The sequence below is a fragment of the Natrix helvetica genome (assembly GCF_964273705.1).
Source record: "Natrix helvetica genome assembly, chromosome: 4".
Lineage (NCBI taxonomy): Eukaryota > Metazoa > Chordata > Lepidosauria > Squamata > Natricidae > Natrix > Natrix helvetica.
In genome coordinates this window covers 99,241,490-99,358,868 of record NC_138550.1, presented here as the reverse complement: position 1 = coordinate 99,358,868, position 117,379 = coordinate 99,241,490, and the positions used below count along the sequence as shown (strand labels likewise).

The 117,379-nt window shown below is 38.0% G+C and overlaps 4 protein-coding genes across 9 annotated transcripts; 2 read left to right on the top strand and 2 right to left on the bottom strand.

Moving 5' to 3' along the window:
* Window positions 1-1,753: 1,753 nt before the first annotated feature.
* Window positions 1,754-46,988, bottom strand: SYCP2L (synaptonemal complex protein 2 like). The gene is made up of 37 exons (XM_081953405.1): window positions 46,669-46,988; window positions 46,056-46,106; window positions 43,550-43,687; window positions 43,348-43,467; window positions 42,580-42,684; window positions 41,576-41,600; window positions 40,880-40,965; window positions 40,429-40,517; window positions 39,842-39,876; window positions 39,030-39,172; window positions 38,150-38,202; window positions 36,139-36,184; window positions 35,069-35,161; window positions 34,918-34,978; window positions 32,849-32,994; window positions 31,283-31,331; window positions 30,035-30,070; window positions 28,044-28,147; window positions 26,996-27,077; window positions 26,207-26,318; window positions 23,580-23,637; window positions 20,212-20,273; window positions 18,519-18,567; window positions 17,779-17,828; window positions 17,006-17,054; window positions 14,020-14,179; window positions 13,621-13,670; window positions 11,736-11,862; window positions 9,266-9,345; window positions 8,990-9,059; window positions 8,163-8,291; window positions 6,683-6,807; window positions 5,335-5,429; window positions 3,236-3,335; window positions 3,081-3,151; window positions 2,199-2,265; window positions 1,754-1,895 (listed from the first exon to the last, which is right to left on the bottom strand). The coding sequence occupies exons 1-37, from the start codon at window positions 46,675-46,677 to the stop codon at window positions 1,833-1,835; spliced, it is 2,988 nt and encodes a 995-aa protein (XP_081809531.1). The 5' UTR covers window positions 46,678-46,988; the 3' UTR covers window positions 1,754-1,832.
* On the top strand, window positions 46,727-59,988 carry GCM2 (glial cells missing transcription factor 2). 3 transcript variants are annotated; one of them, XM_081953411.1, is made up of 8 exons: window positions 46,775-46,828; window positions 50,480-50,729; window positions 51,562-51,608; window positions 52,447-52,559; window positions 53,962-54,214; window positions 54,799-54,911; window positions 57,684-57,806; window positions 59,021-59,988. In XM_081953411.1, the coding sequence occupies exons 4-8, from the start codon at window positions 52,461-52,463 to the stop codon at window positions 59,888-59,890; spliced, it is 1,458 nt and encodes a 485-aa protein (XP_081809537.1). In that variant the 5' UTR covers window positions 46,775-46,828; window positions 50,480-50,729; window positions 51,562-51,608; window positions 52,447-52,460; the 3' UTR covers window positions 59,891-59,988. The 3 variants fall into 3 exon arrangements, with proteins under 3 accessions (XP_081809538.1, XP_081809537.1, XP_081809536.1); XM_081953412.1 differs by lacking the exon at window positions 50,480-50,729 and having other exon boundaries at window positions 46,727-46,828; XM_081953410.1 differs by lacking the exons at window positions 46,775-46,828; window positions 50,480-50,729 and adding an exon at window positions 47,124-47,175.
* Window positions 59,989-66,618: 6,630 nt separating this feature from the next.
* Window positions 66,619-101,698, top strand: MAK (male germ cell associated kinase). Of its 4 annotated transcripts, XM_081953397.1 has the most exons (16): window positions 66,619-66,886; window positions 73,453-73,744; window positions 74,535-74,589; window positions 75,384-75,505; window positions 76,834-76,913; window positions 78,328-78,460; window positions 78,537-78,708; window positions 80,121-80,288; window positions 81,671-81,991; window positions 82,716-82,906; window positions 86,920-87,047; window positions 88,913-89,041; window positions 91,319-91,393; window positions 97,439-97,564; window positions 98,689-98,781; window positions 99,610-99,743. In XM_081953397.1, exons 2-15 carry the CDS (start codon window positions 73,644-73,646, stop codon window positions 98,763-98,765), a joined length of 1,878 nt encoding a protein of 625 aa, XP_081809523.1. In that variant the 5' UTR covers window positions 66,619-66,886; window positions 73,453-73,643; the 3' UTR covers window positions 98,766-98,781; window positions 99,610-99,743. The 4 variants fall into 4 exon arrangements, with proteins under 4 accessions (XP_081809523.1, XP_081809521.1, XP_081809520.1 ...); XM_081953395.1 differs by lacking the exon at window positions 98,689-98,781 and having other exon boundaries at window positions 91,322-91,393; window positions 99,610-101,698; XM_081953394.1 differs by lacking the exon at window positions 98,689-98,781 and having other exon boundaries at window positions 99,610-101,698.
* A 2,750-nt stretch (window positions 101,699-104,448) lies between these two features.
* LOC309392311 (transmembrane protein 14C-like) lies at window positions 104,449-108,315 on the bottom strand. Its single transcript, XM_081953403.1, has 5 exons — window positions 108,204-108,315; window positions 107,196-107,272; window positions 106,270-106,371; window positions 105,133-105,220; window positions 104,449-104,924 (listed from the first exon to the last, which is right to left on the bottom strand). The coding sequence occupies exons 2-5, from the start codon at window positions 107,269-107,271 to the stop codon at window positions 104,873-104,875; spliced, it is 318 nt and encodes a 105-aa protein (XP_081809529.1). The 5' UTR covers window position 107,272; window positions 108,204-108,315; the 3' UTR covers window positions 104,449-104,872.
* Window positions 108,316-117,379: the final 9,064 nt, after the last annotated feature.

Below are 117,379 nucleotides of genomic sequence, written 5' to 3'. Positions count from 1 at the left end.
TTCTAACAGGATACCAAAGCAAGATAGATAAAGTTGTCATTTGTCTAGTAGCAGTCTAGTACAGTGGCTCCCAACCTTTGGGACACCAGGAACTGGTTCCGTGAAGAGGTTTTTCTGCAGACTAGAGGGGGCGTGGTTTCGTGTGCTGCCTAAGTCCCGAGGATTGGGCTTCGCTTATGTGGCCTGGTTTCTAGCATGCCATGGCTCAGTGCTGGTCCACGGACCCCTGGGGAACCAGGATTGGGGACCCCTGGTCTAGTAGTCATCCAGACTGTTTTATCCCAGACTAGCTGATAACCCAGCGTTGCCCAGGTATTTATTTATAGGGGAAAATGTCCGGACCAAACATAATTTCTAATGTTGGATTTTTCCCCTTACCGTAGGGAGCCCCCTTGTGGAGTACTGTGAAGCTGTTACCATGGCAACTCCACTGTGCTGTACAGTAGAAGCCATTTTAAGGCAGTATGGTAGAAGCCACTTTAAGGCACAGCAAGCTCTTAACAAAACACACACCCTGAGGGGTGTTAGGGGTGTCTTACCACCACATTATTTGTTTCCAGAGGGTAAGTAATCTCTGTACCAAGTTTGGTTGAAATTGCTCAAAGTGTTCTAGAGCAGTGGATCTCAACCTTCCTAATGCCGCGACCCTTTAAATACAGTTCCTCATGTTGTGGTCACCCCCAACCAAAATTTATTTTATGTTTTCCGTATTTTTTCAAAAATATGTGTTTTCCGATTATTTTAGGCAACTCCTGTGAAAGGGTCGTTCGTCCCCCAAAGGGGTCCCGACCCACAGGTTGAGAACCACTGTTCTAGAGTTATGCTGGAACATACACACAAACACCCAGAGCAATAGCTAGATAGATAGCTAGATAGCTAGATATAGATAGATTCAATTAGATAGATTTGATTACATTAGATAGATGATAGATAGATAGATAGATAGATAGATAGATAGATAGATAGATAGATGATAGATAGATAGATAGATTAGGATAGGTAGATTAGATAGATTAGATAGATTAGATTGATAGATTAGATTGATTGATAGATTAGATTGATAGATTAGATAGATAGATAGATAGGTAGGTAGGTAGGTAGGTAGGTAGGTAGGTAGGTAGGTAGGTAGGTAGGTAGGTAGGTAGATAGATATTGTATATAGATAGTCCTTAACTTGATTGAACTTAATAATTATGATAAGACATGACAGTTAAAACAGGTCATCAAGTGACTGACCCAGTTTAACCTTCTTTTGCAGCCATCATTAAGCGAATGCTACAGTTGTAAAGCAAACACCGCATTAGTTAAGCAAGTCTATTATTTGCGAAGGGGACTTTTTTTTTTTTTTTTTTTGCTGGAAACTGGAAACAAACACTGGTTTCTGGCAAAAAACATTGTAAAAGACATCACTTGACCTGTGGTGCTGGAAATAGCCATAAATGTGATCCAGTTGCTGAGCGCACAGAATGTGGCCATCAGAACTTAAGAAGTGCATTGTAAGCAGCTTGGGGGGGGGGGGGGGAACTGTCATAACTTTGAACAGTTGCTAAGCGACCAATTGTAAGTTGAGGATTACAGTACCTAATTTTTCATTTGTGGAAGCTGGTGACAATCTCTACCATAAAAACGGAGGGAGGGAGGGAGACTGTAATGTAGCTGAAACTAGCCAGTATTAACCCCTTCTGGTAAAAAAAAAAAACCTGGAAATTTATGAATGCGTTGAATAATGAGACAATGACTACTACATGCTGGATACATTCACCCAGTGTATTTTCAAATGACTCGTATATTTGATGACTGTTGCTTAAGCTTACATTTAAGATAAATGTAAGTTAATTAGCAGAACCAGTGGACGTTTTGCTCCGCGCTCCCATGTGGTCAGTGGCGTTTCTATCCTGTGGGGAAAGAAGGAAAACTGTTTCATAATTTATGTTGACATTTTGCAACAGAAACAAACTAACCACGAGTTAAAATAGAATTTGTTTTTATAGCGACCCATCATATAGAAAAAGCCACAATGTGTCTATTGGGTGAGTGTCAAACTGAAAAGAGTTACTCATGTGGGGAACTGGAGACCAGATACTTAATCTCTGTGTGAAATGTTTAGTAAAAATGTATCTTCATACTTGGTTGAAATCGGTTAATCCTTAAATTTCCCAAGTTTTATGTTGAAATATATACTGAATTATAACACATACATTTTCATTGTGAATGGTTCCATCAAGACCCCTTGTGTCTTCCTGCAGTATATCCATGGACTCTATCCTGAAATACAAAGCAAAGGAGAAGCAATTGAGATGTGCAAAGTGGAAACAAGAACTGATTAGAAGTGAAAGTTTATCTATCTAGTTCTCACTTCACTCATACAACAGACCCGGACTGTGGCTGTCCCCCCCCAACCCCCCCCAAAAAGACAGCAATCTAAATTTCATTGTTATTTGTGCAATATAGGATAGAGTCTTTCACCTCTAGTACAAAAAGCAAGAAAGGAATGTGTCAGGTAAAATATCAGGGGTAATAGAATTGGAGGTCTCTGCCCAATCTAGGATTTGCAAGTCAGGGTACAACATGATAGATTGTGCATAACTGGGAAATTATACCGTATTTGTGAATGAGTCACGGTGGCGCAATGGTTAGAATGCAGTATTGCAGACTAACTCTGCCCACCGCCAGGAGTTCGATCCTGACCGGCTCAAGATTGACACAGACTTCCATCCTTCTGAGGTCAGTAAAATGAGGATCCAGATTGTTGAGAGCAATATGCTGGCATTGTAAACCATCCAGAGAGGGCTGTAAAGCACTATGGAGTGATATATAAGTCTATTGCTAAGGGATATTGCTACCTGCTTTATACCTAAAAGAAAAAAAAGCATTGCCCTACTCAAACTGCTAGAGAAAACTGCAAATAGGACAGGAGAAGAAAGTACCATCCATTTCCTGATGTTTGTTACTTTCAATTTATAGTGCAGAAAAAAGTCTAGCAATGGTGAGAGAAATGTTTGAGCCCACATACCAGATAAAAGTTGTGCAAAGGAAGTCTTTAATGGTGCTTTTTGGACAGACAGGAGAAAATTAAATACCTCTGAATCTGATGAATGCAAAATGCATTCAGTTTACTGTTCAGTTTATTGGATTGCTTTGCCCAAAATTCCTGCAACAAATTTTCTTAATGTGAGTCAGATGACAAAACATTACATCAAGTAACCAACAATGGAGAAAGAATAATCACACATACCACGGTATCCTTTTCAAGGCTTGCGAGAAACTCTGTTCTCTTCTCAAGATTGGCAAGTTCTTTAACGACACTCTGGTGAAAGAGTTCCAATTCATGCAGTCTGCAGCGGATATATCAAAGATACTTGTTTCATTAGCAAAAAAGAATCTTGATATTGCTATATACTAGTGTAACATATAAATGTCTTTATCCATTGTATCAGTTTCTGTCAAGTATCTTAATAGGTTTGCATGCTTGATTTGGAAATCAACTGTTGAGTAAACCAATCTAGCTTGAATACAGATAGTCCTCAACTTACAACAGTTCATTTAGTAGCCATTTACAATGGCACTGAAAACACTTGAGTTGTGCCCGTTTTTCACACTTATGACCTTTGCAGCAGCCCCACGGTAATGTGATCAAAATTCAGAACCTAGGCAATTGTCTCAGATTTATAACGGAATTGCAGTGTCACGGGGTCAACGAAATCACCTTTTGCGAACGTCTGACAAGGAAAGTCAATGAGAAAACCAGATTCACTTAACAACCATGTCACTAATTGAACAACTGCAGTGCTTCACTTAACCAGGAAAGGTCGTACAATGGAGCAAAATTCACTGAACAAACGTCTCACTTAGCAGCAAAAATTTTGGGCTCAATTATGGTCCTAATTCAAGGACTGCCTATAAATTGTTTGCGAATCGTATTGTTGGGACATTTGGTTTCCTCCAAAACTTTTTATTGTGGAAGTCTTGTTAAAACTAACCACTGTGCAGAGATTTCCCTCAACTATTTCTTGTATTATTATTATTATTGTGTTTCTTTATGACATACAATCTAAGACTATCGTTGTACACATTCTACCGTGATGCTCAGTTCAGACAAAGCAATAGCAAGCACAAATAAGCCTAACCAATGTCTAACTTGCCACCCTAATTTGTTTAATTAATTGTTTATGGAAGCGATTCCAATGCAAGGCACATAGAGCAAGCAGAGTCGTGGGCTGAAATACGAAAATCATTATGCTGTTTTTGCCCATTACTTTAACTAAATATTCCTTAGCTGAAAAAATGAGCATGTTTTTCCTAGGTCAGCGATGGCAAAGCAAGTGCCGAAAAAGGAGTGTGTGCCCACTCGTCAGGAATGGAACCCAGAAGAGAAGCTGGCATAGGACCTAGTTATTTGCGGGATCGCATCCTGCCCCATACATCCCTACGACCAATCCGCTCACACAGAGAGGGACTTCTCCGGGTGCCGTCCGCTAAACAGTGTCGGGGGGCGGCACCCAGGAGCAGGGCCTTCTCTGTGATGGGCCCAGCCCTGTGGAATGACCTCCCCCTTGACATCAGGATTACTTCCGATCTCCGCTCCTTCCGTGTAAAGCTCAAGACCCACCTCTTTCAATTATCTGGCCTGGCTCAACCGTAGTTTATCCTCCTCCTGACAGTCCTTTTTAAATTGTATTTTATCATGGGATATTTTAATGGCTAATTTTAATTTTCTATTATTATTATTAATGTGATATATGTTTGATTACTACCTCCTCCATGTATGTATATGTATGTATATGTGTGTACCTGTATGTCTACATGTATGTATGTATATTTTTATTATACGCCGCCCCGAGTCCCTTGCGGAGAGGGAGCGGCTAACAAATAAAAAATTTGAATTTGAATTTGAAGTGAGCATGCGCACGCTGGGAAATGAACTTTCGGTTTCCGGCGCATGCATGCCCACCGGCCAGCTTGACTTCTGGTTACTGGTACGCATGTGCATGTGACAATCAGCTGGTCTGCACGCATGTACATATGGGAAACCGAAAGACCAGCTCTTCCAGTTTCCAGCACTGCCGCATGTGTAAAAAACAGCTGATTATCGCATGCGCACCAGAAATCTGGAAGAGGCACGGGCGTGTGCCAGCCGACATGGATCTGCATGCCACTTTGGACACAGGTGCCATAGGTTCGCCATCATGGTCCTAGGTGAACAGAGCAACATCAAAGCTTCATCTTATGAACCATGAGCTACCTTGCCAAATGCATAAGCCATCCCATCTCCTTGAACTTCTACTAGGAAAAGAGGTTACTGTGCTTATACCACAGAAGATGGGTACCACTTACCGCCTCTTCTGGATCTGATGCAACAAGGCTGATATATTCTGTTCAGGTGCCTTCATGACTGTGTGTGTATAAATCTCCATCCGTTTGTATCTAAACTAAGTCACAGTACTGGGAGATTAGAATCACAAATTATATGTAGAAAGAAGTATAACCCCAATCTAAATGGTCTGTAAGGACCACACATTATAAAAAAAAATATGGAAGGGAAGTGTCATACCCCCATTGGAGACTGAATCCGAGGTGGAGGATGAGCAGGAGCTGTGGCCAATGGAGACTGAGGGGATGGTTTTGTTGGCTTCGGAGGAATGTGGGGAGGAGCAGGACAAGGCAGCCCAAGGCCCCTCAGGATTGGGAACGGCTTGTTAGCAGGGAGGAACAGGGGCAGGATGACCAAGAAAGAGCAGACAGTGGAAATGAAGAGCGACGGAGCTCAGGCAATGAACAAGGACTAGCCCCTCCTGATCCCCGAGTATGGAGAGGTGGAAATAGCACAGGTCGACCCTACGAGTAGGGAGGAGAGCCCCCCCCGTCTCTCTTCACAAGTCACACCTGGGGACTTAAGGAGACACTGAGGGGAGGGGCGTTTGTCGGGAATTCATGGAGTTTTGTGTGCCATTGCCAATGTTTGCATTTCCTGGACTTGATTTATTTCTTGCTTCCTGGACTAACTGCTTTGTTCATTTGCTTCTTGGACTCACTTATTCCCTTGCCTCGTTGGATTTTTTGCTGTGCAGCCATTGTGCTCACATTTTATTGGACTACTTGTGGCCAGAGGTTGCTGAAGGTGTGTGTGTGTGTGTGTGTGTGAGAGAGAGAGAGAGAGAGGGAGGGAGGGAGGGAGGGAGGGAGAGAGAGAGGGAGGGAGGGAGGGAGGGAGAGAGAGAGAGAGAGCGCACTTTGCTCTGGGACTTGCCATAAACATGGGAGCGTTTGGGGGAAAGTTGGAACAATAAAGGGGTGGTTTGAACTATCAGCTGACTGTGTTGCCTCTATGCCTTGCCCCGGATCATCACAGGAAGACAAGAAAAGATAAGGAGAGACAACTGGTTGCACATAAGGGAATTTGAAAAAGGAAAAGAAAGAGTTTACATCAGAGGTGGTATTATGCTGGTTCGCCTCGGTTCGGGAGAACCAGTAGTGGTCATGGCAGGAGGCCCCACCCACCCACCCAGATGATCTGCACATGTGCAGAAGATGTGCAGAAGCGCCACAGGCGCGCATGCTCCCGGTTCCAAATGAAGCGAAGATGATAGCATTTCATGCTTGGTTTACATACACGCGAGCCTATCTAGAAATTATTCGCAAGTATAAAAATGACTGTTGGCCAATTGTAGGGAAAAAGAATTACCCAAAAAATTTTCTTCAACTCGCTTGTAAAATTCTCAAAAGCTTCAATAACCTCCGAGTCACCAAGTTTTTCTTCAAGGATTTTAGAGGCAAATACTTCATTCTCAAATTCATTTAAAGGTTGGCCTGCACAAAAAGAAGCACAGCTCTACTAGCAAGGCATATATAACAATAACCAGCCAAAGGATAATCAGGAAAATGCAAAGCTGTGTTTAACTGAACAAATAGGAAACCTCTTAACTTTGTACACCTAGTTGGAAACCTCTACAAATAATACTGCCAATTATCTGAAACACAATTCCTCTCAGCCGCACTTACCAAAAGTTTAATTTTTTGTTATAAAACTTGCTGCGAAGAGCCCTCCCTCCTCCCCTTATTTACAGGTGGTGTACAGTAATTCATCTTTTATGCCTATTTTAGCATTTTGGAGATCTTATTCATAAAGGCCTTTTACATAAAGTTTTCTTTAAATCATCATCATTTGGGAATTTCAGTTTATAATCTGTTCATTCATGGTATTTTAATTTGTTTGAATGTTTTTGATTATATTGTAACAGCTTAGAAACTGTGCAGAGAAATGAAATGGATATATAAATGTTAACAGAAGGAAATTAATAGGATGCAGTCTTACCTCCTAAAATGCTTTGATTATGGGGTGGTGTAACAGGTTAATAAGACTGGAGATGTTTATGAAGATAGGAACACATAGGGAAAAAGTTGAACACTCCCATGGTTTTAACTCTTAAAATCATACATAGGCTTTAAAAAAACCAGTTAGTGAGGTGGCGCAGTGGTTAGAAGGCAGTACTGCAGGCTACTTCTGCTGACTGCCGGCACTTCGAGTTTCACCTGCTCAAGGTTGACTCAGCCTTCCATCCTTCTGAGTTCAGTAAAATGAGGATCCAGATTGTTGGGAGGCAATAGGCTGACTCTGTAAACTGCTTAGGGATAGCTATAAAGCACCGTGAAGTGGTATGTAAGTTTAAGTGCTATTGCTATCAATTATTAAAAAAATATGAACCAAGTGTTTTGTCTCTTAAGCTACCTTTTCAGGGAATGCTCAAGGAGATCAACAATGACAGGACAGATGAAATCCAAATTCAGACTATATTAAAGAGAGTGTTAGCAAAAATTAGAGCTGCTAAAAATGAAACGAAAAATTATCTTCAGAATGCCCTCAAAACAGGCCTTTGCTTTTGAAAAGACACGAGTGAAAAGGGAATGTACTACCCATTATTACATCCATTCTGAAAGCAGACCATTAAAGCCGACACCAGCCAGAGCATAGCAAAACTCAAAAGTAGTAGTAAAAGATTGGAAGGTATGGAGAGACCTGGCCCACAGAATCGCCAAGAGTCGGTCACAACTGAATGGATAACCTCATCATCATCTTCATTATCTAAAGGCAATTCGATTCAGATCACACATTTTTGCTCCAATTTTTTATGGAACGTTCTTACTAGAGTTCTAGTGTTGATTACCTTTTGGTGTTTCATCTGCCTTTTCTATGGAGGAAAAGAGTTTCCTTGGTTCAAAGGTTAAGCTGAATTCATTACTAGGCAGACTTTCAGTGTGTTTTGAGCGCTTTCTATTGAAATCAGCTGACCATTCTAGGAAAAGAAATTATATTCAGTAGTTAGTGGGAAGTTTCACCAGTTTAGACTTTTACCGTTTTAAGTGTCACTGAAATTTTGATGGGACTTGCAATTCAAACCAAGCTTTGTTCACATCATTTGGACCAGTGGTGGGATTCAAAATTTTTTACCACTGGTTTTGTGGGCAGGGCGGGGCTTGGTGGGTGTGACTGGGTGGGCATGACAGGGGAAGGATACTGCAAAATCCCCATTCCCTCCTCATTCCAGGGCAAGGATACTTTAAAATCCACATTCCCTCCCCACCCCACTAACCTCCTTTCCAGTTCCATTCTCCTTTGCAGGACAACAGAAGATCCAGCTGATCAGCTGGGACGCTGATCAGCTGGGACTCGGGAGGCAGCAAATAGATGGGGACAAAGCCAACCAAAGGTGATATTTGTCAGTTCTCTGAACTACTGAAAATTTACGCTACCGGTTCACCAGAACCAGTCAGAACTGGCTGAATACCACCTCTGATTTGGACCCATACAGCTTGCCTTTTCAATTTTTGATAATTAAACTGTCCAGGCCACAAAAGTATAGCGGGAGAGAAAGCAGAGAGGACTGATACTATCCTTCTCCTTAAAAACTAAAAAAAAAAAAAAAAACCGATGTCAAGATTGCTATTTTTCTTTCAGCTTTATCCAATTTTCCTTTGCTAGCACTTATTTTACCTGAAAATTTCCTCTTAGGGTTGGAGATTTTATCTTCCAGGAGTAGAGTACTAGCTGCAGCTTCATATTTCTAGAAAGCATTAAAAAACAGAAGAAAAGAAGAAAAATATCCAAATTGCAATACTTGTCAAATAGATTCTAGTATTATAATGGAACAATGCAACGAGAGTAATCTGATGTCTTATTGTTACATAAATACAAATAAACAGAATGTAGTCTATATTTCATGCATTCCATCTGTGTATATATGTATGCATGGGTTTCCAAAACCTATACCTTGCTGGTTTCAGCATCTGATGGATAGAATGAAGAACTGCTGTTTAACGGGAAAGTGGCATCTATCATTTCTAAGCCATCTATAAAAAAAAAGATAGTAATAATACTTTAAAATGGAGTTTATGGAGATTCTCAGTCATCCAGGCCATGGTTGTCCCAAAGGTGCTTTTTCAAGAGGCAACTGGACTTTCTTGTTTTTCTTTGAAGATGTTTCGCTTCTTGTTCAAGAAGCTTCTTCAGCTCTGAGCAAAAAACAAGAAAATCCTTTTGCCTTTGGGATACTTTAAAATATTTATTTATTTGTATCCTGCCTTTATCCTTTTACATCTTACTTTTCTGCAATGAAAGATTAAAATATGCGTGTAAAAGCAATGCTAACAATCATAATACATACACCTGAAACAATCATACTGAAGACCTCAAGGAAAATTCAACTTCATCTTATACGTATCCCCATTTTATTTTTTGTCTGTCAAAAGATATTTTCCTAATGACCAGAAAAAAATATCTATTCCTAGATGAAAAGCATGACACAAATAAAGGATTAGACGACGTTCTGAATGGCTTGGAACCGGCTTACAATGCATGTGATGGTGGTCTCCAAATATGCATTTCTTACCAAATGTAATCTAAATTTAGCTTTTAATGTTCTACATTTATCCTTTAAATATTAGTCCTTAATCTAAATTCAACTTTGAGGAAGACGATGAAAACAACTATTTTCCACGTTATGGGTTGGGGTGGGTGGGTGCTGGATTCAGTGTCATTATTTGGAGTGTGGCATTAGCAGCCTTGTGGGAAATTGAACTGCTCTACAAAGTCAGATTTTCTTGTAGATTTAGCACCTGGTAGTGCAACGCTGCTGGTGCCAAACTCCATAGATGGATAACAGCAAACCTCCCATTTTTCACTGTAGCTAGGTACTACTATACAGACTTTGTCTAATTAATTTGCTAATGCAAATTTTCCCCCAACATCCCATCCCGAAATGCAGTATTTCATGATCCTGCATTTTAATCTTTTGGAGAAATAATTCAGACCTTTTTATTATATAGAGAACTGAAGGTCCAAGCAATCAAGTCCCTCCTATTGGCTAGGACAGGGGACCAGCATCTGGACACACACGAGATCCAGGCAGTGTACAAAACCACGCCCAAAACCACACAACCAGTCCCTGGCGCCCAAAAGCTTGGGGGCCCACTGAGCTAGGGAATCAAGAACAACCAGGCAGCTACTCAATCTATCTCCCAAAAAAGAGCATCATGCTGAGAAGACAGCCCTAGCTGCATCCTCAACCAGAGATATAGTTACATATGGGAAACTGTACAGGTAGTCCTTGTTTTATGACCATAATTGACCCCAAAATTTATGTTGTTAAGTGAGACATTTGTTAAGGGAGTTTTGTTCCATTTTACAACCTTTCTTGACCCAGTTGTTAAGTGAATCACTGCAGCTGTTGTTAAGTTAGTAATACAATTGTTAAGTGAATTGGGTTTTCCCATTGACTTTGCTTGCCAGAAGTTTACACAAGAGTCCCGGGACACTGCAACTGTCATAAATATGAGTCAGTTGCCAAGCATCTGAATTTTGATCACACGACTATGAGGATGCTGCAATGGTCGTAAGTGTGAAAAAAGGTTGTAAGTGTGAAAACATCATTTGTTTCAGTGCTGTTGTAACTTTAAATGGTCACTAAATGAATTGTTGTAAGTCAAGGACTAGCTGTACTGAATGCCTGAGTCCATAAGGTAGAAATCTAGAGTTCTCATACTTCTTCTTCCAGAAGTCTTCTACATCTTCATACCTTGTCTCTCCCTCAAATTTTGGGGTAGTGGCTTGGTCATTCCTGTTACCACCTATCATTCAAGGGTCACCTCATTTCTTTAATGTGTAAAAAATATATCCTCACAACCTATGCTATAGTTTTGATGATTAAAGGGTTAATATATATAATGGTTTAAATAATTTCTATAATGTCAACCGTGGGCCACAGAGTATGTAGGATTATGACACTAGACGATGAAGATTTCCTTTAGCGACATATCATTCTCATAAGTGACAAACAAAATCAAGCTTTGTTTGTTTAAAAAGGTAAACATTCCTTTCAATTTTAAACGTTACAATACAGACATTCAAAATTGAATAGGTTTCAAACAGCTTGGATGGTGGGACAATTTAAAACTTTAAAAGAACACGACACACTCCTGGAGGACCACAAGATGTCAATGGTCTGCTACAAAAGTTGCTCCATCTCTTCACAAAGAGATAATGGAGAGCATTCCAAATCCTATTACGTAACACAGGTTTTTAAAACAATAAAATGACAAGTTCACACACAGTCTGAGACAATAGTGAAAGGAGCAGAATTCTGAATTGCCAGTTGCAATCTGATTAAGCCCACACCACTAGTATATGATATAAAGTTTTAGATTCAAACAGAGTTCAAATGACACTGGATGGAGGCACATACTTTGCCGAATATGTGAATTAGGAGTTGAACAAGCGTAAACTGGACAATGGGTGGTATAGTGATGCATCTCTGATACTGGATTTGTTCTTCTCTGTATCTTGTTCCTAGGCACTGTTGAATTTTCCACCTAGAGAAGAAACTGAAAGCATCAAATCAAACACCTAGCAACAGACCTAACATACAAGTTGTATTACTTACTGCAGCCATATACAGGTAGTCCTTGGGTTACAACCATTCATTCAAAGTTATAATGGTGCTAATGGGAACTTACAATGGTCCTCAGCGTTCCAGCCATTGGAACATTCCCTGCAGTCACTTAATCATAATTTGGGCATGTGACATTCAATTTATGATTATGACACTGCAGCAAGTAACCAGGATTTCCTATATTCCCTGCCAACTTCCCACAAGCAAAATCAACAGCTGGACAGCTGGAACTCATAACTGAGTGAGGTCCTTGATTAAATGATGGAAATTAGGACTCTGCCGGAATTGCCATCATCAAGTGATGTGGTCACAAGACATCGTGCTTCACAATTATGTTGTTTAGGAACAGTTCCCGATCCCATTTGTTGTCCTAATCTGAAGACTACCTGCACTGATCAAAAAGTTCAACAACCTAAAAAAAGTTATAGTTAATTTATTCTGCAGTAGAATTTTAATAATTTTTTGTTTATAACTCTTAATATCATATGTGGATGATACTACTACTCAGATGAAAGTACATGTTATCTAAATTTGTTGTTGCTAGGAGTTCTGAGGGACAGGAAATCTAACCCCCTTTGTTTATAACAAAGCATGGTAAAAACCACACAGTTAAAGTTCAAAGTCTTGGTTTTGCCAGAATAATACAATTGAAATGAAGATGAATGAATTACCACGTTTGTTTGTTTTTAATACTGTTTGGAATGAAGATTGGAGGTTAAGAGCATCAAATAAACCAAATTAAATGTAGAAACACTACAAAGTTCTACAATCATGAGATACTGACAATGTAAAATATACCAAAATAAAACAATATTGACATAAAGGATCTTTAGAAAAGCTAGGTGGGGGGGAGGGAAGCATGGCAAATTTTCAATCCAATCCTGCTATAAAAGAACTTGTAGAATTGAATAAAGTTGCCTCTTGAAAAGATCTACTAGAATGACTGTATCTCATTCATAGCTTGTTTGATTCCAGGTGTATCCAAAAGCGCAAGGATCCGAAGACAGAACAGGGACTTTCCCTTAACAGACAATTTTGCCTCTGGCTTCACAAATCAAGGTAGGAGGTTAGGATTGGTATAAATGATTACAAATCTAAAGGACTATTATATCAGAAATTATGTATTGCATTTCCTGGTCTATATCCAACCTTTGTTACAGGCCAAGATTGCCAAAAAGATAAAGTATCTTTACTTTATAAAGAGGGTGCAGAGGGTGTGGGAGACCTGTAGAGTGCTCCCAGGGGATGGGGAGAGAGAAAAACGGCCCGCTTTTCGTGAAAATGGTGCGTGTTGGCAACACAGCTACATTCTTGAAGCAAATGACAACCTACTGGAATGTTAATTCAATAGAAGAAATAAGGTACACAGAGCACCAAAATAGTTTCCTTATACTTGCCGCTTCTTACTTAACCAAAGCATCATGCGAATCTTAAAGTAGTTTGATTTAAAAATTTTTTTTGAAGATATCCACAATAATACAGTTGTCGATCCTTTCTTTACATTCCTAAGAAATTCTAACATCATACAAGGAGAGTGTAAGACAGGGCAATGTAAAAAAAAAAGAACAGAGCAAAGATATTAGGCCAAATAGAATTCTACATAGTCTATACAACTGGCAGCCATATCCATCAAAAGAAGAAAAGAAAAGAAAAAGATCACAATTCCAGTTTTCCTTACTTTCTTTGCACCATAATCAGTTCCACTGCTTGGGGAAGACAAGGGCAATACTGTGAGAGGAAAGATAAATGAAAGTTTGCAATTATGGGCAGAGATCATAGATATACCACCTACTACTTCCAACAAGTTGAAAGTAATATGCAATATGCAAAGTTAGAAATCATTAATATATGATACTGAACACTGTCAAATCTATAAACTGGCACACCTGCGCACGCGCACGCACAAACAAACGATGCTGCAAGCCTAAGTCTGTGCTAAAAAGAATTATGATCCTTAATGTTTGCTTTAGAAGTTCTGGTTTAATTTTATCTACAGTTACTTGGAAACAAGTTGCACTGAACTAATTACTCCTAGCAACATTTTAAACAACAACTACTTTACAACCATTGTTTTTACCTTTTAGCTTGCTTTTGACTTTTATTTTTTTCCGAGTGTAGTCTGCCACTTTGGGTAATGAGTTGGTCTGAGAGTTACGAATCCAGCTTTTTTCACTCCCACCACTGCTCAGAGAATCTGAGTTGCTTTCAGAAAAGAGATGAGTCTTGTAGTTAGAAGGCTGGGAAAACATACAAGCAACAGTCAGTGCCACCCGAAAGGTAACTGCCATTACAAAGTTTCATTCCAGAAGCATTTAAATGGGTCCTCCCTTTAAAATCAACATTACTGAGCTAACCCTTAAAGGTCAAGTGTACCTATTTTGTTTTGGAATCACATTTCTGCATTGGGGGGAAACTATTTAAAATATTTAGGAAACCCTTTTTCAATATTGTGCAGAATGTTCAAGGCATCAAAACATATAGAATACACACAGTGCTAAGGCAGGTAGCCTGCACCTTTGGGACAACCATAACTGGATGACTGAGAATCTTCATAGACATATCTGCTCTGCAATCAGCAGATATGTCTAAGGAGATTCTCAGTCATCCGGGTCATGGTTGTCCCAAAGGTGCTTTTTCAAGAGACAACTGAACTTTTTGTTTTTTCTTTGAAGACGTTTCGCTTCTCATCCAAGAAGCTTCTTCAGCTCTGACTGGATGGTGAGGAATGAGGTTGGAAGGAGGTGCTTTGACTTCCCCACCATCCAGTCAGAGCGAAAGAAGCTTCTTGGATGAGAAGCGAATCGTCTTCAAAGAAAAGCCAGAAAGTCCAGTTGCCTCTTGAAAAAAAAGCACCTTTGGAACTATCAGTAGATATCATTGGGCAAAGCAAGGATGTCAAGGACGTCCTTGAAACAGGGCCTTCAATCGGATCACAGTTTCAGATGAAAAGCCTGTCAGGATAATAATGACTTAAAGCTGACCAGCCAATCTAAAGCTGACGCAACTGTAAAGCTGATGAAATGTAAGGTTGATACAATGAAGATGAATCAGCATTGGTATAGCCAATTGAAGACTGTGAAGGAGTCCACACAAGTCTTTACCACTTTAAGAGGTGTCTATATAAAGGAGGCCATGAGAGGGAGTGTCTCTCTCTCTTCGTGTATCTCTCTCGTGTCCGGTATCCGCTAAGTCTTCTGTGTAGCGTTAAAAGGAAAATTGATTGCTTGTCAGGTATTTGCTACAATATATATTTCTGTATATGTTGTAGATAAACCACTGTTAAATGTCTAAGTCTCTGTATGCTGTTTTGTTCCTGGGTTGTCCCCTAATAGTAGTCAAGCTGCAAACACTCTGATAAAGCCCTTGCCTGAATCCCAAATGACACTGAGAGAGGCAAGACTTTAATGAACTAAAGGGTCTTTGCATTCCTTGTTTCGTCCCTTGAATTCCTTACACCTGACTTACACCAGCCTTCTTGGGCACAGGACCCAGACTCCCAGGTATTATCCTGGTCATAATCCTCAGAATTTGGAATCTACTGAGATATCACAACTCGTAGATTTTTGGGGACATGGAGACTGACTTAAAAAAATTACAAAAAAATATTAAGAGTAAGAAAAAAATACTTGACTAGTAACAATAGTGTTTTGATATATGTTGTTTTGCTGGGGTTTTTTTTCCCCCCCAAAAAGAAGAAATGGAAAAATCTTTCAAGCAACATGTTCCACATTTTTAGAATTGTTCTGGAAATAAGTAACAGTTTCCCTTCTTTTCATAGCTACACTTATCAATCCTGAGCTTGTGTTGATTCTTTTAATGTGTTGAATGCACCTGTATTTTTCTTCTATTAATTAGTTCATCATAATAAAACAGAAGTACGTTACATTCTAACTCTGTGGATCTTGGGATAATGGGTGTTGCAACATGATTTATCTGGCAGGTACAAGGTTGATCTGATCTGATCAAGGCAGCTAAGTACAAAACACAGGCAGAGAACAAAGGAGGCTACACACTGAAGCTTTTTATCTCTTGGTGAAAAAAGTGTTCTTTATGTTCTTTATGGTAGAATGTAATGTCCACAAGCCTTAATTTGATCAGATAACAGGTCTGGAAGTTCCTTTGTGATTTCAGAAATCTTCAGACTTGAATGTTATTTCAGAGAAGGGAAGGAGAAGCTGAATGACTAGACATGAAAACCATGTCTATTCTCAAATCTATTCTAGAGTAATTCTATGTGCTAGCACAGATATCGTAGGTAATATAGAACAATAAAGGAACAGTAGAATCTTCCCCATTCTGGCATCCTCTAGATCTGTTTGGACTGATTACCAAAGTTGCTATATTGGAATTCTGAAAGCTGTAGAGCCATTCCTTTTTAGTGCCTGCCTTGTTTAGTGATTGCAAATACAACAGAATTTTTTTTTTAATTTTTTTTTTTTACCAATGCGTTCACTTAAATTAAATTTCATGTGCTTGGCAACAATGCAAGCCAGGGTGAAAGTACCATTGGCATAGTTTTGCACAAGATAACTTTATCTGAATGCGTTGGCAACAGAGATCTTTGCGCTCTCTCTTTCTCTCTTACACACATGCACTCACACACAAACATGGTTTGTTTAGCAACCATTTTCACTTCTGATTTAAGGAGCAGTTAATGGTCACTAAATGAGAAGGTACACTTCCAATTCTTCAGGAGGACTAGACTGGGGGAGATTGGAACATTCCTTCCCAAGTGCATCCCTGGCATCTCTCCTTCAAAAGGATTAGTTTCATTCCAGTCTCAGTTAAGTAGTGGCCATTCTTTAAAAACAAAACAAAGCACTTAAACTGACCCAGACATATGAAAGACAGAGTATTAGAAGAAGTTCATAGATGGTGAGAGATGACCAATCTCTCATTTCATGCACTGCTCAAGTAGCAGGGTGGCAGAATTAATCAAATGTCTTAAAAATTCAGAAAGAAGACATTTAGCAGTTATAGCCCTGAAATCACAAACATTTGGGTGTCTGAAGGGCCTATAAACTGTAATACAGGCCATAATAAATATGAAAATTGGACATTACCAGACTTCTTTCAAACTTGTTCAGCTTCATATTTCCCTTTTCCAGACTCCTGCATGCAATATCAGACTATGAATGAAGGATGCCGTGTCCGCAGAAAAAAACCATTTAGCATTATTCTACAAAATCCTGTAAGTCAGTGCCCCCGGTAAATACAGACTGTATTTCCTAAATTCCGCTGGTTATATTTTCCATCTGCACCTTTCTGCTAAATGTGGTTTATGTTGGAATTAATATGTCCTACTTGAACATAATCCAGCCAAGTAGGACTTAAAAGCTGAAAAAATGAGAGTCTTAATTCTCTCAGAACACTTTTCAATGTATTAAGAAAGATCTCCACAGATATTCTAACACAGTAACTCTTAAGAGGCCTCTGAAATTCTAATAAGGTGGGAGCCATATGAATCTCCAGGAGGGAGAATTATCTAAATGTATTAAAAGAATGCCTAATGTTTTCATAACAGATATCCTATCCTTTCCTTTCCTTCCTTCATTTCCTTGACCATTCAGAGTTATAACACTCAAGAAAAAGTAACGCTATGGCCAATCCTCTTATTTATGTGTTTTGCAGGTCTGTAAAGCAAAGGAAAGCTGGATTAAGTTCATAAACTTAATTGCAGTTTCACTTAGCAATTGCTTCACTGAAGAACTGAGTTGCAATCTCAATTGTGGTCCCTAAACAATGACTGTATTACACTTTTTCTTTGACTTTTCACATTGGCTACCTAATGCATGTTATAATTCTATACCAATACCAAGATAAAAAGTTCTCGTACTTGTGCAAAGTGTTCTTGTGGACAAATATTTTTTGCTTCATTTTAGAGACCTGAAAACAAATCAAAATGAAAATTGTTTTAGAAAAAGGAAATAGAAAAATGGGGCAATGATTTTAAGGGAAAACTGGAATAATATTGTTCCTTAAATACTAAGCCTTTCATCTTTGCAAATAACTAGCCAGACCTGATTTTAATCCAGACAAATTAAATAAATCATGCCTGCTTCTGATATAGTTCATGTCTTGTCACAAATAAATTAATAATAAATAAATTAATATTTTCCAAAGGTGTGGGAATAATGCTGGTGAATCACAACATTTCGAACCTAAGTACTGTATATGGTTAAATAGATAAGAAATTAGGTATTTATTAGATTCTTGATACAGTCTCAGGCGAACCATGATCCTGCAAAGAATGAGATATTTACTAAGCTATGATAGAACTTGATTATAAACTCTTCTCTAATTTACTACTGGTAATGAATTATTTATGCCACCCTGGGAAAATAAATAAAAAGGAACTGAATTTAAGATGACTGAAACCATTAACAATTAGTAGAAATATGGGGATAGAGGAGATGAACAACGCAACTAAGAATGCTTAGATATTCTTCTGAAGAAATTTTATCTGGGATTGTTGAAGAGTCCACAGCAACCTGACAAAATGTAAACAATCAATCCCTCCCATCAATTTGCCTGTAAACATTCCCCACTGAAATAATTGTTTAATTACATTTTTACCATATCATGTGTGTTTGGATCAGAAAAGCAAAAATCATATTCATCCATCCTAAAAAATAAATATCTTGTATAAGTCACTGATTATTTTCAAATGCAATTTCAATTCAAATAAAATGAATAGAGTATGTATGTATGTATGTATGTATGTATATAAAAACTGATAACCTAGCAATGCCTGGGTATTTATTTATCCCAACCCTCCTTCCATGAACGTTGCTGCAATTTCTAATGTTGGATTTTCCCCCTAGTGGAATACTGAGAAGCCATTACCATGGCAACTCCACAACGCTGTACGGTAGAAGCCGTTTTAAGGCAGTATGGTAGAAGCCATTTTAAGGCACAACAGGCTCTTAATAGAACACACAGTATTTGTTTCCAGAGGGTAAGTAATCTGTGTATCAAGTTTGGTTGAAATTACTCGAGGCATTCCAGAGTTATGCTGGAACATACAGCCATATATACAGCCATATTTGTGTGTGTGTGTCTGTGTTTTCGTAGATATGCTGGTCTTGTTGTATTCGGGTCTTTTCCCATGTAAGATTAAGATTGTCTTGGCAACGTTTCGGCGAGGTCTCACTCGCCATCTTCAGGCTAGTCTTTTCGGCTTAAAGTGGGTTGGAGCTGCTGTCTTTCTATAATTCTTGGGGGGTGGGGGTGGGGTGGAGTGCTGGCTTTGTTTCAGTAAGTGGATTGATTGGCTGTGTGGTTGTATCATGATTGGTAGATTGGTGCTGGCTGTATGTCCGTTGTTGTTTTGTGTTGTAACGGCCTGGGTGGTGGGTGGGGCTCGTTTGTTGACTAGGGCTGGTTTCCAGATGTCTGGTAGGCGGGAGGTATCATCACGTTTATTCATGCTGTGGGGGTGTTTCTCTATTTCAATAGCTTCCATAATTATTCTCTTGTTGAAGTGTTCAGTTTTGGAGATTAATTTGGTTCCATCAAAATTAATTTCATATCCTGTAGCTTTAAGGTGCTGGAAAAGGGAGGAAGTTTTTTCTTTTTTGCTTACTGCGTTCTTGTGTTCTGCGATGCGTGCATTTATTCTCCTGTTCGTTTGTCCTATGTATGTTTCAGGGCAGATTTTGCATGGTATTTCATAGACTCCTTGGTTTTCTAGCTGGATTTTATCTTTGGGGTTTCTTAAGATGTTGGCTCTTCTTGGGTCAGTGTTGAAGGCTGTCTTGATATTGTTTTGTGGAAAATTTTGCAGCAAACTGTGGGCGGGGCTTGGTGGGCATGGCAGGGGAAGGATACTGCAAAATCTCCATTCCCACCCCACTTCTGGGGCCAGCCAGAGGTGGCATTTGCTGGTTCTCCGAACTACTCAAAATTTTCGCTACCAGTTCTCCAGAACCTGTCAGAACCTGCTGGATTTCATTCCTGGTTTGGAGGTTGTAAAATGCGTGCTGCTGTTTTAAGACAGGATTTCTAGTAGCTTTCCATCTGACCATTCAAGATCTACATTATGATACTGACTCAAGTAAAGTGTTCTTGTAACACTAATGACAATAAAAAGTCTCTTGTGTTATCAGTTCTGTGTATTTTTAACAGGAGTGAAAGTTCACCCTCGCTAAACTATAAATACATTATTTCCTCTAATACTGTGGTGAAAATCTCAGGCTTAATGTAAGCTACTGTGACTTCATTTGTCTCTGTGTGTCCATTTAAAAGAATTTTAAAAACAGTTCCTTACTTTGCTTTCACCATTTGCTTACTTGAACGTCTTGCTTGTTTTTTCTCCTCTAGGATATCACCCTGGGACAGAAAGAAAAGCCATGTGTTAACAATTTCCAAAATATTTATTTTGCTTCAAAAAGTTTTGGACAAAAATAGTCCATGCATTTGATGGAAAATGCTAGGAAGAAGGGAATGAAACAAAATAAAAAAATAGGCCTTGGAGATACCATTAAGTTGTCTGCACCTCTATAACTGTCTGGTTCGGTTCTGCAACCCAACAAGACAGAAACAGACTTCAGAGGATCATTAGAACTGCAGAAAAAACAACTACTATCAACTCCTTCCATTGAGGACCTGTACACTACACAAGTCAAAAAGAGGCTGTGAAAATATTTAGACCCCTCACATCCTGGACATAAATTGTTTCAACTCCTAACCTCAAAGCGACACTATAGAAAAATGTATACCAGAACAAGACACAGGAACAGTTTTTTTCCTGAACGCCACTACCGTGTTTCCCCGAAAATACGACCTGTCCTGAAACTAATGCCTTGCCACATTTTTCGCGTGGGCAAAAATATAAGCCCACCCCCAAAAATAAGCCCCCTGGACAACCCCTCCTCCGGTCAGGCAGAGCACTGCTCACCGACCTAGCGGTATCCCGAAGGCACCAAGCCACGGTAGCCGGTGGGGGAAGGCACTCACGTTGCTTGCCACCTTCAGGATACAGCTAGGTTGGAGAGTGGCGTTCTGCCTGGCCAGAGTGGGGAGTTGCCGGGCGGCTGCTCCCTTGCGAGCGGGCTCCCGAAGAGCCAGGCAGAGCCTCAGGGGCAAAGCAGCCCTGAGGTGACCATGCTCACGAGCAGCCGCCCGGCAAACCCCCTCTCCAGCCGGGCAGAGCGCCATTCACTGACCTAGGGGGTATCCCTAAGGTGCCAAGCCACGTGGCGCTCTGCCCGCCCCCCAGCTCCCACGGCTTGGCACATTAGGGATACCCCTTAGGTCAGTGCATGGAGCCCCCAGCAAGCATGCCTCCCAGCCTCACCATGTCGTGGCCAAGCTCTCCCTGCAGGACCAGGGCACCGGCGCCGCGCTCTGAGCATAACTTCCTCTCCGGCCTCCAAACTCCAAAACTTGGCTGCTGAGTCTTCCAGCAGTGGCCGCTCTAGGAGTGTGCTCTATGGTTGTGGGCTGGCTGCTGGAAGACTTTCTGTCTGGAAGACTCTCTGTCCGGCAGCCGACCCACAACCATAGAGGGCACTCCGAGAGAGGCTGCTGCTGGAAGACTTGGCAGCCGAGTTTTGGAGTTTGGAAGCCAGAGAAAAAGTTATGCTTGAAGAGCGGTGCCGGCACCCTGGCGCTGAAGGGAAAGCGCAATCCCCTTCTCCATGCACTGACCTAGGGGGTATCCCCAATGTGCCAAGCCACAGGAGCTGGGGAGCGGGCAGAACGCCACGTGCCTTGGCGCCCTAGGGATACCTCCTAGGTCAGTGAATGGCGCTCTGCCCGGCTGGAGAGGGGGTTTGCTGGGAGATTGCTCGTGAGCGTGGTCACCTCATGGCTGCTTCTCCCCTGAAGCTGTGCCCGGCTCTTCGGGAGCCAGTTTGCAAGGGAGCAGCTGCCTGGCAACCCCAAAACGATAAGCCCTCCCCCTATAATAAGCCCAAGGCCATATTTCATGGGGCAAAAGAAAATAAGATCCTGTCTTATTTTCGGAGAAACACGGTACTATTAATCTTTCATCGTTCCTATCACCCATCTCCTCCCACTTATGGCTGTAACTTTGTTGCTTGTATCCTTACAATTTATATTATTTCCTAATTATATTTGATTGCTTATTTGTACCCTAGTATGACTATCATTAAGTGTTGTAGCTTGATTCTTAATGAATGGATCTTTTCTTTTATGTACACTAAGCGCATATATACCAAGATAACTTGGCCAATAAAGAATTCTATTCTATTCTATTCTATTCTATTCTATTATCTTAGCAGCAAAAGCAGTTTCTTGCAGAATCAGTTCAACTGATTGAAAAGGGGGAAAAAAATAACGACGAATTGCCAGGATCTCACCCTGTGGCTTCTTTTTATTGGCACTATCATGTCCTCCTTATTTTATTATCTAATCTGTGGACTCCTTGGTGTGTCTGAGCTTATTTGCTTTCAGGCATTTAATTACCCAATTAGGTAACATCATTGGTGCAAGTAAGTGTTGGGCTTATATCCCATAGCTTGCCCTACCAATTTTGGTTTTTCACCTTGGTAGTTTCTTGTTTAGGGTATTGTTTTCTGCTTGATTGTTTGCCTTGTCACTAATCCCTGCTTATTTGGGTGTTGACTGCTGGGGAGGATATTTTTATTGGTGGCAAATCTGACATTCACTCACACTGATGTCACCTAGTTGGGTAACAAAACATCTGCAAGCAAACAACAAATCTCAGAGAATAACAAAGATTCCACAATTCATATATTGTGTTGCTACAATATATTTCTCTTCTACTGGAACTACCTAATCCTGTGATGGCGAACCTATGGCATGCGTGCCACAGGTGGCACAAGTAGCCATTTGCCAGGGCACGCAAGGCGTTGCCCTGTCACCTGACCAGTGCGCATGTGCGTGCTGGCCAGCTGATTTCAGCCTTCTTTTGAAGCCGTTTTTCACCCTCTGGAGGCTTCCCTGATTCTGGTTTGCTTGTAGGACCGTTTTTTGCCCTTCGAACCTTCAGGAGGCTTCCCTGAAGGCTCCGGAGGGCGAAAAACAGGCCTATTGACAAACTGGAAGTTACTTGGGGAGTAGCCTGGGAAAGGTGAAAAAATCATGACCAAAGTGGGGGGGGGGGGTGTCGCTGATTGTGTGCATGCACGCACACTGGGGAGTGCGCGCATAGCATTATATGTGTAACACACCGATGCACCTGTGTTCCTCCCGCTTTTGGCATGGCAGCCAAAAACGGTTTGCCATCACTGACCTAATCTATCATCCAGTTCGTCAGCGATCCTTCTTTGTTGCCAATTTCCACCTCCACTTTTGCCACCTCAAGCCTGGTAGTAATAGGGTTCAGATATCTATAAATGTTGTTGATTTACAAGACAAGCATTTCTATTAACCAGCCACTTATGAAACCCAAACCCTCATTGTTTTTATCAGCCTTATATTTCCATTAAATAATTATCACATAAAATCAGTAATAAAAACAAAAAGCAAAGAAAGCAAATTACTTTCCTCAAAGCAACCATGCTGAATTCACCCTCACTCAACTCTGTGACCTCTTCATGTGCCGGGCATGAATTCCTACAATGGTTAATTGAAAATTATAGGAGTTGACTTCCAACACATTGGGAAAACACCAGGATGACAAGGGTTTTGTTGCTAGATACAACATACCTTTAAAGGGTGGGTTTCCCTAAGGGGGATATCAGCTTCTCCTTCTGCATTCAGTTCACTACATGCCATAGAAAGGAACAGAAGAAAAGAAATTATTTAGCCTCAAGACTCTACAACAGCTACATCAGTTTATACTTAAAGTGTTAAAACTGTTTATAAAGGTAATGGTAAAGGTTCCCCCGCACATATGTGCTAGCCATTCCTGACTCTAGGGTGGCGGTGCTCATCTCCGTTACAAAGCTAAAGAGCCAGCGCTGTCCAAAGACATCCGTGGTCATGTGGCCAGCAAAGGCGCACAGAACGCTGTTATCTTCCCACCAAAAGTGGTTCCTATTTTTCTATTTGCATTTTTACGAATCCAAATCGTAAAAATGCTTTCGAACTGCTAGGCTGGCAGAAGCTGGGACAAGTAACGGAAGCTCACTCCATTCCGCGGTGCTAGGGATGTGAACCGCCGAAATGCCGACCTTTCTGATCAACAAGCTCAGCGTCTTAGCCACTGAGCCACTGCGTCTAAAATTGTTTATATTATCAATTTAAAAATGCATCCACTAAAAAAAAAAAATCTACAGTTTCCAGCTGCATTTTCTAGAAAAGTAAAAATGCAGTGAATATTTGACACTATTTCAAATAATGACAAATAATTTCAGTCTGATTGAGACATTTTAGCAGTACAAAAAGGGCACCATTATACATATTGGCAGATCTCACTAAAATATGCCTAACCCTCCAGTTTAAACCTTAATAGAGCATGCCTATCATTGTTTTAATTGAGTACGGTTTTTGCCAAAAAACAAGAATAAATGCTGATTTATGACAAAATTGTCATAAAACATGTTCACGTGACTGCAGGAAGGGGCACTGACCATCAGAACTTCAAATTTGGGTCATATACTGTATATCCTGCCGATAGGTCCATCAGAACTTTGAACACTTGCTAAATGACTGGTGTGATAAGTTGAAGATTACCATATTTTTCAGAGTATAAGACGCACCTTTTTTTCCCTCAAAAAAGAGGCTGAAAATCTGGGTACATCTTATATACTGAATACAGCAATTTTTGCCTCCCGACCCCCCCCCCCCCTTCACCAAAATGGCTGTGCATACCCTTTTTTCCCTTTTGGAAATCTCTTTAACTGATTGATGAGAATTACATTAATCAAGTGCTGTACCAGCAGAAACTCCTACCTATCTACTGCATTTCTCTCTATCTCTATTTCTCTCTCTCTATCCCTCTCCCTACCTGCCTACCTACCTACACACACTCTCTCTCCCTACCTACCTACTGTATTTCTCTCTCTCTCTATTTCTCTCTATATATACCTTTATCTACCTACTTAACTACTTTCTCTCTCCCTCCCTACCTACTGTATTTCTCTCTCTCTCTTTTTCCCTCTCTCTCTATCCCTTTATCTACCTACCTACCATCTTTCTCTCCCTACCTATCTACTGTATTTCTCTCTCCCTCTTTCTATTTCTCTCTATCCCTCTACCTACCTACCTACACTTTCTATCTCTCTCTTTTTCTCTCTCTCTCTCTATCCCTTTATCAACCTATCTACCTACCTACTCTCTCTCTCCCTACATACCTACTGTATTTCTCTCTCTTTCTATCCCTCTATCTACCTGCCTACTTTTTTAAAAAAATGCCTCTTCAAAACCTTGGTGCATCTTATACTCCGAAAAATACGGTAACTGTAATAATTTCAAGTGTGTCCAAAAACATCTTTCCATTTTCGATTTGCCTGACCTAGAAAAACGTTCTTGTAATTAATACATTATTAGCTACATCTTGTACTATTTTTTATTGTAGGTCAGCATTTAATTAGCAGATACTAAGAAATTAATTTAGTGGGGATGTAAATTGCTTTGGACTCTGTGGAAATGCAAACAGCACCGATGAGCAACACCATAAAGCCACTGGTCTAAGGAGCAACAGAAAGGTGTCGTATTTATAGTCCTCTGCACTTGGAACATTTTAATGTCTTCAAATCCAAAGCAGTGTATATAGCTTTGAGATGGAATGACTGATTGATAGACAGAGGATTTATATACTGTATATTTGAGTAGGAATTCAAGTTAGGTCTCAACTAACATGTATAACTGTTACAGCAATTCCATTAACAAATGATCATAAAAGGGAAGGAGAGGAACTGTAGGAAAAAAACATTCCTTGCTCTAAAGACTTCTGGAGCACTGGTCAATCTACTCTAGGATATCAGGGCACACACAATGGACATGCCTAAGCATTTCTTCTTGAGTGCACCATTCCAGTCACGGGCAGTGAAAACTTTAGGGATATCCTCCACTGTTCACAGTGTCTACCTATTGAGAAATATGTTCAGGTGTAAAGATCAATCTGTAAAGCAGTTAACATGTGGCTCTCCTAAGTATGCTGGAGTATAACTTTCCTAATCATTGTTATGCATGGGAAATGTAGTCCCTTAAACCCACAAATTGCCCAGTCTTAATTTAAGATGCGATTACATCTACTAAATTTGGAAAACTTCCAAAAAGAGAGATGGTCTCAAATAAACACAATATTATGCTAAAATTATGTTATTTACAAATGTTACATTTCTCCGTAAATCTCTTTCCAGAGAAGTTTGTGAATCTAGAATACTTACCCAGCCTTAGCCTTTGATTGTAGCCAAAAAGGTTTCAACTTCTGTGCGGACAGAGGACCAGCCAATGTACTTGCCGAACATGATGGAGAAACCGAAGTCCTACCGCTGGAGGCTTTTAAGTAATAAAAAAAAGACACAGTTGCATCTTTCCGGGTAAAAATAACCAGAGATTTTACAAGCATTTATTTTTATGTCTAACTAGCCGATAACCAGGTGTTGCCCGGAAATTTATTTATAGGGGGGAAATGTTCGGACCAAACATAATTTCTAATATTAGATTTTCTCCCTTACCAGAGGGAGACCCCTTGTGGGGTATTATGAAGCCGTTACCATGGCAATTCCACTGCGCTGTACAGTAGAAGCCATTTTAAGGCACAACTGGCTTTATCTTAACAGAACACCCCCCGCCAAAGGGTTTTAGGGGTGTCTTACTCCCCACATTATTTGTTTCCAGAGAGTAAGCCATCTGTGTACCAAGTTTGGTTGAAATTGCTTGAGGCGTTCCAGAGTTACGCTGGAATATACACACACCACCGTTTTTATAGATAGATAGGTAGGTAAGTAGGTAGATAGGTAGGTAGATATATAGAAGAAGTAAGGTAAGGTAAGGTAAGGTAAGGTAAGGTAGATAGATAGATAGATAGATAGATAGACAGACAGACAGATAGATAGATAGTCAACAGGCTTCCTGCCATTATTTTAAAACAAATCTCTTTAGCTTTAATGTGATTAAGAATGTAAGTCTTGTGACATAAGAATCACATCAAAGAACAGGAAAGCTGCTCTGACCTTGAAATCCATCGTTGTTTTCCAGCTGTTGGCTCTCTTTCTCTCCATCGACCACAGTTTCTTCAGGAATAATTATTTTCTTCTATATAAGGGGATAATAGCATTCATATTATTAATGCCATTAACCCAGAGTTTTTTTAAATAAACCTTGTAAAAGGTTTAGTTCTTAAAAACCAAAAGTGCAGGTGTTCTTTTCCAGTTCTATAGACGAAAACAGAATAACCAACCCATTGTTTTCCTGATCAGTGGGAAATAAATAATTGTCCAATCAATAATTGCCCAATAAGCAACTCATCAAGTGCTATATACCTTGGTCTTTTTCTCCATTTGGGCCATCCCTGAAAGGTATTTGTAAGTTGACCATTCACTAAACACATGGTGGGGCCAATATTCATTCTGAATTTCTTGAACAAATCCATCCAAGACCAATGAAACTGATTGGATAAATTTTATGTTTGTTAGTCTGTCCCTAGGTGTATGATTTAATGGGAAATTTTAGAATGCATTATCAATATTAGAGGACCTCAAGATTTATGTCTATATCTATTGCTGTGCAATATTTCTATTACAGTTCTTCTTGTTTCCTCTTATTTTATTCCTAAATCATTAAACTTGACTGGAGTGGAGCAGTGGCCTAGAAGTGGAGCTCTTGCCTCAGGAAGCAGGAAGCTGTGAGTTCGATCCTATTAGAGGCAGATATTTCTCTCTCTGGGCACTGAGACTATATCTGCTGAACAAAACTCCGCATTAGCAACAGGAAGAGCATCTGGCCACTAAAGCACTCTGCTAGTTCCATTCAATTGCCCAGACTCCACCCTGCAAGGGATTATGGGGTCGTTAAACGAAGATGATAATCATTAAACTTGACTGCCAATTTAGCAGCCTTATAGTGATGGTTGTTCTTCTCTCAATAGCAGGCTGATGAGGCAGGATTTTGGGGGACTGCTTTTCTTTTTTTCATTCGTCGTTTGCAACTAAGCAAAGGACAGACCTTGGCAACCATAATTCATCCATGTTTTCCTAATGCTATTCCTAAAATAATACTTACTATTATTGCAGGAGTAACCGGTTCATTGCTTTGGGGTGATGTCAGAATATCTGATAGGGAATCTATTTCTGTACAATCTTCTTTCCTCTCCAGCTGAATGCTTACTGTGATAAAACAATATTATTTACTATTGTCGTATCATTAAAATATTCAAGGGCAAGAAACAGTGTCAAATGGTCAACAGGAAAGCTTATCCAAATCAATTACTACAGACCAGCCTTCTCCAATCTGCTGCTGTCTAGATTTTTGGAACCGCAACTCACTGACTTCACAGCCCACATGTCTTCCAGGGCAGTACAGGTAGTCCTCAACTTACAACAGTTCATTTAGTGACCGCTCATAGTTACAACGGCACTGAAAAAAGAAACTTATGACCGTTTTTCACAGTTGCAACCTTTGCAGCATCCCCATGATCATGTGATCAAAATTCAGAGGCTTGGCAACTGGTTCATATTTATGATGGTTGCAGCATTCCATGCGATCTCCTTTTGTGGGTAATGCGATCCCCTTTTGTGACCTTCTGACAAGCAAAGTCAATGGGGAAGCCCAATTCCCGTAACAACCACGTAACTAATTAATCAACTGCAGTAATTCACTTAACAACTGGGGCAAGAAATGTGGTAAAATGGGACAAAAACAAATTCTCACTTAACAACATAAATGTTGGGCTTGATTGTGGTCATAAGTCGAGGACTACTTATAGTTTCTAATGGAACCTTTGATATTTATCAGAGGTTCCCTAATTTTCTCAAAAAGGTAGGCCTGACCACTAATAAGATATTTCGTAATGATGCAGATACAGAGAAGTGATACACCCTTCAACATTTTCATCACACTCCACAAGGTTGTATTGCAGATAGGTATCTCCTCTATTTATGGAGACTTTCTAAACATCTGTCATATTGGACACGGAGCAGAATTGTTCTTCGCAGGCCCGACACCAGGAATTGAACCAGCACATTAAAATCACAAGGAGGATATTTTCAGTTAAACCTCAGAACTAAGTTTCTAATGACAAGAGTTTTTCAAACAGTAGAAATTGTGGCCTCAAGTTTGCCTATGTTTTGTATTATGCTCAAGAGTAATCTTCTAGCAAGCGCTCTTTGCATTTCTTTACACTCTCTCTCTCCTTCTCTCTTCTCATCCCCTTTGAGACCATTTTGCCATGACACATTTTCACTTGTAAGCTGCACATCTACTGAGAAAACTGATTCAGTGGGGCATGGGCTGCTGGCTATTTCACATTATCCCGGTTTTAAGCACAAACAAGGTTATTTCTATCATCAAATACATTAGTGCAGCCAACACCTTAAACAGGCTACTGACTCAAGGCATATGAAAGAGAGATGGATCTCAGGAGAACTGAAGCGTGGCCGCAAACACTGACCAAATTTCATTTTAACTTTTCATTCCTTCTATTAAGGCAGAGTAGCAAGAAGGCAAAGGAATGCAAACTACTTCTAACCAGAACATGAAGTGACTATTATACTGTGTCCCTTCCTTGATCTTCGTAAATACTGCTTATGAAAGTAAGGATTGAAAAGTGGAGCCTTCTACTCTTTGAAACTCATGTCTAAAAAGTTAGATGTTGAAAGAAGTTCAATATAACTGCAAAGTCAAATAGGCCCACACTGTCTGACTGGAACTGATGGGAATTCACATATATGGAATGTCAGTAGGATATGTCAGAAGGATGACAACAATGATTGTTGAAATCAATTTATGGCTTTCAATAGGTTTGTCTAATTTATATTTTCTACCGATGACAGCATCTGACTGAATGTTCTCTGGCCACGGAAGTCAGGCTTTTTTAGTAGTTGGATGGGCAACCACAAAGAATAAGGCAGTAGGCTAGGCAAGGAGGTCAGAAAAATATTCCACAACTTGACAGTAGAAAACCATGTCCATAGTGTTGTCCATAAAGATAAATGGATGTGCCCTATAGTAATCATGAGGCTGCTACTTGATTTGAGAATAACTTTACCACCTACCCGGAGTGTTCGACAAGCTGAAATTCGTTGAGGCAGCTATTTATAAAAAGAGTGAAAAAGCATTCAGAGTACAAAAGTATTATCACCAAAAAAAACCAATAATCTTATGAGAGATACGTTTACTTTAGGAAAATACATCAGCATCACTATCACCAGTGCTCCTGATGCCACTACTGCTACTACTATTAGTACACTACTACTACTACATATCTTTCAATCTCTTTTTAGTTCTTTCAAATCCTTACTATGTTATATAAACTTCTCTTTTGTGGGCAACCTGGAAGTATGTAGGGGAAGCAAATAACATAATGTTAAGACTCAGGATTCAGATTGAAAATTTGAGAAATGCATTCTCTCTCTAAGCAGCCAAGATCCAAGAAAATTAGAAAAACATAGGAGATTCTATCCATCCACCCACCCAACGTCCGTCCATCAGTCAGTCAATCAATCAGCCAGCCAGCCAGCCAGCCTGCCTGCCTGCCTGCCTGTCTACCTACCTGTTGTGGCCCAGCAGGATCTGGTTGAGCTGCTGATGGACTCGGATAGCGAGGAACTATATGAGTCTGCCCTGGACGATGTGAAGGACCCTGTGCAGGGTTCAGACTCAGAGCAGGGACCAGAGAGGCTGGTTGGCCACCAGGAGGCGCCTGAGGCATGGAGCAGTGGGGAGGATCAAAGGCAGTTTGTCCCTGATGCTAGATTGAGAAGGGCTGAGAAAGGGAAGCAGCAACTCCGTAGGCAGACTCACAGAAGATGATTAAGCACAGGTGGTTGTGGATTGGCCCCTCCCAAGAGAGATTATAGGTGAGGCGTTGGGGGGGGATGACATTTGCAGGAAACAACTGTTTGAATTAGTAGTTAAGAAAATCTATCTGTGTATTCTAGCCGTGTCTGTTCATTTGGACTATCTGCGTTGCTTCATTTGAATTATCTAGGTTGCTGCAGAGCTACTCTATTGAACGTGAGTTGTCTGGGCCCTCAGCCAAAGGATTCGTTATCTCAGTAATTAAACAGTGGCAAACAGCCAAGCCTGTGTTCTGGTTTATTCACAGGCGGGGGGTGGGTGGGTGTCAGAACACCTACCTATCTCCATCCATATGGAACCATCAAAGGTAACAGGTATTTCTGCCCAGGAAAATCCCTGTAAGGTGCCACTGTCAAAAATGCTCACACTTCACCTCTTTTTGCTTATCATCAGGCAAGAACACAACCTGAAAGAGGATTTTATTGGCATTAATTCCCACTCACCTGTTGCAGTTTGTCTTTGGTTGGCATTCTCCTCTTCATCCAATATTATCTGTCCAATTAAGTTATTGGGGGGGGGGGAGTTTAATTCAGAGAAAGAAATCTCTCAGAAAAAAATCCAGATGCAATCAATGCTATAAAATCTGTAGTAATCATATTCTTGAGTGTTAGTGAATGCTTTCTAAATTTAAACAGAGGAATATCCGTTAGCTGATTATCTAGTAAGCATTTTTTACTGAACCTGGTTGTCAAATTAGGCTCCCTAAAATAAAAATATTTTTTTCAATTAGTAGGCATAATTTCTCCTGGTTCAATCCAGAGGGCAATTGATTCATTACATGATGACTGAGTGGAATTTTATACTACTTCCTAGTACTAGAATGCAACAGGTTTGATAAGCAACCTAAGAAATCAACCAAAGATTTGGAAAACTTTGGTGCTGTTCCTTCTCAAAAGTTTTGGTTGGCCAACTCCATCAGTAAAAAGACGCTTCATCAGGCTTCCACATGCACATATTCTTCATTGGAAGAGAAGATTTCAGCCTTGTCTATCTCATATGTGCCCAAACATAGAGGTTCTGTTGTCTTCCATCTACAGAGGTGTCATCCATTTAAGAATTTTTAAGACATTTCTCAACTAAGCAAAACTACCAAGGTTATATGGCTATTGCAAATATATTTCCTTTACTACTTACTGTTTCTAAATCCTGCCTCAAAATTAGGGTTTTGATCAGCTTAGATCAGTTTTTGGAAGCATTCTCAGAAATAGACCCTTTTGCCATTCATGGACTCTGTAGATGGACGAATAATTTCTTTTAAAGTAAGGTGTGTGTATGTATATATATATGGGGGGGAAGGGAAGCAGTATGCTCCCTCCCATATTTGTGTAGACCAGGTGCTTTGACAGAAGAAGAAAACATTTAATCTCTCCCCTGGCTCAGCTGCTAAATGGAGGAGAACTTGTGGCTTGGAGGTTAATACAACTGCCTAATATATAAGCAGCCCAAGTTTGAATCCCAGCAAGGGTATGGCTAGCTGATGAGAGCTAAATAGCTTGAAATATATCTATACTAGTCTCTCTTCATTTCTTTATAAGCAAAAATGTAACACAAAATGTATCTATGTATATACATGCACAACTTTATATATGTACCACTTAAAAAAAAAAAGTCTATATATCCCTTCGGATCAAGCTTGTCCCTTCAGATCAAGCACGCCTTGCTCTCTAGAGAAAGTCAGCATTAGAGAAGATTACAATTAAAAAACAAGGTAAATACTGACTGTAACTTTTAAAAATACTTGTGAAGATTATAACATTACAATCAACTCCATTTAAGAAAATTTGTATGAATACTTTGAGAGAAATTTCTAACAATATTCAAACCAAAAATAACAGCTTAGTTTGATACAAAATTGTAAAAACCTATGGAGTTTTTACTAGACAAAAGTTGATGGGCAGTTCTCTCTCTCTCTCTCTCTCTCTCTCTCTCTCTCTCTCACTCACTCTCACTCACTCACTCACTCACACACACACACACACACACACACACACACACCACGAACCCCTTACCATTTTATCTTTTCCAATAGCTTTAAGGAGTGGTGCTAAAACATCAAACCCGCTATCAAAGTGAATTCTGATCTTGGTGATTTCTGCTTTGTTGATCACAACAGACCTTCTCATGGTGATTATAAGAATCTTTTCTCCTTCTTGATCTTTATGCAAAAGAAAAAGAACACATGCATTTGCTAGTCATTCCCACAATCAGCAACTTTCTCGAAATAGTTTCAATGAAGCATCCTATAATACTTATTAGGCACTAGGATCAGTGTGACATATTCTGCTGTTTGAAACAAAAGACGAAATAATGATCTCCACACCCCGGAATATCCAAACAGCAGCTTTAATTATTTTGGCATAAAAATCCACATCTGTCCTTTGAAATAAAATCATCATCGCCATCAACCAACAACCACAACCACAACAAGGAAGAAGAAAATCTCTCTTTTAGACACTTCACTGTCTAACAATTAAGCCAGTCTACTAAGCAAGCATCATCTTTCATTCAGTGTATAATACTAACGTATTATATTTGACCTTGGGGATAGACACAACTTGGAGCATGATGCAATATTGTTCATTATACCATCAAATAGAATTCATCTTCAATCCATGCCAAAATGAGCTGTCATAGATCAAGAAACTTTCTCAGAAATCAAAATATTCTTCCATCTCTCAGATATTCTTCTGTCAATTAACTCAAAGAATTCTGTGACACTTTAGAACCAACCAATCAATCCATATAGCACATATGCAAAAGAAACATCACCTTGCATGTGATATGTTTAAAAAGATGAAAGGAGCAAGGAACTTATCTGGCTTTATTTTTATTTTTTGTTTCAGAAAATTTATATTGCCACCTATTCACACATGGAGACTCAAGGTGGCTTTTCTTGTCTCTGTTAGTTTGCAGCCTACATAAGACTAGCTCCAGATGGATTGAAATCAGACAGTACTTGTGCCATTCAGGAAGAAGCCCTGCTAGTCATTTGCTGAGAACATATCCCCATGATGGAGCCACTGTTAAAGAAACCCCAGGTTGACTTTAGGTGTTCTGGCATACAAGTATACAACCTCTAGTCACGAACGCTTCTGACCACAACCAAATCAGGTTCCAACCAAAAAATTCACAATTTTTTCCACTTCTGCACCATATTTTTTGTAAGCGCCAAATTTCCAAAATTAGGTTTGGGTCATGACCAAATCGGTTTGGGACCAAAGTTATGGAACGAATTATTGTTGTGACCAGAGGTTCTACTCTATTATGCCTCCACTTACTGCAATATAAATCTTCTAAGGCCGTGATGGCGAACCTAGAGCATGCATGGCACACGGAGCCATATTTGCCAGCATGCGCGCCATCAGCTCCAGTGCGCATGTGCACGCTGGTCACATTTTCAGCCTTCCAGAGGGCCAGGGAAGGCCGTTTTCACCCTTCCCAGGCTCCAGGAAAGCCTCCGGAGCCTGGGGAGGGCGAACACTCCCCCCCCCAAGGGGGTGGAGGCCATGCATGTATGTGCGGGATTGCACACGCATGCGCAGGTGGGTGGGGCACATTGAATTGTGGTTGTGGGTACACGCACGCACACAATTTTGGAACGCCTTTACAAAAAGGTTTGCCATCACTGTTCTAAGGCATATGGAGAAGGCTTCAGAGATCAACAATCTTCTGGTTGACTACAGACCTCTCCAATCACTCTGCCCTGCCCTTTACTTTTATGGTAATTTCTGTTAGAACTGTGAGAGAAATTACATTTCTTGATTCTGGGGGAAGGGAAGCAGTTTTTTAGCCAACGTGCAGCTTTATTCCCAGGTGGCTCTGCATATGGCATCTTCACAGCTCCTTAACATGGAGGTGGGGGAGGTTATACACAAATTCAACAGCGTTCCAGATAACCCCGGAGAAGAGTGGAAATAACCTCCTGCTCAAAGCCTCAGCACCACAGCAGAGAAGCAGTAGAGATATGTAGTTCCGCCATGGAGTTTTCATTATGTTTAATAAATGCAACCAAAAATGACACACATTTTAAAAAACTCAACTTAATATTTCTATTGAGAGTAATCTCCCATGGACTTACGCCGTAAGTAACAATTGCTGATGTCTTCCTTTGGCAATCTTACTGGCTCCCAAAGTATGTCCTTAAAAACAATATGACGTAAAAGTCAAGTTAATGGCAGCTACATAAGTAAATAAATAAAGGCCCGTTTTTAAAAATACTACAATTTTACCTCTAGGCAGTGTGAATAGAATGTAATGCTCTCACTTCCATAATTGAAGTCAATCCAAAACTCTTCTAGTTTGTCCTCAGCAGGTTTCTTTAGCTTGGATATAAAAGGAAACAGTCTCAATTTGATTTGATTTTTTAAAAAATTACACTTTCATCTATTGGGACCTTATCATTTTTCTGTTGTTGTGCAAACACTACTCCTGTTACCGTTACTACATGCAAAATTAAATATGTATTCCCTTTATCATACTGTTCTGGTAATATTCCCAGCAGAGATATTTCTGGTTTCAAATCTATGTGTTGTTTTATCATTTTTTCTAACCAAGTATGCATTTTAGTCCAGTATTTTTTTGCCTTTGGGCATGTCCACCACATATGATAATATGAACCTGCCGTCTGATTAAACTTCCAACATTTAGCTGATAAGTTTTCAAACATCTTTACTAACCTCGCTGGTGGTAAATGCTATCTATAAAACATTTTGTATAGGTTTTCCTTATAGGCTGTTGACATCATTAATTTACAATTTCTGAAGCTGTGGCACTTCAGACCTGAATAAAACATAATTCTAAAAAGTATTATAAAATAACATCTTGGAAACAATGACATGTCCCACAAAATCCCAAGTACTTTTTCTTCAGTAGCTATAGAATAAGAAATTGCAAAATACCAATTTTAAGTTATTTGCAAGTTTTATTTTGCTAGTATTCAAGAATGGGTGGAATTATATGCATCAAGTGTTCCAGAGAACTGTTTTCAACACTTTTATTTGACAGCTGAATAGATCGTACACTCAAGAAACCAAGAACAGCAACAAAAAGAATCACAACTATGGGATGGGGATAGAAGAACGTTTATTTCTCAAAGTTACATAAAAATATGTTCACATCTTGTTTGACCTTCAGCAGCTCTCTTCTGTAGTAACAGAAATAATTAATTTCCCCCAAGTAACACTTTTGCTATCCCATTATTAAACTAGAAAGAATAGCTTATTATAAACACTGTAACCCTAGAAATTAAAATCTCTATACTTCCAATATTTCATCACAATGTAATTGCTATCTTAATTACCTCGGTCAGTTCAGCATAAGCAGCTTTACATGGAATTGAATAGATCCTGAAAAATAAGACAAATGTTCATTGATCCTGAAACACAATTTCTATTCCAATCTGGTTCTAGAATAGATATAGCAGGCATGGCTTGGAACTCAGGCGGAATTCATCTAGAGGTTTTCTAGTTGTTAAAAGCCGGAATGATAAGCAAAGATTAAACCAGAGAAGATCAAGCTTATTTCAACTATTAATTGAAGTCAATCTGGATCTATACAGCAATGTACTGTCCAGCGGTGGGATTCACTTACCTTCCCTACCAGTTCGCAAATGTGAACATGCGTGCTTTGCTCGCATGCACCATGTTTGCGCGTGCACAGTGCTCACACATTACATCGGGGTGGGTGGGCAGAGCCTCCTGCAGAGGCCGCTACCTGTTTCCCCGAACCAGAGAGAACCGGCTGAATACAACCTCTGCCCCCCAGTTAAGACATACTTCATTTTTAACCTTCAAAAATGCAACAAATCTATACTCATCACAAAGTAACGCTGGATCTAGAGTTTTTGAAATTATATTAATCACAGTATTTACTAGGACAATAAGGTGCTTCAAAGCAGCCTGCAAGTAGGTGGTTTTACAAGTGAACTTGAGAACATTTATGTATTTTGCCCTATTGCACTGAATATGGCCTAAATACATAAAGAAATTCCTAAACAATTCATAGGAACAGTGCTGGCAGGTATGATTCAAGCATACAAATGAAGAAAGGCATTACTAACAAACATAACACCATATTATCCATGAAGTTTTCTCATGGCCTAAGAAGCAAATCTATGTGAAGTGTTGCTTAACAAAATATTTAACTTAGCAAGATACAACATGAGAAAGTGATTTATCCTGGGCTAGCAAACCTGTTTGGAGATTTTTTGGGGAAGGTCAGCATTATCTTATGTCAACATGTCGTGGAAAATAAAGCAAGCCCACATCTAATTCCATGCTTCATCAGCAATTCACACTTCATTAAGACAGGTACTTCCCTTTCCGCACTGCTTAAGGTAATATCAGAACTCCAAATTAAGTAAGATAGCTTGCCAGTAGGGTTGTTTTCTACACTGGTGTGGCAGGGGAGCAATGAAACTGGCATGGAAAATGGACAAATCTACCTGACAATCAACTTCTGACATTACTGCATCTCATACCACCTGATAACATCAGCATAAATATGAATATCAAAATTCGATATCCACACATTTTTTAAAGGAACATATATCCTGATCCTGCATAAATAAGCCAGCCCTCACCTTTTCAAAAATTTGTGTTTTCAAGATTTTTTTAAAAAAGTTCAAGGGGTATTAATGGCATTAAAGCATAATTCGTATTGTATCTATGGCCTTAAATATTATAGAACTACAGAAATCATTTGTTTCAAGAACATCAATTACACTATTCTATATAAAAATACAGGCTATATTTCATATCTTGCATTACTTAACTTTACTATCTCAAATAGTCAATGCTAAAATAAAAATTCTTTCCAATTATAATCATCATCATCATCATCATCTATATAAAAATGGCTGTGCCTGTGTATGTTTCTGCATAACTCTGGAACGCGAGCAATTTCAACCAAACTTGGTACACAGATGACTTACTTTATGGAAACAAATACTATGGGGGTAAAACACCGCCAAAACCCCTCGGGGTGCATGTTCTGTTAAGCTACAGCCTGTTGTGCCTTAAAATGGCTTCTACTGTACAGCACAGTAGAGTTGCCATGGTAACGGCTTCACAGTATCCGCAAGGAGGCTCCCTCTGGTAAGGAGGAAAATCCAACATTAGAAGTTATGTTTGGTCCGGACATTTTCTCCCTATAAATAAATACCTGGGCAACACCGGGTTATCAATTAGTTTGAAATAATAGTTAACACCAAATTGTTAGCTAGCATGCCTCTGTCTTTAATACATTCCTATTGGCAGACTAAGCTGTGTGCCATTGTACACATCTGGAGAAGGTTCATAGCAAATACTTACCTTCTTTTATCACCAAGTCTTTCATTTAGGTCATTAAGAAACTTTCTGCTATCCTTGAAGTGAAGACGGAAAACAGAATATTACATTTATTTATTTTTAAGTGCTCTCCTGCTAAGTTGAGAAGGGAATACCATAGCAATAACAATAGCGCTTAGACTTATATACTGCTTTAAAGTGCTTTACAGCCCTCTCTAAATGGTTTACAGCATCAGCCTATTGCCCCCAACAATTTCGGTCCTCATTTTACCCACCTTGGAAGGATGGAAGACTGAGTCAACCTTGTACAGAAAAGTACATGTTTTTTCCAGTGGTATTCAACAAAACATGCAAAATATTTGTGTCATAATTATAATGGACTATTAGTTGTCTTAGGCTCACTAGCACAAATTATCCCAAAAGTGAATTATGAATAGCCTTTTGCAAGGATGTGAAACTCTGCTGAACCATTATTCCCCCAGTTTAAAAGTCAGGAATACCCAAAGCTGAAATTCAAATCTGGATTGTTATACAGAGGTACCTTGGTACTCAACTGCTTTGAAACACATCAAATTTGGTACTGAACGCATTTTGCCAATGAAAGTTTGTCCCAGTACTCAGTGTTTGTTTTGGTACTCAACACACAAGCTAAAACTTGTCATTGTTGGCTGCCTTGTAATTCACTACATTATTTCTTACGGGGGAAAAAAATGTTTGGAATTCATTGTTTTTGGTACTCATTGTGCCTCCTGGAAACCAACTAACGATCAGTAGCGATGTACCATTACTGAGCTATAAATTTAAAAACCACCACTGCTGTCTGATTCCTTTCTCCCCTTCCCCATTATTTTATTTCCTTTCTCCCCTTCCCCATATTTCTGATATGAATCACAAAAACCCTTACGGTCTCAAAGTCTTCATCCTTGATTTCTCTAAAAATCTTACTGACATATTGATCTTCAAACCAACTGTGCACCATTTCATCTCGGCACTTTTTCAACATCATCCTAAACAGGGCTTCAACAAAAGCAACCTGAATATCATAATCTGCAGGAAAAAATAGGAATATTTTTTTTTTCCAAAATAGCAAGCTTAGCTACCCCCACCCCAGCCCGCAAATCATCTTTTCAAAGCAGGAGGAAACTCATTTCTATTCATAGCATCACAAGTTTGAATTGAAAACTTTTTTGCCTACATTATTATTTTTTTATTCCACCCAGTCAAATCCAATTCTCAGAAATTGCCTGGACAAGTCCCTGCCGGTTTTTTGGCCAGTTTTTTCTAGGATTTGTCTCTTCCTAGGACTGAGAGAAAATGATTAGCCCAAGGTCACATATCTGGTTTTGTGTCCAAGATGAAACTAGAACTCACAATCTCCCAGTTTTTATCTTGGTGCTTTCTCAGCCCAGCTCAAGGTAGTGAGCATAAGCCTCTTGGTTTCTAGCTCAGCACCTTCACCATTGCTCCATACCAACTCCCATTGCTGTCTTCATTACCTTTTGGGCCAATGTCAATCTACTAAATGTACTAAGCTAGTGCACCAAGGAGAATAAAGTTAAAATTAAAGGTAAAAATTTTATTTCCAATTCTTAGGCAAGGCATGGTGAAGGACTCTCATGCAATTCTCTCCTTTTCTGTTCACAAACTTAAATTCCAGCTCTTTATTTTCAATTCAGAATTTCCCCAGCTCTGATCAAGATATCAAACATTTCTTACCACCAATATCCGGAATAGTTTTCACAAATTCCTTCCTGAAACAACATAGCCCATTAGTAACATTGATGTCTTGGAAGAGTAGAGCAGTAATTTGAGATAAAAAGTTTTAGGACTAAAATGCAAACCTGTCAAAATTTAAAACAAACTAATGTAACCCAATGGACTGCAAAGGATCTATTGCTAAATTGCTCATATTGGGGGGGAGGGAGGAACCCCAACATCAATTGAGTCTGTATTAAATATTCAACTGCTTATCTAATAATATAAGCAGAAAAGCAAGACAAATTAGCCAGTTCCAGACTTAATCATAACTAAAGACCCTGATTTGCATCCTTCTTTTTCAGTTCAGAAAAAAACTCGGGAAACTGGTAAATACAACCAAGACAGAAAATAAGATTTCTATTTGTATCCCCTGCTGTTATTAATTTTACAAATAGCTCATGGCAGCGGTTAAGAAATACTGTCTCTTGAACACTATTGCAGGAAAGGAAGTCAAAGATCCTTCAAATATCTTTGAGGGAGATAGGCGCTAAAGGAATGTGAAAAATAAATAAAAAATATAATCCTGACATGAAAAGTTGACTTACATAAGCAAGCACATCTCTTCAGAGTCAGCAAAGACCTTCTTCTCCTCACGGGTGACATTAGCCAAAAGTGTATTTAACGTTCTCAGAGCCTTGGTTAAAGAAAAAAGACAGGAAATAAAGCTCAGCTATCCCAATCTGATCAAAAGTGCTCTCCTATGTAATACTGTTTCCCCAAAAATAAGACCCAACTGGAAAATAAACCCTAGTATGATTTTTCAGGATGCTTGTAAGGGCTATCCCAAAAATAAGCCTGAGTTTAGATTGTCAGCCATATGTTAGATTTCCTCCAATTTAAGCCTAACCAGAAAATAAGCCCCGATGCATCTTTTGGAGCAAAAAATAATATAAGACCCGGTCTTATTTTTGTGAAAACACGGTAGAAGTTTGCAAGCTGATAAAAATTGATAATGATTTCATACCTTAATCTTTGCGACATGGATTTTAAACTAACCTCCTGTCGAAGGGCACATTTCACATTAGATTCCGTGGCTAAATATCCCAGGTATTGTATGAACGAGTCAAGCAACTGCTTTCTTCCTATATAGGTTGAGGAAGAAAAGGTGACAGGATTGACAGGATTAACAATCACACACTATCTCTCTAATTGATTTTTAATATTTCTAACAGTTTTATGAAGTTTACTTTTTAGTCCCTTATTTTAAATAGCATTTCCATCATAAGCTATGATGAAATGTCAAATTCGAGCCAATTGTCTCCTTTTAGCTCATAGCTGCGTATCGCAGTTTAATTCAGAAGTATAGCTTTTGAGATATTGAAACAAGTCAAGCTATAAGAATAAAAATCCGTGGTTGCATTTTTGAAGATACTTTTTGTCTAATGTAATATAATATGGAACAACAAATTGCCCCCATAATTCCTTATAAACTAACTGATTGGCTGCACCAGTGCCACTGGAATCAATTAGTTTCAGCATTTTAATGATTAAGCTAAATAAAGTTTGCAGCCTTATTTATGGTTTCCCACCCCTCAAAATGACTCATAATACCTTTTTACGCAGACTCAACAATAAAATCAACAAAAACTCATCCCACATTTACTCAAATGTAGATTCTACTCAACTCAATATGCATAGACTACAGTCACATAGACTATGTCATTTTGACTATAACACTATTTAGTAACTGACCTTCAGGGCTGCTTTTGCTAATAATCTAAAAGCAAGATGTTGAGGAGAAAGGAAGAAACAGGAGATAGAATGGAGATATTAAAAGTCAGTATATGATATTTAGCAAGAATACAGAAGTTTCAAACATTTGTGTTACTTTATGCAATCTATATACTAATACTATCAGTATATAATCATGTAAATAATTCAATTTGTGTTGCTACAGTAATGAACTCTTCAATACAATAGTTTGGGGCAACAACTGATACTCCTTTCTCTCATTAGTCTGTGAAAATGTGGCTTCATTGCATAATTGAAGAGTCAGTTCCTACCTCATTACAACAATATATTTATCATTGACAACTGCTCCCAATGTTCTCGTGCAGGGGTGTCAAACTTGATTTCATTAGGGCCATATCAGGGGTTGTGTTTGATCTTGGGGGGCTGGGGTGGGTGTGGCCAGGGTGAGCATGGTCAGTTTGACGTCACTTGTGTCAGGGGCACCTGTGGTGGCCCAAATGCTCTGCTAGCGAAAACAGGCTCCCGAGCTCCATTTTCAGCTGGGTTAGGATTGCAGGAGGCCATCCCAGTCGAAAACAGAGATTGGGAGCCAGTTTTCTCTTGCAGAGGCACCATGGGCCGATCCTTCACTCTTTCCAGGGCAGCCCCACAAGTCAGATCTAAGCACCCCAGGGGCCTGATCTGGCCCCCGGGCTTTGAGTTTGACACCCCTGTTCTAGTGAGTACTCCCAGAGTACTTGCCATAATAGAAAGATGGGATATATATTATATATAGCAGGTAATGAATGCAGCGCATGCTAGGTCTGATGACACTGGAAGATGAATTTGTGCCAAACTCCCTAAATGAACCACATAAGAAATCAATGGACCCCAAAAGTCTTTTCAACCCCACTTATTGGCTGTCAGAAAAAAAGGGATCTGTAAGTCAAGTCACTTCATAATGATAAGTATTAATAGGGAAAGACAACCAGATAATCGCTTTGTTGTTCTTTCTATGTGCTTACCAAGGTTGTATTAAAGAAGTCCTCAACAAGATTTACCAAGTCTTTTTTGTCTTTGGGTTCTATCAGGCTCAGAAATTCTCTTGTCCTTTCAAACCAAGTAACCATGTAAAAAAGAAGACACAGGCAAGCAAAAATCAAATGAGCATCTAAAGCCAAGTTCACATCACATTTTAATATACAAGTACAGAGGAATTATATTTACTGGAACCAGTGAACATTACTATGTGCTTGCTCAACAATAAGTAAAATGACAGGGATTTAGTTTACGGAGAGAGATTTGGGTTTGGTAATATTCTTCTTAAGCACATGAAGAAGTAAATATCTTGTAGGAGATGAGCCTGTTTTTTATTCTTTCAAATATCAGATCCCAGAAGTTATAAAAAGTCAGATTTTGGCTGAATGTTAGGGGAAACGGCATACTAGGAGGAAGGAAATTATATAAGAAAGGAAAGCCTCCCCCTTTTGCTCAATGCCTTCAAGGACAAATTGAATTTGTAGGATGTACTTAATTTGGATTTTCGCATCGAACAACAGTTGGACTCAGCCCCTAACATATACAGTATATAGGAAGTTTGCAATTCTTGCTCACAATCAGCATGGTGTGGTAAAGTGAAATTTTAAAACAATAAAAAAGTAATTGAGAATAATGTTTTAGCTGCAACAAGAAATATTGAAAAATATGTTTACCTTTCAGATAGGCAAGTATGTTTTAGAATATAATAATATTACTGATTAGTAACAAAGATATTAATGTATTAGATTACTTATCTTTGGTATCAATCCTTGCTGAAGAAGCAGATTTATACTTTCCGGAGAATCACTTCTACAGTACAGCTGAATGCATTTCAGCAGTAGGGAAACATTCAAAAATTCATTTTTGTCCAATTCCTAAAGCAGATAATTTCACATGAGCGACTACCTAAACAGTTGAATAGATTTAGTGTTCAGCAATTAAGAATTTCCTACATACCTTTTTTAGAGCTTTGTCAAGTGGATTTAACAATTGTTTCTTACACTTCTGAGGGACATATTTGTCTTTTTCTTGTATCATTAAATTTATTTTCTGAAATCCTTTCCCTTTGAAGGCACCACTTAACAATGATTCTAGCTGGAACAAAACAAGACAAAAGCAAAGCTTCAATATGGGCCTTTAATTATTGACAAATAATCTTTACTCTAGGATATGTATCTATCACAAATTTGCTTTTAATTTTCCCACTATACCTGAAAGAATAATCTAAAGACCCTTAGCCTCTAGGCGAACCAATGGCACGTGTGCCAGAGGTGGCAGGCAGAGCCCTCTCTGGGGATATGCGTGCATCACCAGCTGCTCTTCTGGTTTCCGGCCAGCTGGTCTTCGCGGGCACAGGAGCGCTGCAAAAACGGCCTGAAAATGGCCCCCAAACGCCCAAAAAACAGGCTGTTTTCTGGGCTGTTTTCAGGCTATTCTTCTGGCCATTTTGCAGGCCATTTTCAGGCCCGAAAATAGCCAGAAAACCGGCCAAAAAATGGCCAAAGAAAAGGCATGTGTGCGTCGGCCAGCTGCTCTTCGCGTTTCTGGTGCTCCAGTGCATGAAGACCAGCTGGCCAGCGTGCATATGCGTGCTGAAACCCGAAGACCAGCTGGCTGGTGTGCGCATGTGTCTTCGGGTTTGCAGCGCTCCAGCACATACGCACAGGCACATGCATTCTAGTTTGGACACTCTAATCATCATCACTGCTCTAGGCCTTGAACCTGCCTGGATCAAAGCATGCAAGTTTTACATTGTATTGACTTTTATTCCGAAACGTCTCTTACCAATTCAGTGCATCAAACTTCTCTAAACTAACTAATCCCTTCTAATTGGGTTGTACTATAAGTCTGGTAATATTGAGGCTAATGAGAATGGTTGTTTCACACATCTGGAAAAAGCCTTAGACATGGTTAGGCTAGGCCAGTGTTTCTCAGTCTTATAAACTTTCAACTTCCAGAATTCCCCAGCCAGCATGATGGAATTGGTCCACACAACTTAAAATTGCCAAGGTTGAGAAATATTGGGTTAGGCCCACAAGACTCCGTTTTAATTATTTAATTTGCACGTATCTGATTCTACTTCAATACCCCCTTGGAATTAAACCTCATTTATCTCGTAAAAAACAAAAATTGTAGGAATGTATTCCTATGTAACCTTTAAAAATAGTTACTGTAGGTTTTATTTTAAAAAAGTTGTTTCTGCTGTACACATCCACTACACATACCAATATCACTTTTATTTTATTTATCAAATTTTATGCTAGCCATCTCAATACACAGTAGAACCTCTGGTCATGAATGCTTCTGACCACTTTTTCACGGTTGATTTTCCCTTCCACACCATTTTTTTTTAAACCACCAAATTTCCAAAATTAGTTTTGGGTCACAACCAAATTGGCTTACGACCAAAGTTATGGAATGAATTATGGTCGTTGACCAGAGGTTCTACTGTAGAGTGATTCTGAGCAGTTATAATGTTACTTAGAAAATCTATGAAAAGTATGTGACTGTTTTGGAAACTCTGTTCATTTTATCACTACAGCAAATCTGTACCGTAGGATGGGCTGAAAAGGGACGATTGACCACAAGTCAACCAGTGACTTTCCATGGCTAATGGTGGATTAGAACTGGGATTTCCCCAAGATTGGCCCAACAACTTAATCACAAGACTAGCATAATATACATAAATAGATAGGAGAAACTCATGCACAAAGTATCTTAATTCAAAGCTGGAAACCAACATTAAAAACAAGTGGTGGAAATCCCACAGCCTTAAAGCCTCATTTTGCCAGTCCCCAGATCATCTCAAGATCATTCTGCCAGAACAGAATACAGAGGACATATGACTTAATGAGAGGAATGCCTCACTTTCATAGAAGTTTATCAATTCAGACTAGGTGATCATATTTCTAGGATAAAGTAACTGACTCAAGAGGTAGGATTAAATTAATTTGGAGAACTCTTTCAAGTATAAGATTCTAGAATCAAAACAAGAAAGCCAAGAGAAAAATGTACATAGACAATCCTGATAACATGTAAAAATATTAGCAAAATCTTCTGCTAAGATTCAAGAATTAAAGTGGTCTATTCAGAGTAATATGAACACAAATATAAAATTACAGAAAAACTCAGAATTCTTTGAAACTTTTAAGATGGAATTTTAGAAAGTGATTGGAGGATGAGATTATTATTAATATTATTTTGCAACCCTTGTGTTTTTCCCATCATATTGTTATCATCCTTTTCCCAGAAAAAGAAATGTGTAAAACTTTTTCACTGAACAGCAGAGAGATTCTGTCTTGTGATAGATATGTTAGCTCAATGGAATCAAATTGTTTTTGAATTATTAAATCTGTGTCAATATAAGTCTGACCATATTAAAATAATTATCATATATATATTGAATTTATACTTTTATCTTTCAAATGATTTAACAATGTCATGAAAATCAAATTATATTTACATAATATTCAGGTTTGTCTGGCATTTCTTCTTCCTCTCCGATATCTTCTTCCTTTAGATTAAAAAAGTAGGGGGGAAAATTTTACTTCCAGGCATATAAAAATTAGCAATACCAGCCAATGCTTAAATTAATTTAGGAATAGATGGGAGGAGAGTCCTTCCTGAGTTTACCAACCTCAGTCCAACTTGATTGCAGAAAATACGACTTAAGTAACAGAGTTGACAATGCTTGGAATGCACTACCTGACACTGTGGTTTCTTCCCCAAACCCCCAAAACTTTAACCTTAGACTGTTTACTGTCGTCCTCACCCCATTCCTAAGAGGTCTTTAAGGGGCGTGCATAAGCGCACCAGCGTGCCTACTCTCCCTAATATTCCCTTGTATTCGTATTCATTTCATGTATTCATAATAATGTCTATACTTGTATCTGTTAAAAAAAATCATACTTGCCGAAAATAAATAAAATAAAATAAATACATAGATTCAAACTGGTTGCATTAAGCTACTTATCCATGCTTAATCATGGCTTACCCCAGCCAGTTTTGTGTGTTATATAAATATAAGCGCTGTGAACGTAAGAACTGGTCTGTTTCCCGTAATGGGAAAAACTGACCTGCAACATTGGTTACTCTCCCCAAAAGGCGGAAAGCGATTCGCCCTCTACTGCAGCTGCCACGTGCGCTTTCGTCTCACCAAGGGCAGCCTCCGCGACCGGCTACCTTCATTCGCGGGGCCCAAATTTCTTAGCCTGGAAGTCAACTAGGGCCGGATGGGTACGCATGCTCAGTGTCTCGGCATCCTAAGCAAGGCCCCTTTGCGAGGAACGCTCGCGTAGTTTTAAGATTACTCTGCTTTGCGCGCTTCCTCCTTGCTCGCGCTTCAGTGAAGTTTTAAAGTCCAAGGATCGACCTTTTAAATGCCCAGGTTTAGGATGGCAGTACTTTACGTTAGGGGAGGGGTGGGCATGCCGGTTTAGGACCCGAGCCGTTGGAAGGAATTCCAACTTGTTTTGCATCCATCTGCTGACTTGAATGGGCTTTTTGTTTATCCGTTTCCGGGGGATGGAATAAATAATGCCGCGTCTTAAATCACCACCACAAAAGTTTCAACAACAATCCTGGTATGGCGGCTGTATCGGTAGAAAATGTTTAGACAAATGGCTTTGCAGCGAGGGACTTCGCATCTGTACAACTACTTCAGGATTATTTAAGTGCCATCTGTAGAAATGCACCCATAAAAAATTAAATTGCATGCAGTCACACAACATATTTTATTTTTTGACACAGTATTGGTCCCTGGTTATTATTTACCACATAATAAAAGTTAGGTTGGATTAGTACATTGTGTTAGAGCAAAATGGTTAGTTTATGGTTCATTGGAAAGGTTAATAGATTCTGTGAAATGCAAAGTAACCAATATTTTAACGTATATTTTGTGAACTTGATGTCAGGAACCTAAAAAAATTGCTTAGAACTCCCAGGTAATAACCACAGATCATCAGAACTTACTTTTAAAAAACAAATCCAGGCTTCAAGCTATGTGGCTACAGCTGATGTTCATTTTTTCCAGTTTATTGTACTAAGCAATAATAACCGCTTAACTTTTTACAGCACAATGTAGGCATAGCTATAATAAAGCAATTCAATAAATTCAGTAAAGGTACCCTCAGTTAAAATGCAATTGCATGTACAGAATAATTCATTGCAGAGTTAAAGGAGTTTTTATTTTATTGCAAATTAAATGAACAATAATATTGCCACACTTCCATTTTTGGGACAACTTTTGCACATAAGAATGGTATGCATTGTCTCCCAGTCTAATCTACGGAATGGTACAGTATAATAATTGAATACAATTATCATAATTTTAAATAATAAATAAGAATGCCAGGAGATTAATACCTTCTGCTGTCTTTCAAAGAAGCTGTGCATGTGCCTACTTTGTCATGGCTGTTTTGCCATAGTTTAGGAGAAGGGGCCAGATGGAACCCCTCACTCATTAAGCCTTACTACGGAGTGATAATTTGAATCAGGACCTCTGCAGTTTTCATCAGAAGCACTAATGGCTTTATTGCTCATTGGCTGGCTATTATGAAGTTATACTCACATTGTGTGGCCTTCTCTCAGTAGCAGTTACATATGCCACCCAACACCCACACTAGCAGTGAATTTTGTTTTGTTTTGTGTGCCTTTATCTTCATTCACGATGACTTTTTCAGAAAATGTTTGCCATTGCCTCTTTCCTAAGGTTGAGAGAAAGTGACTGGCCCAAGGTCACCCAGCTGCCTTTGTGCCTAAGGCAGGACTAGAACTCACAGTCTCCTGGTTTCTAGCCTGATGCCTTTAACCACCATATCAAACTGGCTCTAAGTAAAAGAATAAGTGCCATCAGTTGGATTGTACAGTATGGCTTGTGGCCTGTATTAATGCTACTTTGGAAGCAAACACCTTGTCCTCATAGGATGGAGTCTAATATTTTTAGATCAATAATCGATCATTGTTTGGCAAGTGCTATGACTGGTATTCCCCCCTCCTCTGCCTGTGACTGTCACAGGTCAAATTATGCCTCTTCAACAGATTGTCTGATCTCATCTGCCTAGAAGAACATAATGGTTTCTGGTTGCAGTGAGATCCTTTGGGTCATTCTTTTTGGGAACTGAAAGAGGGAAAACATCTGAAATAAGGCCAGCATTGTGTGATCAAAGGAGAACAATGAAGTTGCCAAGATGGTTTGGTCTGATGTAAACTGCCAGTGAGGAAGCAGCTGCGTTCAATTCATTAAGAGTACCTTGGTGTTTAGTATTGCATTGTGTGATTGCTCCCTCCTCTTATCTTTGTAGGAATTCTGACCAATTTTACAGGATTATGATTGTCTAAAGCTATTTGATCATGGCCAAACTTTTCAGTTGAACTGGATTTTGAATATTGGACTCTCAGATTTAAGATATATGTAAGAGGGAGGGAGGGAGAAGAGGATTTTAAATTGACTCAAACTTTCTGAAACAAAAGCAGCATTAAAATTGTATAACAGCTGAGGCTACAAATCTTTCATGTCATTAATTGTATAGAAATATTCCTGATCTTATCTCCTTCAGAATGTTGAAGAGGTCAACTCTAGTTCATATAAAGAATGCTTGTTAGGGCTGAAGATATAAAATTCTATTCTTCTTCTTTTCTTCCATTTAATCACGTCCAATTCTCAGAGACTCCTTGGACAAGTCCCTGCAGTTTTCTTGACAAGTTTTTTCAGAAGTGGTTTGCCATTGCCTCTTTCCTAAGGTTGAGAGAAAGTGACTGGCCCAGGGTCACCCAGCTGCCTTTGTGCCTAAGGCAGGACTAGAACTCACAGTCTCCTGGTTTCTAGCCTGATGCCTTTAACCACTGCACCAAACTGATAATTCATAATTCTAGTTAGATTTGCCTAAAATGTATTACATGATTTAATCTAATATAGCCTCCCACCCTTATTTTTAGAACTGACTATTTATTCTTCCTTAGATGGGCACAATTTTGCATCTGCTGATTTACTGATTACCTTAAATTTAAAGATTACAATGCTCTTAATCCCATTCTAAAATTACCAGACTTACCAAACAATGTAATACAGTCAATGAAGTTTACTTAAGAGGTTAGCATCCTAGACTTTCCAGGTTTCGACACTCCTAGGAAAGTTGGTAATGATTAAAGAGTAAAAAGAGAATCTACCTCTCCATATAAGTTATCCAGGTCTTTCCTTTATTTATATTTCTGAAGCTTTTTAAATACTTCTTTATACACTTCTTTAAATATTCATTTATACACAGCCTGTGTATTTGTGGTGTGTGTATGTATGACAGAGAAGAAACAATTTTTGGAGGAATTATATTGTTCTTTACTGTATCATTAAGTTGATTCTGTGTCTATACAGATGTAGTATTTGAGTACCTACAAACATTTTATATTCATTGGGAATGTATTTTTTAAAAATAGGTAGGCCCCAAAACTATTGTAAGGAATTGTGAGTTGTCCCATTGAAGTCAATGTGATCCTCACTTTTAGAGATACACACACTAGAATTAGGAATATATTTAAATTCTTGCAATCCATTTCCTTTTTCTTTTCCCAGTCAAGCACTCTTGTATTATACATACTCAACTTGCCTTGCTTTCTAATGGCTTTGCTCATTGAAGATAATGATAAGCCAACACATCTGAGATGTTCAGTTGTAAGCAGTTGTGGGCTCAAGTTTTCAAGGTGTTAATGAGGTCTGGAACAACCAATAATTAAGTCCAAATATTAAGGGTCAAACTGTTTGTGGCTCACAATGAAAATGCTTTATGTTCCTTTTGGGGCCCTCACACTTTAAATACATGAATTAGCTATGAAAAAGTAATGTACTTCTGAAAAGCAGACTCAGGATCATGACTTTCTTCTCGGATGACACAGCTCTAGCTGGCTGGTTTGTGGATGAGCAGTACGTAGTGCCTGAGAACTTGTGGAAAAAATCAGGGAGGAGCTGCCACTGATGTGCTTTCAACACAGCAGAGAAAGGTATGTGGGAGGGTGAAAGTTGAGGACAAAAAAGATGCCCTTGCTGGTATGAACAGATTCGAAGCCAAGTTCAGAAAGGAAAGTGCAATCTCCGGCTGATTTCAGCACTGCTGGCAGCGGACAGAGGCAAGGCGTTCACGAAAGGGTAAGAGGACAACAAGCTGCAGAACTTTCAAGGCAAGTTCACAAAGTTACACCGTACTGTACTGTACAAATCTACGCATGCTAACAAAATAGAAATTCTACTATGTCCGTTATTGCCAAGAAGCGTTTATATATTCTAACTGAGGCCCTTTGGAAAAGTTTTTTTCTAAATACTTTATTGTTCCTTTCTCACAATATATCAACGCTTCTAAATGTAATGCAGAAACTGAGCTGCTGCTATTTATTTTTATTTATCCTGCTTTCATTATTTTTTATAAATAACTTAAGGTGGTGAACATATCTATTACTCTTTTGTTCTCCTATGTTCCCTATAAGAAGAAGAAGAGGTGAGTGGGGTTGAGAGAGAGTGACTGGCCCAAAGTCATCCAGCTGCCTTTGGTGCCTAAAGCAGGACTAGAACTCAAATTGTCCTGTTTCTAGCCTGATGCCTTAACCACTAGACCAAACTGGCTAGTCGTGTTTTCTTCCTCTCTTCCTTTTAAAGTTTTGAAGGTGGTTTACCTCCACAGGCCTTCATTTTTGTTCCTTGTTCCTCCCTCTCTCTTTTATCCTCATAGTTCTGGCATAGATTTTGCTGAGAAGTTGTAAGTTGTGACTGAGTACAGATCTGAGTCTCATTCATCTGAATCCTGTGTCCTCATGCTAATCTGTGTCTCAGAGAAACTGCTGTAGCACAAAAATGGAAGCCAGTTCAAATTTCACATTAGTCATGAATTCACTGCCTATATTTAGGAAAACTACTGTTCTCTCAGATTTCATTACCTGTGCCTTACCTTTAGTTATACATGCAGATGACATCAATTCTTTCCTAGGTGACCGGTAATTATCACTGCGGGGAAAAGATCTAAGTTTGCTACAGGTAGGTTTTAAAACAAATGAACAATTGTGCAATCATAACCATATATTTTGTATATAAAATTGAATATATATATATATATATATATATATATATATATATATATATATATATATATATATATATATATATATATATATATATATATATATATATATATATATATATATAATATAAAGTTGAATTATAATGTAATTGTGGTCTCAAAGCAAATTAGCCTCTAGTTTTTTCAGCCATTGGACCACTCCTGAGACTTTTTCCAGATAATATGTAATGTGTGCATGTATTTGACACATGAATTCATGCTTATGGACTGTTTAATATTACAACTTACAGGAAAGTTTCACACATTATACCTGACCTAGTTTGACCGTGCATGTAATTGTGCATGCATATATATATGTGTGTGTGCACATGTGTGTTGCCATAACGTCTAGTGTATATATATGCAGTAAAATATATAAATAAATTATTGTTGCACATATAATACTCTCTATATGATTTTATATTGTAAACTGGATGTATGAGTGAACACCAACTTAATGTGCAGCACTAAACTATGATCATGAGCTGTGCACTTGTACTTTGGACCCTTGAGGAAAAACTATGTGGTCATTTTCATTTCTATAGATTTACATGACTGTTACAGGATGTTACTTGTTAGTGCAAAGAACCTGTCCTGTTTTTAAACAGTCATAACAATATGGTTCAGGGGAAATCTCGTGACCAGAAAGAATGTTACTAAGGGTATTTTTAACAATCTGAAATAAAACCTTTTCTCCAAATGATGGAACAAGAGAAGTACCTAATATCTTTTTTAATTTTTGTTTTTAATGAATAGGTTCTTCTAGATTCATGATGAAAATGTCAAAGGGACCTTTTGATGAATCTAACTACATCTGTTCCTTTGGAATGAAGTTAACCTGGGACATCAATGATCCCAAGCTACCGCAGGTACAGGGCAGAGGGATGTTTGTAAAGAAGGTATGGAGTCAGTAGATTGGCTTTGTGAATTAATTTTGCAAAGTCCTTTCTGCCCAGTGAAATACCGCATGCCTCCCAACTGTAGTAAACTTTGGAGAAAGTTTGGAGGCAGGAGAAGCAGGATAGAATTTGGCAACGAAGGTATGCTGATGAGCCTAGGATGCTTGCTGATTCCCTGAGCTGTTCCTATATTTTCTTTAGTCCGCATTTCTTTAACCTAGGAGATGCCCAGGCAGAGTGTTCTTCTCATTAGGAAAACATCTAATCTGCTGAAGGGAGACAGCCACAAAGCCAGAGGAGCTGACAGAGCCTATGTTGATTGTGGGCTCATAAATCAGGTCCTAATATTTGGTGGTGTTTTTGGACAGACACAACAAAGGCAGACCAAAGATTAGAAATAAGGACGACAAAGTTATGTACTCTCTGGATCTCCCTGTTGCACCTTATTGTTTTGCACTCATTTAAGGGGGGATGGCGAGTGCCTCAACTCAATATCAGAGGAGTTTCTAAAGAGGAATGGCATAGAAGAGGCTTTTGAATGCGGTCAGCACCACACTAAAGCATGGAACCCAGCCACTATATTTGTTATGAATGCATTATGACTAGGACTCTGCAATATATAAGACTAAGCAAAAAATAGGATTGAATAGGTTTGGGGTGAGAATGTTACTGATACCTGACCATTGTCTTACCAGATTCATAGCAGGGTTTATTTGTTTGGACATTCTGTAGTGTGCTATCAATTAAAAATAGGAGTCGTGTTTATTAATGAGAGTTAGGTTTTAGCATTTTGTTCAAATGGAATCAGAATATGTAGCAAATTAATATATTGGATGTATTGATGTGCACACACACACAAGCTAGTTTCCATAATCCCCACCCACCCACCCCTTTTTAAAGGGAGAATTGGCTACTTTCAATCCTGCTCATGCACTAGTCCTGTTGGGTCAGCCTCTCAGAGACATTTCTTCATCAGATTCCTTAATGCCTTCAACAATGATAGAATGTGCTGCCTTCACTGGAAATGTTTGGATACATTCAAAGATGCATCTGTGTTGGAAATAGCCCATGTTACTGGCTATAGCCCAGTAAAAGGACAGGAAATGTTTAATGACATTTTGTATTATATCATAAACTATTTTATAAAATTTGCTAAGTTTGAATTCCGTACAAATCATACGTCCCAGATTTGGGACACATTTTGCTTTTTAGCTCATTTGAGGTGCTTGGTTTAAAAATTATTGCCTTATGATGCACTGTTCTGTCCAGTTAAAGATTATGGGAACAAGACTTTTAGTAGTATATACAGTAAATAGATTCTACATCTATTCTTTTCTCTCTCCTTCCTCTCATGTATTTGTCTCTTATGCAGGAGCCCAAACACTTTGATTCTTTCCAGGAGTGGCCTGATGGGTATTTGCGATATATCTATACCATTGAAGATAAAAATGCACAAAGGCATCTTAGCGGTTGGGCCATGCGCAACACCAACAACCACAATTGCCAGATCCTCAAGAAATCCTGCCTTGGTGTGGTAGTGTGCGCCAGAAACTGCACCCTGTCTGATGGGACAAAGCTTCAACTTCGGCCTGCTATCTGTGATAAGGCTCGGCAAAAGCAACAAAGTGAGAATCGGGCGGGTGGGGGGAGGAGTGAGCCACACAACAGCAATCCTTGTAGCTGTTGAGGACCTTCCCTTCTAGCAAAAAGTTCAACAAAACCAGTTCCTCCTTTCCCAGATTTTAAAATTTAGTGTAGTTTTACTCAGCTCTTGCTGCTTAAAAATAGAATCTCCAAGTTATTCATTAACCTATTTATACATATGCATATACATATATGCCAGATTCTTATTTATAACAGGCATTTGTATGTCACCAACAACAGTGGAGAGGTGAAGCTCCTTGCAAGAAATGAGCCTTACGGTACCTGAAAGGCTTTTACAAAGCAATGTTCTAGACATTCCTGGAATAATTTATCAATGTCATTCCTGTAACTGAAGATTCTACTGCAGGTAGAAAAAGTACACATGAAACCACATTGTTTCCCCACATAAAAATATGTGAAAATGTGTCAGCTTATAATCCCCAAATTATGCAAAATCAAAATATACTGCACATATATTGCTCATTATTTTTTATACAGTACTTCTATCTGACTATAAAGACGTCTTCAATCTTACATATTTCCAATGTACTTGTCTATCTTGCAGAAAAGCATTGTCCCAACTGCAGCTCAACTCTTGAACTGATTGCTTGCCGAGGACATAGTGGCTATCCAGTAACTAACTTCTGGAGACATGAGGGCAAAGCAATATTTTTCCAGGTAAAATACAAACGCCAAGTAGGCTATCTCTGTAGATTTCTTCTAATTAAAAAAAAACAATCTTATGGTGTATAACTTAATCGAAACTGGAAAGACATGTATTTCCCTTATCTGATAATATTATTATCTGAATAAAATAAATGTATTGCACTCAGTGATACCTACAACTTTTGTGAGCCTGCAGACTGAACACTTAACTGGCTATTCAATATATTGCATATCAGACTTGTTTTTAAGCCATTGCTTTGAGGTTTTAAAACAAGGAAGGAGAGTGCTACTTGTGCCTCTTTTAACAACAACAACAACAGCAAAGAGTTTTAAATTAAGGAGTTACACTTAAAAGCCTTGTTTCCTGGACAATCCAAAAAAGACTATGGATGTATTTACATGAAAGACTTAACATTAATGTTTACATGTCTAGGTTCATGTAACAAAGAGTATGACTAAAGATATAGACCAGGCTCTTGCAGTATGCTAGGCTAGAATACAATGGGCTATTTTGCAATGCAGAATGCTGTGCAAATCTGAAAAGTCACTGGATCCTGAAATCAATTACATTGGACTTTTTAAGACTCATACCCAAGCTTTTGACTTCACTAGTGCATGAAATTTCCGGGATGCTTCCATATGTTATACACATTCTCCACATAAGAAAAATGTTCACATGTGCACTGAAGCCAAAGGTTCAAATTGAAGTCTCCAATATTTACAGGTGAAGTTAGGAACCATTTTTTAAAAAAATTATTTTATTTTTAATTTTCAAAACAAACACAACACATAAAATCTTCCTTCTTTACATACTGTAGAAAGTGTATCAGTTGGTTACAAAAGGCTTTCGTGCATCTCTTCCACAGTCATCAAGCATAATTCATATTAACTCAAGTATTTTAACTCAGATATTTATACATGTTACCATCATCATACCTCCATTTTCATTTGACTATAATTGTTTAAATGTCCTTCATCATAAATTATGCCAAGATTTAATACATAACCACATACTGGCATTTGATTTTACTATTTCTAAAATCCTCCAATAACACTGAATCCTTATGTCCTATTCTAGCTAAACATCCATAATATTTAATAACAGAATTTTCTAATCCTCCTTTCCAAATCACTGTTTACAATTTACATCCAGTTTCCTTATGATGTACCCATACATATACAGTATATACATTGTTATCATTATCCCTCCTTTATTTGACTATATCCTGTAATATCATTTCCCCCCTAATAATCAAGACTTAACTGTATCTAACTTAGTTCTTTTTTATTAACCTTTATATATAATCCAAAAGGATTTCTAATCTTCCTTTCATGGGTATCATTCAATATTCATATCCAATTATTACTTATCATAACACTACACATTGTATACATTATTATCATTATCAATTATTTATTTAACTATATCTATTGTCACTAAATTTCACTAAGTTTAACTAGTTTTAAATTATTTAAATTATCAACTTTGTATGGACTCCTCTTAGCAACTCCTTGCTTATAAAATGTCCCATGTAATTTCGATGCCCTTCTTCTGTTTCCTTAATCAGCTTATCTTTGATTGTCGGTAGTTATCAATGATATTGCTAATAAAATTTCTCTCTTTAAATCCATAAATTCTTTTGTTTTTTCTTCTTCTGTATCTTGTCATCTGGGGTAGATTTCCCCTCCATTTAATTCCTCTTTCAGTATTCCACTCTTTCTATTTTCAGAGACAAACCAATCACCATAAATATCAGCAAATTTAATTTCTTTATAGCCATTTTCCTCTTCGATTTTTAGGATTCTAACCACCACTTTTTCCACTTGATAAACATCTTCGACTTCATCATATTTTGCTGTTAGATGCTCTAGGTCTTCCAACTTCTTCTCTATCCTCTCAAATGTGTTTGATAATTTCTGTATTTCTAAGAATATCTTTTGCAGACTTAAAGTTTCTTTCTGCTGTTGAAATTGTGCCATTATCTCCAGCTAACAAACACTGCTTCTGTAGCTTGGAAGGTTTTAACAAGATTAAGCATAGATTCACAATAAAGTTTTCACTTTTCTCTGGTTAAAGATATACTTCAAAGGGACATCTGTATGCTTTTCTTCTTATCACTCTCTATAAACAAGCAGTGAGACCTTGGAGTGTCAAGCCAGGATAATCAGTAAGAAAAGTAAAAGTGTTTCGTTTCCAATAGGAAAACCTCCAGCCTCCAAGTAGCAGTGTTATTGCAATTTTCTTTGTTTCTTTTTGTATCTTTTTTGTATTTCAAGTTTAAAAAAAGTCTGATTCTTGAATGAGCTTATTTCTTCTGTTCTCCAATTTAAATTAATTTTAAGTTTTTTATAGGCAGTCTCTTTTAAAACGGTAAAAAATCCTCACCCGCTGGAAACACTTTCTCTTTCCGTATCCTTCTTTTTTAGAGCCACCCCAACTTCATCAGCCTAATGGCTGGATTTTTTGTCGCCGGCTTGAATAACTTCTCTTGGATCAATCAGGGACTTTGCGATGTCCCTGAGATCAGCAAGACGTATTCTTCTGGTTCACCATCTCTGCGGGATGGTTTAGGTCCGATTGGACCACCCAGCAGCAAAAGTATCGGCTGCGGTCTCAGAGCATCGAGACTGCACGTCCGTATCATCGCGACGTTGGCTCCTCCTCCAGGAACCATTCTTGCTATGACCCCAAGGAAAGCTGCTGTCTGTTAATAGAGATAATTAATGTCTATCTTGTTATATATTGGCTTTTTAATGCTCTATTCTGTGTCAATATTATTTCAGGCTAAGGGAATTCATGACCACCCTAGACCAGAAAGTAAATCAGAAACTGAGATCAGAAGAAGTGCTCTTAAAAAGCAAACATCATCTCACATGTCCCAGAAGAAACGGTTTCTTGAGTTTCAGGTAACTGGGTCTCCAGTGTCATCAGAAATGTTGATGTGAAATATCATAACTAATGTGAACATTCATTTATATTCATTGAGCCATAATGAATTCAGAATTTTAGCTCTTCAAATATGACAGAGTCCCAGAAATTTAAAAAAACAGAAATCCCTAACATACAATGTTATATAAAATATAAAATCACTTTAGCAAAAACAATCTGAGTTTATAGTTTTTTCTTGCTCCGCTAAAAATAAGTAGTATATTTGTTGTATCCTAACATTTACCGTAGCTTATGGAATTGAAAAGGTAGACTGTATACTAAGTATTTATGCCTGTGTTGAAAGGGTAGTATTAATTGACAATATTTTATTATGTTTATTATAAAACAGCATCCATAATAGCCATGTCACACCTGTATTATGTCACTTTCCAGATAGCTCAGGCATTTATTAACACTTTGCAATTATTGGCAGACTTAAATACATGATATATAACAAACCGTATCAAATGTTATGGCAGAGCAAATGGTAAGGTCATGTTATTAAGACTTAGGTTGTTATAGTATACCTGAATTTGAATAGCCAGTTACTATTTTTGATGATAAATCATCAAATCATCATCATTGTGAAAACTATATTGATAGTCACACATGCATTTTAATGGAGTTCTCACTTGTACGATACAATAATTTATTTATGTCTGTATCTGTTCTGACTAATGTGGATTTCTTCCTAGTCCACCCACAGATACATATTGTAAATTTTAAGTCAGGACTTAATAGAATAACATTTTGCCCCTCAGAATGGGATGGAATTGATATCAATATAAAATTAAAAATAATTGCCATGATTCAAATAGAAATAAAATATATCTCATTGTTATGGAAGAGATAAAGTGACCAAAATGTTTGCTGAGTCTGCTTGTACATTTTAATTACTCATAACTAAATTTAACCTTTCTCTCTTGGTTGGATTCCTTTAAATGGAAGGCATCATTAGACATTGTCCTTTGAATAAAGATAAAGAGCTACACAGCTTTTATTCTTGTAATAAAAAAAACAATGTGGAAGTTCCAGGAACATGAACATCATCAATTTGACTTGAAATCTGATATATAATGTAAACACCCTGATAACAATACTGGAAAAATAATTTAAACAATAGTTAACAATTCTATTTAGTAAAGGATATGTGCGTGTGTCCATTAATTGTTTCCATTAATATTCTCTTTAGACAGGAACAGCATGCATTGAGAATGATAATCACTTTCCCTACATCCATCCTGTATCATATGAAGAAGGACCAGAAAAATTTGGCATTTTCACAGATGCCAGCATACCATTACTTGCTCAGTCTCACTTATTTCCAAGTTCAGAAGCATACCACATTACTTATGATGCAACCAATTTTCAAGGGGATATAGCATCACCACTCCAGAACTATCCAACCTCCCAAATCTACACCTCTAAATCAAGTTGTGGTTATGACTGTGCATTTCCTGGTTATGTCAGTTCCAATTTATATCCTACATTTCACAAAGAGGTAATGGATATTCCAATGGACACCGATCACTTCTTGCTTAATGGACTTCAGTGTTATGCAACTTCACTCAGTGTACATGAGCATCAGGGGATGAAACAGTCCTTAGGAGAAAATAATTATGGAGAAAAAATTAGCTACGGGCTATGTCAAGCCAATGCTAACTATCCTCATTATAGTGAAGAATATAGCAGTCATTCCTCTCTGAATGTTCCAACTATGCAAACTGTTATAACTGCAACTACAAAGATGTCCCTTGAAGCCTATAAATCTCCTGCTGTGAAATATCCTGACAGTTTCTGTGATACAAAGGATATGCTTAGTTGTCCCCTAGTAACAGACATTTCAGGAAATTTTTGCTCAGAAATCAGCATTCAAGATGAAGATTGGGCAATGAGCAAATCAACTTTGACTAGTGAGCATTTGATGACTTCTAATAAAGCAGGACATGTAGTGGCAGTGGATACTTGTGAGAATAATCCAGGTACTGAAAGAAACTATATTGTCTACGAAGGACCAACATTCTCATTTGAAAATACTGAAGCCAAAGTGCAGTATCATTAAAGGTAAATATAAAGCATACCACTTACCAATAGTCATCCAATTTTTTTAATGTATTGAATTGGGTGGCTTTATATTGACTTGGCTTTATTGACCTGGCTGGCTAAAGATGTTTTTCCCAATTGTGGAGCTGGAGTGGGCATGGCCTGTGTGTGACACATCGGACCCGCAAGTTGCCAGTTTGACACCCCTGTTCTAAATCAAACATAAAGTCATAATTTGACAAGTCACATAGTAGTCAAGATTTAAGCTTAAACTTAACAGCCAGAGTGCCTGTAGGTTCAGAAATTGATCAATTCCAGATATAGTTTATTTTCAGCTCTGGATAGTGTAGTTCTTTTCAGACACATTTGGCTCAAAACGTCTGATCCTCCTGGATTTATGATTGCTGCTAAAACATCAAGTAGAAGCTGAGGTCACCAGGATTTTGCATAATTACATCTGGTTGATAATTACTTATGCCTTTGTCATTCTGCATCTGGATTATTACAATTTGGAATATATGGGGCTGCTCTTGGAGACTATTTAGAAGCTGTAGTTGGTTTAGCATAAGGAGTCATAGCACAGGTTATTATTATTATGGGTGCACCCAAACTTGCTGGTGTAACTCCTTTACTGCAGATGCATTGTCTATAAATTCTTCCAAGGACAATTGAAGGTCCTAGATGTCCCTTCATAATTTAGGTAATTGATTTCTCTGTTTTGGATCTCAAATCTGCCCATCAATCAATAGAATCTGACCATCCAATGAGAACAAGGCACATTAAGGCTTTCCAGCTGACAAAATGTTTCCAAAATAAGCTGAGTTTTGAATCTCCTTTAGAAACTCCTGAGAAAATTCCTGAGTTTTCTCAGTGATTATTTCTCTCCTGTGGAATAACCTCCCCCTAAATATAAGAACTGCCTTTTCTCTGAAAGACCCTTGAAAACCGGGCTGTTCTGGAGAACATTTGGGGATGAGATGGAATGTTGAACTATGCCCAAATGTGGACATCTATTATGATTTGGTGAAAGTATTATATTTCTTGTGTGTTTCTTTGCCTTTTTTTAAGTTACTGTAAACAGATTGTAAGCTATTCAAAGTCTTCTGATAAGAGTGGCCTAGAGAACATATAAATCAATGAAGGTATTATAAAATTAAAATACTGGGAAAAAAGAATTGAAACAATTCTAGTATATAATACGTATAGCAGACTGAAAAAGGTTCAGTTTTAACTGATTTTAACTCTGTTTTGTACAATCCCATACTTCCATTAGGGTATCAATTGCACATGTTTTATTGAAATGTATGGAGAATGAAAGTGCACATTCATTCTCCAATGAGTTTTTGTACAGCAAAACATTGCGTTCTTGTTAGATAAACATACGGAGAGAGCCTGTTCCAAAAATATTTTTTTCTGTTTGTGTGACAGCATAAAATCATGCTTTGAAAATTAATCTTCAATGACTTAGATGTCCAAACAACATTCTAAAGAAAAAATTAAACTTTTAAAAGTGTATTTTGCAATCTTAATAAAGTGTGCATTTTTTAGTTAGTAATTCAAATGCCATTTTTTAAGTAAAAGAGAGACATTGAACAGTGTATTTTAATATGCTTTATTAGGTGAATACTTTATTAAGAAGCGATGTCATTATTGGTTCTGTGCTAAAGATTTATATGTCTGGAGAGAACAATATTAATGCAAAATGGATTGAAAGTAAAGATCAGTTATATAATTTATGATGCTGCACTTTTCTACCCATGACACTGAGAGTAAAGCTTCCCACGGACAGGTGCCCCCACACTCCTGGCCTTCCGAAAATGGGTTAAAACATTGTTCTGTGGCTTTGCATGGGGCACCCAAAGGCAGTGGTGGTGTTGGTTAGTGCAACCTATTTTTTTAAGCAGGGTTAATTATTCTTACCTCCTTAAAACCTTTTATAATTTTTCAAAAATTTAACTCTAACATTTCATTTTTTATATACTATTTTAAATTTTGATGTTTTATCGTACAGATTATTTTGATGTTTTATTGTACAGAGCCAGAGTCCCTCTTTGAAGAAGGGCAGTTCAGAAATGTGAAATATAAACAGATAAATAAACAAATAAAGCCAAGGTTAGCTTGAGTCATGGTGCCTTTTTTTGCATATTTATGTACTCTCCTTTATTTGTACTTGTTGGAAGACTGGAAAGAAGATGGCGACAGATAATAAAAAGAACTAAGGAAATAAAGTGTTAAAGGAAAGGAAAAATGAAGCACAACTCAACAAGCAATAGCGTGAATGCCTGAGCTCCTAAGATTTCCTTTACACACTACTGATCATCCCTGGTCAACTGACCTTACCTCTAAAATAATAGATGGCAAAATATTACAGATTTTATATAGCCTGAAGCTGCAGTAAGATGTCATTTAAGAAGGAAAAAATACCATTTAATAACAAAGCAGTTTTACTCATGAACTCGGGACAAGATGAGATGTAACATTCAAAGGCCAATGAGGAAAAGTGATGTCAGGGAAATGATAATGCCAGTTTAAAAAAATTAAATGATGAGGGCCTAAAATGACAATGTCAAGACCCTTAATTTGAAATAAATCCCACTAAACAACACGGGGTTAATTGTACCAGAAAGCCATTGCATTAGAGAAAACAATATATTTAACTGGAATCAGCTTGCAGCTGACCTGTGGATGTGTCAAAGTATCAGATGAATTACTGAAGAAATGTATTGAGCTGTCATGATACCGAGGGTTTGGGGTTTTGTTCTTTTCTTTTTTTAACAAATTGCATTGCTGCTCATAGACCTTTTAGCTCTGGCCTATTATCTTTCATTTCATTTCCTGGTTCACAGCAAGAGCAAGGTCCACTGCTACTGTTATGGCTATAAAGGTAAAAGATGTGCTAACTGATCAGGACATGTTGTTCATCCCATTGCTTTGAGAAACACTGCACTTTTCCAGCAAATAACCAGAGGTTCCTTCTAAGGTCAAACTGGCTGTTATCTGTGAAACTTAAGAACTGGTACCAAATAGGAAAAAAATGAAAAGGAACTTGATGGCGAGGAAAGGAGACAAACAGATCATCTATAAAGAAAACACATATAAGTAAACACGGGCGCATAAGGTTACATTTATTAGCATCATATTGATGGATAAACCTTCGGAAGAATTTGCTTAACACTTGTTCTTTTTTCCCAGGCCTGGAATTAAGGTGTTTATGGAACCCCTGCTGTTATTTATGTTGTTGCTTTTAATTACATATTTTAAATATTGTAAGCCATGCAGATTCTTCTTGGAGTCAGACTTCATTAAAATCCAATTAATAATAATTATGAATATTAAACTGAAGCCAACATCCTTCTTTGTCTAGGCTGAGATAGCAAATCTTTACCCATTTACTTGAAAATAAATCCACTTAAATTCAACAGAAGTTTTTTTTTTGCAGATTTGTGTGAGATCACTTGCCCAAATACATATCCTTTTTGGTCTGCAATTCTAAAGCACACTGGATACTATCATATTTATTGGTGTGCTCATTCCAAAATCTCCAAAACAATAGTAATTATAACCTGAATATTGGACTACAACTCTCATATTCCACAGCCTCACCAGCTGCAGATGGTGAAACTTAACAGGAAACAAGACATAGATTGTGGCATCTTAAAAGCATCCAAATTGGTAATGCTTTAAGCAACATGTAAAAAACTATTTTAGGTGAAAGACCATCTGTAATATTGGTTAATAATTCCATTGAGTATTGTTATGGCAATATATTATTGATATATGGTTTTATATTGCCACAGCATGTTGATTAAAGCACCATGCTCACCCTGCCTCTGCTGCAGAGGTGGGTTTCTGCCTGTTTGCCCCGGATCGGGTGAACTCGTAGTGGTGGCAGCGGGAAGCTCCGCCCACCCACCTGCTTCTGCGCATGCGCAGAAGTGTCACACGAGCGCGCGCATGAATGAACCAGTAGTAAAATAAATTGAAACCCACCACTGCTCTGCTGCATCTGATCCAAGTCACTATTGAATGATGCTGTCCTGATTTAGCATCTGCAGTGCACTATAAACAGCAGCATGTTACTAGCCTGCAGAAAAAGGGGTAGATCTGACTGCAATATTACGTCCAACATATATATGGTTCTTTCACTGTACCTCCTGTTATAATCCAAGATAAAGCAAAACAACAAAAATGGGAGTCATAAAAGGATAGCAATAGCAATAACACTTTGATTTACAGTATATAGTGGTTTACAGCCCTAAGTGATTTTTACAGAATCAGCATATTGTTCCCAACGATCTGGGTCTTCATTTTACCCATCTGGGAATGGATGGAAGGCTGAATCAACTTTGAGCCTGGTGGGATTTGAACTGCCAAATTGCAGGCAGCTGGTAGTCAGAAGAAGTGGCCTGCAGTACTGCACTCTAACCAAGGCACCACCAAGGATCTGAATCACAAAGCTCTTTTATTTAGGATATCCTTCCTTCCTGCCTTCTTTCCTTCCTTCTATATGGCAATAAATGTTGACTTCCAAATCTGCTTCTTGGTTCGGAAGGCATTGTATATGTGTTATATAGGAGGCAATGAGTAGGGGGAATATCTGTGCAGGTGTGAAATAATATATTTTCTGAATTGTAAGCTGCCCATATGGATAACCACATAAATTGAACAAACAAAACATTTTTGGGAAATCTCTAGACTGTTGTATTTCTCACTCTGGACCATGCCATTGAGGGGGAAGTCTTCTGTTTTCAAAAAGTAAATCCTTTCCAAAAAATAAATCCTTTCAACTGGAGGTAATTCAAAAGACCTTAGACATGGCATGCCAAATGAAACAGTTCTGTTTGGAGTCAGGAATACTTTGAACCATTTTCAATTTTGAATATGGAAATTCCAATTTACAGAATTTACAGAACTGCCACAAAAGGCCCCAGTCCATATGAGGTTCAAGTGACTGGATGGGAAATTGAACCTTATGAAATTCCCTGAAGAAAGTTTTGCATATACCTATTTTGCAAACATGTTGCACTTACAAGTAGCTTATCTGATATGTCATAACTGGCAATGTATTTCTTCTTTATTATTTAAATGCAAATTAGTCTGTTTTTCCTTCTTCACTAACTTAAATCTTAACTTCATTCACTTCAATCTAGAAGCATATTCTGAAAACAATAGCAGGAATGTTCCACACTTAATTTAACTTACGGCATCAGTTATAAATGTTCTTTTGAACTTTCTTTAACCTGAGAAGATGTGATGTTTTCAACAGTTTAGCCTTTAGACTTTAGAGAATGAATTCTGTTATCTGTTTTTTTACACAGTTGACTTGTGGAATCAATTTATCTGTCAACACAAGTTGAAATCTGTGGTAAGGAAGATAAGTAACTCTGCAGACACTTTATAATAGCCCTGTCAAGAAAAGTTTAGGTTTAGGTAGGATGCTATGCCTAAACTAATAGGCCATGTTGTGATACAGTTTATTTGATGGATTAGTTCATACAATGAGCCAAAAGAATGGCTACATTCCCATAGTATAAAGAACCATAAATTATTCATGTCCTTAGTTTGGCTAGTATGTTATTGGAATCCAGTCTCTATGTTCTTCCATATATAAAAGAACATTCTGTATTGTCTTAGATATAGGATTCAAATCAAATGCAAATTTTTCTCTATTGTTCTGCAAGTATATCTGCTATGTCAGAGGAAAAAGTGCATCTCTGGAGCCTTTCAGCATTCTCGCATAACAGTGGTGCTTTAGGCTGGCAGCAGATTGTGCTAGGCCAGGCTCTCTCAAAAGGGTCCTGGACTCCATGGGACATGACTGACATTTCCATTCCATATGCATTTTTGAAAAGGAAAAGTTTGAGTCGAGCTGACCTCCTGGTGACTTCCTACAGTTGTGCTTTTGTTCCTCTTTGTTTTGACAGTAGCACAGAAATGGCTTGCCACTGCCTTATTCCAGAATGTGGATAGGCTACTGGTAGTCCCTTATTCAGGGCAATAAAAGCCCAAAGTAGCTTAGCTTCTGTAATTGGTTACTGTTAAGTTTAGAAGTCTCAATAGCCATGCTTATGATTTGATTATCCATGAATAACCATAGCTGGTGTATTTAATCTACTTTTTTTTGTAGTTTTGCACAACATGCCAAATTAAAATGGATTACAGTAACAGAATAACAAAGTTGGAAGGGACCTTGGAGGTCTTCTAGTCCAACCCCTGCTGAAGCAGGAGAGCCTATACTATTTCAGATAAAGGGTTGTCCAATTTCTTCTTAAAAACCACCAACGATGAGCATCCAGTACGTACCGGTAACTAGTTCCTAGGCCAGTGTGTTGGGAGAACCCAATTACTGTCTTTAACGAGGCTTAACCTTGGCAATTTTTGAGTTGTGTAGACTTCAGCTCTTAGAATTCCCTAAGCCAGCATGCTGGGGAAGTTGCCAAGCTGAGAAACAATGATTCCAGAAAGTTGTACGTAAAGTTAATGTTATTACATTTGATCAAAGAAAGAATTCGTGATAATCGCCAGCCAAAGATTCCTGCAGCTTTTCCAAGTTTTCTTCCCAACCCGCCCTTCACCGTGAAGGGAGGATTAAATCACGTGCTGCACAGGCGTCATCCGGCGGCGGGCCTGGTCAGGAATCGTCTCCGAATCAGCCAATCAGAAACTCGAAGCGAACACACAGAGAGAGAGTGAGAGAGAGAGAGAGAGAGAGAGAGAGAGAGAGAGGAACGCGCGGGCGTGCGCACGGACGCACGCCCGGCTTGCCTTCTTCTTCGTCTTCTCCTTCTCTTTAAGTCCCGCCCACTCCGTTCGTGGCTCGCTCGCGTCGGCAAGTTCGCTTGGGGATTCGCTAAGAAGGCTGTTGCCAAGGTGACGAGTCGGTGCGGAGCCCGGCCTCTCTAGTGTCGAGGGAGCTGCCGACGGTTCGGAGGTGGGATGAGGCAGCTAAGGAAAGGAGGCTCCGGTGGAGGAGGAGGAGGCCCTGGACCCTCCCTGAGCGGCCAAGAGTTCAGCAGTGAGTGCGCGGAGTAATAGTGACTGGGCGAAGAGAATGGCGGGAGGGAGAGAAGCTGGGAGGTCACGGCGCGTCTAAACAGGGCTGGGTTTTCCTGCGGGACTCGAGTTCGCGAGGGGGACCGGACTCGCGCGTCCCATCAAATATTTTGGACTTCGATTTCCACAATTGGGGGCTGGGGCTGATGGGAATTGAAGTCCAAAAGCATCTGTAGAGACTAACCAGTAGTCTTTCGCTGTACTACAAGAATAAACTTATTTAGTCATCTTCAGGTCGATTTATTCCCGGACTTTTTTCCCTCTCTCTCTCTCTCTTAGGTGTAAGTACTATTGCATTACAATTTGATGTTGTGCGCCCCTGATCAAAAGAAAGACTCCGGCTCTTTATTTTCAGTTTTGCCACTCGAGCCATTATTAAATTGAGAATAAGCCTATGCATGAGAGGGATATGGAATTGTTTGGGATGAGTGTCAAAATTAAACTTTCTAAAACTTACGTTTCAATGGGCAATAGTTAAATAGATGCAATAACGTCCCAATTTTATTTATTCATTACTGATCATACTTTATTCATTACTGATTATGCTTCAAAAAGCCCAAATTAGTGTTTTTTTTTTATTTACATATTTTATTTCCCCAACAACTTCTTGAACTAGGAAAATATCTGATAATGACAGTTACCCAAGGATTATCCTGTCTTGGAATAACAATTGGAATATGGGTGCCCTGGGGTTTACTTAATAATCTAATGACACACTTCTGCTGACAATATGATTGTTCTGTAAGAGTCTAGTCCTTTAGAGTCATCTGCGCTCAGTAGATTTTATTTTGTAAGTATAAAGTATGTGTGCATGACTATGAAATAGAATAGATTTTGCCTTTGCTTTTTACAAGGAAAAAACATTTTCATAGATGAACTATATGAGCCTAATTAGCACATTTGAACTGTTAACATAGTTGCAAAATAATTATTTGTAATCACACTATGAAGTGTGGAGTTGGAGAATTTTGATCTTAGCATTATTGTGCATAGATGAAGCAGTGATTCTACAATAGGAGAGATATTTCTTTCCTTTGTACATTTATATAATTTGATCAGAACGAAGCACAGTCAGTTACATGGCGCTAATCTTTTATGTGTAACAAAATATTAATATATTTAAACATCTACTTGTTCTGAGACTGCACTGTTCAGATTTATTACTGTGAACTTACCTAAATATTTCTTCCTGCAATTTGGGGAAGAATTTAATGAAGTAATCTGGTGATTTAGTTAATGAATTTTGTTCAAAAGTTCTGTAAGCTTTATGTACTTTTATTACTGAAAAGGATTAAATCCAGTATTTTAACTTCATTTTGCACAAGTAGGCATAACTCTACATAGTATTTGATAGGTATACTCAATTCTTCAGAGGATTGAATTGTACCTTCCATTGAAATTAGAAAATAGTTTTAAATAGGTGAAGAAAATATTGTGGAATGGAAAGCTTTTAAAAACTTCTTAATCTTTCAGGAAAATATAGAAAAATATGACAGATGTACAGACACCAAGAAAAAAAAGTTTAATTCATGTCGTTTAGTCATAAATCTAAAGAAGACTTTAGCTTTCACAGGACTGTGTAAATGAGCAATATCTGTTTTACTACCTTGGTAACACCTTGTCAGTGTTTAGCAACAACAGTTTATCCTCTAAAAGTAAACAAGGAAGAAGACAGAAGGAAACTGCTCATTTCAGATGCATTTCTTTTTTTCATAAATCAAAACACCTTCAATTTATAATTGTTAATAGCAGAGTTTTGAGAGTGTAGCATTTAGCTGTCTTTTCATAGCATTTTATTGTATATTTATATATGAAGGAACAGATTTTTCTAGTCTTATATTTAAAAAAGTATATTTTATGAATATACATTTGTGGCCACCTTCCATCAGTCCTAGCATTTGAACAAAAATTTAAAATTATTTCCAGATTAAACACAAAATATAATAATAATGAACATTGTGTAGCTATTATGAACAATCTTGAAGTCAGAGGCAAATGTTTTTGCAATATGAGAATAGCTGGGCTTTTACTTGCATAATATGTAGGCTGCCTTTGATTTCTGTTTGTGAGAATTAAAACGTCTGTTAAAACATAGTTATTTTGTTTTACTGTTTCAATGAGAAAACATAAAAATAAAAAGTATAATAAAAAGTAAAATTGAACATCCATAGGGTATATCTTATAAAAAATAAAGTTTCTGTGAATAAGGCCCATCAAGTATTAACCTAGCATATTTAAGAGTTAATAGCACAGTCCACTGATTTGCTGGTCCAGTTATTTATAGGATTAAGCATTAGGAGTCCAGCATGAGATTTATGTGAAAAGCTTTATATATCTTAAAGCATCTTATAAGCATGATCTCCATAGACTATGGTAACTGTACTTGTTAACATGCTGTTTTTTAAATTATTATTTTAATATTAAAAATCACAGCCAAATTCAAACAGAAATAAGGAAATATATTTTATGCATAGAAAGAGTCATTCAGCCCATTTTAAAAAAAAACATACCATTAAATATTAGATAGAGAATATTAATCAGCCTTTGCATTATACCAACAGAATGCCAGAATCTAGGAATAATCTGTTTTAATGGAACCTGTGCTCAGCAAACACATAGTTCTTCACATAGTGATACAATCTAGATTTGGGATATGATTTATCTTTCCCTGGCTTTGACAATAATACATTATGCAATTATTTTCCTGGAATTTATTCCAGTTCAAAATTGCTATGGAATGTTGCATGTAAAGTTTTCATTAGGGCAAGGTGGAAATAAATAAGTTTATCACTTTTTGCTGCTTCTGTTTAATAGTTTTATTTAGAGATTAAAGTATTGCACCAAGAGCCTACATTCTAGTCCAGCGATGGTGAACCTTTTTTGGCTCGTGTGCCATAAGTGGGGGGAGCGCAGGGGGGTCGTGTGCAGGTGTGCTGCACCCATAATGCAATGTGAGACCCCCAGTGCGCATGCACGCACTACAGGCGCTCCCCCCCATTTTTACATGATTTTTTCGCTCTATAGGAGCCTGGGGAGGGTGAAAAATGGCTTTAAAAAAGGGTGAAGTTAGCTGGCCAGCACGCACATGCGCGCTGGCCAGCTAACAGGGCAGCGCCTCGCGTGCCCTGACAAATGGCTCCGCGTGCCACCTGTGGCACGCGTGCCATAGGTTCGCCATCACTGTTCTAGTCCTTCCATAGGCATGGAAGCTCATGGGATTATTTTGGGCCAATCACTTACTCTCAACCCTAGAAGAAAGGCAATGGCAAACCATTTCTGAGAACGTTGTCAGGAAAACTGCACAGACTTGCCTATTTAAGCTCGATTTAAACTTGTCTGCAACTATGTTTAGGTGCCAACACATATCTACACTGCTAAAGGGTTGATGGGGAAGCGTAGGTTGCAGATGGTTGTAGATGGGCCGGCACACCCACTTCCCAATTCTCAATTATGCGATATGTAGAAATGCACATTTTGCAGGCTGATTGGTTGATCTGATCTGTTGGAAGGCGAGTGGGAAGGGAAGGCACATTGTTGTTTGAGTGCCCCCTAGTCAGAATGTTAACATTTACAGAATTGGCCTTCAGATCGAAAATATTGCACATATCTGGGTTCAATTTGGTATGGTATTATTTTGTACCCAGTCGTGCCAGCTTAAAATGAATTTTTATACAGATAGTCCTCAATATAACAACCACAGTTGAGCCCAAAATTTCTGTTAAGTGAAACATTTGTTAAGTGAGCTTTGCCCAGAAATGGGCTGCTTCTGGTTTGGACCAGTTCGCCTGTACCGGTAACCACTGGCTGAGCCCACCCCCACCCCCGGTGCTATCCCACCCTATATATCACACTCTCTGGCTCACTTGCCTCGTCCATACAGCACAGCTGATTTCCACGCCTCGCCCGCTCTGCACACCATAGCTGCCCGAGAAGGTGTGCTGGAAGCCACATGCATGAAATCGCCTTGTGTTTGAAGCTGAGTGCAAGTGCGGAAGCTGCGCGCTTGAGCGAAGCGCACATGCACACATTTTTGGTTCTGCGCTAGTCAAAGCGGTTGTTAAATTAAGTGAAGCCCATCTACGTTTTTGCCCAATTTCCTGACCTTTGTTGCCATAGTTAAGTGAATCACCTCAGTTGATAAGTTAGTAACCTGATTGTTAAGTGAATCTGGCTTTCCCATTGACTTTGCTTGTCAGAAGGTCACAAATGTGATCACATGATCCTGGGACACAGTAACCGTCATAAATAGTTGCCAGGCATCGGAATTTTGATCACATGATCATGGGGAAGCTACAAAGGTCGTAACTATGAAGAATGCTCATAAGTCACATTTTTCAGTGCCATAACTTTGAACAGTCACTAAATGAACTTTTGTAAGTTGAGGACTATCTGTAGTTTGTATCATTAAATATGTCATTTTTAAAAAAATACAGTGTTCTTGCATGTGGAATTTCAATTATTAAGTTCTTTTATAAGTACACAATTGTGCCTTAAAATAATAGTTTTACAATTATTATCAATTGAAATAATTACTCATATCAGCTAACTCATTAAAGCTCATTGTTCTAATGCATTATTTTTTGTTCCTGAATTTTCTCATACTGCTAGGAATTTCTGAGTTGTGCTAATATGTCCTCTGTCTGTCCTCTCCAGTAATCCTTTCTTAATGCTACTTGAGTAGATTATTAGTAGCATGTTCTCAACAATAAGGAACAATCTGTTGTTTACAGTAGGTTCTTTTCCTCTTTCTCCAAGATGTTGCCTTGGGAATATGCCAGTTCTGCATATGTGTCAGATGAGGTTGTATAGAATACTCTGTGGGTCTATATAGAATATTCTGTGGTCCCAAAGTGGTTACCTGATAGAATAATAATAAGAAATACTTGCAGAGTATTTAAAATTATTAAAATAGGGAGAATCAGGTATAGAATTAAATAATAAATGGATATTTATGTTTTGCTCCTTGCTCCTTTTTCAGGCTACATACCCTACATACCCTCTTCTATACTACCTCTATTATGTCACTAAACAGATACAATAACATTATCTGCAGTGAAATGCATTTACACAGAAATTTAAATTAAATTTCCACTTCTAATCTCTAAAAGAAAACCCTGTATATATTCCAATATTTGTTTCACTTTTGCTCACACCTTATGTATCCAGTTAAATCTTACTGCGTATGAATTTCCTTTATGGATTCAGGTGTAGATTAATGACAATGTCAATATTTCATTTTATCAGTATTTCCTTTCATTTTATTATAATATATAAAACAAAGCTTTAGATAAAAATATGATTATGAATAAAATACGTCAAAGAAATATGACTAAACCGCTTTATTACATTTCTCCCTCTTTAAAACTAACCAAACATTGATAAAAAGCATATGTTGCCGTGCTACTTCTCCAAGACATGTGTAGATGTATAATTCTAATGTGTATAAGAATTACGTTGGGTATATTTTATACACAAAGAATAGTTTGCTTGCTTGCTTTTTTTTAATTATTTATTCATTTATTTATTTATTTATTTATATTCCGCCTTTATTATTATTATAAATAATTCAAAGCGGTAGGCATATCCAACACACTTCCATCCTTCTATTTTCCTCACAACAACAACCCTATGAGGCGGGTCGGGCTGAGAAAGTGACTGGTCCAAGGTCAGCCAGCTGATTTCCGTGGCTAAGGCAGGACTAGAACTCACAGTCTCATAATTTCTAGCCTGGTGCCTTAATCAATATTAATAGATTCGGAATACAGACAGAGTCCTGTGCAACTGTAGAGGCAAAGAAGGATACAGGTAGTCCTTGACTTATGACCACAATTGAGCCCAAAATTTCTGTTGTTAAGTGAGACATTTGTTAAGGGAGTTTTGCCCCATTTTATAACCTTTCTTGCCACAGTTGTTGAGGGAATCACTGCAGTTAATTAGTAACCTGGTGCTTAAGTGAATCTGACTTCCCCATTCACAGCTAGTAGAAAGTTGCAAAAGGTGATCACATGAACTTGAGACACAGCAACGGTCATAAGTATGAACCAGCTGCCCAGCATCTGAATGTTAATGACATGATCATGGAGAGGCTACAAAAGTTGTAACTGAAAAATTGATCATAAGTCACTTTTTTCAGTGCTGTAAAACTTTGAATGGTCACTAAGTGAACTGTTGTAAGTTGAGGACTACCTGTATTTACATTTGCAAGAAAGTTCTGTTGTTTTTAGTCCAATCTTCATTGAATGACAATTTTACATTAAGAATGTTAATTTAGTATTTTGTATGATACCAGCGCAGTTGGTCAAGTTTGCCAAGTTGGTCTTTCAATTGTAATTTAATCTATGAATGCCGCTATAATACATGCAGAGAAATAATAGGATAATGCACTCAATAACAGTAGTGCAGGCAAATCATTAATATACCAGTCCTAAGGAGTATGGTTTAGCTTCTTTCATTTAAATGTTCATATTGTATAACTTATACTGCCTTGTTATGTTTAACATTTCCTATATAATATGTTTTGTTACGAAGGATCCATGTAAGGATGGCAGTTTTTCTCCATTTGCTACTATATTATTTCTGGATAGAGTGGTTATAATATTGAAAGAAGACTGATGACTTAAGCAACTACTATGACAGTTTACTTACTCATATAACAGCACCATTCTGAAAAAGAAACACTCAAGAATTTTTAAGCATTTGGCTACCTTACTTTTTACAAAATGAATCGTTATACAACTCTGAAGCAACTTGGGGACGGAACCTATGGCAGTGTTCTGATGGGGAAGAGCAATGAATCAGGGGAGCTGGTGGCCATCAAAAGGTATGTGTCATTATATCCTCATGTTCATTTCATACTTAACGGCACAGTCCTATACATATAAGCTTCTGAGATCTCTGCGTGATCAAATTATAGGGTTGTGCTGTCATATCTTTTTTCCCATTTTGTTGCCTATGCCTTTCTTTGCTGTTATTACTGTCAGTGTTCCAGAAAACCCCAACTCCCGTGTTAATATGGCTTCCAAAGCTGACAGTTACACACTCTTACATACACTGGTTAGGTAGACTAGTCATCTTACTTTATGGCAGCATTTCTTCATAAGGTCAGCAAGAGATAAACTTAACTCGGAGGATACTTCAAGCTGTTACCTTAAAACATTTTGATATTTCAGGTTATTTATTGTTCTGCCAGATTTCGCCTAGCAGGATGGAAATAAGGAAGAAGTGGTGGTTTTTATTCTGTCCCCATTTCCTCCTCCTCCATTTGAAAAATAAAATCCCTCCTTGTGACACTGATAGAAGATAATAAATCTTCACTAGCTGTTGAATTTGTTGAGATGCTATATAAATTTGTATAGCAAATGTTGATGAATTAGGAGAGATTTTAGATATTACAAACAGTAACTGTCAAAATGGTCCTGGGTGAATCTTTTTATTCAATTCTGGACTTTTAAAAGAAGTAGCCTCTCAAAAACAGAGGGGTGTTTCTCCTGCTGGATTTCTTAGACCCTGTGTAATAATATTTTAAAACTCAGTATATTTTAACAAGTTTTATAAAATTTTAGGGGGTATGATTCTCTTATTTTAAAGTTTTCTTTTAACTTTTATTTCAGAATGAAAAGGAAGTTCTATTCTTGGGATGAATGTATGAATCTGAGGGAAGTTAAGGTAATTAGGGTAGTATGATAATTTTAATAATATATTTAGACCTGATATATTATGTTCAGTGTAAATACAGATTTGTTATTCTAATTAACATTATTCTCTAATATGTAGAAAGAAAGAAAATGAATTGTTAAGAACTTGGCTAATTGGTATTGATAAAAATCATTTACAGATTGAAGGCTTCTTAAAGTACTCTTGAAGAAAGTTATTTGCTGAATAAAGGCTAATAATTTGGACTTTTGTTCTGTTGGTTTGCTTTATACAAATGGAGACTAGTTCATGCAATTTGATTTGTCTGTTCCAAAAATTGGAATCTCCTCGCCCCCTTTCAGCCTTCTCTAGTGTAGATTTTTGTGAGCAACACTTTTATCTGGATTGTATGTTGTTAGTTGCGAAGTCGTGTCCGACCCATCACGACCCCATGGACAGCGTTCCTCCAGGCCTTCCTGTCCTCTACCATCCCCTGGAGTCTATTTAAGCTCACGCTGACTGCTTCAGTGACTCCATCCAGCCACTTCATTCTCTGTCATCCTCTTCTTCTTTGCCCTCAATCATTCCCAGCATTAGGCTCTTTTCCTATAGACTAGATAAAAGAAGAAGAAAAGGCATCTAGAGAAATTTAATATATAGTTTTTATGGCAATATACTTTGTAAATGTTAAAGATCTACACATTAGGTTTAGTTTGCATCTTAAGTCATAATCGAAATAAAATCTGTATGTCTATAAATGGTAAATACTTCTATTCAAGTTTGAACTAACCTCCCCCATTAAAACTATTTGTTGTCTTGAATTGTAGTCTCTTAAAAAACTTAATCATGCCAATGTAATAAAGCTGAAAGAAGTTATTCGAGAAAATGACCATCTGTATTTTGTGTTTGAATATATGAAGGAAAATCTGTATCAGCTAATGAAAGACAGGTATGTTTAGAACCAATTTGCTGTTTTCACATTCTTTAATAATTCTTTATGCATCACACAACATACACAATAGTTTAATAAAGTATAATTTTTGATGTTTATTATTAGATTTTTTTTAAAAAATCCCACCTGTATTTTTTAATTAATAAGATAGCGGACATAGATAATTTTAGGGATGTAACCCTAGTCTTGGGCTTGGCAATGTATATAAGCCATGATTGTAACAAATGTATCTGTTGCTTTAAATGCTAGAGAGATGTAATTGGTTGCTGTTACCTCAAGCAGCCATAAGAGAGAGCTAGAATGACTGTTAGTTCTCTGTTTGTTAGACGCTGATCAGATACTGTATCGTGAGTTACTGAGTCTTGCTACTATTAGCTACTTTGTGTGTTAAACTGTGAATATTGATAGCTGACTGACTGAACCGTGTATGACTTGGACTGTAAACTGAACTCTGAATACCTCTCTATTTCCACATAGTAAACTACTATATTTTATACTATTCGGTGTATCTGTATGCTGGTTTGTGTGCGTGTTATTCCATACCACTCTCATTACGCTTCTTTGCACACTCGCTCTCCTAACGGGGAGCTTACTTACTTAACAGATAATATTCCTTTCTCCCATATTTGCCTCACAACAACAACCCTATGACTGAATTGTCCTGAGAAATAGTGATTGGCCCAAAGTTATCTGACCTTTCATTCTTAAGGTGGGCCTATTTGCCAGGTTTCTAGACCAGCACTTTAACTAATAAACCAACAGACTCTCCAGGTTAGTTATAATGGTTGCTAAACCATAATTCATATTATACAGTAAGCCAAAAGTGAAAAACCCCTGGAACCTATGCTATTCTCAGATTATATTGTTGGTATTTGATAGCAAAATATTGCATTTTGAATGGTATTTTTTTTCTTTAAAAATGTCCAATTTTTACCTTTAAACCTCTTTATTATTTCTTCCCAAATAAGCCACATACTTGATTACTATTTCATCATAAGCCATAAGAATAATAAAATCCAATGATTGAAACATTTCTCCAATGTGCTGAAGTTATGAAGGATTTTGAAAGAGGAAATAATGCACTTGTCTCCTTTTTCCAACTAAAAACTTTTCCTGGTTCCTAGCATTTTTTATTAAATATAAGGTTTTTTTTTTTTTAAAAAAATGAAACTTGAATTCTTTAAGATCACTTATCTGTTGCAATGATTTTTATTTTTTAAAAAGTGGTTAAGTCATTGGATAAATAAATGAAATAGTAAAGCATATTTGTTTATATTTGAAAAGAATCATGTTTATCTTCACCTTGTTCATCTGTTATATTACAGGAATAAACTGTTTCCTGAGTCTGTCATCAGGAACATTATGTATCAAATATTACAAGGATTAGCTTTTATCCATAAACATGGTGAGTAGTGTATATTGCTGCTACTGTGTAGTATTGGAGTGAATAGGCTAATGTACACTTTTAAAACAGGAGACGTAATAGACATGTGATATATGGTACCAATATTCCAGTGATAAAAAGTTTAAAATAATTGCTAAATAAATTACTTCAGAAAAAAATCAGATTATTTTGAGAATCAAATGTTCCGGAACCTGAATTACATATTAATTGATTGCTGGTTGTCAATGTTACAATTTCTTTGCATAGAATTCCATCCAGAATAGTGCTTTACTTGGGCATAAAAAGTCACTTCAAATGGAAGTATGACATGGACACTTTTTTGTAAGTGTTAATCGGGTTTTTGATGGCCAGCGCTTATTCTAAAACCACACTAATCCTAATTCACTTTGTTCACATTTGCGATTATTGACATTTAATGGGCTGTCATATTTCATAGTGTGTACTGTGTAGTATCCAAGAGATGGTATTAAGTTGATAAAGTATGTAGTTCTATGCCTTTGTATATATCATAATGTTTGGCTGCCTAATTTTTATTAGAGGTACAAATTTTCCTGTCCATTTGTTTTATTAGAATGCCGGCAGTACATTTTACAGTGTTCTGCACCAACAGAAATAATAGAGCTAGGTGCAGTATTGTAGAACTCTATAGAAGATAATCCTTTAGTAGCAGAGTGTATAGATTTGGAATAGTATAAATTTATTATGAGAAACTTTTGATTTATTATATCTTAAAATGTTAGCTACCTGACATTTTTTCTCTCAGTTTTATTTTTTATATTATAATATTTTACGATCCTTTTGTCATCAGATCTATGCCTACTCCTATATTGGTCTTGCTGTAATCTATTTCCAAGAATCAGATTCCTGATTTCTAATACCAGTTGTGATATTATTGAAATATTTAATTGACTCTGTAAAGGGGAGAACAAATTTCAAAGATTATTGTTGTTGTGAATGATATGCTTTCAAAAGAAACAATTTTGGCAATATTTAAAGGGGCATGTAGAAGTTTACATTAAATGTAGGCTGAATGATGCTTAGGCTAAATATATTTTAATCATGAAAAAAATCTGACGTAGTTATTTGTTTAGTTCATTAAACATATACTATTTTTAATTTCATTCTATAAATCAACAAACCTCTCTTTTAAAGTTTTGATAACCGGATCAAATGCAGTTGATCCAGTGACTTAAATGTAGTTTGATCCTGTTAGTACCAGATCAGTGAAATAGGTTAGCTCCCAGTTATACCTGATTGATAAATTTTTGAAGTTTGTATTTAGTGCAGTTTGAAAATAAAACTTAAAAGCAGATTTGTATGGCAATCCGTGTAATTTAAAGTAAAGAATCCTATTATTAGTAGAATTTGAAATCTACTCCATTGTTATCTATTTATTCTACATTCATGTTTATAGGATTTTTTCATCGAGATATGAAACCTGAAAACCTTCTTTGTATGGGTCCAGAACTTGTTAAAATTGCTGATTTTGGATTAGCTAGAGAACTAAGATCTCAGCCTCCATACACAGATTATGTTTCTACCAGATGGTAAGTGTGAGTTTTAAAGGGGATTTCACTTGTAAGCCTCTTGACTAGTTATGTTATTTCTTTTCACCCTTTTCAGGTATCGCGCACCTGAAGTTTTATTGAGATCTTCTATTTATAGTTCCCCTATTGACCTTTGGGCTGTTGGTAGCATAATGGCTGAATTATATACACTCAGACCACTTTTTCCAGGAACAAGTGAAGTTGATGAAATTTTCAAAATTTGCCAGGTGTTAGGAACACCAAAGAAGGTAAAGTATTTTGAAAATGCGTATTATTACAATTGGTACAAATAAAATTAAAATGACAGGTAGCTCTTGGTTAATGACCACTCATTTACCAACCATTTGAAATTACGGTGCTTAAGGAGTGGTGGTTAAGATCGATTATTAAGGTTTTGGCTGTCCCAGCAGCCCTGGTCATGTGATCATGATCTCAGCACTTGGGGGCCTGGCTTTTACTTATAGAAGTTTCAGCACCCCATGGTTGTGTGTTTGCAAATTGCAATGTTCTCTCGTGGCTTCACACAAGCAAAGTCAATGGGGAAACCAGCAGGGAAAGTTGTTTAAGTTATTCAGGTAAGTCTTCCACCTCCATGCATACCCACCACAAGCCATACTTTGCTCATGCCATACCTCCCCCGCCAGTCACATACTCTCTCTCACCCTACAGCAACCACCCCTGTGAGTTCATGCCATGCTCTTCTGTAATTGCACACCTTTAAGCACCCTCACACCCAGGAGTAGCCACTCCAAGTCAGGTTCAGAAGCAATTTCTAGGGAGAAGCAAAGCTGGATACACTCTTTTTTCTAATTAAAACAATCAATTTTGTCATCTGTGCTAGCTCTGTTACTTGTCCAGCCATTCTTTCATTGTGGGGATTGATATCATCACTCTTTATAATTAACTTTCCAGTATATAACACAGGTAATCTCACTCATTGCATGTTCAGAGACTATTCAGGGTTAATGACATCACTGGAAAAGATTTACAACTGGTCCTTGGTAGATGGTATCATAGTATTCCTGCAGTTAAGTGGTTGCACTTGGCAATCAGAAGGCATGTATGACAGTTGGAGTATCCCACGATCTTGGTATCACCATTTGTGACCTTCACAGCCAGTTTCCACCAAGCAGAGTCAATGGGGAAGCCAGAAGGAAGCCACAAGTGGGGAAAGTGTACCTTGAGAGTTGGAAGATTGATGTCAGCCCTTTCAAGTAAACCAGAAAGGAAACACAACTAATGAACTAATTCTGTTTTATTGTTAGGCTACATTAACATAATTTTTGAAGTCTGAAGGTACAGATCTCTTGCCACCACTTTTAACCACCAGATCAATTAGGGCAGATCCTTCCTAAGTTTCTTCCTCTAACTATTAAGCCACTTGGGACTTGCCCATGTTTTCCCTGATAGTTTCCTAAGCAACATATTTTCCCCTTGTCCCTCAAGGTCATTCTCATATATCATTACATTTTGTGATCATATCACTCAAGTGACAGAGTTGCCAGTTGCAATTGCAATCTTACTTGAGAACTGCCTGTGAACAAGTCTGGGTTTTGGTTAAACAAATTAACAAAAAATAATAGTTGCAGGCATTTGACAATAAATAATAAAAATGACTTATTGTAGTTTTAAAGGCTACTCTTATTATCCTACTTTACAGAGTGATTGGCCAGAAGGTTACCAGCTTGCTACTGCAATGAATTTTCGATTCCCTCAGTGTGTTTCAATAAATCTAAAGACTCTCATTCCAAATGCCAGCAGTGATGCATTGTTTCTCATGAATGAAATGTTAAACTGGGATCCAAAGAAACGACCTACAGCAAGTCAGGTATGCAGGCCTGTGGTATTTACAATATGGCAATTTTGGTTATACAATTAGTATAAGCTATTGCAAAAAAAAAAAAAACCCTCACAAACTCATGAGTCATTTACAAGCACTTCATCAAAATCAAAAATGGCTTTGTTAGAAGCACTTGCACAATATACAGAATACTTTTGCAATTTTCTTTAGCCAAGTCTCTTAAAAGGAAGGAAAACCTATCATTTCGTAAGATTAACTATAAAACATATTGCAATGTATTTGAAGTTTGATTAAATATAACAACATGGAAGGCTACATGTTTTCTATCCTGCTTTAGGCAAATCAGGAAGTTATTAACAAGGAATCTGTCATTCTTGGTGCTTGAAATGACTTTATGAATTGATACTTCTCAAAAAATATGCCTATGTCTTTCCCTATTGATCTTTAGCAACAACTTCAACTTGTTTTTCAAAGCTTTAGATAAAGAGAAAAAACTGCCCTCTGCGTGGTTATCAGTTACTGTATACTGAGCATTTGAGAAAAGTCAATAAAAATACATTTTAAATATTATCAATTACTGTACCCTTAGATGCATAAATACATTTTTACATACTGAACTTTAAAGGTGATGATGATGATCAGCAGGCAAACTTACACTTCATCCAAATGGGGGCAGGAATGATAAACTAGAAAAGAATTATATTTAACAAGTTATATGGAAGTAGAAAGGGACACGGTGGCTCAGTGACTAAGACACTGAGTTTGTCGATCAGAAGGTCAGCAGTTTGGCATTTTGAATCCCTAGCGCCATGTAACAGAGTAAGCTCCCATTACTTGTCCCAGCTTCTGCCGACCTAGCAGTTCGAAAGTATGTAAAAATGCAAGTAGAAAAATAGGGACCACCTTTGGTGGGAAGGTAACTGCGGTCCCTGCGCCTTTGGTATTTAGTCATGCTGGACACATGACCACAGAGACGTCTTCAGACAGCGCTGGCTCTTCAGCTTTGAAATGGAGATGAGCACTGTCCCCTAGAGTCGGGAATGACTAGCACATAGGTGCGAGAGGAACCTTTACCTTTACTTTTTTTATGGAAGTAGAAGGGGAAAGCCTTAGGCAAACTGTTGGTTCACAGAAATTATTAGAATATTTTTGGAAAATTGCTAGTGGCTTAGGCATGACTTAAGTGGTTTATGGTTAATGGGAGATTTGAACATCCAAACTTATGTTCTCAGTCACTACATTCCAGTAGTCTTGTTTTCCATGAAATTAAAATCCTGTTGGACTCCAGTAACTGGTTTGTTTCATTTGTATGACCTTCTATATATATTTTTTCAACCCTCTATTTGGCAAGACCTTTAGTTGCATACTTTTAGCTGCCTCATACTTATTAGTGTTGTCTTTTCCCTTAGGCATTGAAGTTTCCTTACTTTCAAGTGGGGCAGGTTTTAGGACCACCTCCACAATGCATCAGTCAGAAACAGCCATATCCCAAGTTAACAGAACGGAAACCATCTCTGCCCAAACTTGAACATATATCAAAATTAGAAGCTGTATCTGGGCCAGAATCTCAGTCTTCGCTAGATGTAACTGATAAGCTACAGTGTCTATCCAAGAATAACCAACATCCCCTCCAGTCAATCCAGCTGCCTCAGAATGCAGTGAATCAGCAACCATCAGTACAGCAACAGCCTCAGTCTTTCTTTCCAGCCATCAGTAAAAACCCAATATCAGTAAGTTGCACTCAGAAACGACTTATGACCAAGTTCTATAATTGCTCCAGAGGTGCTCGGTTCAAACCACTTTGAGAGGTAGTTTTACAATATATTCTCTGAATTCAAAAATGTTTCATCACATGTTAATGTTCAGGCACATTTTGGGTTACTATTTATTATTTCTTTAACCCTGTCTTCATAAATCAGTTTTTCTGCACACTCCCTCCATTACCTTCCATGAACTATTACAAATTTTTCCTTGGTTTTTCTCATTTTTTTTTAAAAAAATAATCTCCGTCTGTAGCTTATGCTGTTTCTGCATACCACATGTTTTTCCTGTTCTTTTTTCCTCTAACTACATCTCTTTATCTCTGTTACATACTTTTTGTCCTATTGTTAATGCTCTTTTTGTAGCTGTGCTCTTTTTTTCTTAACATTACATTTCCATATCCAATCCTAGGTTAATTAGGCGGCAGCAATGTTCCTGGCATTTGTATTCTTTCACAGGCATGTATGATTATAATCATTTATTATAATTCTCTGTTCTAGTATTTGCAAAGTATTGTATTTTATATTTTTTTCCTGTGAGAAGAAGACAGAATTTATTTTATTTCTGTACTCAGAGCTCCTTCGAACACAAACACACACCCAACACATATTGCAAGTTTTCCAGTTCATCATAGTAATGTAAACTTCTAAAATATATCAGAAATAACTTCTGTTTTTTTTGTAATCAAAACAGAAACACATAGCCATAGGACCCTCAAATGGTGCAATGGGTATGAAAAACAATCGACGCCGTTGGGGTCAAACTATGTTAAAGACAATGGATAGTTGGGATGATTTTGATGATACAGAATTTGGAATTTCTTATTTTAAGAAGCCTAGCATTGTGGTGTTAAATGAAAAGAAAACAAAAGAATCACTTTTTAGGTAAGATTTTTTTTTTTGTTATTTGTGATTAATATATATAGTCTCTCCATCTGGCCCTGATAAATGCTAAATATTTGTATCTTATGCTGTTTTATATGTAGCTTATATTTTCCCCAAATGTAGGATTGATTGTAAAATCCTTCTGGAATGCGAACATGATGCCAGCCTCTTAAAGAGGGTGTGGTTAAGCTAAGAAACAGACTTAACCAGAATATGAAAATAATTATAGGCATTTGCTAGCATCTTTTTTTTTTTACAAAGGTACCTGGGCAAATAATTATTACCTCAAAAGTAACTGTAATTGACAATCTGGTTTGCAACTGACTTGCAATAATCATTTACACTTTGGTAACTTAATTTTTTTGGACTAACAAATGTAGGGTGTGTCAAATTTTTCAGCTTTCAATTTCCAAAGATTAGGGGTGTTCAAAAGTTGTGACATACCTTGGGGTTGTAAAGATATTTTGGTTACTTTAATATAATTTATAAATTTATAAATACTTTATTGTCATTGTACATATATACACAGTATACCCATACAACGAAAGATGTGCTTGGTAAGTAACTACATAAATATTATAACTTTTAAACATTTTGTTTACTTCATCAGTGTTTTATATATGAATTTATTTTTTCCAAAGAGTATGGAATCTTCATTTCATTCAAAACAGGATAGCTGCTGGGCTAACTGCAAGTGACTAATCCATTCCCTTTAAGCAATAATGTACTTGTTTGTTTCTGGGATTTTAATGTACTGATTTTAATGTGCATTTCTAAATAACTTGGGCCAGGGTACTTGAAAGGGCATATCCTTCTTTATTTACCTATCCAGATCTTAAGGACTCCAAGGTAAGGTGGGTGGTTTAATGAGAAATGGCCTTTTTGTGGTAGCACTTTGTCGATTTTACTCCCTAGAGAGGTTTACCCAGGTGCTACACTATGGTGAAGATCTTCTGTTTTTCCCTGGACAATATTTTTGGTAAATGCTTTAAGAAATTCACTATTTTAGCGATTTTATTATATTGTTTTAGGAGGTATTTATGGTTGTTGTTATTGATGCTTTTTGATTGTAGTCCTGATTCTTTATTGCTTTCTATATTGTTTTACAGCTTTAAAATAGTGTTTTAATTTTTGTATCCGTACATTACTGAGAGGATTGTAAATATTGAACAGTCTAGATACACAATAAAAACCATTGAAATTACAACTGATATAGAATTCATTTTTATTGTATATAAGCATGGCATTAGTGGATTTTCTGAGAGGAAAGCCAAACATCGTTGCCTTGTTTCATACAAAGCAAACAAAAATAAGAAAGCAATTGTTATTCCTTTAGGTACAAATAAAGTAAAATTCTTCATACTTGTATTTAGAGAAGTTTTGCCTTATTTATTATTATGCTTAATGCTTAAATTACCGTATTTTTCAGAGTATAAGACGCACCCTTTTTCCTCCAAAAAAAGGCTGAAAATCTGGGTGCATTTTATACACCGAATACAGCATTTTTTTGCCTCTTGAAGCCCCGCCCCTTCACCAAAATGGCCGTGCATCGCCTTATGAAGGCTTTCACAGAGCTCCTGGGGGCTGGAGAGGGCAGAAATGAGCAAAAAATGGGCCATTTTGCCCCCCCCCCAGCAGCACTCTATAAGCCTCCAAGGCTATGCATGCATTTGTTTTACAAAAAAGGATTTTTTGTCAGCGATTTCCTTCTCCAGCACATGGATAAATACACCTGAAAACATCTACCTACCTACCTACCTACCTACCTACCTACCTACCTACCTACCTACCCACTCTCTATCTCTCCCTACCTACCTACTGTATGTCTCTATCTCTCCCTCTCTCCCTCTATCTACCTACCTACTTTTTTAAAAAAATTGCCCTTTCAAAACCTTGTTGCGTCTTATATTCCGGTGCATCTTATACTCCGAAAAATACGGTATATATATATAGCTATATCTGGAAAAGTACACTGCACTGAAATGATGGTATTATTTAGGCATATCCAAAGATAACTGGACAGATTTGTAAGTAGACCTTCAGTAATTAATGCTTTTTGTTTCCAGAGGAAACTGAAAAAGATATTATGACATTTTGAAGATTAAATATTTATAATGGTGGCTTTAAGAAAACTATTGTCAACTATAGTTTAATTACAAACATATTCAACAGCTTTTTCCCCGGGGCAGTGCAGCTGCAAACCAACTCATGCATAATATATTTTCATGTAACCAATTGTGTGAACCAGTGTAATGACCTGTAATTTTTAGTACAAATAAGCATTGTAAAAGACATAACTGCCTGGTTGTGGCTGGCAATCCCTGCTAAACTCTGGAATAGGGGAATTGGCACCAGATTAATGATTATTCTTTTTATTAAGATAGCACCTTAAACAAAAGCAGGAAAGTCCAAGGGCATATAAATATAGGTAGTCCTCGATTTATAACCAGTTGTTTGACAACTGTTTAAAGTTAGGACAGACTTAAAATAAGAGGAAATGCGCTGGAGGAACAGACCTCAAATCAGGCAAAACATTAGCAAATGCTGTTGTTCTCATGATCATTCTCCCTGGTGGTGTGGAGAAAGGGCCTGGACTCCCAGGTATATTGGGAAACCCCATATCCTCTTCTTGTTCCACTATAACTGAGAGGCCCAAGCCTTTTTCCTGGCACCGTGTTTAATGAATGCAAGAGGGAGAACTTGGATTATAGTTGTTGAATGAAGCAGTCACGTGGCATCTTGCTTAAAGATCGCTTTGTTCAGCGAATGAGATTCCAGGACCAATTGTGAATATAAGTGGAGGACTATCTATAGTAATACAATACAATACAATAGTAGAGTTGGAAGGGACCTTGGAGGTCTTCTAGTCCAACCCGCTGCCTAGGCAGGAAACCCTATACCGTTTCAGACAAATAGCTATCCAACATCTTCTTAAAGACTTCCAGTGTTGGGGCATTCACAACTTCTGGAGGCAAGCTGTTCCACTGATTAATTGTTCTAACTGTCAGGAAATTTCTCCTCAGTTCTAAGTTGCTTCTCTCCTTGATTAGTTTCCACCCATTGCTTCTTGTTCTACCCTCAGGTGCTTTGGAGAATAGTTTGACTCCCTCTTCTTTGTGGCAACCCCTGAGATATTGGAACACTGCTATCATGTCTCCCCTAGTCCTTCTTTCTCTTAAGCTAAACATACCTAGTTCCTGCAACCGTTCTTCATATGTTTTAGTCTCCAGTCCCCTAATCATCTTTGTTGCTCTTCTCTGCACTCTTTCTAGAGTCTCCACATCTTTTTTACATCGTGGCGACCAGAACTGAATGCAGTATTCCAAGTGTGGCCTTACCAAGGCATTATAAAGTGGTATTAACACTTCATGTGATCTTGATTCTATCCCTCTGTTGATGCAGCCTAGGACTGTGTTGGCTTTTTTGGCAGCTGCTGCACACTGCTGGCTCATATTTAAATGGTTGTCCACTAGGACTCCAAGATCCCTTTCACAGTTACTACTACTGAGCAAGGTATCACCTATACTGTACCTGTGCATTCCATTTTTGTTGCCTAAATGTAGAACCTTACTCTTTTCACCATTGAATTTCATTTTATTAGATAGTGCCCAATGTTCAAGTTTGTCAAGATCCTTCTGTATCTTAAGCCTATCTTCTGGAGTGTTGGCTATTCCTGCCAGCTTGGTGTCATCTGCAAATTTGATGAGTTCCCCATTTATTCCCTCATCCAAAGTGATATTCACATACATCACAATAATTCTCCACAGGATTAGGAAGGATCTGTGTTTGTTACGGTATGGCACAGTAAAAACGCTGCGTTTTTTAAATCATGATGAGTTTATTTGGAAAAAGATTTGCTTTCATATAGTATTTTCCTATCCCCACATGTCATTCTGGCTAAGTGCTATTCAACTCTTTGCTGAATTAAAATACAAGAGTCCTAAGATCATAAGAAAACTTTGTTTTTCTAGACTAGGAATTCATTTGTGATGTTCCGTTATCTTTATTTCCAGCGTTCCTGAGTCTAAGTCTCCTACCTCTGGCAGGTCAGGAGAAAATAAAGTTCTGAAGAGAAACGACTCTGGAATATCAACTACTTCGGCAAAACAGTACTATTTGAAACAATCAAGATACGTTCCTGGTAAGAGGCAATTATTTAACGCATTATCAGAGTTAATGAAATGTGTGTGTGTGGATGTGCATATATGCTTGTTTATTTCATTTTTGCTGCCTTTTTTGACTTAAGTGTTTTTCATTCAGTAATCTCATTCCATGCAATATACTGCTAAAGCGAATATGAAAAAAAAAATCCACTTTAAAATGTCTGGACACTGAAATAATAAACAAACACTTAGCTGATCTGACCAGACGATTAACGGTCAAAAATAACAAAGCCCAAGAAAATCAGGTGTCACGGAGCCCATCAGGAGAGTAGTTTTTCCCTCAGGTAGGCTTTAATAGGTACTCTTTTGCCTTTGCTGTTTTCATTTTCTCTTTCAGAGCTGTGTGAAGCAGGGTAAGGACAAGACTTAAGCCAGTAGTAACTGGCCTGATTTTCATAATTTCATCTGCAATCTAGGCTCTGTGAAGTTATCTTCTCTTGTCTTTTTCGGACTAAAATCTGAGCTGTGTGAACATGTTCTGGTATGTTTGTGTATGGGAGATCTGGGGGCTGAGGAAGCAGCTAGCCCCTGAACTGATTGTAATTGAGATCAGTCCCTTCAGGAGGTGGTTTGTTTTCCATTTTCTTTTTAACTTTCATTGAAAAGTTTGAAGACTTTTCATAAGAATCAGCAGAGTTCCAAGCCTCCATACCCCGTGCATATGCATCGCATTCCAGTTTGAAGTGAAGTGCTAGGTGCTCTCTGAGCTTAGTGGTTTCTTTGCAGATGTTTGTTGGTGGGGTTTGCTCCCTGTTTATATACAGTAACTTGCCTTGCCAGTGTTGGGAATGTGGTTTTCTACTTGGAAGTTCCCCGATTAGGGTATTGCTTTCTGCTTGGTTGTTTGTCTGATGTTATCCTTGCTTCTCTGGGTGTAGGCTCCTGGAGAGGATATGTTTTGGTCTTTTTGTTGCCTTCTCAGCTTTTGTTATTGTCTCTTTTAAATACAATTTATCTCTAGGTATCTATTGGTGGCTGATGTGTATGAGTGCCAGGTATTTTTGAATTTAGCTTGATCTAAGATGCTCAGTTTCCTAGTTAAAATTGAGGCTGTCAATGTGTTGTGATATTAAGGAGTCCTCATTGTGTTTTCTGACTGCTAATTGGAGTTCATAGATGTGCTCTACTAGTCTTCTGCCTGTCTGTCTTACATAGTGGCTGCTAACAATAGTTAAACTGTATATTATATAGATCAAGGGTCTGCAACCCCCAGTCGGTGGACCGTGGGATGCCAGAAACTGGGCTGTGCAAACAAGCAAAGTTTCATCTACGAAATGCAGGCAGCACACAAACCACATCCACTTCAGTCTGCAGAAAAACCTCTCCATGCCCAAATTCTTAGGAGCTGCTGTTATAGATGACTCCTGTTTTTTCTTCTCGGCTACCAGATTTTTTGATTTACCTACGATGTTTTGGAAGTTTGTTTGTATGCTGTAGTAATGGCTGGGAAGAAGGCAGTGAGATGAAGCTGGCAGTTCATACAGTATAAGAGAAGCATGAGGATTTCATCTAACGATGATATAGTCCTTGCCTAATGATCACAGCTGAAACTACCAGAATTGCTGTTGCTAAGCAATGTGGTCATATGTTTTGCCTAATGCCGGCATCACTTAGTGACAGAAATTCTAGCCTCAATTAGAGTCATTAAGCAAGGACTACGTGTAACTTAAATTATTTATTACTTTAAGGATTACCTTTTTTCAATTCTGAATCTAAAATTAGTTTCAATTTCCTATTGAAACTAATTTTAGATTCAGAATTGAAAAAAGTATTCATGAAGCTATATATTGCGACTCCTGAACAATTGATAGATATTAACCTTTAGCATGATAATTTCTTAAAGGTGTAAATCCTAAGAATGTTTCCTCAGGAGCGGTCACTAAAGAAAGAATCCATGGTACTTGCAACAATCCTTTGTTTTCAAAATCAATAGCACCAATTGGAGGTCTCTCTTTCAATCAAGTTAATGCAGGTAATTAATGTTATGCAGTATTACACATTCTATATTGTTTTTAATGTATTTTATAACATTTATTGTTATTTCCATAATTATTTTCAAGCATGATACCCTTTCCCAGTTTTGAATAGGGGTTTGACTTCACATAAAGATGATCATAACATATATGCAACCAGAGGTTGTTTCTACATTTGATGACATTTCAGCTTTCACAAGATATTATTTCTCCCACTTGAAGGTGTGATGTGTCCAAATGGATAAAAGTAAGAGAGAGAGAGCATCAGTGGTGGGTTCTGGCCGGTACAGCCCGGTACAGGTGTACCGGTTGAAGCTGGGAGCAGCGGCCACCGTACCGGAACGGTGTTTTGGTGGGCCCACCCGCCCGTCCTCATTCCTTACCTGCTTTTAAGGCAACCGGGCCATTCGTGCACCCACGCACAGCATACGGCGCCTGTGCAACCTCCATCGAGCAACTTGAGCGTTGCAAGGTGGTGGATGCGCATGCATGTGCAGCGCACGGGCCCAAGGTGGACGCAGCAAACCAGTTGCGATGGGAGCCGGAACCCACCACTGATGTGCTTATGTGTTTAGATAATTAGGCTGTGTAACCTTCTTGCTAGATGGCATAAATAGATTTAAGTCATAGTTGTGACACTGTTATCGCCCACCCCCCAGGCCCACCCCCCACATTACCAATTTCATTTTGCTATAGTCAAGAAGAGTGTATATTAAATATAATGTTGAGCACAGCCTGGAAGGACTTTTCTTTTCTGGCCAATGAAAATTGCTGATATACCATGTTCATGTAACAAATTCATTTCTATCATTCTTTCATTGGTTTGAAACCAGGTCAGAGAAGAACGTAGAAATTTCCAAATTAAAACGCACTATATACACATAGGCAGTCCTCATTTAGTGACTGATTGCAATTGGTTCGGGTGACATGTGCACTAAGTGACATAGTCTTTAAGCAAGCCATGTGACAGAAAGAGGGAGATGCTGTGAAGTTCACTGGTTGCTGCTGTTGCATTCAGCAATTAATGTGGGTTCCTTGTGCCTGACCCATGTTTGTCTCCCTGGCAAGGCAGAGATATTGCTTTAAACAGGCCATCACTTCCTGAACTGTTCTTCTCCCCAGCATAGTACTTACCTAAAAGGTGCTAAGGGCAAGTTTTAAGAAGCTCAACTTTGTGACCTTAATTAGTTGATTAAAACCCTCTAGCTGCTGCCTAAAATTGACCAGAGACTTATCAATATCTCATTAAACCAAATCTATATATCATCACTGCCACAAAACAACAGCAGGTGTAAAGAGCTCAAAACAATATTCCCACCTAACTTTCCTTCCATTCCTTTCTGTCTTGATACACCATCTCAATTCCTCCTTTACTGTTCTTTCTTTCTTTCCCTTCATTCCCCAAAAGCCGGGAATGCTTCAAAATGAAGTATTGGATAGTACCGCCTAATATTGTTATATTTTTTTAATGAATGCTCATGGGGGCTAAGGTGAGGCCATCCATTTCTGGATGATTTAAAATAAAAGGCTACGACTGAAAGAATTCTGCATTCAAAAATTGTACAGTACGAAAACTGAATTCATAGTCTTTGCATAACATTAAAATCTGGTTAATTCAAGAATTTGGGAGTCAGACAGAATTCGTTGCTCTTGGGGTAAATTATATATTCTGATAAGGTTATTTATTTAAACAGTTGCCCATCTCACTTCTTGATCTGACTTAGGAAAGGTGCTTCAGAGCAGCATATAATGTGAACAGAGCACCTGCCCCTTAGGCATTTAAGCAAGTCATTTCTAGGATCACACAACTGCATCAGAAGCTTCTCGACAGCCATTGCATGGTCCTAGACTTTGATAATGCTTCTTTAATGAGATGTGGATGGGTTCCGTATTCACATTCCTCCAAAATCTTGAAGCACTCTTTTTGAATCATAAACCCATTTCAAAATTCTATAATAGTCTTTTTCAGGATTATTAAAAGTAATACCTTCTCATAATAGGTATTTCTATTTCTACTAATCTAAAATGCATGTATCTTATTTGGAATTATAATAAAATACGGGTCTGTATTTTATTATATTGATAATAATTGATCTGGTCTGTAGGTAGGAAACTACTAATCTGCAAAGCTTGTTTACACTTCATTTTAAGATTTGTTCCTTTTTATTACTTCTTATTCTTATTATTTCTTCCATTCATTTCATCCAGTTTTTCTATTTTTCTAAACCATTTATTTTCATCCTTTTCTTTCATCTGTTTTATTGCCTTCTCTGAAGAAGAAAAATTAATTAAACCAATTGAAAAACTCTCATGCAAAGAAAGAGTGAATGAAAAATTAGAGGATCCCAAAGGTAATGAATGGCGTTTACATATGACATGTATTTCCTTTCAAATCTGTTTTGTTTTTAACGAAGCATAATTACGATTAACTTCTCAGGTTACAAAATCTATAATACTTTAACATTCCTTCAGTTTAGCAGTTTTACGTACATAGAAAAACTTCCTTGTGAAAAAAGGTTTCTTTTACATAAGCATTATGATATTTTAATCATACTGTTTTGCATTAAGTACAATACATCAGGTAGTGTTATTATTGGTGTCCATTCCTGCAATATGTTTTAATTATGGGGAATTTTAGTTCTTGGAATGGAATATCATTTCTGCCTCCACTTGGGCTGCTACATTCCAGTAAGGTTTATGACTTTGAAAGATGAATTGCATTGAACTTGTGAATGGTGCAAAGGATCATATTGTTATGGGTAATGTACAGGACATTTGGATTTAATTGTAAAAAAAGACTTGTAAGCTTTTAATGAAGACATTTATTTCTTGCTGGTTTGCTGTCATGTGCTATGCAGAAAAGAAGATGCAGGTAGTCCTCGACTTACAACAGTTCATTTAATGACTGTTCAAAGTTACAAGGGCACTGAAAAATGTAATTTATGACCGTTTTTCACAGTTACGACCTTGGCAACATCCCCAGGATCATGTAATCAAAATTCAGATGCTTGGCAACTGGTTTATATTTATGACCATTGCTGTGTCCCAGGATCATGTGATCACCTGTTGCAACCTTCTGACAAGCAAAGTCATTGGGAAAACGGGATTCACTTAACAACCAGGTTACTAACATATCGACTACTGTTATTCACTTAAAAACTGTGGCAAGAAAGATTGTAAAATGGGGTAAAACTTAATTACAAGCTTCTCAATTAACAACAAAAATGTTGGGCTCAATTGTGGTCATAAGTCAAGGACTACCTGTATTTGAAATATTTTTGGATCAAAGGGATATAGTTGATAGACTTCATTGGCTGGCAAGTCATAAGAAGCCTTCTAGTTTACCTGTTTTGTTGTATGCTACCCAAAAACTATGGATACGTGATTTCACACCATTTCATATAGTAATCATTTGTTTCTTTATAATTCTTGCTACTTTCTAGTTTATGGTTGGAATATCCATATTCTTATGATTTTCCTTCTCTAAATCTAGAAAATAGAAGAGTAAACATACAAAGATGGAAGAGATTAGTATGTTTATGCAAATTTCCCTATACCACTTAATGAATGCAAAATAAAATACCATTCTGTTTGCCAAAAACATTGCTATCAAAATGAAGGTGTCACACATAAGGTTTTTGTATGTATTGGATCCATAAGAGTTCTTGCTATTGTGCTGTTGTAAAAAAAACTGTACCAGCAAATACTGTGTGTGGTCACTGATATATTAGCTATTCCATTTCATCTTTTAAGTCCTTATTTTGATTTTTCTTGGGAAAAGCAGCATTTTAAACATTTATTGACATCCTGTAAAGAGAAAGCAGTTCTCCGGCATAGACACCATGTCAGTATTAAAAAAGAGTCGTCTTGGATGACAATATGTAATAATTAAATAATTACATTTGAATTGAAATATAAATCATACATAGATTTTAACTTCTTTAGCTCCTCCCATCTACCTGGATTGACACATTGTTACTTTACTGTGCTTCTGTTTGGAATTCAGAAGCCAAAACCGTCCTTGTTTTTCAATGGAAAGGTCTTCTACATTACTTGTAGAAATTTGGTTGTTTTTCTTGGATATCCACGATTTGCCTTTTACCGTAAGAATTCAGGAGAGGTCATTAGGATATGAGATGAATATTATGTGGGCCCCAATTAATTTGACATTACTCTTTTTAAAAAATTCCTTTGAAGAGTTACCGTATTTTTCGGAGTAAAAGACGCACCTTCCCCTCCCCCCCAAAAGAGGATGGAAATGTTGGTGCGTCTTATACACCGAATACAGCAATTTTTTACCTTCCGAAGCCTCGCCCCCACATCCCATTTTTGTGAAAAGTGGCTCGTTTTTCAACAAAATGGGGGCTTTTTTATCTCCCCCATCCCCCAGGAGCACTCTGCAGGCTTCAGCAGGGCTGGGGGAAGGGGAAAATGCCCCCATTTTGGTAAAAAACTGGGGTGTTTTTGCCTTCCCCCCGACCTGTTGAAGCCTGCAGAGTGCTCTGGAAGCTAGGGAAGACAAAAACTTTTTTTCCTTACTTACCTCTTCAAAATCATGGTGCGTCTTATACACCGGTGCGTCTTATACTCCGAAAAATACAGTAGCTTAAGAGGGCAGGCTTGGTTCCAGTAAATTGTTTTGCTTGCTTACCTGCCTCACTATTTAACTGAGTTCTGAGGGAGATGCTGTCCAATTATTTATTCCTATTTCCCCCAACAGACTTGAAAGAAGTGACATAAATATATGAGAATGTATTGTGTTTGGTACGGGGAAAAAGTATTCTGGCTTGGTGATAATGAAATAGACAACTATAATTCAGGAAGAATTGGTTTTGAAATTAGAGTCTAGGGATAGAAGAAAGAGGTTCAGGGCGCAGACTGTAAAATATTCTCTGTAGGTTCATCTCTCCTGTAAAGCACCCCCCCCCCTCCACCCTTGAATGGCCCTGACACTGTTGGGTTGTTGCATAGCTGTAAAAACTTACCTCTTGCAGCAGGCCACTGGGTAGTGCATAATAATTTATTCCCTGATAATCTCTTCTAATGAATATAGAATACAGCATATACTGCTTTTGTGTTTTCTAAACCCTAGTAAGAAGGGTTGCCTGCTTACTGCCTAGAATTACTTCATGATTGAAGCAGCATATAAAAAAAAATACATAACCAGATAGAAATATGTAGTGAATAGGTATATGCATTCATTTACAGATACAGTATGCTGTTCTATAGTTATCTGGTTATGCTTTACACTTGAGGAAATTTTGAATGAAACATTAAGGCTAGTATCTTTAAAGTAAAGTTATTGAAGCTGACTCCTGCCAAATATATTTCCTCTGTTTCCGTTCCATTTTTGTAAATCGTAATAACCAAAGTTCTACAATCTTATTTTTTTAAAAAACTATCTAGGATTCATTTAATATATTGGTGAATGAAAAGGATATACAATATCATTTTCAGATTTCACCCTGCTGCATCAGATCAAAGAACTATTTAGCGTATTTCTGTCGACAGCTATACTTAATAGTGAACTGCTTCACATCAATTGTGTGAGGGAAATGTTTCCTTTTGTTTATCCTGGATTTACTGCTATCAATTACATTGGGATGCCCCAGGTTCTAGTATACACTAGGAAATCACATCTTTGATCTGTCCATTTTTGTCCAGTATTAGTTTGTAAATGCTATCACAACAAATTCTTTTGGCCTTCAGGTTTCCTTCGATGGCAAGCACACCAATCTCCTCTCATTTTATCTACTGTTTTATGCTTACTCTCCAGCTATGTAGTAATTTTTTGCAGTGGAATGATCAAAGAAGTATCCAATTTTCCAAATGTCTCTATCATATGTTGTGCTTGTATAAAATACCATATTTTTCCATGTATAAGATGATACTTTTTCTTTAAAATATTCACCTATATTCACCAAAAATGGAGGGGCGTCTTATACAAGAGCAGAACCGCAGTTGTGAGACTGCCGATACCTTATCTCTGCAAACTAGCCTCACGAGCGAAACTTCTGATTGCAGAGTCAAGCTAACAGGTTTCCTCCAATCATGAGCCTTATGTATGATGTTAGCTGATGCTGCAGAGAGCGTGTAGCCAGTGCTCAGATGTCACAGGGAGTGATAATGTTGGAGCGTTCTGAGCCCATAAAAATGTCAGAAAACCAAAAAATTAATACCAGTACCGGTAAGCAAATGTCTTACTCTGCAAAATGAATGTCTTCTATTTAATGTTTACAATATTGATTTCTGAATTTTGGGTAAGAAAAGTAGAGGAGGGGTGTCCTATACATGGGGGTGTCTTATACATGGAAAAATACAATAATTACAGAAATGACTGTAAGAACAGCCAGATGATTTTAGATGATCCCTGACATGAGTTTGTCTTTTTAAGATCCCTGTATTGATTTTTGTCTGAGTAATCAGTTTCAACTTTATTATCTTTCTTCTATTTATTCAACTTCTGCTTAAATCCCATCAGTATATAAATAACATCTTAAATCTTAATCTGCATCTCTTAACAGTCATTTTGAACTGTGAGAATGGTTAGATCTTTAGTTTCCTAATACAGAAAAAATTGCCATTTCACTGCTGAAACAAACAAAAAACAAAAACCGCTTTGTTGATTTGTGTTATATATAGCAATAAAGTTTTTTTAAACTTTTATCTATTTCACCACTGTTCTGTATAATTTATGAAAAAGAAGCTGTCTTGTACCCTTGAGGAATACCTCCAAAGTACAAACCCACCCACACCGCTTATTTGCATTTTATGTCTGTTTCTGTGGTCACAGATTGTTAATCCAAAATTATTAATTCTATCATATTCTGTTACTGTTGTTTATGGAATGCATTTTAAGAATACACATAATGCTTGACTTAAGACCACAATTGGGACCAGAGCCTCCACACGTAAGAGAGATGGTCATTAAATGAGTCGTGCCCAATTTTATGATAATTTTTTGTTCCATTAAACAATTTCACCTTAGTTTTTAAGTCTATCACACAATCATTAAGCAAATTGTGTTTTCCCCATTGACTTTACTTGTTGGAAACCAGCTGGGAAGGTTGAAAATTGTGATTGCATGACAGCAAGGCACTATAATGGGTTGTAAATGCAAGCTGGTTGCCAAGCATCTGAATTGTGATCATGTGACCATAGGGGTGGTTGTTGTTAGTTGCGAAGTCGTGTCCGACCCATCGTGACCCCATGGACAACATTCCTCCAGGCCTTCCTGTCCTCTACCATCCTCTGGAGTCCATTTAAGCTCATGCCTACTGCTTCAGTGACTCCATCCAGCCACCTCATTCTCTGTTGATTCCTTCTTTTGCCCTTAATCTTTACCAGCATTAGACTCTTCTCCAGTGAGTCCTTCCTTCTGATTAGGTGGTCAGAGTATTTAAGTTTTATCTTCAGGATCTGGCCTTGTAAAGAGCAGTCAGGGTTGATTTCCTCTAGGACTGACCAGTTTGATCGCCTTGCAGTCCAAGGGACTCGCAGGAATCTTCTCCAGCACCATAGTTCAAAGGCCTCAATTCTTTAGCGCTCAATCTTTCTTACGGTCCAACTTTCACAGGCATACATTGCAACTGGGAAAACCATAGCCGTGACTAGACTCACTTTTGTCGGCAGGGTGATGTCTCTGCTTTTTAGTATTGCCATCTAGATTGGGGTGGTACAAAAGTCATAATTGTGAAGACCATCATAAATGTGAGGACTGGATTTTTTCAGCTCTGTCATAATTTCAAACAGTCGCTAAACAAATGGTGCAAGTCAAAGATTACCTGATTAAATCAGTTTGACTGGATTAGCACAACAAAAATCCTGTTTGCAGGAATCTGCCAAAAGCTTATCTTCATATGCTAACGATGTTTGATAAGACATAATAATGGGAGCCAACACTGGAAGAATGGAGATATATTTTTTTAAAACTATGCTATAATTGGCTTTCTATGTTCCACCTATGGTAGGAGGAAAACTTAACTCAGGGTGAAGAGTTTTGAACCTTATGTTTTATGACAGGGACTTTTCCTTATTTCATTGATTGATTAATATTCCATCTTTTTTGTATAATAACTTAAGGTTTTAAGGACCAATTTTGTCTTTTGGTTAAGGCACCAGTCTAGAAACCGGAGGACCATCTCCATGCCAGAACGGACAATCTGTACATGTCTCCTTGTTGTAAAGCTTTCTTGAGAAAATTACATACTACATAATGTGTATATATTACACAATAAAATTAATTATATATGAGTAAAGAGTACCATAGAGAGTCCTTTTTATGAATAGCACTATAATATTGATTGATTGATTTACTTGTTCACTCAAGATATTTGTAAGGATGGTTTTGCTATCTAGCCCCCTCCTGAATTTTAATTTTATTTATCAATCTGTAGGAAATACTGGCTTTATTGGTGCTGCTTACAATGCTCCTGGAGGATATATCCCTTCATTTCACAAAAAAGAGGTTGGTTCAGCAGGTCAGAGGATACAATTGGCACCTCTTGGTCCATCAGTTACAGGTATGAAATGATCTTACTTACATTGTGTTGAAATAAATGAAGTTACATAGCTTTAATGTCTTCATCTATTATGCTCTTTAAAAAGGATTTGGGTTGGTGTCTAGGTAGGTAGATTTGCTGAGTTATACTCGGGATATAATATATTAAATTAAATTTATATTAAACAAGGTTTAATTGGAGACTCCTATCAGTCGTCATCATCACCCCAAATTTAATTAACCTTCCCTTTCCAGAACAAAATTTGTTTCTTTCTAAATCCATAGAAAAAACCCCTTTCATTTTGACCTGTCTTTAGCATCCAGTTAAAATACCTCTGTGAACAAACTTCTGCTGGCTGGGAACCATTATATGAAAAAACGAGCACCACAAACAGGCCTATTTTGTTAAGTTTGGAGCTCAGTTTTATTTCCTTTTTTTTAATGTGGCCCCTTAGGAAATATAAATGCATAAATTTAGCAATACACACATACCGTAGTGCATTACATGCATGCATTTATTCAGGAAGGGGGATATTTTAGTTAGGATTAACTAGCTGGGGGAAAGTGTACATTGTATAAGTTTTGTCTGTGTTGTAAGATTTTTTTTTCCTGACTGCTCTTCATTGGGAGAGCTCATCTTTCTTTTGGATAAATATAGCAATCATTTATTTTGCTACTGGCAAATTCCAAAATACTTCCAATGCTCTTAAACATATCCCAAATGTTAATATGGCAGACATACATTGCATTGTACATTACATTACATTGTATTAAGTTGTGTTTTAGTAAATTTGTTACTCTGTCATTCATGAATAATACAATATTTGGTTTAGAGTTGCATGACAATTAATTGACCCTTATTAGATGGGCAGACATAGCAGTGCAGTTAGAGTCAACGAACAAGACTGGAGTTCTCTCTATAGTCTTGCCTATTTGTTGTAGTGCCTGCACCATTTCATCCCTAAACCATTTTATGTTCTTCTGTTGAGGATAGTATACATTTAATTGGAATTTTTTTTTATCTTGAAAAAAAACTTAAATGTCAAAGGAATAAGGTGCAGGTCAAAAACCCAAACTGAAACCCCATGTTTTAGAAAGTGACAATTTTGTTAGAAAAATCTGTCTTTTACTGACTCGCTGTTGCAGGTGGCTCGTTACCTCCACCTGGATATAAGGGCTGTGGAAGTGGATTTTTAGCAAGAGAACATGGACCCAGGGTGTAGGCAGAGCAGTCTTGAGGTAGGGAACCTTGGAACAGCAATATGAGATGACAAGACCTGACTTTTTTTGCTCTGCTTGGTCTTTGGTAAACCGGAAAAACACATTAAGTTTACTATGCATATTGAAGGAAACTTAATAGAACTTAATTCCCCCATTCCAAGTGAATTAGTCAACTGACGTTTTATGTAAAGAGCACCCATTTCTGTACTGTTGAATTTATAAAATAAACACATTAGTGGCTCAGCACTTCAGTAATCTCCATGGTGTACTAATGGTCATCATTTTGAAATACAAAATGAATTCTTAAGACTGAATTTCACAAATGCAATCAGAATACAATTCAAACTCTTTGTTCATACATATAGTAGTTCTCTGGACATCTGAATCATTAATAGATGACTTTTACCACTTTTCTGCCACACACCTATATTTCAAAGCATATTATATATTTAATTCCTGATCATGCTGCTATTTCTGAAGTTTCTGCCACTTCTCAATATATAGAATCAGAGCTGCTTTGGACACTTTCTTTATCCCTTGTCAGTCTGTTTCTGTTTGGCTGTCTTTCTGAGCTCCATAATCTATTATAGGTATAGTAACAAAGGCTTACTCTGACTGTAAAAACAATAACATTCTTCAACAATAAACACATTTCTTTTCCTTTCTTATCACTACTATGTTCTAACCTTTTGGGAACATAGCATAGTTTTATCTATTGTATAAAGATCCTTACTTGGAAGTATATACTATCAATTTTAGCTCGATTCTGTTTAAGTGGGAAATAAGTATTAGCAGGATGTACAGTCAGTGGATTTGCTTTCATTGGTTTTGTAATTTTGCTTTCAGAATATGCTTGGAAAACCAAAGCTTCTCGTGCACAATTGCCAGGACCTACTTACAGCCCCGCCACAAAAGGCATGAACATTTTAACTCACCCACCACCAGCGCAACCTGTGCATGGAAGAACTGACTGGGTAGCCAAGTACGGAGGGCATCGGTAGAAGTACTTTCCTGCCTCATATACATACCGTGACTATTTATATCCTTTATTTCTTTGCCTCCGGGACACAGCATATTCTACTAATAGAATAACAATTCTGGAAACACACGAGAGCCTGTAGTTTATTATCTCTTAAGGGGAAAATATAGAAAATAAATACATTTATTTAGAAAATATTCTTCAAAAATAGCCTCTGAGGCAGGCTTTTTTGTTTTGCTTACATTACGAAGTATTCTCTCTATAAAGTTACCTTGCCAAAACTAAAAATTTGTATACTCTTACTGAAATGAACAGAAATTGATTTGCAGTCCCTTTGATCATTTCTTCTGAAAAACTATTAAAAATAAAGATATTAGCCATTGGACAATCATGGCTAATTTAAATAGGGCAATAAATTATAAAAAGTGGCTTTTAAGATGTGGTACTTCTATAACATTGAGTTAAGCAATAAAAACAAAAAAATAGTAGATGATGAATTTTCCACTGTATTGGACAACTGTAATCAGAGAAACTAAAGCTGAACTAATTTATCTTTGATTTGGGTTGACTTATATCTTAATTGGTTGACTTATACCTTTATTTCTTTTGATCGCAGAGAATGAAGTCATAGTCACAACCAACTATTACTTTGTAGAAAAGTGGTGTACTCCTAAAGTTCAGTTTTATTTTAGATTTTGCAGGACTAGGATTACTCGTGTGTCTGATTCCTGTGAATGTATACATGAAGGTGTTAAACCATTTTCCTTTGATCTGTGAACAACTTGTCTCTGCTTATGACTATGGAACTTCTAGGTGGGAAAGAAAGATATTCATCTGTGCTATGCATTGGTCCTGATTCTAAGAGCTTACAGGCTATCATGTATTGCATAGATATAGTTAATATACGTATATCAACTGTTACTGTTGATTCTGAAAAGAGGGAACTTATTTGCAGAAGTGTTTGGAAAATAGAAACTTAAAGTATCTGTGGAGCCATTTACTTGAGGTGAAAGTTTTCTAGGAATTTATATGCAAATTTGGCCTTGCAACTGGGAAATGAGTGAATGATATTCAGGAAGGATTCTTCCCTGGGAAGAATGCCAGATAGCATTATTTAACAGAAAATAAGCATTTAAGTAATTATTACTTGTAACCCTCTAAGAAGGCATTCTGGCGGTATTTCAGAAATAATTTCCAGGAGGTCTGAATAACTTTGTAGCTTTGCTTTTTCCCTTAATTTTTTTATTTGAATTTGATCACAGAATTAGTCAACTTAACTGTAGTGCCTTCACTTGGTAACCAAAGCTGAATAACTCCAGAATTCTCTTTTAATTCCTAAAGGAATTGCTTAAAATCTGGTAATAACTGCCAGAATTTATTCTTCAAACCTAATTCTGTAGTATAGCATTGATATCATTATCTGGCCTAAAGACATATTTTGAATGTCATAAGTACATGATGGCCCAAAACGTATGTGATATTTCAAGTTCATATTTTTAGTGATTTCTTTAATATATAAGAACTCTTGCTTTATCTAACAGAAGTCACTCTTAAAACTATGCTTTTCCAAATGCTAAATATATTTAATTTGTTACATTGAAATTGACAATCTAGACTTGTTAAAATAGCACGTATTATATATTATTATTCAATTGTAAAATGTTATTTGCAAACTGAAAAGTATTTTGTATGTATTTTATTTTTAAAAATGTACACTATTGTTGTGGAGGACATATTTGAATTAAGACTTAAGGTAGAATGCACGTAAATATGCTGTCTCAATTTCAGTAGGATCTACTGCTAAGTGTATTTACATAATGAAACCTTGAATTAATAATATAAAGGCCAATTATTGAATAATTTTTAAAGTTGCTGTTATGTGTACAATATTTTATCCCAATACAGAGTAGCAGGAATATTAAACTGACTTATTTCAGTCTCTCAAAACTTATATAATTCACTGTGTTAGAAATGCTGTCTTAAAGGAATCTACTTAAAAATTTCATATAAAAAAACGACAAAGTTGCCTCTGCAACTGGGTTGGTTTTTAGTTGAAAATATTTTGTTTTATAATAAAGTGAACTTCTCAGGAACACAACATATTATAGAAGTCTTCCATCAGAAAAAGTGATGTATTTATAACCTAATATTTCTTTGTTTGTACATCCTGATTTTTTATCCTGGTATTTTGAAGCTGATTGATAGGCTAAATAAATAAATAAATAAAACCCCCAACAATTTATTCACATAAAATATGTTTATACAAATAATCTCCAGCCAGCTCAAAAAACTGATTGAAGAGGAAAATCTTGATTCTTAGTGTAAAATCTGCAATGATGTTTCAAAGCCTGGAACTGATGGAATAGCCCAACGATGGCAAACATTTTCGGCATCACTTTCCATGTGCGTGTGCTTCGCATGCAAGCACGTGCTTGTCTGGGCTGCAACAAAGAAGAGGAGCTGGCCAGGGGCATGTGTGCACCAGAAACCCGGAAGAGGTGATGCTGCATGTGCCAGGCAACATGGTTCCGGTGCCATTTTGGGCACGAGTGCCATAAGTTCGCCATCACGGGAATAGCCTGTCCTATGTGCCTGATGAATGTCGCAGACATTTTGTGAGGTCTTTGCTGACCTTTAAAGCCCAGAGAGAGGTAATCTCTTAGATTATCAAGTCTAAACCATATTAGGTTTAAGAAGTTAAAAACACCCTTTGAATGGCACCTGGAAAATAATTAAGCTGTGCATGTGTTTCAATACACCCAAGAGTAATCCTGGTATCATTACGTGATCAGCAGTTTAATTTTCTACCTTCTGCACTAACTGGTCTTTTTCTACACTCTTGAAAAATAGAGCTAACTAAGCTGTATTATAAGACACGTTAATTAATCATGATGTCTTATACCCCTTTGTATATATTGACCTAAAATAAAGTTTAAATTGGTGATGTAAAGGGGAAGAAATTACTACAGGATAGTTGCTCTGGCAAAGAACTCTGTTGTTACTTTTTTTTGGGGGGGGGGGGAATAGTTTTATTAAAACATGAGTGTTTTCTCCAAATGTGCTCAACATTTGCTTTTGCTGAACTGGAGCTTTTTTCCTTGAATAAGAGATGGAATTCTGCACTGAGAAAGAAGGCCTTGCTTGTGCTTAAATTTATCTGTGCTCTTGTTCTTAATCCAATAAAGTATTTTCAGTATATCAAAATACAGTACAGGTAGTCCTCAACTTAAGATCAGTCACTTAGCGCCCATTCAAAGTTACAACAGACCCCTAAGAAAACTACTACTAATCTGGTTCTGAAGCCATCCTTCCCGCAATCCCATGACTGCAATTTGAGTGTTTGGCAACCAGCCCCATATTTATGGCTTTATATGTAGCTGTACCAGAGTTATGTGACTACAATTTTCTCAAAAAATTATTTTTACTTCCATTTTTTGAAAATGCACCACAGTTAACAATGGATTTGCTTAATGATTGCTGCAAAAAAAGAAAAAAAGGTGAAATCAGATTGATCACACAATGGCCCACTTTACCATCACAATTTACAACTAAATTAGCAGGCTCCATTATGGTTGTAAGTTAAGGACTACCTATAATACTTAATTCTGTTTTTAAAATGATTTTAAACAATTCAGAGAAGGACATCACCATGCTGTCTGACATGCAGCAATGAATCCTGTATTGCCTCAGTGTTTACTGTTGAAAATCTAGGACTTTGTGCAAGTTTGGTTTTTTTTGGGGGGGGGGTACATGAGAAAAGCAGAAGTCTGCATTTTCAAACACAATTACTTTCTAAATATTGGGAAAAGATTTCTTTACAATAGAAGTGACCTGTTGATAATTGCTTATATTTTATATACCGGTATATTATTAAAATGACCAAATCAGATGACATCTGAGTGAACTGGAGGATGTGGAAAGCCTAATCCAACTTTAAACATATATAGCAGGGGTGTCAAACTCAATTTCATTGAGGGCCATATCAGGGTTGTGTTTGGCCTCAGGGGATTGGGTGGGCGTGGCTAGATCGACATCACTTGTGTTGCGGGCACCTGTGGTGGCCCAGGTGTGGCTGAGGGCATCCATTATCTTTTCAGGCTCTGTTTTCGGCTACAACAGCTTCCTCCAGCCCTTTGCCAGAGAAAACAAAGCTTGAGGGCCACGTGCACCCCTCCCAAGCTCAGTTTTCCCTGGCAGAGGCACTGCGGGCTGGTCCTTCCAGGGCTTGAGTTTGACATCCATGATATATAGCATTCAGTAATTTCAAATGGGATGCCCATTTCTCTTAAGAGACTCATCTGGCCATATGAAGACATATCATGTGAAATGTTTTCAAGCTTTGTAGAAGCAGCAAGTTGGGACTCTGATTTATTTATATCTGGAGTAAAACTATTAAACATGATTAACTCGGTTGTTTTCTTTCAATGGAACTACTCTAAATATGTTTATCTACTTCCAATTGTACAAAAATGTGAAGAATGATCAGATCATCTGTGGGTAGATACTACTGTTGTATATACGTCATTACGTTCAGAATTAATTCAGTAATATATTTGAAGACAGGTACTCATTGAGAAATGTCAATAAAAATATCAGTCTATATGTTTCCAGGTACACATAAAATTAGCCTAGCCTTTAACCCTAAAAGATTACAGCTTAAAATTTTGGAATTCACATTTGTTTAAAATTAGGAATAAGTCTCGCAATTCAAAATGCTTTTAGATATTTAATCATTTTTAGTCAATTGTAAAGGAAACGTTTACACTTTTTGTTTTGAGTGGAACACCTTACATACAGATATACACAGAGATGAATTTCAGCTTGGAAATATGACACAAAATTAAGTGTATTTCCTACAAGGTATCAGCACTGTTATCATGTTTCTCATGTTCATTATCAGAAAACATTTGGAGTTGTGACAAGAATTACATTCATGAGAAAACAGATATGAAAACTACAATTCTGTAATGATTAACTCTTTACAAAACCTGAGCTGATTTTGAAGTTTTAAAACTTTGCAAATTGTGCAATTTTAAAAAGCATTAGTATTGTCTTCAGTTTTGTTCTGAACAGGCATTGTGAGTGCAGTCCTCTGTAGATCTCTTTCTGTTTGTTGTTGCACAATTATGGTTAAAGAGGTTTTTCCATCATCTGTAGTCCAAGTTTGCCTACCATTAATAGACTGTTTAAATAAAAACAGAAATCCACCATTAATACACTGTTTAAATAATAAATTAACGTCAGTAAATTTTGCTAGTAAATCCTTACACATTAAATATGTTCTTGGCAACGTCTCGTGTTTGTCCAAAGAAAACCCACCACATTCTCAAATTTTCTGTTCTTTCCAAACAATAATCCCACAATTAGCAATGGGAAAATAGGAATTGTACCTGGCACCAGCAATTAACCCTGCAGGCATAAATTTTCTAGAGTTATAGAATCTCATTCCCATCAGGACAGTCAGGGATCCCGATGCAGCTAGGAAAAAAATGACAACCCAAATTATTAAGTGTTCCAATTATGACATTTAAGAGACTGTGCAATCAAATAAAATCATGGTGTCAGGAACGGGTTAATACTATAAGAAACCCCCTCTTATGTGGTTATGGATCACACTGAAATTTGCTACTTCCTGCCCTCATTCATTGTTTTCAGAGTCATGAATCAGGATTTTTTAATGTTTCTTAGTTATGCAATTACAGGTAGTCCTACAACCACAATTGAGCCCCAAAATTACAGTTGTTAAGTGAAACATTTGTTAACTGAGTTTTGCCCCATTTTATAACCTTGCTTGGCACAGTTGTTAAGTGAATCACTACAGTTAAGTTAGTAACCCAGTTGTTAAGTGAATCTGGCTTTCCCATTAACTGCTTGTCGGGAGGTTGCAAAAAGTGATTACATGACCTTGGGACACAGCAATGCTCATAAGTATGAACCAATTGCCAAGCATCAGAATTTTGACCAGGTGATCAAGGGGATGCTTCAAAGGTGGTAACTGAAAAACAGTCATAAGTCTGTATGTAACAGTACATACAAAGTGCCTTTGTAACTTTGAACGGTCGCTAAATGAACTGTTATAAGTTGAGGACTCTGTACCAGTCTCCAGTGTGCTGCTTTGATATAAGTACTTTAGACCTCAAATTAGACAAGTGGGAAAAGTATCAAAATCCACAAAACAGTTGGTATGAATATGATATAAAGGTTTGGTTGCAAATATGCACAAATGTAGAAATAGTGCATGATTTATAAAGTGATAGCTTAAAATGCACATAAACTACAATGTGAACAAAAAAAAAAAGATGACACATCACAGGTGAAAACTTGAACCCATCATGAGATAGCTAAATACTTCATGGTTCTAAGTTTTTGCCATTTAATCTTGGATTCCAAGTACACTGAATCTTTGGACAGGCAAAAGGAATACATATATTGAAGGTAATCTCAAAGTGTAAGTGCATATACAAACATACATTGATATACACATGCCTGTGTGTGAAATAGCAATGCAAAAAAGAACAAAAACTTACCCAGAGATAGCCAAATATTCTTTGGATCCGTTGACTGCTGATAAGCACCCAATCCTGCTAACCCACCACAGAGGAGACCAGCAGCTAAGGAAGGGACACTGCCTAGTTTAAGAGGACAACAAAACTTGGTTACATTAAATGTGTCAACCCAATGAACTGCTGTATTTCTTCTAGCTTCACATTAGTGGGAAAGGTCATAAAAGCTTACTGCAGAATGTGCCTTTGGGTTTTGTCCACCACAAATTATAGCAAGCCTTATGATAAGCTCTGGTAGGAGGGAATTCCATTATCAAAGCTACAAGTTAGCCATCCCTTTCGAGAGAAAAAAAACTGGGAGGAGGGATACATCAGGAATAAGGGAAATGCTACACAGGGCTTATAAAACTTCATGTACAAAACTGTTGCAAGGAGAAATCTGCAACAAGTGTAATTCTCTATGATGGCAAGCTTTGAATAATAGATCTTGTCTGTTTATTTGCATTCTGCCCAATAATTTTGTCCTGGTTCTGGAAGTTTATATTAAAGGTTGGGAATGAAGATATTTTAAATTGAAATTATGGGCTGCATTGTTCTTAGAACATCAGAACTTGAGGATGGGTATTGGGTTGCGGTAGAATGGAATATGCACTTATATATTTAAAATCCACCCCAAGCTTTTGGCAAAATGACAAATCTAGTGATCAGTTTTGTTATCTTAAGCTGTAATGAAGTAAGACATTCCAAAACACATTTAGACTTAGAATAACTTTTATTGTCACTTTGAATGTACACTAATCGGCATACGTTAAAATGAAATTTCATTGCATAAAGCTCTCACTTCCAATATACACTACATGAACATGACAAATAAATTACAAATGTATTTTAATTGTGCCAACAAACTGACAGAAGATGAAAGCTAGAGAAAACACACGGGGATATTATACCTGCTTTTACATAGCCAGCTACTCCACCGGATGCAACCAATGCAGCATAACCATAGCCGATCCAATCCACACTCATCCTGTAACATAAATATGAATAAAATACCAAATCCATTTTTTTAAAAAAATCATATTTTCTTTTCGGGTGAACCGCTTGTAAATATTTCATACCACCCACTTAAAAAAGAAGACGGAGAAATGTTTACATGCTGAAAAAACATTCTTCACTTTCCGTTGGAAAAAAAAAAGATACCAAATCTCGGGACAAAGGTAAATTCCCACAAAACTTTAGCAAGCCAGGGGAAGGAAGACACGCGGTTCTTCAAAAACAGCTGACCGAGCTCCAGATGTGTTGGGACTCAAAAATGCTTTCTACGCTGCTTTTTCGTCGTCTGGAGAAGCTACATGCCAACCTGGTCTCGAAAAACTGATCTTGCAAATTAATCATGGCTTGTGGTCGCGGAGCATCGGGCACACGTGTTAGCCGAACGGGTTGTACAAACCCCAGCTCTGATACCGGTTTATGCTTCATCGCGACATTTTAACTTGAATTTCAGACGGGGGGGAGAGGGGGGAGCACCAAAGGCGCAAACACGGGGTTTGCGGCAACCTTCCATCAGGGTCAGCCAGGGAAAGGCAGAAAGTCCACAGATACGAGGGGGGGGGGGGAAAGACGTGTTCCAAGCTGGAGAAGGGGGGGGGGAAACCTACCACTTTTCTATGCCTGGCCATTTTTGCCAGATGCATGCACTTGCCAGATGCGTGTTTAAAGTGTGCAAATAGAAAAGTCCCCTGTGCTACCCGTGTAACTAAAAAAACCAAACAAACCCCACACTTCCGATTTTGCTCCTGGAATTCTCCCCCGCTTCTCCTAAAAACAAATCTGGGGCGATGTCGCCACCCCACATTCGTTAGCCAAACCAAACTCCTTTATTTCCAGTCTCCCTCCCGCTAAAAAGGCAACTTGAAGGAGGGGGGAGCAAGAGAGAAGCGAGGGGAGTCCGGACTAACCTTCCCGCAAAGGTCGCGCGTGCAGGAACGAAACCGGGGCGGAAAAAGCCGACGTTCCAATGCCCCGCCCACAGGCTCCTCTCGCGGTAGGTCGCGCCGAGGCGGGCTCAGAGCAAGGCGAGCAGCAACGCCCCCGACGTTTCCCAACTCCAAACGAAGCTGAGCTCGGCGTTCCCTCAAGCTTTTTTTTTTTGTCGGGAATGCAAACGGGATCTGATCTTGGCTATCGCCCTGAGTTCCCCCGGTTCAGACTTGTTGGTTTGGAAAAGGTTACATTGCATTACAAATACATCTGGATGCTAATTTGCTGGAAAGGTTTGCATCACCATCGCATACACAGAACAGAATAAAATAGAATTATTTATTGGCCAAGTGTAATTGGACACACAAGATATTGTCTTTGGTGCATATGCTCTCAGTGGACATAAAGAAAAATAAAATAGAATATATTCATCAAGAATCATAAGATATAACACTTAGTGATAGTCATAGGTTACTAATAAGCAACCCAATTATACTAGGAAACAAAACAATATACAATTTAATGCTACAAGCAACATGGTTATAGTCATAAGTGGGAAGAGATAGGTACTAGGAAAGAGATACACTATATTGCCAAAAGTATTCGCTCGCAACTGAGTCTGATTATGTGAATGGGTGAGCGAATACTTTTGGCAATATAGCGTAGGTACTAGGAGGGAAGAGAAGAATAATAGTAATGCAGTCTAGGTGTGTAATATGAATTGAGGCACCATAGGTGGCAGCACTTAACCGACCGTGGCTGATTGGAAAGCCTTCGGTAGAATCGCCCTTGAGTACAGTAGTGGGCAGAGAAGATTTGTTTTTCTTTTATGCTGTCAATTAGATTGGGGAGTGGGGAAAATATCCCCAAGGGAGGCAGTGCGAATCACTTCTGGGTTGTCGCTAAGAGAATGATATGGTTATATATTAAGGTGACCAACCGTCCTCCTTTAGGGAGGACAGTCCTTCTTTTGTAAGTTCTGTCCTCCCTCGAAAAGTGTCCTCCTACATGTCCTCCTTTTTGATATTTGAAGGCTAATCTGTTGCGCATTATGTGACGTATTTTATTAAACAGTTTTTAATGGTGTTTTTTTTACTTCATCGCAAGTATATTGAACAGATATTGAATCTTGTGTTGAATTTTTATCTAAAGAAATGCTAGACATTAAAATAGACGACAATTGTCTCTTTGAAGAAATTAGAAGACTGAATGTATATTTAAATTCTGAAAAATTAATACAATGGGAAAATCAACATGTTGAAATTGATAAAAGATGGGTGGATATTTTCAGCCATTTTAAAAATGAACATATTCCATGTGAACATTTATTTATACTTGTTCAATTTACGTTGTGCTGCCCTGGAACTAATGCAGCAGTTGAAAGAGTTTTTTTTCAATTGCCAATGATTTTTCGACAAGTGAGAAATCGAGATTGAATGTTGATACTCTAGCTGCAGCACTTGCCGTAAAATTCAATATGAAGGATATTTCTTGTTCAGATATTTCCAATATATTGTTAGAAGATGATACATTGACAAAAAATATTAATTCAATGGAAAAGTACTCATTTAAATAATAATTAACAGGCATGTAAGCATAATTACAATATAAAATGTTGCAAATGTTTTTATTATGCATATATCATATTTTAGTGTATTATTGTTGCAATGAATAAAATATTTCTTTTATTTATGATATATTTTTTCCAATTTATTTGTCCTCCTTTTCATTGTAAAAAAGTTGGTCACCTTATATATATGAGTCCTAGTGGACAACCATTTAAATATGAGCTAGCAGTGTGCAGCAGCTGCCAAAAAAGCCAACACAGTTCTAGGCTGCATCAACAGAGGGATAGAATCAAGATCACGTGAAGTGTTAATACCACTTTATAATGCCTTGGTAAGGCCACACTTGGAATACTGCATTCAGTTCTGGTCGCCACCAGCACTGGAAGTCTTTAAGAAGATGTTGGATAGCTATCTGTCTGAAACGGTATAGGATTTCCTGCCTAGGCAGGGGGTTGGACTAGAAGACCTCCAAGGTCCCTTCCAACTCTACTATTGTATTGTATTGTATTATTGTACATTTCACCTGCTCAAATTAAAATACTTTTGTGTCCCAATTCTTGAAGTTTCCTGGATGAGAAGCAAAATATCTTCAGTGAAAAACAAAGTCCAACTGCCTTTTGAAAAAACACCTTTGGGACAACCCTGACCATGAGACTCTCCATAGAGAAAATCTATGGAGACAAAATCCTTTGTGCCTTTGAGTCACTCTTGGCATGTTCTTTACGGGTTTCCTGGTAACCATTATTTTCAGACGTGTTTGCCCTTGTCCTTTTCCTTGGGTGGAGACAGAGTGGCTGTCTTCAAAGACATCTAGCTGGCTTCCGTTCTTAAGGCACGGCTAAAACTCGGGATCTTCTGGTTTCTGGCCTAATGCTTTTATTCACAACTAGCTAGGTTATGTTATGTCCTATGATGACCCTCACAGTATATTATTTCCCTTGCATTTGCTGTTTCGAAAACTATTTTATTTACTAAAATATATATATATATATATTTACTAAGACTGTATTACTATTATTCTTCACATCCTTCCTAGTACCTATCTCTTCCCACTTATGACTATAACCCTGTTGCTTGTATCTTTATTTATTTATTTATTTATTTTACTATGCTTCTAGACCGCCCCCTCTCCCAAAAGGGACTCGGGGCGTTGTACAGTCCATGCAAAGAATATATCAAAATACAATAAATAGAAGAATTAAATATGTACAGTTAAGTATGGAGGAGGTTAAAAATAGAATTAAAAGAACTGTACAGCTAGCCAGTGTATATAAATATAATTTTAAAACCCCTAAGACACACACAAATTAAATTAAAAACAATACCCCTAAAATAACCAGTTAATAGTACGTCTACCAGGAGGTAACAGTTGTAATTATGCCAGGCCCGCTAATCGGAACAGGTGAGTCTTCAATTTTTGCCGGAAGGAGCGGAGGTCAGTGGTTGTTCTGATGTCGGGGGGGAGGTCATTCCAGAGGGTTGGGCCCATCACAGAGAAGGCCCTACTCCTTGGTGTCGCCCGTTGGCATTGCCTAGTGGACGGCACCAGGAGAAGCCCCTCCCTGTGTGAGCGAATAGGCCGCAGGGATGTGTGTGGGAGGATGCGATCCCGCAAGTAACTAGGTCCTGTGCCATGGAGCGCTTTAAAGATGGTAATCAGGACCTTGAAACGCACCCGAAAAACCACAGGTAGCCAGTGCAGCTCACGCAGGAGAGGTGTTACGTGGGAGTACCTAGTACTCCCCATCACAGCCCGCGGGGCTGCGTTCTGAACTAACTGCAGTCTCCGGGCGCGTCCCAAGGGCAGCCCCATGTAGAGAGCGTTGCAGTAGTCCAGGCGGGATGTCACCAGCGCATGAGTGACCGTGCGCAAGGCATCCTGGTCCAGTAGGGGGCGCAATTGGCGCACCAGGCGAACCTGGTGGAACGCCCCCCTTGCCACGGCTGCCACATGGTCATCCATTGACAGCCGGGCATCAAGGAGGACGCCCAAATTGCGCACCCGTTCCACAGGGGGCAATTGTTCGCCCCCTATGGCCAGCGATGGAATCAGCTGGCTGAACCGAGGTGCCGGAAGCCACAGCCACTCAGTCTTGGAGGGGTTGAGTTTGAGTCTGTTGTCCCCCATCCAGACCCCGACGGCTTCCAAACACCGGGACATCACTTCGACAGCCTCGTTGGGGTGGTTTGGGGTTGAAATGTACAGCTGAGTATCATCAGCGTACAGGTGGTACTCAACCCCAAAACCACGGATGATCTCACCCAGCGGCTTCACATATGTGTTGAACAGGAGAGGCGAGAGGACCGACCCCTGTGGCACCCCACAAGTGAGTGGCCTCAGGGTCGACCTCTGCCCCCCTGTCAACACACATTGCTTCCAGTCGGAGAGGTAGGAGCCGAACCACCGCAAAACGGTACCTCCGACTCCTATCCCCTCCAACCGGCGCAATAGGATACCATGGTCGATGGTATCAAAAGCCGCCGAAAGGTCTAATAGGACCAGGATAGAGGAACAACCTCTATCTCTGGCCCTCCAGAGATCATTGACCAACGCGACCAAGGCTGTCTCCGTGCTGTGCCCGGGTCGGAAGCCGGACTGGCGTGAGTCTAGATAATCGGATTCGTCAAGGTGTCGTGGAAACTGCTGCGCCACCACATTCTCGACAACCTTCGCTAGAAAGGGAAGGTTGGAGACTGGACGATAATTAGCTAGCTCCGTTGGGTCGAGTGAAGGCCTCTTAAGTAAGGGCCTCACCACCGCCTCCTTCAAGGCAGTTGGTAAGGATCCCTCACCCAATGAGGCATTCACCAGACCCAGAAGCCAGCCTCGGGTCACCTCCCAAGATGCCAGTACCAACCAGGAGGGACACGGGTCCATTAAACATGTGGTGGGTCGCAGCCGTCCACGCAACCTGTCCAAATCCTCGGGGGCAACAGAATCAAACTCCTCCCAGGATGGTCTCACAAGACTCACTGTTGGCGGCCCGTCCGGTCCACTGAAGGGGGCCCATCCGCTCCGGATCTGAGCGACTTTGTCCTGCAGATATTCCCCAAACTCTTCTGCTCTGCCCTGCAAGGGCGCCCCCTGCATCCTCTGTGATAAGAGGGAGCGGGTCACCCTAAACAGGGCAGCAGGGCGGTTATCAGCGGACGCAATAAGAGCGGCACAATATCTACGTTTGGCCGCTCTCAATGCCACAAGGTAGGTCCGTAAATAGGCTCTTACCTGTGTTCGATCAGATTCGGAGCGTGAGGACCTCCACCTGCTCTCTAGACATCTCCTATGGCGCTTCATCACCCTCAACTCCTCGGTATACCAAGGAGCTCGGGCGGGTCGCTGCCGCAGGAGAGGTCGCAAAGGCGCAACCTGGTCTAAGGCCCCAGCCGCCGCCCTATTCCAGGCGGCCGCTAGGTCCTCCGACCGAGCGCGGGTCAGGGCTACAGGTAATGGCCCAAGCTCCGTCTGGAACCTATCCGGCTCCATCAGGTGCTTGGGGCGGTACCAGCTTGGACCGTCTGGGGCTTGGACCCCCCCCTTTACAATTTATATTGTTGCATTTATTTCCTAGTATGATTTGATTGCTTGACTATTACTAGGTGACTATCACTAGTGTTGGATCTTGTGATTCTTGATGAATGTCCAAAAGGCAGACCAAAAGGCGGGTCTGGTCTCCCTTAGAGATACTGTGAAATTTATCTTCTGAGACCGCGAAGATTAAAATAGTAAGGTGACTCGGGAAAAATGTTCCATGCTGCTTCAAGAAGATTAGATGAGAAAGATCATGGGTAAAACGAGTAAGGGGCTGCTTGGAAAAATGTTTAAAACTCCTCCAGGGTAAGTGGTTTCTGATACTAGGACCTGCTGGTGTGTCATGTAAAATTCTTTGCTTAAATAATTTGTTGCACTTTTTCAAACCTCATAGATAACAAGGCATTAATAGAAAATCAAAGGGAAGCCAGTTAAATTCTATCCTTTTGGCCCAATTAGACTAGAAACCTCCTGAGATGTTAAGCCCCTGACTAACGTATTTCATTCAAGCCAATATAATTGGTAAAAGCACAATCGTGAGCAAAACTGCCTAAATAACTGTTGCATTGGGCATGTATACTGGTTCTGGCAAGATAGCCTAGAGCAGTGTTGGGAAACCTTTTCTCCACTAAGTGCCGAAACGGGAGTGCACGTGTGTATGTGTGTGGGGGAGCACTGGAAATCGGAAGAGCAGTTCTACAGCAATGCGTGCCAGGGAGCTACTCTTCCAGTTTCTGGCACTCCCGCGCACGCAAAGACCAGCTCAGTGGAACCTGGAAGAGCAACATGTGATGGCTGGCGTGCCTGGAGAGATGCTCTGTGTGCCACTTCTGGCACGCATGGCATAGATTCATTTTCACGGGCCTAGAGGCATTCACTCAAAACTGCTCCCAGCTTTCTTTTCTCAGTTTGATAAAACTGAGGTCAGTTCAGATTTCAGAACTCTACAGTAGTTGCGCTAATTTTAAGCTCAGAGTCTTTCGGTGCTACTGGAGTAACCTGTGCACTCTGGAGTTTAAAAAGTACAAGTGTAGTAAGCACCAATCATTGTGCAAGCTCTTTCTAGGCCCTAAGGACCTCTTTGTTTATTTATTTGTTTGTTTGTTTGTTTGTTTTCTTAATTTATACAGCCATAGATCTCAGTTTTATATAACTCTGGGTGGCTTGAGATAAAACAAAAAAACACAAAATACATAATATCAAACAAAAGTAAAAACATGTAACAACTGGGTGTGATATAATCCAGTGATATCAAACCTATGACACGTGTAAAGCTGACATGCTACATTTTGGGTAATGCACCAGGATTTACCAACATTTGACAACTATTCTCAAAAGCACTCTTGTTGTTCTTGTGTGATTTGCTGGAGGGTGTGATCTTGCCTGGCCTCCAGACCCTTCAGAAGTCCTGCAAGAGGGTCAGGCTGTCATCATGTGGCATTTGTGATCTCTGAAAATCATGTGAAAATGGGACATGTTTTAGTGCAGCTTTTGGAGGCCCCGGAGAGCATTTTCTGAAGCTGATTCAAGAACAGAAGTCTCATGTGACCCAGAGCAGCCTTGGGGAGGGCCTGTCAACAGAAAGAGAACACTGCTTGAAGGTAACCAGTGTGCAGCAATTCCCACAAAGCTAAGAACCAGCCGACTGATCTGCTCTCTCTCTCTCTCTCTCTCTCTCTCCCTCACTCACTCCCTCCCTCCCTCCCTCCCTCCCTCCCTCCCTCCCCTCCTCTCTCATTTTAAATCTCATTTTATAAATGGGGCTTTTGATTGTGCCTGCAATGATTAATTGCTTCTAAACTACAGAAGGGGAGAATCATATATGTGCATTGGTGTACATCTTAACTCTTTATACAGCTTGCTAGACCACTAAGAGCTTTGGATATATATATATATATATATATATATATATATATATATATATATATATATATATATATATATATATATATATATATATATATATATATATATATATATATATATATATATATATATATATATATATATATATATATATATATATATATATATATATATATATATATATATATATATATATATATATATACATACATACATACATACATACATACATACATACATACATACATACATACATACATACATATATATATATATATATGCATGCAAAAGGGGGCCTTAAGGGACCCTGCCGCTTGCATATCTAAGGTACAATGTTGCTATTATGTCACTCCCTTGTTCTTTCTATATAAAGAATCTCTCCAAGTATCATTACTTTGTATCCTCATCAGCTACAATGTACTGGTATTTCTACAGGTATTTATCTACCCATAAACTGACTTTGATAAATTTTCTATAGAAGATCAGCAGTGCATTATAACTTTAGCTCTTGATGCTCCTGGATACAGGAAACCAGTAACTCGTGGTAATCTGGTAGTTTCAGTTTAATAAAATGCTTGTTTAAGTTATGTTAGCTTTCTGGTGAGTTATTTTGCATGACTCTGTCTTGGATGTTTGCATTTTCTGATGAAAATGACATTGAATTGACATTGTACAAAGAATAAAGAAGCAACATAAGACACTTGTCTCTATGACAATCATCTATTATTTATATATTCTCTTGAGTTTATGTATGGCATCATTATTTATTCCTTATTTTGGTCATTAATTGTTATCTTTTATGTATAACTTTTGATGGCTGTTAATCAGATTGCAAATCTGTTGCATTTTCAACAATGGAAAGACATCAGTTCCAAAGATCCAAAGTTGCATTTTCATACTTTTGCCATCAAGATGTAGTACAGGAAGCATGGGGAAAATGAAGACAGGCTTAGCATAGTAATGATGGCAAAATTAAAATGGCTAATGTGTTTTCTATATCTTTAAATTAATTTCTATGGTATGGGAAAAGTGAAGCTTGAACCTTCATGATTTCCTGAATGTGTCCAAGTATTTTCTTGGTGGCAATAATTTTTACATTGCTCTCTTCTAGGATATTTCTTGGAGGTCCTATCCAAGAATGAATGAGGTCAGATTCTGATGAGCTTCTTAGATGAGTCAAAATTAACTAAAGCACTATTCTTATCATCCCAATTTGTTTGGGATTCAAATTTTGAATTTGTTTTATTTTTTACATAAACTGCCAAGAATCATTTTATTGCAGGGGGGTAACAACTGGATGAACATTCTTTCTTTGCCCTGAATTCAGTTCATTGTGTACTTATAAAAAAGAGGGGGTGGTAGCGGAAGAGTCTTTCTATTTCCTTCATGCCATTCATAATTTTTACCACAATGTGTGAACAATCCCCACTCCATTTTAAGTCAACTTTTTCCCTCAAACATTTCACTTTCTCCCACAGAGAGAACGTCTTCCACTATTGTAGTTCTTTTAATTGATCCTTTTTTGATGTTACAGCATTTTTTTTAGATTAGGACAATCAGAAATATTTAGTACTTGCTTCAGAAAGACATAATTTAATTACTTCTAACCTTTGACTAATGTGTGTGTGTGTGTGTGTGTGTGTGTGTGTGTGTGTGTAGCAACATTGCAATGTGTCAGCTTCTTTCTTGGCAAGAATGCCCTTGGGTTTCCCATAGATTCCTAGGCCTTCTTAGAAGTAAAAATAGTGGCTGACTCTAGACCAGTGTTTGGTTGAAAAATGTTTCTGCCCATGTAGAGATAGAGAGATAGACAAAGAAAGATAGATAGCTAGATAGATAGATAGATAGATAGATAGATAGATAGATAGATAGATGATAGATAGGTAGATAGATAGATAGATAGATAGATAGATAGATAGATAGATAGATAGGGAGGGAGAGAGAAAGAGAGAGGGAGGGAGGGAGGGAGTTCCTTCGGGGAGAGGGGGCGGTCTATAAATTTAATAAATATATAATTTAATAATAATTTAATAAATATATAGGGAGATTAATTAGCCAGAAGTTAGAAGTAATTAAATAATTCCTTTCCAAAAATATTTTATTTTCCTTCTTATTCTGCTTATAGAATCACCTTCATAGTAATAGTATATTGTTGCTATAATGTTTATGGGCAGTGATGGAATAGCCTAGG

Excerpts from the sequence above, each read along its gene's own strand:
- LOC309392311 (XM_081953403.1), bottom strand. The coding sequence starts at position 107,271 with ATGAGTGTGGATTGGATCGGCTATGGTTATGCTGCATTGGTTGCATCC. Across the intron at positions 106,372-107,195 it reads AGCTGGCTATGTAAAAGCAG|GCAGTGTCCCTTCCTTAGCT; the intron begins GTATAATATCCC and ends CTCTTAAACTAG. Across the intron at positions 105,221-106,269 it reads GAATATTTGGCTATCTCTGG|CTGCATCGGGATCCCTGACT; the intron begins GTAAGTTTTTGT and ends TTTTTTTCCTAG.
- SYCP2L (XM_081953405.1), bottom strand. Across the intron at positions 34,979-35,068 it reads TCTATTCACACTGCCTAGAG|GACATACTTTGGGAGCCAGT; the intron begins GTAAAATTGTAG and ends ATTGTTTTTAAG. Across the intron at positions 27,078-28,043 it reads CGGTTACTCCTGCAATAATA|AAGAAAATAATTATTCCTGA; the intron begins GTAAGTATTATT and ends CCCCTTATATAG.
- MAK (XM_081953394.1), top strand. The coding sequence starts at position 73,644 with ATGAATCGTTATACAACTCTGAAGCAACTTGGGGACGGAACCTATGGC. Across the intron at positions 74,590-75,383 it reads TGAATCTGAGGGAAGTTAAG|TCTCTTAAAAAACTTAATCA; the intron begins GTAATTAGGGTA and ends CTTGAATTGTAG. Across the intron at positions 81,992-82,715 it reads TCAGTAAAAACCCAATATCA|AAACACATAGCCATAGGACC; the intron begins GTAAGTTGCACT and ends TAATCAAAACAG.
- GCM2 (XM_081953412.1), top strand. The coding sequence starts at position 52,461 with ATGATGAAAATGTCAAAGGGACCTTTTGATGAATCTAACTACATCTGT. Across the intron at positions 52,560-53,961 it reads ATGATCCCAAGCTACCGCAG|GAGCCCAAACACTTTGATTC; the intron begins GTACAGGGCAGA and ends TCTCTTATGCAG. Across the intron at positions 54,912-57,683 it reads GCAAAGCAATATTTTTCCAG|GCTAAGGGAATTCATGACCA; the intron begins GTAAAATACAAA and ends ATATTATTTCAG.